This window comes from Amphibalanus amphitrite, unplaced genomic scaffold (genome assembly GCF_019059575.1).
Source record: "Amphibalanus amphitrite isolate SeventyFive unplaced genomic scaffold, NRLGWU_Aamphi_draft 000150F_arrow, whole genome shotgun sequence".
Lineage (NCBI taxonomy): Eukaryota > Metazoa > Arthropoda > Thecostraca > Balanomorpha > Balanidae > Amphibalanus > Amphibalanus amphitrite.
In genome coordinates this window covers 240539-357601 of record NW_024881645.1, presented here as the reverse complement: position 1 = coordinate 357601, position 117063 = coordinate 240539, and the positions used below count along the sequence as shown (strand labels likewise).

Here is a 117063-nt window from a genome sequence, read left to right as displayed (position 1 = left end):
CTTCATATTCTTTTTACTTTTCATTGTATGCTATTGATTTCATTATTGACAATCATTTTGAGCCATTTCTATCCATCAAAATTCATTTCCGTGCAATTGGCATCCCTGTGAATTGTTTCATCTGTGAATTGTAACAAAGAAATCCTGGCATATCTGGTGCCGTCCGAAAAGGAATGGTGCCGCAAATCGTTGCTGTATTCAATAAATACGTTTTTAAAAATGTTTTACTTCAGATAGGATAAGGATCGCACCCATGCTGATTGGTGTCAACGTGTCAACTGTCAATATTCAATAAATGGGAAACAAATAAAATATTTTATAAAAATAGATCTAAAAGAGTGCGTCTAGCGGCTGGTAGGGACAATTATGAGACAGTCCTTGCGCGCTTTATACAAACTGAATTATCGCAAGGCTACTAAATCAAATTGTATTTGCGCATTAGTATCTTCGGTCTTTGTTATTGTTTGGGCTGGCTGGCTGCTGTCGCGGTTGTTATTTATTTTTGTTTTCGGCAGGAAGAGACATCTCATAATTTCGAAGAGATTACTTTTTTGCTATTGTCACGCTCAGAAGATTGATTGAAAATGTGACGAGATGAAAATATTCAAAGATGAAGTGAAAGTCAAGTAGCAAGAGGTTGTTGTCGCAAGTATAAATTGAAATAGATAGGTATGGAAGTGCATCTATATAAATGATATCGCCAATGATTGAATACCAACTGAGTTTATTGGTGGTTTATTGGTTTCCCAACTCCCCTATGGATCATTGTAGACTGTGTTTGATTGAATCAGATTCATGCTGGATTTACCATGTTCTAATTTAGTTATGTTCACAATAATACAGTATATGTAACTGGTTCATCTTCAGTGTAACATGTTATTGATATTTGCAACCATGTGTTTTGTTGGATTAATCAGAAATTAAAGTTTGACTTGCATGCTGAGTGGCGAGCTTTCTGCTTTGGGCACCAAGTCTGATGTTGTGCCCACGCTCATAATGATAATTTATTTCTATATCAATATTTAGCCAATGAAACGTCATCTAAAATGGAAGTGAAATATTATTATTCAATATCAATATTTAATGTCAATATTCTAGGATTAAAGCAAAAAACATAGTGACCTATCTCCTGATGTTTGTGAGGTGTACCATAATTGAATATCAATATGAAGGGGCTAGCTTGTAGTTCCTGGTCTAATGTCTGCTGTGGAAGGTCCTGCTTCAATCAATGATAGTGCCTACTTGCCTGTCATGCATTGAAAATGGTGCAGTGTTTCAATACATCTGTGAGAACTGAAAGTTGTCTGTGAGAATGTGTCAAGGTGGATCAGAGTTTGTGCATTGCAACCAGAATAGGAATTGGAATTGAGACTCTGGAAGGCCATTATCAGCACTAGTGAATTCTAACACTGAACATCCTTCCAGGCTCCAAAACTTGATTGTCATAATCTTCGTTATTTGTATGCCAAAACCAATGAATGAATCTCAGTTTTACATGTGCTGTGTGCATCTTCCAGCCAGCAGGAAATGCATTTCAAAATGAGCTATGGTTGACTTCATTCAGACCCCATTACACTTCCATATCATATCATGAGTCATGAAGAGAGAGCAACATTATTCATTATTACGAAATATGAATGCTTTTATTCATCTTGCCAGGGTCCAAGCATGCACGTATTTACTATCAATGCACATGACAGAACAGATAACATCAGCTCGTCAAACACATGATACCACACGTATCAGGAGTCTACTGTTATTCTTTGAAAATAAGCCTATCCATGAACACCTTGATAAACTGCTTGGCAAACCCAATAAGTACTTGTGATTATGACAAAGGTGCTTGCGGAACCATAACCAAACTACTGTAGCAATAATAATCCCTGTTTTCTCTTGCTTTTTTCCATTTCAACTCGGATCTTCATTTAGGTACAATCATCTCTGGAATACCTATTTATCACACATTTCAATCCATCTTCTGATGAAAACAAACAATAAAAAACCAACGCTCACTCACTCCTCATCTCAATCTTTAAATATCTCAATCTCATCACATTTTCCACCAATCTCCTGAGTGTGTCAATGTCAAAAGGGTAACATCTTCGCAATTGTGAGTTGTCTCTTCCGGTCGAAAGCAAAAATAAATAACAAACGCACACCTGTTGGCAGCCAGCCAGCCCAAAAAATAACAAAGACCGAAGATACCGGAAGATACCAATGCGTAAATACAATTTGATTTAGTAGCCTTGCGATAATTCAGTTTGTATATAGCGCGCAACCGGTTCCATGACAACTGAACCAGTGACAACTGAACCAGGACAACTGAACCAGTGACAACTGAACCAGGGACAACTGAACCAGTGACAGCTGAACCAGGGACAACTGAACCAGTGACAACTGAACCAGGGACAACTGAACCAGGGACAACTGAACCAGTGACAACTGAACCAGTGACAACTGAACCAGGGACAACTGAACCAGTGACAACTGAACCAGTGGACAACTGAACCAGTGGACAACTGAACCAGTGGACAACTGAACCAGTAGCCAACTGAACTAGTGACAACTGAACCAGTGACAACTGAACCAGTGACAACTGAACCAGGGACAACTGAACCAGTGACAACTGAACCAGTGGACAACTGAACCAGTGGACAACTGCACCAGTGGACAACTGAACCAGTAGACAACTGAACCAGTGACAACTGAACCAGTGACAACTGAACCAGTGACAACTGAGCCAGTGACAACTGAACCAGTGGACAACTGAACCAGTGGACAACTGAACCAGTGACAACTGAACCAGTGACAACTGAACCACTAACCAGTAGCCCAGCAAGCAATTTTACTCCGGGCACAAGCAGGCTGAAGTGCGGCTTGCCCGAGATTTTTAGTCGGGCTAAAGCCGGCTAGCGCTTGGACTTAAGTCGGCTAGCGCTTGGGCTAAAGACTAAAGTCGGCGTATGACACAAAAACGCCGACTAAAGCCCATGCTCTGCCGGAGGTATATGCCCTCTCGGCGAGCTCAGGACAGCCGTTGTTTAGCCCTGAGCCCTAGTTGTGCGACGTTTGGCGTAAGCCCGATGTTAGCCCGAGCAGTGACTTCCATTTATATACCGGAGATTCCTCTGGGCCCAGGAGGGCTGAACTCTGCCAAGCCCACGTTGCGTGCCCTGTCTGCCCCGAGTTAGGCCATCAAAGTGAATATTATTTATACGTTGCTAACTATTCGGGCGTCCCAGGTGGGCGTAACGGTTACCAAACCAGTTCGCGACCACCAGGCTCTGTCAGCCCTGTCAGCCGTCGTACGGCTCTCGGACGTACACTATAATAGATCGGACACAGATCAATTGGCAGCAGTAGCGGTGGAACACCTTCAATTAAGGCTGGGCACTGTCGACTTTTGGTCCCATTCTTTCCATGCAACGCCCATAGGGCTAATGTTAAAATGCCACAATCAAAGGGGGGCACGGTGCCCCGGTGCCCTCCCCGTTCCGCCGCCTATGATTGGCAGACCGGCAGATTGGCACAGACCGTCCGTCCAGCCACGCGCTACCTTATACCTATACAGCGCAGTACGACATTAGTTGTCCACTGGTTCAGTTGTCCGCTGGTTCAGTTGTCCACTGGTTCAGTTGTCCACTGGTTCAGTTGCCATACTGGTTCAGTTGTCACTGGTTCAGTTGTCCACTGGTTCAGTTGTCACTGGTTCAGTTGTCACTGGTTCAGTTGTCATACTGGTTCAGTTGTCACTGGTTCAGTTGTCATACTGGTTCAGTTGTCACTGGTTCAGTTGTCACTGGCTCAGTTGTCACTGGTTCAGTTGTCACTGGTTCAGTTGTCACTGGTTCAGTTGTCTACTGGTTCAGTTGTCCACTGGTTCAGTTGTCCACTGGTTCAGTTGTCCACTGGTTCAGTTGTCACTGGTTCAGTTGTCCCTGGTTCAGTTGTCACTGGTTCAGTTGTCGCTGGTTCAGTTGTCGCTGGTTCAGTTGTCACTGGTTCAGTTGTCGCTGGTTCAGTTGTCACTGGCTCAGTTGTCACTGGTTCAGTTGTCCCTGGTTCAGTTTTACTGGTTCAGTTGTCCCTGGTTCAGTTGTCACTGGTTCAGTTGTCTGCCTACCCGCGCAACCACTGACTCATAATTGTCCCTACCAGCCGCTAGACGCACTCATCTAAAACGGACAACACTATTCGACCGCCACCCTTGCAGCCATTCTATAACTCAGGAACTACTGGACCGATCGGAACGAACGAAACACCATTCGAATCAGGGGGTACGATTTTATCAGCCGTTTCGAATCTCGTGACCCCAGGTGACCTCAGTGACCTCAAGAGGTCAACTCGGCATTGACGCCTATTGCAGCCATTCTATAACTCAGGAACTACTGGGCCGATCGCGACAAAAACACCACCAGTCGAATCAGCGTATGCGATTTCATCAGCCGTTTCGAATATGGTGACCTCAGGTGACCTCGGTGACCTTGGGAGGTCACATGACCGTTGTGGCCTATGGCAGCCATTCTATAACTCAGGAACTACTGGGCCGATCGTGACGAAAACACCACCAGTCGATTCAGCGTATGCGATTTCATCAGCCGTTTCGAATATGGTGACCTCAGGTGACCTCAGTGACCTTGGGAGGTCACATGACCGTTGTGGCCTATGGCAGCCATTCTATAACTCAGGAACTGCTGGGCCGATCGTGACGAAAACACCACCAGTCGATTCAGCGTATCCGATTTCATCAGCCGTTTCGAATATGGTGACCTCAGGTGACCTCGGTGACCTTGGGAGGTCACATGACCGATGTGGCCTATGGCAGCCATTCTATAACTCAGGAACTACTGGGCCGATCGCGACGAAAACACCACCAGTCGATTCAGCGTATGCGATTTCATCAGCCGTTTCGAATATGGTGACCTCAGGTGACCTCGATGACCTTGGGAGGTCACATGACCGATGTGGCCTATGGCAGCCATTCTATAACTCAGGAACTACTGGGCCGATCGCGACGAAAACACCACCAGTCGATTCAGCGTATGCGATTTCATCAGCCGTTTCGAATATGGTGACCTCAGGTGACCTCGGTGACCTCAAAAGGTCAACTTAACGTTTTCGCCTATTGCAGCCATTCTATAACTCAGGAACTACTGGGCCGATCGTGACGAAAACACCACCAGTCGATTCAGCGTATGCGATTTCATCAGCCGTTTCGAATATGGTGACCTCAGGTGACCTCAGTGACCTTGGGAGGTCACATGACCGTTGTGGCCTATGGCAGCCATTCTATAACTCAGGAACTGCTGGGCCGATCGTGACGAAAACACCACCAGTCGATTCAGCGTATGCGATTTCATCAGCCGTTTCGAACATGGTGACCTCAGGTGACCTCGGTGACCTTGGGAGGTCACATGACCGATGTGGCCTATGGCAGCCATGCTATAACTCAGGAACAACTGGGCCGATCGCGACGAAAACACCACCAGTCGATTCAGCGTATGCGATTTCATCAGCCGTTTCGAATATGGTGACCTCAGGTGACCTCGGTGACCTAAAAAGGTCAACTTAACGTTTTCGCCTATTGCAGCCATTCTATAACTCAGGAACTACTGGGCCGATCGCGACGAAAACACCACCAGTCGATTCAGCGTATGCGATTTCATCAGCCGTTTTGAATATAATGACCTCAGGTGACCTCGGTGACCTTGGGAGGTCACATGACCGATGTGGCCTATGGCAGCCATTCTATAACTCAGGAACTACTGGGCCGATCGCGACGAAAACACCACCAGTCGATTCAGCGTATGCGATTTCATCAGCCGTTTCGAATATGGTGACCTCAGGTGACCTCGATGACCTTGGGAGGTCACATGACCGATGTGGCCTATGGCAGCCATTCTATAACTCAGGAACTGCTGGGCCGATCGTGACGAAAACACCACCAGTCGATTCAGCATATGCGATTTCATTAGCCGTTTCGAATATGGTGACCTCAGGTGACCTCGGTGACCTTGGGAGGTCACATGACCGATGTGGCCTATGGCAGCCATTCTATAACTCAGGAACTACTGGGCCGATCGCGACGAAAACACCACCAGTCGATTCAGCGTATGCGATTTCATCAGCCGTTTCGAATATGGTGACCTCAGGTGACCTCGATGACCTTGGGAGGTCACATGACCGATGTGGCCTATGGCAGCCATTCTATAACTCAGGAACTGCTGGGCCGATCGTGACGAAAACACCACCAGTCGATTCAGCATATGCGATTTCATTAGCCGTTTCGAATATGGTGACCTCAGGTGACCTCGGTGACCTTGGGAGGTCACATGACCGATGTGGCCTATGGCAGCCATTCTATAACTCAGGAACTACTGGGCTGACCGCGACGAAAACACCACCAGTCGAATCAGCGTATGCGACTTCATCAGCCGTTTCGAATATGGTGACCTCAGGTGACCTCGGTGACCTTGGGAGGTCACATGACCGATGTGGCCTATGGCAGCCATTCTATAACTCAGGCACTACTGGGCCGATCGCGACGAAAACACCACCAGTCGATTCAGCGTATGCGATTTCATCAGCCGTTTCGAATGTGGTGACCTCAGATGACCTCGGTGACCTCAAAAGGTCAACTTAACGTTTTCGCCTATTGCAGCCATTCTATAACTCAGGAACTACTGGGCTGATCGCGACGAAAACACCACCAGTCGATTCAGCGTATGCGATTTCATCAGCCGTTTCGAATATGGTGACCTCAGGTGACCTCGGTGACCTCAAAAGGTCAACTTAACGTTTTCGCCTATTGCAGCCATTCTATAACTCAGGAACTACTGGGCCGATCGTGACGAAAACACCACCAGTCGATTCAGCGTATGCGATTTCATCAGCCGTTTCGAATATGGTGACCTCAGGTGACCTCGGTGACCTTGGGAGGTCACATGACCGTTGTGGCCTATGGCAGCCATTCTATAACTCAGGAACTACTGGGCTGATCGTGACAAAAACACCACCAGTCGATTCAGCGTATGCGATTTCATCAGCCGTTTCGAATATGGTGACCTCAGGTGACCTCGGTGACCTTGGGAGGTCACATGACCGATGTGGCCTATGGCAGCCATTCTATAACTTAGGAACTACTGGGCCGATCGCGACGAAAACACCACCAGTCGATTCAGCGTATGCGATTTCATCAGCCGTTTCGAATATGGTGACCTCAGGTGACCTCGGTGACCTTGGAAAGTCACATGACCGATGTGGCCTATGGCAGCCATTCTATAACTCAGGAACTACTGGGCCGATCGGGACGAAAACACCACCAGTCGATTCACCGTATAAGATTTCATCAGCCGTTTCGAATATGGTGACCTCAGGTGACCTCGGTGACCTCAAAAGGTCAACTTAACGTTTTCGCCTATTGCAGCCATTCTATAACTCAGGAACTACTGGGCCGATCGCGACGAAAACACCACCAGTCGATTCAGCGTATGCGATTTCATCAGCCGTTTCGAATATGGTGACCTCAGGTGACCTCGGTGACCTTGGGAGGTCACATGACCGTTGTGGCCTATGGCAGCCATTCTATAACTCAGGAACTACTGGGCTGATCGTGACGAAAACACCACCAGTCGATTCAGCGTATGCGATTTCATCAGCCGTTTCGAATATGGTGACCTCAGGTGACCTCGGTGACCTTGGGAGGTCACATGACCGATGTGGCCTATGGCAGCCATTCTATAACTTAGGAACTACTGGGCCGATCGCGACGAAAACACCACCAGTCGATTCAGCGTATGCGATTTCATCAGCCGTTTCGAATATGGTGACCTCAGGTGACCTCGGTGACCTTGGAAAGTCACATGACCGATGTGGCCTATGGCAGCCATTCTATAACTCAGGAACTACTGGGCCGATCGCGACGAAAACACCACCAGTCGATTCAGCGTATGCGATTTCATCAGCCGTTTCGAATATGGTGACCTCAGGTGACCTCGGTGACCTCAAAAGGTCAACTTAACGTTTTCGCCTATTGCAACCATTCTATAACTCAGGAACTACTGGGCCGATCGCGACGAAAACACCACCAGTCGATTCAGCGTATGCGATTTCATCAGCCGTTTCGAATATGGTGACCTCAGGTGACCTCGATGACCTTGAGAAGTCACATGACCGATGTGGCCTATGGCAGCCATTCTATAACTCAGGAACTGCTGGGCCGATCGTGACGAAAACACCACCAGTCGATTCAGCATATGCGATTTCATTAGCCGTTTCGAATATGGTGACCTCAGGTGACCTCGGTGACCTTGGGAGGTCACATGACCGATGTGGCCTATGGCAGCCATTCTATAACTCAGGAACTACTGGGCCGACCGCGACGAAAACACCACCAGTCGAATCAGCGTATGCGACTTCATCAGCCGTTTCGAATATGGTGACCTCAGGTGACCTCGGTGACCTTGGGAGGTCACATGACCGATGTGGCCTATGGCAGCCATTCTATAACTCAGGAACTACTGGGCCGATCGCGACGAAAACACCACCAGTCGATTCAGCGTATGCGATTTCATCAGCCGTTTCTAATGTGGTGACCTCAGATGACCTCGGTGACCTCAAAAGGTCAACTTAACGTTTTCGCCTATTGCAGCCATTCTATAACTCAGGAACTACTGGGCTGATCGCGACGAAAACACCACCAGTCGATTCAGCGTATGCGATTTCATCAGCCGTTTCGAATATGGTGACCTCAGGTGACCTCGGTGACCTCAAAAGGTCAACTTAACGTTTTCGCCTATTGCAGCCATTCTATAACTCAGGAACTACTGGGCCGATCGTGACGAAAACACCACCAGTCGATTCAGCGTATGCGATTTCATCAGCCGTTTCGAATATGGTGACCTCAGGTGACCTCGGTGACCTTGGGAGGTCACATGACCGTTGTGGCCTATGGCAGCCATTCTATAACTCAGGAACTACTGGGCCGACCGCGACGAAAACACCACCAGTCGAATCAGCGTATGCGACTTCATCAGCCGTTTTGAATATGGTGACCTCAGGTGACCTCGGTGACCTTGGGAGGTCACATGACCGATGTGGCCTATGGCAGCCATTCTATAACTTAGGAACTACTGGGCCGATCGCGACGAAAACACCACCAGTCGATTCAGCGTATGCGATTTCATCAGCCGTTTCGAATATGGTGACCTCAGGTGACCTCGGTGACCTTGGGAGGTCACATGACCGATGTGGCCTATGGCAGCCATTCTATAACTCAGGAACTAGTGGGCCGATCGCGACGCAAACACCACCAGTCGATTCAGCGTATGCGATTTCATCAGCCGTTTCGAATATGGTGACCTCAGGTGACCTCGGTGACCTTGGAAGGTCACATGACCGTTGTGGCCTATGGCAGCCATTCTATAACTCAGGAACTACTGGGCCGATCGTGACGAAAACACCACCAGTCGATTCCACGTATGCGATTTCATCAGCCGTTTCGAATATGGTGACCTCAGGTGACCTCAGTGACCTTGGGAGGTCACATGACCGTTGTGGCCTATGGCAGCCATTCTATAAGTCAGGAACTGCTGGGCCGATCGTGACGAAAACGCCACCAGTCGATTCAGCGTATGCGATTTCACCAGCCGTTTCGAATATGGTAACCTCAGGTGACCTCGGTGACCTTGGGAGGTCACATGACCGATGTGGCCTATGGCAGCCATTCTATAACTCAGGAACTACTGGGCCGATCGCGACGAAAACACCACCAGTCGATGCAGCGTATGCGATTTCATCAGCCGTTTCGAATATGGTGACCTCAGGTGACCTCGGTGACCTCAAAAGGTCAACTTAACGTTTTCGCCTATTGCAGCCATTCTATAACTCAGGAACTACTGGGCCGATCGCGACGAAAACACCACCAGTCGATTCAGCGTATGCGATTTCATCAGCCGTTTTGAATATGGTGACCTCAGGTGACCTCGGTGACCTTGGGAGGTCACATGACCGATGTGGCCTATGGCAGCCATTCTATAACTCAGGAACTACTGGGCCGATCGCGACGAAAACACCACCAGTCGACTCAGCGTATGCGATTTCATCAGCCGTTTCGAATATGGTGACCTCAGGTGACCTCGATGACCTTGGGAGGTCACATGACCGATGTGGCCTATTGCAGCCATTCTATAACTCAGGAACTACTTGGCCGATCGCGACGAAAACACCACCAGTCGATTCAGCGTACGCGATTCCATCAGCCGTTTCGAATATGGTGACCTCAGGTGACCTCGGTGACCTTGGGAGGGAGGCTGCCATAGGCCACAACGGTCATGTGACCTCCCAAGGTCACTGAGGTCACCTGAGGTCACCATATTCGAAACGGCTGATGAAACCGCATACGCTGAATCGACTGGTGGTGTTTTCGTCACGATCACCCCAGTAGTTCCTGAGTTATAGAATGGCTGCCATAGGCCCCCAGTAAACATGCCGACGTCGGTCCGACGTCGGCCGACGTCGGGGTGACGTCGGCAACTCGGCATCGGCATGCCGACGTCGGTCCGACGTCGGTCCAACCTCGGCACGACGTCGGCTGGATGTCGGATATGCCCGCATGTTCCGACGTCCAGCCGAGGTCCAGCCGACGTCGGGCCGACGTCGGACCGAGATCAATTGCTGAGGTCCAGCCGACGTCGGGCCGACGTCGGAGCGACGTCGGACCGACATCGGCCGCTGTTTTGACCATTAAAATAATATAAAATACATGTTTCATGTTTCATAAAGAGCTTCTGTATTCAAAATATCCTCAGGAAACTCAAATCTTCCTCCACGCCGCAACCCCCTGATCCGGACTGGACGGGAAACTTTATCCCATTTGGGATTGCCCGTAAGCCGAGCTCGCCCGTAGCCGGGTGCGGTGAGTGCTTGGGGGCTGCTCGGCCTATCCTTTGGTCAGGCTCAGCCCCGGCAACTCACCAGGGCCGGGCCCAGTTCATATAGAAAGGCCAGTCGGCAAGTGTCACTTTGCCAAAGTGCCACTTATCAAAGGGACACTTTGGGAAACGTTGGTGCAGGTGTGTAAGAGTGGCTATATGAATCCATTGTGGGGTCGCCCTTTCCAATAAGTGTCACGTAACAGCAATGGGACCAGGGACTCTATATGAACTGGACCCAGGTTGCTCACCAAGAAGACCAATGTCTCCATCCTATGATCCTTCCGGCTCTGAAATGGTCTTGTCAGACCGAAAGGGCATAACCCAACAAAACAAACCAAATTCGTTAACTGGCTGCGTGGTGTAGTGGTTAGCGCACTAACCTCGCGTTCGAATGACACGGGGTTCGAATCCCATCGCCGGTTGATGCTTTTGGCGTGTTGTCCCAGTAAACATGCCGACGTCGGCGACTGGGGGGCTCGAATCCCGCCGCCGGTTGATATTTTTGGCGCGTTGTCCCAATAAACATGCCGACGTCGGCCCCGTCGGTCCAACGACAAACGATCTCGTCAACCTCGGCAAACGATCTCGGCCCGACGTCGGCTCGACGTCGGCTGGACTTCGGCTGGACGTCGGAACATGCGGGCATATCCGACGTCCAGCCGATGTCGGGCCGAGGTTGAACCGACGTTGGGCCGACGTCGGGCCGAGCCTCGGCCCGACGTCGGGCCGACGTCGGCATGTTTACTGGGCCACAACGGTCATGTGACCTCCCAAGGTCACTGAGGTCACCTGAGGTCACCATATTCGAAACGGCTGGTGAAATCGCATACGCTGAATCGACTGGTGGTGTTTTCGTCACGATCGGCCCAGTAGTTCCTGAGTTATAGAATGGCTGCAATAGGCGAAAACGTTAAGTTGACCTTTTGAGGTCACCGAGGTCACCTGAGGTCACCATATTCAAAACGGCTGATGAAGTCGCATACGTTGATTCGACTGGTGGTGTTTTCGTCGCGATCGGCCCAGTAGTTCCTGAGTTATAGAATGGCTGCCATAGGCAACATCGGTCATGTGACCTCCCAAGGTCATCAAGGTCACCTGAGGTCACTATATTCAAAACGGCTGATGAAATCGCATACGCTGAATCGACTGGTGCTGTTTTCGTCGCGATCGGCCCAGTAGTTTCTGAGTTATAGAATGGCTGCCATAGGCCACAACGGTCATGTGACCTCCCAAGGTCAGCGAGGTCACCTGAGGTCACCATATTCGAAACGGCTGATGAAATCGCATACGCTGAATCGACTGGTAGTGTTTTCGTCGCGATCGGCCCAGTAGTTCCTGAGTTATAGAATGGCTGCCATAGGCCACATCGGTCATGTGACCTCCCAAGGTCACCAAGGTCACCTGAGGTCACCATATTCGAAACGGCTGATGAAATCGCATACGCTGAATCGACTGGTGGTGTTTTCGTCACGATCGGCCCAGCAGTTCCTGAGTTATAGAATAGCTGCCATAGGCCACAACGGTCATGTGACCTCCCAAGGTCACCGAGGTCACCTGAGGTCACCATATTCGAAACGGCTGATGAAATCGCATACGCTGAATCGACTGGTGGTGTTTTCGTCGCGATCGGTTCAGTAGTTCCTGAGTTATAGAATGGCTGCCATAGGCCACAACGGTCATGTGACCTCCCAAGGTCACTGAGGTCACCTGAGGTCACCATATTCGAAACGGCTGGTGAAATCGCGTACGCTGAATCGACTGGTGGTGTTTTCGTCACGATCGGCCCAGTAGTTCCTGAGTTATAGAATGGCTGCAATAGGCGAAAACGTTAAGTTGACCTTTTGAGGTCACCGAGGTCACCTGAGGTCACCATATTCGAAACGGCAGATGAAATCGCATACGCTGAATCGACTGGTGGTGTTTTCGTCGCGATCGGCCCAGTAGTTCCTGAGTTATAGAATGGCTGCCATAGGTCACAACGGTCATGTGACCTCCCAAGGTCACCGAGGTCACCTGAGGTCACCATATTCGAAACGGCTGATGAAATCGCATACGCTGAATCGACTGGTGGTGTTTTCGTCACGATCGGCCCAGCAGTTCCTGAGTTATAGAATGGCTGCCATAGGCCACAACGGTCATGTGACCTCCCAAGGTCACCGAGGTCACCTGAGGTCACCATATTCGAAACGGCTGATGAAATCGCATACGCTGAATCGACTGGTGGTGTTTTCGTCGCGATCGGCCCAGTAGTTCCTGAGTTATAGAATGGCTGCCATAGGCACAACGGTCATGTGACCTCCCAAGGTCACTGAGGTCACCTGAGGTCACCATATTCGAAACGGCTGATGAAATCGCATACGCTGAATCGACTGGTGGTGTTTTCGTCACGATCGGCCCAGTAGTTCCTGAGTTATAGAATGGCTGCAATAGGCGAAAACGTTAAGTTGACCTTTTGAGGTCACCGAGGTCACCTGAGGTCACCATATTCGAAACGGCTGATGAAATCGCATACGCTGATTCGACTGGTGGTGTTTTTGTCGCGATCGGCCTAGTAGTTCCTGAGTTATAGAATGGCTGCAATAGGCGTCAATGCCGAGTTGACCTCTTGAGGTCACCGAGGTCACCTGGGGTCACGAGCCTCGAAACGGCTGATAAAATCGTACCCCCTGATTCGAATGGTGTTTCGTTCGTTCCGATCGGTCCAGTAGTTCCTGAGTTATAGAATGGCTGCAAGGGTGGCGGTCGAATAGTGTTGTCCTCTAAAACAGGCGCGCGCTTTTTTGGATGACTTTCACAAATAATGCGCAGAAATGACAGTCAATGGCGCAAGGACTTTCCCCGCGTTCGATGTCTCTCGGACGACAAAGATTCTACGTCGTCCGGCCAATCCCGTCCAAGGTCAGCGGGGGCTCGGCTGCGGTTATGGAACGTGATTGGCCGGACGGCGTAGAATCTTCGCCGTCCGAGAGACATCGAACGCGGGGTTTGTCGGTGACGCTCTATAATGACGCTTTTATGCACTGTTTTATGTGCGCTTTTATGTGTTATACACAAGTCAAATCATTAGGTACCTAATACCAGGGTATATTGCCTAATGCCCTTATACAATCTCTCTATACCGTGGTGTTATATTGAAGCATTGATATTTCCCTATAGATGCAGTAATAATCCTAATTTCAGACTGCACTGCATTTCATTGGAATTTGAATTGGAATTTGGAATTGAAGCTGTGTTCTGGGTTCTGCTGGTTTCTATTTACCCTGAAGTCTTGCTTATGCTGTGAAACAGTGCGAGGAGGAAATTGAGTACCTACCTACTTGACATGCTCAGTAAATGATGTGATTTATAGATTTAAATCATAGATCATTTCAATTTATTTTTTTGGTGATCACGCTACAGCTATAGCTTTTGGCATAAATATTCAAGGTAAGTCTGCTTCCTTTTGCATCCCTCTGTGACATTGGAAGTAACGTTTCAGTTTCATGCTGTTTCATGTCTACACATGATGCTCAATCATGATCAATGTGCCTACCGCCGATGTCAAAGTATGATGCACCTACCTACCTACTACCTAGCTATGGTATGGTAAAAAAAATACATGCTGGTCCCCGGAAAATGAATTCAGGGCATTGAAAAAAAATGAAAACGCTTGGTTACGATGGCCTCTCCGAACAAAGATATCAATATAGAAAGTAAAATAAATTCTGAAAAATATTATGGACCTCAGCTTTATTTTATTTAATCTTCTGGGGGGTCTTGGACTTTGGCTTGGCTGAGTAGAAGATAGGTAACTTTCTTCATCACTTTTCTTTTCTGTTTACAGGATGCTTATCAATGACATAAAGAAGGACTTCTACCAGCAGCTGTTAGATCAAAGAATACTTCTCCTCGTGCACTGTGATGTAGATGCAATCTGCACTTCAGCAATTCTTCAAGAGCTCTTCCGTGGAGACCATGTGCTGTATACCCTCATACCTATAAAGGTAGGTTTGTGATGGGCTCATGCCAAGCCATTGCAACTTCTAGACCTCCTTAGAATTGGTTATTCTTATGCTCTACTGACAAGTTAATTGATAGTCTTTTCAATTTGCAGCATTCCATACTATTTAATTGAATTTATTTGGATTCACTAACATCCCATGTTCTGATTGATTTTGAATGAGTAAAGTAATCAATATGCCAAAACCATCTCAATACCTAAACTCTGTAGTATGTTATGTGTGATTATCCATCTCACAGAAAGTTTTCATGACTTTGTGCTTCCCTTCACCATTTGCAGGGCCCAGATGACCTGCGCCAGTCCTTTAAGGACAATGTGGGCCTGGTGCGACTGGTGGTCCTCATCAACTGTGGCATCTCCATGGACCTGGTGGCTGAGCTGGATCCTCCCGATGACGTCATCATATTCGTCATTGACTCCCAGCGGCCGATGGACGTCAACAACGTCTACAACGACGGACAGGTATGTATGTGGCTGTGCTGCTGATGCTGATTCAACCTGTTTAAGTTGTATTGTTAATTTTGTTGTATTTCTGTGGCACAGCAACCATTAGAGTATCATAAGTTATTAACAGTTCGTCGAACGCGGTATTCCTCGGAGTCGCACAGCACAACCCATCTGATTCGATTTCGCGGCCAGCCCTGCTTCCCTTTCCCCGCTTTCTGGTATCGGTGCCGTCCTCCGTAGGACTGTCCTCCCCCTCTCTGTTACTGCTGCTGTCCCCGTTTGTGACCGCCCCCTCCCGGTCTCTGGTATCGTTGCTGTTCCCCGTGTGACCGAGCGCCTCCCTCGCTGCCCATCAGGTTCGGATCGTGACTCCGGTGACCGCCGAGGACGGCGTTCCTCCGTTCTCCGATCTGTACCGCTCGGACGACTCCGACTCGGACTCGGACGCCGGCGAGTCGGAGTCGGGCGGCGAGAAGCGGCGCCGCTACGACGCGGCGTTCCTGGCGCGCCGGCAGGATCGGCGCCGCTGGGAGGAGCGCCGAGACCGCCTCCTGGCCGAGTACTCGCAGTTCTCGATGTACGGCGACTGCAGCGCCCTGCTCGCCTACGACCTGGCGCTGCGCATGAGCCGCGACACGTCTCAGCTGCTGTGGTACGGCCTGGTGGGCCTGACGGAGCAGCTGCTGCTGCGCAAGGTGGAGCACCAGCGGTACGTGCTGTCGGCCGGCCACTACCAGGGCCAGGTGGCGCGCTACGGCCATCAGCGCGACGAGACCACGTCGGCAGACTGTCTGCGACTGGCCTTCGAGCAGGACCTGAACCTGGTGCTCTACCGGCACTGGAGTCTGTTCGACAGTCTGCGCTTCACTCCGCTGGTCGCCTGCCAGTTCAAACTGTTCACCTTCAAAGGCGAGAAGCGGCTGCAGGAGTTTCTGGCCGAGCTCGGCCTGCCACTGGTGCAGTGCCGACAGAAGTTTGCCTCCATGGACATGACACTTCGCGGACAGGTGCGGGACCTGATCCAGGCCAAGGCCGAGAAGTACCTGCTGGACGGGGTGCTGTACGGCGCGTTCCAGGCACGACTAGGCTTCCGACAACCGCTGGCGGCCGCTGACGTGGTGCACGCCATGGTGGCCCTGCTGGAGAACCCTGACCCGCATCGGTCGGCCGACGACTGCTTCATGGACGCGCTGTCCGCCCTGGACCGGCGCCAGGAGCCGCTGCTGCGCCGAGGGATCGGACTCGCCGAGAAGCTCGCCCAGGTGACGTGCGCCACCGTGCAGAGCCTGCTGGACATGCACCAGGTGATCTCCGTGGGCGCCTTCCTGTACGCCACCGTCTCGGACGGCGAGCCCAACTCGCACTTCTTCGCGCGGCCGCACTGTCTCACAGCGCTGGCACACTTTGTGCTGCGCGCGCACGTGGCTGGGGAGAGGTCGAAGCGCTCCCGACAGCTGCCTCTGATCCTGACCACGCCGCTGGGCCGCGACGGTGGCGCCTGCCTGGTGGTCGGTGTGCCGCCCCTCTCAGAACAGTCGCCGAGAAACCTGTTCGGCAAGGCGTTTGAGAAGGCGGCTCAGCGGATCCGGGCGAACATAACGCCCAGGAGCTTCGACGGCTCGGTGGTGGAGGTTCAGGTGGACGATCGCACACGCTTTGTGGACGCCCTCGTCTCGCTGCTCGCCTGATGAGAGTCGCTCAGGTACGTCGCTGTGTGCTGCGGTGCGTTGTAGAGGCGTCGGACTAGACGAGGAGCTATTCCGTCTTGTGGTTTTGAGCCCGGTGAATCGGTGTGGAGGATCATCAACCACGAGAAATGGACGGTGGAACTGGACATGGTACAAACTTTGCTGGAGATTGTGAAGTGTTCCTGTGTATGCCTCAAGTGCTGCTATTCGAGAATGCTGCTCAAGTGTGCGGAAAACCGTGCCCTGGGATAAGTGAAAGCAAGGCGCAACTGAAGTCCGTTTGATTATATTAATCCGGGATAGTACTGAGAGTGTGCGCTCTGCTGTTACCCAAATTTGTCAGCACGGGGTATTTAGGTTTTCCTCTTCTAAATTTTCTTTCAATCTCACTTGTTGGGTCGCTATATGTTGTCCTTTGTATCACTACGCCTGTTTTTTTCTTCTTTCGGCGAATGTCAATGATCGATATTCGTACTTTTATGATACACCGGCATCCTCTCGACACCTCAGTCTTGTGACATGTCTGAGGAAATTTTGTGGACGTGCGTGATAGTTAGGCTTCTGGATGGCGTGCGTTGTTTTCGTGACGACTGAGTAGGTAATGCGTGGGTGTGTTTGCGTGTGTGATATAAAAGAGTACGTCTGTGGTGTGTTGATTGTCGACGTCAGCGACGAAAACTAGACGAGGTGTTCCTGTTGCTCTTTAGCAATGTGTTTTCCGCGCCCTGCGTTACATCTTTGGCGACTTCGAGGGACATTGTATTGTATTAATAAAAGCAAATGCAAAGTCATTCGCTGTGAAGTTGTCCAACTTATATGTCACGGATTGTAAATATTTTTTAGGATGAATTGAAAATGAAAATGAATTGAATACTTCGTTACAACTAATGGTTTAATTTTCTGGGTTCCTTGTGAATCAAGTAAGTAATTGCGTTCAAATTAATGCAGCTTACGGATTCTTGCCACACACTTTGTTATTTCCTTATATGGGGACTGTGGATGGCTCCGCCTGGTACTTATCTAGATCCTCAGATCTCAGAAGTATCACTCCAGATCCAGTGTAGCTGTATTGTCCGAAGGCAGGCAGTCCGAAATCGATCTTTCCAACATGTAACTAATTGCTTGAGTCCGTGACCTTGCCCGTGTTATTCAGTGCTGCTGGCAGTCCAATCCAGAAATGTTTTCATAACGCTGACACACATGGGTCGTTTTGGTGAACCTGGCAAGCGAGTCGCGTCTGTTTGGGCCTGGGAATGCCAGTTAAAATCAGCTGTTACACGTGCCTCACCGGCCCGTTGAACTGACGGTGTATTTATTCGTTTGTATGACCCGTTAAGGCGCTATCATTTTTTCCCTCCAGGCCTGGTCGGGATGCCGGAAACGGTGCGTTCCTGGGGAAGCGTCCGCGCCGCGCCGGCGGAACCGGGACGTCCGCTCCGGCCGGGTCGGCGGCGCCTTTGTTGTGAGTTGTCTGACGAGGCTGGGGTTATCCGGCCGCCAGTTACGCTCTGGGTGGGATGGGATGTGCCCAGCCATAGGGCTAACTTGGCTCGACATACGATTTACGGTCAGTTAGACGGGAGTGAAGTATCGTTCGGTGCCCCTGAGAGCTTGGCCTAATTGTGTCCCATGTGTCATTGAAAACGTGCCGTTGCTGTCCACCATTTCAGTGAACACCGGCGAAAGAAACATAGAGGGTAGAGCAGAAGCAGATACCACACACCAGCTACTTGTGATCTTTGTGATAGAGGTAGCAGACACTGCACACCTGCTACTTATTGAGGTGAAGTTTGCCGCCGCTGGATTAACAAATGCTAATTTGACATGCTTGCTTCCGTTCACTCGTGAATGTTCGCCGTTATCTTCGGTATCATGGTCTTCGTCGGGTCGCGTGCGAATGATATATGCTGATCAGACACGCAAAATTAGACTGCCATAATGACCTACGTGACAGCCCTTAACTTGTTTTCGTCGGTGGACGCGTAGCTCCTTGGATACCATTTGTGTGAGTGCTTAGATCTTGAAGTCTGAAGGTCACGTAACTGAAGGCTGAATTTGTATATTTCACAGTGATGTATGCTTTATAGAAAGACGAGCTAGCAGAACCTTGACCTTCGGTATCTCACTGAGGTCGACCGGCCGACGTGCCGCGACACTCAGCACATTTTTTTCATTTAGGTATGCACTATTTGATTTGATGACTTGGCGATTTGCCCGCCGGACGTCGCCTCACGCACGGCAAATTCGTCCTTCGATGACGCTGGCTACTGTGGAGATGGCACAGCGCTCCGGCTCGGCTCAGATAATGTCGGCTGGCTCTTCTTGCTGCCCTCAGCGTGCACCTACGCGGTAGCCAATAAGACAGCCTTACGCTGTGTGCTGTGGAATGCTGTAGTACGAACGATGTTCATAATTAAAGGTGTCATTGAACGCCAGTATCCGCACTGGACTGGTTCGCTAGGAAGCGCCTGTACTGGAGCTCGTTCAGACTTCCGGGCTTGGTGCAGGGCTCTGTATTTTAGCGGTCATGATGACATGACTATCTGTAAGAAGAACCTTGGACATGACTACGCTATGGCCATTCTCTGGCGGACTGTTGCGATGCTTATGTTGAGACATGTTAGGAAACGTCATGTAATTGCAAGTTGCAACATTATGTTTGTTTCGATTAGGTATTGCGAGCTGTTCGAGTTCCCGACTTCAATCCAATCAGCAGCTCGTTTCGTTTTGCAACGATGCCAATTGACAGGCATCGGTGTAGGTATTGCACAAGTGTCATTTGAGTCGTTACGTCCTATATCGCGATTGTATAACGACACCATGTTACCAGGCGCTGGACGCTAGCATTGCTGGCGACCGGCTCATCGGCCACACCAGCCATGAGCCAGCTTCCTGCCGGGCTTCGTGCACCACAGGTGCGTTCAGTGAGCTCATACAAGGGAGCTGTACGGTGCACCTGCACCCGAACTGCGCCCGTGCTACCACCTCGTGGCCACGTCGCCAACTAGGCGGTGCCGGTGCGCAGCTCGGTGGGCGGTTCGGGCGGTTGTAATGGAGCCCGCGGGCTGGGCGGCCGGCAGTGCGCAGAAGGTGACAGAGGGGGTACGGCCGTCGGCTCGGCGGCACCGGTGGCACGCGACCGCGGCGGTCGGACACGCGTTACAGGTGGCCCAGTGGTGCTGCACAGGTGGTGCTCGTGGTAACGCCGGAGTATCTGAGCGAGCCAGGCCAGACCTCAACCAGCAATAGTGTCCCGAGGTCTGTTCGCTCTCGACTGACACTGGTTGATCTCTAAATCTCGAGGCCGGCATCTCGCCGGCAAAAACAGCGGACGTCGCGAGACCGAGGTTAGTTTCATGGAGCCGATCGCAATCTACGCCTTATCAAAGTTGGTGAGTAGTAATCTTAGTTGTTGTGAACCTACCGGCCACCGGAAGGACCGTTTTCTACACCTAAGTCCTAACCCACTCCACCTTTTGAAAATTGAGAAACTTGCAGGTCACTGGTCACTGGTCAGTTGAGTGAACATACGTGCATACTCGTACATACGTATAATGTGAAAATGAATTAGGGTCGTCAGTAAGCACTCTACGGTAGTTTGTGTAACTTATCGCAGGACTGTATTTGTATTTTCAGAATCTTCTAAAATATTTGTTTATGCTGATCAATGGCTTTTTTGCTTCAAAATAAATATTTTTTGGATATGGAGCTTCTCAGCCGTGCTGCCATATGATTGTTTATCTGAGTTGTTTACGTTTGTTTGTGTTTTGTGTAGGCTCGAAGTAGGCTCCGTTTTTGTCAGTTTTGCATCAGGTAGGTATTTCATTTCTTTCTTGCTAAATGTTAAGGTACTTTCTTGATTTTGTGACGCATGTAGTAGTCGACTCGAATTTATATGCCGTTCTTTTGGTACGACAAACATGAACGTCAATCTAATCAGTGTGAGCTGTGGCGCTCATTTTAAATTTGACGTCTGGAGGTCTGGATGGTGTTGGGTTCAGAATTGTGTCAGAATCAGGTGTCAGAATGTATGCGTAAGAAAAATGCCGAAAATATTTGGTAGGCTCCCATCATCATCATTTTATTACAATCCTATTACTTTTTCTGTGCTTGTGCTGTTGAAGTTATGTGGCTTATTGTCAATTTTTAGGATGAGGACGCGACAACCTAAAGACTCAACTGTATGCTTTGGAACCGAATGGCGAATACTGTTTCGTTTGGGTCATGGACCTAATCAAGGCAGTATATACCGATCTAACGATGTTTCTTTGCTGCTCATGACTGCAAATTCACTGTAACCCGACACGACATGAATCAGATATATTCATTTTCAGGACGGAAGACTGGACGAGGCTGTTTGGTCTGTTTCAGGTGCGGCGGCTCTGAGGGCGGCATCAGCATGGCTCCGGCCGTGGAGGGGTTCTGGGGCAGCCCGACCTCCACCCTCGACTGGTGCGAGGCCAACTATGCCGTCAGCGACTACATCGCCGAGTTCTGTGAGTACGTCTGCACGTATTGTCACTGTATGATTGACAATCTGTGGGCTGTCAAAACGAGCTATGTGACTCACAGAACGTGGTCTGTACGGTGATGTTTCCGTCTAAGTGGCGTGAGATTAGGAGGAAAGATTGGACGGTGCTCTCTAATCCTCGCGCCGGGCTATAAGCCACAACCCGCTCTGAATCACGTTAGGAACTGCTGAATAAATGCACCACCGCATTTTTTGTCAGGAAATAACTGGCATATGACTGATCTGCACGGCTGTTAAAAGTTGAGCGTCTTTTTGCTTAACATGCCGTGCCTGTATTCACAAAAGTTCACATTCGTTGCCACTGACGAATGTCTACATTTCTGGCTGTGTGTCATTTCAGTTTGATATAATCCAAACAAAGACACCGTAACCCAGCTATCTATAACCCTGTAACCACGCGGCCTAATCAAGTCGACTTGACGTTTTGTTTATATAACGGAACTGATGCTGATGTTTTTACCAAAAATGGCATGTTCCGTCTCCGTGCTAACTGCTAACCGTCCGATGTCCGTCCCCGTAGGGAACACCATCAGCAACCTGGCCATGATCCTGCCGCCCATCTACGGCATCTACGAGGTGTTGAGGCAGAAGTTCGAGCTTCGCTTCGCTATCTGCTTTGTTCTTCTACTAGGTGAGTATTCGCGACACTTAAGTCGAAGCCGTGTTGCATCCGATCTCCATGTGATCGGTATGAGCTATTTTGAACGTAATACTAGCAGTTTGCCGGCGGTGTAGCGGGATTGTTGGCCTTTGGACGTGTTGGATCAATCACAGAACCTCGCTGAACACTCAAAGTGGTCGAGTGGCTACGTTTCGCTCGCCGAGATAATTGCAAACATGTTTTGCTATATAGGTGGGAAACTGATCTGAGATAAAATCTCCGCTGATCAAAGTCGTGAAACATTCTGACAGCTGTGCAATCGAAGAATTTACCAAACAGCATGCAAGGTCACCCTGCCCAAAAGGCCCAGAGGCCGTGCTGAACGGACGGCAGGCGGCGCCGAGCTCCGTGCCCTGGCTGACGCTGTGTCCCCTGTGCCGCCAGTGGTGGGACTCGGCTCCTGGGCGTTCCACATGACCCTGCTGTACGAGATGCAGCTATCTGATGAGCTGCCCATGGTGTTCTGTAGCTGCTTCCTACTCTACTGCCTGTGAGTACCTAACTCGATCAAAACTGGTTTGACATTGCAACAGCCGATTGAAGTGTGATTAATATTGGGAAATCAGCGCGATCGCACGCTCTGCACTTCCGACCCGATGTCCTCGCCGTCAATCTCATTAGATTAGTTAGTAACCTCTGCTATTATAGTCGCTATGCCTGTCGTGTCCCGGGGCAGCTGAGCGATATTGATGCCGGATCACATGCGAGCGTAAAGGCTGCTTCGACGACGCATTATCGAACCAATATTTGCTCGATAATGACGAGCACTCATCCCGGTATTGAGATAGCACAGAATAATACAGAAAATGGCTCCTCGTTATAATCGCATCATTCTGTTGGCTCATTGGCTCACTCTTTTTCAATCGTTGCTTTTCTCCCTTCTTCCGCCTTGACCAAAAGTTCACCGTTTTTCCTTTGTGTGCGTACCGCCCATGTTTTCCGTGGTTTACTATCGAAGCCTGGCGGGAAGCCAGGTTTCCGGCTATAAACTAGGAATGAGGGGAGGGACACGACTCGTTGGCGTGGGCGAGGGACGGTTTTATCGGGGAATGGAGATTGGGGGCCGTGAAATGGAGTGGAATGATGCGCCAATTCGGCAATCCTAGAGTCGTCTGTGTCGAGGAAAATACTCGTATGTGGGTTCCGGCGAAGATATTCACTATATACGGTTGTGTAGTTGCCCCAGGTTTCAAAGCCGGTTCAATTGAACTTGATTTTGTGGTGTCTATTTTTTTTCTCGTTCTAAACCCAGTTCCGTTTTCTGTGAAATAATCAGACGAGGCGGGTGACGCAGTGGCCGCTCGTGTTTGTCGGTTGGCGTTTGTCCCGTCACCCGATGTCTGTTTGTCGGTATGTCTGTCTGTCGCCTGCGGTAAGTAGACGCAGCTGTGCCTGGTCCGAAGGTGCGGCCGCTGGGGTGTCACCGTTGATTGTGACACCTGTTTTGGAGGTGTGTCAAGAAGTGTCACTTCTACCGGCTGCGGCTAGGGTTATGGCTCGTGATGGTCGAAATTTGACCCACTGCCGCCGGCGCCCGGCACTCCTGTAACTCGAAAAAGATGTGTATCCGGAGGAATGGGAGGAGCCTTATATGTAAACTTACATCCGAGAGGTACGGCTGATTCGGATAGTTCCGGCCACCGCATTGAATCCAACAGGGTTGTGTAGTTCTTTCGTTCATATTTCACGAAAGCGACGTCTTTTTTATGCTATATGCAAGTTAATTACACATGCCATTTGATCTACAGGTCATTTGGAACTTTCTGTGTAAAGCGTTCCTCAATTTCGTTTTATTCATTAAGGTGCATAGTTATACTATATAAATACTTAATTGATATATATTTAATTATATTTAATAAATTACTGCGCCTGGCGCCTGCATGCTAATTAGCAATAGCGTTCAGCACCCATTCGTACGATTGATCTCAGTGCACAACTCCTGGCTGGTGGTGACTGAACAGCGGAAAATGACTGGCCTTGTTCACTAGCTATAAGCTAGTCTGTCTAAGCACCAAGCCTCTTTTGTGGCTTCTGTTCATAGCTGTGTCTGCCACTGTGGGAAGCGCAGCGGCCATGGAGTACCTCCCCGCCCCCGCCCCCGCCCCCGCCCCTCTCAGGACGGTCTACTCGCCGTGCAGCCCTCAACGAGCGCTGATTGGCGGTTCGTTTCAGAGCTGATTGGCTGAAACGGCCGCAAACGCTCCTCTCCTCGCTCCTCCCGCTGGCCCGGCGCCACACTGGTCAGCGGAGCGCGCAGCTCCCTCCCTCTCTCCCTCCCTCCCTCTCTCCTCTCTCTCTCTCCTCTCTCCTCTCTCCTCTCTCCTCTCTCCTCTCTCCTCTCTCCTCTCTCCTCTCTCCTCTCTCCTCTCTCCTCTCTCCTCTCTCCTCTCTCCTCTCTCTCTCTCTCTCTCTCTCTCTCTCTCTCTCTCTCTCTCTCTCTCTCTCTCTCTCTCTTCTCCCGATTTCTTTCATTTGGCTGTTTTCATTTTCCCACTATCCCTGTCTCCTATTTTGTCTCTTTTTTCATCGCTCTCTCCAGCCGTCTGTAGTGGGCGTTGAGAGCAGCACACGGGATAAAGCAGCCATGGCTTACTCTGCACTGACTAGCCTGTATAGAATGCAACGCCTCTGATCACTACTATCTTGTTGACAGATGTATGTGTGGCCTTGAAGCGTTTCTTTTCCTGTTCAGACCAGTCCACTTTTTGTGTGTCACCTGCGACCTAACCTACGGGCGTTCACAATCGCTCTGATCAGCTGCTATATGTCTCTCCCTCATCCTCCCCACCCCCTATCGAAGCACGTGCTCCCCGCGCCGTCCCGCCCCTCCCCGCCCCGCCTTTTCTGATCACCTAGCCACCGACTATGCTCCGTCCTCCCCTCCCCTCTCGCCCTCTTCTCCGCCCATCAGCTGGCGTCACTCCACCCATACCGACGTCGCCAGCGCTGGCCATGGTCAGTGGTCACTCACTCACTCACTCACTCGCTCACTCACTCACTCACTCACTAACCGCATCCGCACAAAGATTTCTATCATTCTCCCGCTCACTCTTGTATTCACGCATTCTCTCACTCACTTACTCTCCGTCTCCCCATCGCTCTCTCCAGCCATTTCCCTGTTACCTTCTAAATCTCTTGCCTCTTTCCCTCGCTCTCCTTCGCTCTTTTCCCAACTAGCTCGGCCCCTGCCACCCTGTTTATCTCGTACTTCTGTTCTCCATAGCTCCCGTACTCTTTTACTCTGTCCTCCTCTGATTTGTTTTCTACTTATTCATCTTTTTCTTTCTCCCTTGCTCCTCACCCGTGCTGATAACACGATCGGCGGCGCTGTGGTCAGACTGTCTGGTCACTGTGCTGTGTGTACTGTGCAGTGACAGTGCGCACTGGCAAGCGCTGCCTGCCGCCCATTGCTGGCCTTGGTTCTCCGCCCCCACCACACCATGACTGGACGGATGGCGCATGGCGGTCGCACGGCCCGCATATAATTAACGGCGGGCGTACTGCGCGTCGGCTCAGTACATACGTTCGGTTCACTGGAGAGGGAATAGGGGGTTCGAGAACGAAAGAGGGAAGGATGGGAAGGACAGGGTTTCAGAAGTGATAGGACGGAGAGTGAGATGGCTTAGAAACGAGTTATTGAGAGTCTGATAGGAAACGGCGAATTCACGATGAGCATTGGCCAGCAGTCAGGGAAATTTCGTCTACCTTTGATGTTGAGCGGTGAGTTCGGTGCCGTTGCGAGACGGTACTGGTCTGAAGACATTACCTAGATGTTGCGCAACCAGCCTGACTGGTGGCCAGGCCGGGACTAGCAGTGGGTGGAATGTTGTGGTCGTGATTTCTGCAATTGGATGCAGTGGCTTTCCCTAGCGCACTTACATAACCAACAGGGGAAATTACGTGATAGATCATCGGTATCTTTCTGACTTTCGGCTGATTTGTCACGAACGTTCGTAACGCATTGCACGTTTACGTAAATCCCGACTCTGAGAACGCCAATCTCTTTACACGAAACTCGGTCAGCTTTCACTAACGTTTCAGCGACGGGCTATCAAAACTGCTAGCCTGAGCCTGGATTTCCGTCAACCAACACGCAGTATTTACCAGTTTCAACAGTTGCGCACTGATACCGGCCGTGAGCACACACGGTGCCCTAATCCGACGCCGTCTCACACCTGAACCATGCACCCCCTGCGCAATCTCTGCACCGGAGCCTCCCAGCCGAGCGGTGCCACCCGCGGTGCCGCGCCGTATCGGGTGGCGGCCGACGGGCCCGCAGTGCGGCGCACCTACCTACCCAGTGAGTGGACAGGCAGGTGACTTCATCCAGAGGCCACCGCACTGGCCGGCGTGCAGTGTGTGCACGACCGGAGTGGCCGAGAACGTTCGTTTGTTCAGGTGGTTGGGAGGATGAGATGGAAGAAGTTTTTGAGAGGGAGGAGCGGGGTTGATCTCTGATTACCTACCTTGCAAAGGGCGTTGCGGAGCGTTATTCGTAAACTTATCTTACCTAGGGATGGCTAAAGCGCATTCATAATTCGATGCCTTTTTCGTAACAAGATTATCAACTCTATGAAAATGCCCTTTGTCTGCTTGCAAATGCCTCTTTCCAGCAAACAGATTTATCTTACCTATTCAGTCTGTGATTTTGGATTTTAATGACGCCGATTGCGTGAGCATTAAAAGTGATCCCATTCTCCACTTTGATAATTAACATTGCGGAAACCGGCGCGCTAATAGAACATGAAGTGAAGTCGGCTCTAATTTACGGCTTGCAGCGGTTGTAGCAGTGAATCATTCGCTGTCTGTCAGCGGCCGCTGGGCGGTGGCTGCAGCTGTCCCGTGTCGTGGCGATCGGCGACAAGTGACGACCGGCGCTATATCGCCCTGGGGATCTGGGTCGGGCGGTCAGGCCCCGCCCTGCCGATGGCACCTGGCCACCGGCCGATCGGTGACCCCCCCCCCCCCCCCTGACCGATGATCAATGATATCGAGCGCCGCCGGCGGCCAGGCACCGGTGATTGTTCTCGGAGGTGACGGTAATTGATATCCGCTTGTGGCTCGGACGGTTAGAATCATCGGGGAGCATCCGGTCGGTGGGGCATAGGGCCGTTGGGAACCCGTTGATGTGTCTTTTGGGACCATGGTGAGGGCCGTCTTTTCGGTAAGATCATCGGGAACCGTCTAATTTGTATGGTTTAGTTCCACCGGGGACTCCTGGATTTAAAGTAGATTCAGCAGCATTTTCCTGATGGAAGAGGAGTGGATTATTTTTCGGCTGGAACTACAGGTGAGCCGTTACTTAAACTAGTCAATGAATGTCGTTTTATATGGTAGGTGAACCAGAAGGCTTGGCTTTTGTACGCTTTCAGGATTTGACTGCAGGGAGTTGGACCTAAACCTGATAGGTATCGCTACTTAGTTATGCCATTTAAAGTATACTTCTGCTGATCGTATGTTTTTTACCCAATTATCTACATGCATGATCTCATGCCAAGGTCTTCTTTATGATTCTGGAATCGTTTTATGTATTGTGGACTGAGTGAGATATGTCACTAAGCATTATGGCGATCGTACTCCCAACTGCCGAAGTCCCCTCAATTACTGTATGAATTAAAGCCCTCGCAGTAGAAGAGTTGTTTATCACATCCCGATTCCCGACATATGCTAGTATTCTACAGTACCTCGAATATTGGAAGGGGAGGAAGGCGACACTGGCGTGCAGTGCCATAACATGCGAGTACGCATTCGCAGAATTGTAAAATGTTACGTGAGCGGTGGCAGTCGCATGGCAACGACCTGAGAGCCCGTGTAAATCACACGAATTTTACACTTTTACATTTACACACGTATCTGTTGAGTGCCGGTGGAACACCTGGGTATATTCCTTCGCCCGTCGCCAGCAGTCCTGGGACCGGCGGTCTGCGTTACCATTCAACAGGTGCGTCCCATTGTCCCCGGCCGGCGGCGTTCTCGGGCCATCCGTGCTCGGTACGGCCAGACTCTGACGTCACACACAGACACACTGTCTGTGACGTCACCGGTCTGTTGTGTGACGTCACACGGCGCCGTCGGGTTGTAAGGGCTGATTGATCGGTGAAAAGGTCATAGTTCGATCGCCACTGCAGGCCGGCCGTCTGTGCAGAAGTCAACGCCGCGCCTCTTCTTGGCATTTAATTGTATCGGCCACCTGTTTGATGCCAATTGGTAATATCACACCATCTGTCTATGGGTGGCATTAACACTCGAAGTCCGTACTGTTTTCCACAATGAATGGTACTCAATATATGATGTTCAACGACTCGAAAGGCACAGTTTTATCTCCTTCATAAAACTCGTGTAAGTACTTGAAAGCTACTAGTGCATAATTTGACACTCTGTGCGTGGTCACAGTTGGCCGAAAGGTATTCGATGGGAACCCATGTCAAATGTCACGGAACCCCGTGAAATGCAGGTATCGTGCCACAGGACTATCGTTTTCCTCCTTCACACCTGTCGATTCCATGTGAATGGGGTCATATGTGCGAACGACATATTCATATATATTCACTTCAGCAGACACTCCACAGCAGAGTGGCTATTACGTGTCCATTGTCAATCAATAAAACGGTTGGGGGAGTCAAAATGGTACAAGGCATAACATAGCAATCGTCTGGCGCAGCAACACACCCACACCCACACATACACACACTAATAGGTAACACCAAACCCACGCACACTCACTCCAAATAAAAGATACGTTTTGCCGCCTGCTTAAAAGCCGATGGCTCGAGCCGTGTCTTTGATGCCGCTCTCTGCCGTAAAAGTTTAATGCAGGTAAAAGGTGAATGCGAAGGAGCAGTGTATAGCGCTAGACTGCTGCCTGCTCCGTTCGTTGGACTCGAGTCGTCCAAGTCGGGGCTGTTTTCGCATTCACGGACTGTTTGCTTGCTGACGGGGTTATTCATGCCCACGTTTTTCCACTAACGCCAGCTCAGGTACTAGGTAGTCCGGTCCGTATGGTTGGATTCCCATTTACCATGCATGAGGGGACCGCAAAACTTTGGTGTGTGGTTGTGTAACAGCTGAATGCTGTGACATTTTTTTTCATCAAAATCTTACATTTTTCATACATATAAACTGCCTCACATAGTACCCTGTCTGCCGGGACGCCGGAGCCAAGGAGGAGACCGGGTCACACGCCTACCGAGCAGCTGCGCCATCGAGCCGGCTAATGCCGCAAGATCAAACGCTCGCCGACGGTGGCGCAAACAAACTCCACCCGACGCCGAGCCAGTGGCCGACACGCCGGCGCCTCGACATCCTCTGGAAAAAACCGGAGCCGGGCCAGCTGCGTCCGGTGCAGCCAAGGACCGACACCCGGCGGAAATCGAGTGTGAAAACGTCACATCCGACACCGGCGAGGGGGACGACTCCAGCGGAAACAGCGGAGGAGGGGAGAAATCCGAAGCTTCGGCCGCGCCGGACACGCTTCCTCTCGAAGCCCCGGTCAGGGGCTGCAGCCGGAGATCAGCCAGGAAAGGACCGATTAACTGTCCCGGTCACAGAAATCGACCCCCCGCCGGAACCGGATAACGAAAGGAATAAAAACCGGGCCGCAGAAGAGGAGAGACACAGAACACCCGGGGAGTCTCTGCCGGCTGGACCAGTGCTCTCTTCCTCTGACTCTCTGGTGCAACACTCATCAAGAACAAGACCAATCTTCGACGCCGCCAAAATCAAGTGAGTCATCAGCAGAAGGCTGCCTGCCACTCCCTGCCCTCCAGCCATGCCCACCACACACGCATTCTCTCCCCCTTCCCCCATATCTACCGGACGTCTACCCCAGTCTAGACCTACCGTCCCGTAGGGGTCAGGCCCTGCCACCATTAGCAGATAGGGACAGCTGTGGGATAGAATGATGAGGATCGTGGGATGGTGCCGCGCTGCCGGGTGCGGCAATGGTCCATTTACATTTTGTGTCGGAGCCGGGACCATTTGCCAACCATTTACGCTCTTTTGTACGCGACCGCCAGGGCCGGGGGTAGGATCGTGGGAGGGTAGGAAAGTTTAGGCGCAGCTGAGGGAAGAGGGTCAGCGTAATGGTTTCACTGTATCCGGGTCCCGCCTTGCCAGCGAGTGGCGAGGGCTCGCTTTACCAATCTGTATCGGAGCGAGGACCATTTACTGGCTATTTCTGGCCCTTGTACCCCGTCGCGATGGTAGGGTGTGTATTAGGACAGGGCGTAGGAGGGGAGCCGGGTCACAAGTAACGCTGTACGGCACAAGCCCGTCTGCCGAGTCGGCGGGCCGCCAACGACCACACCCCTTGACTTTGTGTCACCTGATGCGCCGCGATGATGTCACTAATTAAGTTTAGCATTAAGGTAGGCCGCGCCTGTTAGGATTAGGTTTAAGTAAACAACGGGATTGACAAGTTGACAATCTCGAGTACGATTTACCAATAGCACATTGGTTAGTTGTCATAAATTGTCCGTGTAGTGTAAAATAAAGCGTGAAAATTTAAACAACCTGTCTGGGAAAGGGAAATGGGTAGCTATTTTTGCGTTGCGAGACGAGTATCAAGGAGGTCACTGACGCCAGAAACAACCACTTACGATTAGTGGTCAGATGGTCAAATTATGACGCCACGCATCACGCACAGAACGACCAGGGTTGAACACTACACGCAGCGGAGCGGTCGGTCGGGCCAGGAGGTCAACGGTCACCACGACGGAGCTATCAGCGCCTGGCTTGGCTTATAACCCAGATTTGAGTCAGTAACACTTCACTGTGCGGTCCATTGGGTACACCGAATCAGATCAGATTAATGTCGTCTAGATTTTTCACGAAATAAACTGTCAATTGGTACTATTCCAGTCACTAGCATACAATATTTTATATTCTATGCAAAGTTCCAAAATGTTCTTTTTCACCTGTAAGTGAATATCCGCCTCACCAACCGTCAGCCTACCAAATCATGCCTTGTTTCGCCTAATTACCATCAGCGTTCAGAAAGATGTGACGAACCCACGCAACCCAGACCTGAATTGAAATTTAACGTAAGCCAGTAGTAACTTGAGCGCCTAATATAATGCCGTCTATTAATGAAATGTCTCAAGGAGTCAATGAAACCAACTTTTAACGTAAGGTGAAACCAGAAACGCGACTCATTACATATCGTCAAGACGTGTCCTGTGAATTCAGCGCTTGGTCCCTGGGCAAGGATATCTTCAACGATCGGTTACATCTATCCGTGCATTGTAGCTTACTATTACGCATTTTTGTCATACCCATGATAGACGCCTTACGTTACTTCGAGGAACGCAAAGTGGTCACATCTACTTCTAATGCCGGTGATTCATTGGTGGCGTGCCTAGACTCGTTGATGAAAGACTTCAGAAGCCCAAAATCTGAGTAAGAACTTTTTTTTTGTATCTTGAAATCGTCCCAATCGAACCGTTCAATACGTATTACAAACCGTTCAATACGTGTTAATGCAGGATTTCTCTAACAAGAATAGGTTACAGGACAAGTGAAAGGGGGGGTTTCCTACTCCGTAGTAATCAGCATTCTAAATCATGTTTGACTTATCAAGTTTAAGTATCGCCTTCCCAGACCCCTGAACGCCGCGGCACGACCTTAAAAATTATTCAACAACGACAAAGGGGTTCGTGCAACGAACTCAGTAACGTTCATAATTGGACCTCAGTTCGATGCGGTTAGCTCGGGTTTTCGTTAATCTTTCACGGTTCCGCGCGAAGCTTACTGCCTGGCTTACTGCAAAACCCATCCCACCAGCACGAAAAGGAAGGGCCACTTTGGCATGCACAAGCGTCAATTCCACTTGCGGTGTGACCCCTGGTCAGAACGACACGCCACTAGCGCCACCTACAAGGAATTACCCAGCGCCGACCACACGCGGTCCGGCCAGTGCCACCACGCAGACAAGCTAAGCACTCGCTCGCCACCTAGCGTCCGGTATACCAAGCTTTAGTTTCCAGCCCTGCCGTGAGAGATCGCAGTGGTGATCCATGATTGTGCGTATAATCTTACCAGTAAGTCAAAAAAATCGTGATAACGACGCAAAGCTCTGCTTTATTCCGGTATCTTAATACATTAACAACTTTGAATTAACCTGAGTTAACCAAATTTAGCCCTTGTAAGCATAAGAATACCTCAAGGTACTAGCAGCTGGGTGAATTACACTATCTCTTGAGAGCCAGATTGATCTGATCTTATTCTTAACGACGCAGATCGATCAAGGAAGTCGTTGAATCTCACGCCATGGATGCCGCCGATACCACCGCCGACCGGGGAAGCGCGGCGATTCATACAGCTCTCAGTTGTGCCCCCGACACGAACAAAACCCGGCGCGCCGTTGATCATCCTGACTGGGAAGAAATGATAATTCGAGTCAGGTCAAATCTACCAATTACCAAATAGCAACGTCCGATTCCATCCATCTGAAGAATCATGTTAACATTGGTGAACGTAACGGCAAATCGCTGGTCGTTGAAGGGGTGAACTCATTTAGCATGGTAGTCAGTCGGTGCGAGCTACCTTAGAGGTCCTCACACTAATCCACAATATTGGTCAAAATCGGAGAGAGGTGTGTTACTGTGTCTCAAAGTAGAATCCTGAATTATGAAACGGGCACGTTACTCCAGTCAAACATGGCGAACAGTACTTAACTTAAGTAGGAATTGAAATGCCCCATTGTGTCAACTAGCGGGTTGCATCTTCAATGAACGAGAATTGAGGGAACTATTGCTGTAATACTCACTGAATTGCAGACTGTCAGATTCCAGTAACATTAAGAGCCAGGGAAGCGGCTGTGAGGTTCGGACAGCGCCCGGTCTACTTTCGGCGTCATTTGCGCGTTGTATCAGTCCAGTTCGAGCGAATTTTTAGGTGTTTGATGGTTTCAATTGGCTATATGTTCAACTTCTGTATACCAAAATTTAGATAAATTTGTGAGGCCATCTGCCATAGGTGATAGCCATAGGTGAAATTTTCTAAGCATCATTTCATGTAAGCTCATGATATTGAATCTTTTCACTGATTGATGGCAATTATGTGAATGGTCGATCCCCGCACAAAGATAAATTTTGACACAATGAACAGGACGTAGGCGTGATCCCACTCAAATCTGGGCAACCAATTGCGTTTGTGTTTGAAAATCGCACCTGAACAAGATTAGTCAGACATGCTCCATCACATCGCATCAAGGACTTAACAGCCAGAGACAAACTAACAGGAATTTGAACCCCAGCCCTACTCCAGCATGAGAGCAACATCTCCATAGAAGGTACTTTGATTACACCCCTCGTACAAACATTTGTTAAATCATTCAGATATTTAAATTAGAAGGATTACATGATAGCTCAGTTAACATACACCAAGGTGAGTTCATTCATTTTTCCTTGCCACAAGCACTCCCCACAGCTGGCCTGGTAAACATCAAGGATCACCCGTCCGGTTGCTATTGACACAGCTGGTGACTGATGGGCATGAGCAACTATGTGGCCTTGCCGTGCCAAGCCTCAGATAACCTCCACCTCAATCTCATGTGCAACATGTCAAACCACCAAACATCATCACTGCAATGACTGTGGTTGCTGTTTATGAAGAGTAGGTACCTAGTCGGAATTTGCAGGTGGCAGACTATTACTAAATTGTAACAGGTATATCAGGAAGGCATCAAAATTTGGCTTATCCAGATTTCCTTTAAAATACCAACCAAGAAGTAAGGCTACCAATTTAATCTTGAAGGGTCCACACCCCACCCTGCAGGGACCTGATCAAATCATCCGCATTTCGGAATCACTGTATTGTTTAAATCATTTGATTTTAATTATTTGATCATGGCAAAAGCGACCACTCATTATATCAAGTAATATATGCTGAATAACTTGTATTTTTTTGGACTGAGTGCAATTATATCCGACCTGAACAAATTCTGCCCAACAATAGTACAACAACCCATTCATATTGTGCAGTGAATTCACACTTGAACCTCACACGTGGGTCCAGCAGCGTTAAACAAGCGAATTACATGAGGTGTCTTATACAAAATTTTACAAAAAAGGGCAGTCAATATATCATTTGAAATTGAACCGAGTCCGGAGAATCAAATTGAGGCAATCTGTGCGCACACGTTATTTACCAGTTCGCCACAAATACTTACGAACGAAGAGCTGTTGCGATAAGACTCGGATAAAATACTAAATTCATATTGGTAACGCCATCCAATCTAGAATGAAAACTGATAAATTTCCTCAATTATCGCTGAATCTACGCCGCGGCAAAACCCAACATTTGAAAACCAGCGTGGGTTCAAGGTTAGGGAATTGCGAGAGCAAGATATGCCAACCAAGCGCGATTTGGTAGCCGAGGTCTGCGGTGTCGGCCGGGCGTAAAGTTTTTCCTTTACCACACAGTTGTTGCGCAAACTGCCAAAGTTCCTGCCAGGATATCATAATCTGGGAGTGAAAGGGGGATAAAGTTTCGGCCCCAGTAGGTTCAATGATTCGTTTATATAAGCCCATCTGCTTATCAGGCCATAAGGTAGGTAAAGAATCTGAGTCCCAAAAGGACTGGCCAAAACACAGACCCCGAAATATCACGTTCTTTTGTTTGTTTGTCAAGCAAAGTTATATAAAATTTTGAAATGCGGTTACACGATTACGGTGCAAGGGGTATTACACATTTTTTTTTGTTTGGTTTGTTAAAGGAAATAGTTCACTTTTAACATGGGGTTTTGAGCTGGAATAGCAGTTACGTAGCTTGAGCTGAGACTAGCACAAATCAGGAGCTTTTACGGCTCAACGATCACCCTAGACGAAGAAATTCCATTTCTCGTTCCGAAAAGAGTGCCTTGTAGAGGAATGCGTGCCTTGCACAGGAATGCAGCCACGTCATCGTCAGCCAATCAGCGTGCTGCTTACAGCCAATGCAGTATTCGTAGGTTTGAGCTACGCAATATGATTGGTCAATGCGTAATAAGCTTCCGCGTCAAACATTATTTTACATAGAACATAGTTCGCCCTATATTAAAATAAAGAAAATAATTGTTTTTACAAAAAGGTTTTATTTTATTTCATGATTATTTTGAGCATAAAAAATCATAAATCAATAGCAAAATACTGATTTCAGGAAAGTGGACTGTTTCCTTTAAAGTCACAACATTGCAAACACTAGGATTTACCAAGGCGATCACGTGACCGAAGATATAGTAGGGGCTGGGACAAACACTTGAGGGGTTTAAACCTTTGTCTATATGGGTCCCAGGATTAAATTGAGGAATCGCGAATCGTTCCCTGATGTACCAATTTTTGTGTGTAGAATATTTCTTTCCCTCAAAAAAAAAAAAATTATATGGTTTAGCCTGGGCCCTATTTCACTGCCGGCGCAGTACTCCGTCTTGGAACTTCGTCCAGGGCTCCCCAAATTAATCCGACCTATCTGGGTAGTTATCTTAATGCCATTCTCCAAGGGTCACGATTTAAGGGCGTCACGAGTTAACTCCCTTACCAAGGTCAACACTGAGCAATCATAAGAAATAAATGACGTCACTGGTGGAATTCCATGATGCTAATCAAAGTGGGGGCGTACTGACGGGTGTAACAATTGTCGTGGAAATTAAAGTTACGTGACTGTTCCTCGTTATCCGACACGTACAAGTCACAACTGCAATTAAGATGAATCTCGATAAGATGACTAATGGACATCGACATACACCTTCATGAATTAGACAGGTAAGGGGGATGCCCAACCGATTTCCGTGGGATACTTAGATATCTCTAACAATGAAGACCAGGGACATGCAAGGAAGTATAAGATTGATGCTAGCCGAAGAGGAGGTATGTTGCAGCACTTCCATGTGCTTCTAACTCTCTGATACGTCGAAACCTGCTTGGACTGGGATGGTCCCTCGTTGAAAAGAAATAAGTGAAAGATAGTGGAGCAAATAGGACGCCATAAGACGCCCAAACAAAGAGGTGAGTTCAGAAGGTAGAGAGCCAGACAGTGCGAGGGAGCGTACCACTGAAGGTGAGTGACAAATACGAAGATGATAGGGAATAAGGCGAAGGAAGCAATACCGCCGGAATGAGGTAAGTCCACCGTCGGAAGGATCACAGCATGTATCATTCATGACGCTAACGCGCTTGAACACACATCTGCAGGACAGAATTCCACGGCGTCGGATAAAATTGCAGGATAGATTCAGTCATGGAGTCTTCGAGTCACACCGGTCAATGATTCAAAGGCGCCACTTGCGGGTGCCATGACTGCATGAGAGTACTGAGTAGGTACCTGTCTATGAGCCCAGTGAGACTGCGGTCGTCGGGGCGGCAGGGGTTGTGTCCACCGGTTCGTTAGGTGAAAACGTGTAAGACGGTCTCTCACAGAAGGGCTGCAAGGGTCAGTAACCAACATCCGGCCGCGGGATTTTAGTAGGGAAACTGAGACGTGCCGCGAGCGGCAGGAGAGAGAGAGAGAACCAATCACACCCGTCGACGAACGCTAATAACCAGTCGCTACACTGCGTCGTACCTTTAGACAAGTAATCCGGGTCGAGTGATGTAGGGTTCTAGGCTAAGTGGGCCGAGATGGGCCAAGGGAGGGTGCTAGGACGGGCACCAAGAGATCCAAGGTTACAGTAGGGCGCAATAAGTCGTTGTGAGGTAAGATTGAGACGATAATTATCTCTTTTAACCCCCCTTACATTTAGCACGGAATCCAAAAAAAAAGCAAACAAACTCACGTTTATGGCACTTTTATGCACCGCTGGGGGGAGTAGAATTATTGCTGGGAGGGGCCGAGAGGTCAACTCGGAAGGAAATTTACTGTAGCGGGATGAGCGTTGTATGAAAGGAAGTGCGCGTCGGTGAACAGATTGATGTATGCGTCGGTAGAGTAAGGACCAGCGGGAGATTTGACCCTCAGCATAAAGGTGACCTCACACGGGAATGTAAGTGATTTTTTTTTAGTAGGACAAAAAGGGGGAGAAACAGAGGGATTGATCAGTAATTAATCTATATTAGACGGTGGCTAAGGGCTGACCCTTACGGGAGGCATCAAAAATTGTTGATAGGGGGAGACCTCCACATCCCAAAATTCCTTACGATGCAGACACCATCCCAGGCAGGAAGACTATATGTTGACAAGCGACAAGCCAGCCTCATTATAAATATTGTTTGTGACGAGCCCCAGGCGCAAGGAACGGTGGCGGAAAGGAATTGGTCAGATTGAAGCCAACGGACCGATCATCAATTGAAATGGGTGTGTAATTACGCTTGAACAAGAGAGAAATCAAACAGCAAGAAAATCAACTCGTTAATTAACCATTTGAGGATCTACCAGCCGAAACACTCACCTGAGGTTGTTCCAGAGCACGGCGCAGGTCGGCAACCATCTCGGAAAGAAAAACACCCCCGATGAACGAAAATTTATTAAATCATAATTTTTTTCGGAAACATACTCCCCACCGCTTCCGGACCCCCTGGGGGCACAATCACATTCGAAGGACGATCGCACTGCCTGCCGCGGCGCTGAGCCGGCGTGGGGAGGGGGTCGACCAAACGATCCCCGACTCGTCGGCCGGTCACCATTAAGCGAAGATCAAAGGCTCGCCGAAGGGTGGAGTACAAACACACCCATCCGGGCCGGCGCAGTGGCCGCCGACAAACGCAGCGCAGTCGGAACCACCTGCCCCGGTGCTGGACCAGCCACCGACATCCGGTGAAAATCGAGTGTGAAAACGTCATCCGGCAGGAGACAGCTGAGACGGATGAGCCGAGCAAGTGAGGATGACGTCACGTTTCGGCGGAATGGAGGGAGGAGGGCGACGGTCTCGACTCCGGATGCGAGACGGGATGTCGCCAATTTTCAGCCCCGGTCAGGGCTGCCGCCGGAGGTCATGTCAGGAAAGGACCGATTAACTGTCCCGGTCACAGAAATCGACCCCCGCCGGAACCGGATAACGAAAGGAATAAAATCGGACCGCAGAAGAAGAGAGGGGGAACAGACTTCGGTATCAGACCACGGGTGACAGACCACGAGGGGGAGGGCTCATCTGGACGGCGGGTCGGCCGGCACGTCTCAGTCTGAGGCTGGCCGACCCCACCCCTGCCGGAGCGGAGGGACTCTGCTGTCGCGACGGAGATTCGACGTGTTCAACAAACTGTCAAGTGAGTCATCTCATCTGTCCGCCTCATCAAGACTGCCTCCCCGTCATGGACAATTCACCTCCCATTTACCCATCGGATGTCTCTGATCTGGATTACAAATGCCACTCCCTGAGGTCTAACTTGAGCCACCATTAGGAGGGTAATGGGTTAACACCGTGTAGGGGAGGGCGGTAGGATGGTCTCGCGCGCTCCATATTGCGTCCCGGCCGGGCAGGCCGCGGTACGATCTGTTTGTAAGGGTGGGCAGACAGGCTAATGGGCCCGAATGGTCTGGCCTTGTCTGTGGATAGAAGGGAGAGGGGTTATTGGGAAGCCGGGGCGGGTCAGTAACAGCCCGTGCGCGCTAATGGCTCATCTTACACTTGTATTGGTGCTAGCACTAGTGTCGGTCATTTGCGCTCGCGGCCCGACCGCGGTAGGGTGCGGGGGCCAATGCATTAGAGGGGAGGGGAACAGGTCAGGTGGTGTCATTTTTGGGGCGCTGGTCACCACTGACGCGTCAAACTACGTCAGATGACGTCATGACAGTTCAATTGGCGATGCTTTGTAAATAATCTTTTTGCGGTTAGGGCGTTAGGATTAGATTTAAGGCTAAGTTGGCATTGGCGAGCTGACAACCGATCGTGGTACACCGGTTGAAATTGACCAGTATTGTATCGTCCGTTTGTAAATATAGCGTGAAAATTTAACAATCTGTCTGGGAAAGAAGGGAGGGTTACCTCAGATATGTTGCTGATTCGGATTCACAGAGACCGCTAGCGTAATTATCTTTAAGTTGTCACGTCGACCACACGACTTTACGCCGGCATAACCTCACAGGCTCACCGGGACTGCATCGCGGCGATCTGATCACGAATCAACGGAAACGCAATGATCACGCCCTCACGACGCGACCACCACAAATTCGTTTTTTTTTTTTGCTAGTAGGTCAATATAAGCTGCTCTACAATCTGACTTGGCTGGTCTCGGTAGATCAGCGTTTCAATCCACTATCAGTCTAGTGTTAATCCAAGGCGTATCAATCGATTCTCAATTCTTACAAAGTGCTATTCGAGATAAATCGACGGTCATCGTAGGATTGTCACATTCATGGGATAGACTCATCATTCGGATACGGTTTGTCATGAAGGCGGCCCAGAAGTCGTAATGTGTTCAGTTACAATTGGATAAGGAGAGTACGACATCGTAAACGTTAAACATTATTCTGCTCCTTCGACAGCTCAGCGCCAGAACAAGACTGAATTGCCTTCCGGGTTGTTATTAAATCAGCATTGAGTCGTTTCGTGATTCGCGTTCATATAACCGATACAAATCTGAATCACCATTTCAATCGTTATAAATTTATCGCTGTTCGTAACCTGTCATTCAATCCCCCTTTCTCCCCTAGCATTATCAGTACCTAACTGACATTGATGCCAGCTCCCCCTTCGAGGTATATCAAAGATTAACGCAGAAATGTCACGGTTGTTAAATTGATGCATCATTTGAGACCTTTAATCATAAACGTCAAGCGAGTTACCGTTCGATGTGACGTGACTATGACAAAATATGTCACCCTGCTTGTACTCAACTAGAGTTGGTTACGGAGGGAAGCGAGGAATTACCACCGCCTATAATCACCATTCAGGTATGACAGGGACCGTTTTGTTCAGATCGGATTACTGAACGGTCTGCAGACCCCAATTAATTGACAGGAACCATGTAACGTGCACGGTCACACCACGCATTATGCCGCCGGGCAGCATTGCCTACACTTCCAGCCCAATCATGTTAGTTAACACCGGGATTCGGGAACGTGATCACGCCCACCCGTTCTTTGAAGTAGTTAATGTGAGTAATTTTGGGAATATGTTGGGCCCCGTAGGTTTTACTAAAACTGAGCGATTGTAGTCAGAACGAAATGGAAAACGTATGCCCCTTGACCTTAAACAATTAACAGGTTAATAGCTGCACCGACGGCAGCGCCCCTAGCGCCACCTACAAGACCCAACTCTTTCGGTACAAACTCCGACAGCGCTCAGATGCAGCTGACAGTGCCACCTGGCGTGAAATAGGCCGGGCTGGTTCCCAATACGGCCGCGAGAGCTCGCTCGTGTGCACGCATTTATGCGTGAGCTGAAATAAGTGAGTGAGAGGATGAGTGAATGAGTGGGCGCGTGCGGGAGTGGGTGAGTGAATGGGGGCGTGAGTGCGTATGTACATTAGAGGGAGAGAGAGTGAGCGAGAGAGAGAGAAAGAGAGAGAGAGAGAGAGAGAGAGTGAGTGAGTGAGTGAATGAGTGAGTGATTGATTGAGTTAGTGAGTGAGTGAGTGAGTGAGTGAGTGAGTTAGTCGGTGAGTGAGTGAGCGAGTGGGTGAGTGAGCGAGTGGGTGAGTGAGCGAGGGAGTGAGTGAGCAAGAGAGCGAGAGAGAGAGAGAGAGCGAGAGCGAGCGAGAGAGAGAGAGAGAGAGAGAGAGAGAGAGAGAGAGAGAGAGAGAGGGAGGAGGATGTCGAAGCAAAACGTTTTAATTCAGTCTTTACAAAGATCGACCCCATAAATGAAAGCTTTTGGTACGAATTTGATGCGTGGCACTCTACTACCACCTAGCCAGTATAACCTATTACATCCACTAGGCGGCGCCAGAAGCGTCGATGAGTCAGAATGGTCGCCGGTCAGGTGTGGAACAAGGTCATGTCACCGCTAAGCTCATAATTACAAGCGTTTAAGGATGCTTATCACCTAACCCTCCACGTTGGCTTAATTTACAAATCTTGTATATGTAGATTCAATGAAATATCTTTTGTTTAAAGGACTCAGACCAACAACAAGCCAAAGGTCTGAGTTTCAACTTCGTTTCAACATCTAAACTTCGTAAGATAGCTTTTGATCACAGGGCACATTCTCAAATGATCTAAATAACATTTAGTGATCATTGCATTGGAATACGTTCAATTTGTCGAAACCTTTCAAGTAAGGCGTGATAACTCATTTAACCAGCAGGCAAAAGTGACCGTCATGCTAATTTAACCCAGCTAAGGCAAACGGCAAGGACAGTTGAATCTCACGAATGCTATCCGCCATCCGGTCCCCATCGGATTGGAGAGCGCTGGCCCAGCAAGCCCTCAGCTCAGCGGAACCGCGAACAATGCACCAATATGGACCTGCTGAGAGAAAGAAATTATCTGTTAAGACAGTTGGACGAACCCTTCTTTCAACGATTGACCCACGCTGACCTCAGTAGGAAGACGGACAAATTTGCGGGTGGTCAAAAAGGGGAGAAATAGACAGCAGTCACATATGATCAAAATTTAGTAAATCTTGGTGAACAACTCTACAGTCTAATTCTGGGAGAAACTGGTTACCTTTGTCAGTCGAAAGCAAACTGTACATCGCGAGGCATGCTACCAACTCAGATTAGCAGATAATTATAGGCTAAAGGCAGGAATGGAGAATTAATTGTGTTATGATTGAGCGCGCATCACTAAAACTTAGAAATTGAAAGGAAGAAAATGACCCACCCCAGTCACATTTCTAGTGTCATTCCCTAACGAACAGGTACTACAATATGTCAAAGGTCATTACCACCCAAGCTAGGATGACATTCCATCTCATGTCATGTGTGGCGTGGAAAGCCACTGGCAACTGTGCTTACAAAGTTTTGAAGGGATACGTTGAAATTGAAGAATGCAAAGATGATATGAAATTGTGGCAGATCACCCCATGATCCAGATTAAGGTTTGATACCAGACATTTTTGTTTCAAAACTATCTTTTGCCTAAGCGTCAGCCAAGAAGCAAGGAGCTTATTGGTTAGTTTGCGTTCCGCTGACCCTGACGAATGGCATGAGTACCCACTCAGTCAGCGGGATATGCCAGTTAGTAAATTCAGATGATAAACCAGTAACGTGCACCAATTCAAGTCAGATTATTCCCAGTAACATCCAAGGTTATTTGATCCCTTTCTATTGACATGATCTATTAAACATGGAATTTCAATGCTTATGACCATTGACCTCTCAGTCACAAGTCACGACTGATCTCATATCTGGCCTCGGATGCTAGCACCACAGTTTCGGACCAGTATGGTTTCACTTAAGAGGGTTAATATCCGGGAATTGAATTTTATAAGGCATCATTGAACATGACAAACTTTGTCAGGTGACGGAACAGATACAACGATGATTATACCAGTCTAGTCTTTGCCGAGCCATCAGTTTAGTTTAAAATTAGCACCATTCTCCAATGCCCAGTTCCCATTAGCTTATTATAAGTTACCGCTCTTGCCTTTTTTTTTTTTTTGTCTGAATGGTTGAATCGGCAGAGCCCCCCCTTTTGATTTGATTTAACCATTTCCCATTGCTGATGTTCCCATTCGAATAATTGGATTCCACATTTGCCTAAATTTGTGTACTATCCACAACTTAGCAATTGGCAAACCGAGCTTCCTTAAATTAGAACACCACAAGTCGATTGTCAATTGCAAGTTAATAAATCATCTGGTCGAGTATGTCAATTGCAAGTTAATAAATCATCTGGTCGAGTATGTCAATAAAAATCTGCATTATAAAATTGACTCTCATAAATCGGTTCAGTAAGATAACATGAAATCACATGAGTTGGATTGTTTTTTTTTTAATCGAAATGCCAAATTGAGACTAATCCGGCGCACTACCGAGTTCCCTTGATGCAAATACTTACGACCCCAGAGAAATTTGCGACAACGTGGCGAGGGACGCCAGACAGCAATCCACAAATAAAATATTCATGATCACAAATGATTGGGCACTACCGAGAATTACTTCATTAAATCACAGGCAACACTCAGAATAGTCAAGTTGAAATTCCGACCAAAAAAAGTTGGCGTGTCCAAGGTTAGACGATGAGAATTCAGGATGTACCAACCCGCCGACGACACGATCTTATGACGTCATTACTGATCAACAAGTGTAAACACAGTCTGTTTCCTGGAATATGACGTCACTGAGTGAATATAGCAAGCTACGGTGGAGGCGTTTCGGATGATAGGCATAAATATCGTGTAGATGAAAGGAGTAGTAGATGGTCTGAGTATTTGGCGGCGCAGATTCCTCTATCAAATGATTTTTTTTTGTTCATGTCGCGGGTAACAATTGACTCGTACCGCGCAGCGGTGCGCACATGGACTGAAGGGATTCTACGGATCAGACAGGTAAGGAGATACAGAAGGAGTGACTCTGAAGTAGTCGATAGATATTGAAACCGGAATTACACAAGGAGGAACAGATCTAAGGATGGATGCTAGCCGAAGAGGAGGTATGTTGCGACACTTTCATGTGTTTTTGACTCTGCTGATACGTCTAAGTCTACTAGGATTGGAACTGTCTCACGTTACGGAAGAAGTAAGTATGTTAGGCAGATATCAGAACGAAGAACGCCATAAGACGCCCAAGCTGAGAGGTGAGTCAGAGAGAGAGACAGAGCGATAGAGCACGCCGCCCGAGGTGAGTGACAAATACGAAAATGATAGAGGTTGAGGCGAGGAGAATACCGCCGGGATGAGGTAAGTGAATTAAGTCCACCGTCGGAAGTATCGCAGCATGCATCACTCATGACGCTAACGCGCTTGAACACACATCTGCAGGACAGAATTCCACGGCGTCGGATAAAATTGCAGGATAGATTCAGTCATGGAGTCTTTCGAATCACACCGGTCAATGATCCGAAGGCGCCACTTGCGAGTGCCATGACTGCGTGAGAGTACTGAGTAGGTACCTGTCTATGAGCCCAGTGAGACTGCGGTCGTCGGGGTAGCAGGCTTGTGTCCACCGGTCCGTTAGGTGAAAACGCGTAAGACAGTCTCTCACAGAAGGGCTGCAAGGGTCAGTAACCAACGTCCGGCCGCGGGGTTTTAGTAGGGAAACAGAGATGTGCCGTGAGCGGCAGAGGTTGACGGACCAATCATAAGCCACCGAGGAACGCTAATAACTGACGCTACTCGCGTCGATCTTTAGACAATTAATCGGGGTCAAATGATGTAGGTGTTCGAAGAGAGTGGGCCGGCAGAGATTGATTGAACCAATCACACCCATCGACGAACGCTAATAATGTAATCGCTACGTGCGTTGCACCTTTAGACAAGTAATCAGGGTCAAGTGATGTAGGTGTTCGAGGATATTGGGTCAAGGAGCCCAAGAGGTGCTAGGAAGAGCACACACGATTCCAATGTTGGAATGGGGCGCGATAAGTCGTTGGGAGGTAAGAGTAAGCTTAGATGAAATTTACACTAATCACGGAGTCTATTGAACAAATTGCGTTTATTGTCCCTGATATGTACCGCTGGAGGGAGTTAGAACAATTGCTGGGAGGGACTGAAAAGTCGACGCGGGATCAAATTTATTGTAGTGAGATGAGAGAGGTATGACAAAGAGAGTGAGTCTGAGGGAGATTGAGGTATGCGTCATATAGTGTAAGGACCAGCGGGAGATCTAATCTCAGCATTGAGGGCGACATTAATGGGGATGTACTCGATTATCTTTGGGATGATAGGCATTAGAAAGGGAGAGAATGGTGGGTAGCTATGAGGTATCAGATGGTGGCTTCAGGTTATGTCCTCAAGGGAGGCATCAAAATTATATGCTTTGGGGAGACATCCGTGTCCTAAATTCCTTATGAGACAGATGCCATCCTAGGCAGTGAAGACTATATGTTGACAAGCGACAAGCCAGCCTCATTATAAATATTGTTTGTGACGAAGCCCAGGCACAAGGAACGGTGGCGGAAGGGAATCGATCAGCTTGAAACCAACGGACCGATCATCACTTGGAAATGGGTGTGTAATTACGTTTGAACAAGAGAAAAATCAAACAGCAAGAGAGTCAACGAGTTAATCAACAATTTGTGGATCTACCAGCCTAAAACACTCACCTGAAGTTGTTCCAGAGGACGGCGCAGGTCGGCAACCATCTCGGAAAGAAAAACACCCCCGATGAACGAAATTTTATTAACAATCAGTTTTTTTTAAAACATCCTCCCCACCGTTTCCGGACCCCCAGGGGGCACACGTCACACTCTGGCGCCCAACGTGGGGCAATGGCTTTGTTGCATGCAACATGAAATCAGCAGAGTTGCACATACCCGAACCCAAAGAAAAAATTCAAGTTCGAAGACTGGAGGAGCTATGGAGAGTAAACCCGTTGTATCAACTAGCTATGAAGACGGGATATAATCCAGCAGTCCTGAGGAGTTACAGTCCAGAGGAGTTGCAGTCCAGTTGCATGCAACATGCAATCAGCAGAGTTGCGCATACCAGAGCCAAAGAAGAAAATAAGATCGACGACTGGAGGAGCTGCGGAGAAGAGACACGTTGTATCCACTGGCTATGAAAACAGGATGCCATCAACAGCCCAGAGGAGCTGCAGCCAGTTGCATGCAACATGCAATCAGCAGAGTTGCACATACCCGAACCCAAGAAAAAATCAAGACCGAAGACTGAACGAGCAATAGAGAAGAAACAGGTTATACTCCCTGACAGGACAGGACATCATCAAACAGTCCAGAGGAGGAAGAGGAGTTGCAGTCCAGTTGCATGCAACATGCAATCAGCAGAGTTGCGCATACCAGAGCCCAAGAAGAAAAATACGATCGACGACTGGAGCCTGGAGGAGCTACGGAGAAGAGACACGTTGTATCCACTGGCTATGGAAACAGGATGTCATCAACAGCCCAGAGGAGTTGCAGCTCAGTTGCATGCAACATACAATCAGCCGAGTTGCACATATCCGAGCCCGAGAAAAACAGGATCGAAGACTGGAGGAGCTACGGAGAAGAACCACGTATCATCTGGGGTCATGGCTATGAACACAGGATATAACCCAACAGTACAGAGAAGTTGCAGTCCGGTTGCACACAACATGAAAATCAGCCATGTTGCACATACAGGAACCAAGAAAAAAAAAACGAAACCAAACGCTAGAAATCAAGGAGGATACCATGCCACATTCAAGAACACTATTCAAGGAAGTGATAGTCAAGATGTCCGAAAGTACTTCAGCTGTTTCGAGGCGTTGTAAGTTCCGTTGCATGCAACACAAGTCAGCAATGTGGCACATACCGGAAGCCAGAAAACAGGACCGAAGACAGAAGAAATTCAAAAATACTTCATAACATCCTAGAAGGTTGAGGTTAAGAGGACACAATTGAATCCGGCTATCGAGAAAGGTTGCAGTTCTGTTGCATGCAATCAGTGAAGTTACGCATATCCAAACCCAGAAGAACGAGGTCAAAACTGGAAAATTTAAGGAGGAACATTAACAATTACGGAGTTAGTGGTCAAGGAGACAGAAGCAGGTCCAGCTGTTCAGAGGCATTGCAAGGCGGTTGCATGCAACACGGAACCAGCAATGTTGCACAAATCCAAATCCAGAAGGACGAGACCGAAGACCGGAGAAGTAAAAATAAGTATTGGCGTTGTGTCCAAGAAATCTGCGGGCAAGAAGGAAAGACGGATCCAGTCGTACGGTGGCGTTGCAGTTCTATTGCATGCAACAGCAACATGGACTCAGCAATGTTGCACAAAATCCAAATCAAGGAAAGCGAAATCTAAGACGGGTAAAAGTAAGAAAAGCATTGACGTTGCGTTCAAGGCATTGATAATCAAGAATGAAGAATCATACCGAGCTGTTCAGCTGCGTTTCAGTTATGTTGCACGGAACCTACAATCAACAGTGCTACACCTAACCGAGCCAGGAAGGGGAGAAAGAAGACTGAAGAAGATGAAGAACCGTCATGACATCTCAAGAAGTTTGCGATCAAAGGGACAAATTTGAACCCAGTTATTCAAAGGGAACTGCAGTCACAAAATGCAACATACAATCAGCAGAGTCGCACCTATCGAGAAGCCGCCCAGAAAGAAACAAGATCGACGGTAAAGGAGATTATAGGAGACACTGCACTACGAAGAAACAAAGACAAGATAACATCTAGAGGTTCGAGAGGAGCAGCAATCTGATCACAAGGATCCAACTCGTACATGCGCAAGCATATGTTACTGGTTTAGCCCAGATCACAACAAGATCAAGATCAAGGGTGCAGGAAATGCAAGACATTTGACAATGAAGTGAAATGGCAGATGAAGAAGAAGCAGTGGGAGCCAGCCACCGGGAAGGGGAGGTCCTGAGCTGCTACACAAGAAGGTTCCCGTATCCGCAGCAACAAGTGGTCGGAAAGATCGTGGCAGTTCTTCGAACGCGGAAGGAGGAACCTGAGAAGAAGCCTGCGCCGTCGGAACGACTGGAACGCGAAGATCAAAGCCTGCCTGCAGCGAACAACGGCAAAATCCGAGGGGGAGATCAAGAGGAGCGGGAGGAAACACACCAGCCATGCAACGCTAATCTTGCGGTTCCAAACTCCACAACAAAAACTGACCTGGCGTTGAGCACGGTGAAAAGGAGAAGTCCACGTGCCAAGAGCGAGTCGGTCAGAGCAAAGCCAAGCGATCGGACAGGAATGGCGACGTACCGGACCTCAAGACCGCAGGAGTTTAAACGAATACGACAACCAAGCCAGGCGAGAAAGGGACTTACTCTGAATCTGTGCTACAATAACCACCGCCCGCGGCACCGAGCTTCGAATGCCTCCCGGACAATCAACAGCATCAGGGAGACTGACATCATCGTTCGCAGGGGGATCAGCGTGACGAATGGACGCAACTTTCCTTCAACCTCCACAGGAAACGACACCAGAATCTAAGGAATCTCAATCAGAGGTGATTGAGGACAGCCTGAGGAGAAGAAAACAGCTACCCTGGTCACGGAAGCCCACCACCTTGCAACATCAACAGCACGAGACACGGACCGACGTATTAAGTACTCCCGTCGAAAGGAGGTCCAAAGTAAACCAGCACTGATTCTCGCGTCGCTCGTCAGACATCATCAACAGCCAGTCTTCCCAAGTCGCGGGCGTGGTTCTTCGGTCCGCCTCAGGTCATATGATAACTGGTTACCCGAGAAACAGCAGAAAAATTCAAGTTAGGAGTACAGAAGAAGACATGACGCCTTCCCATATGCCGAACTTCACCATGACGCCATCATCGGAGTTAGCTTCGTCCGAAAACCAGCATCATCGTCGAGCAGTCAATAGAAAGCTTTGGATCTCTTTAGCCAACAAAATCATCCTGGAGAACGGAAGGAGGCGACAGTCTAGAAGAAAGCGGCGGCCTCTACCTAGCCGGTGTCGGAGAAGGAGGGACCAAGATGGATTGTTCCAGGAGGAGACATCACTCTGAGAAGAGGAGAAATCAACCAAGCAGTAACGAAGGAAGATCCAACCGAGCCTCAAGAGAAAACCTAGCCGATCAGCAACGCCATCAGCATCTGAGTCGAGACAAGCCGTGGAAAAAGTCACCCACCAGCAGAAGACTCACCTAAACTCCCCACCACCCAAGGAGGAGACGTCGAAGACCAAATGTCAAGACCACCAACTGTAAAGAAGTCAAGAAGTCGTGGTGTCGGCGAACAAAACACTCAGATGTCTGGCTAAGCGGGAAAAAGGGATGAAGGAAGTATGTATCCGAAGATTCTGGATACCAAGGCGCTCGGTTTGGATCCGAAGGAAACAGCTTCAAAACACATAAACGAACGAGAGCGCCTTCATGAACCTGAAGACGTGATTGAACCATCGAACATGGTGTTGAGCAGATCGGCAACAAACCAATTCGAAGACCGGTATAAGTCGCACTAACACCGATAGGAATTCATGGAAACCAGAAGTTCTAAGCATGCGGGGCAGCTGAGTGAGTCGAACTAATGGGAACGCACAGAGCAGCTGGTGAAACAGAAACAGGCCGCCCAGGTAACTGCAATACAGAAACAAAGGCATGGTCACCAAGGAGAGGTACGGAGAGTTGATGTGCTCCATGAAGGACGAACAACAGACCCCAGTAACACCAATCCTGCTCAACAACCATCCCAAACCCCATCCTAACCACTCCAAGGGTCATGTCCAACCGCCTCATAGGTTCCTTCTTCCCCCCTTCTACCCAAGAAGCACCCTCCCCCCTCTCTTTTGTTCCAGGTACCAGAGCAAGCAACGTTACCACTGTGGCGTTGAGGCGTGCAGCTCCAGAGCACCCTCGCGGGTTACCGCCACCGGACTTCACGACAACAGCGCCCAATCATGGCAGAGCCAGATCGATCAGGGCGTTGGCAGAGGCGTTGCTCAAAGACGCCCAATGCCCTGGCGCCAACAAACCGGACTTCACGACAACAGCGCCCAACCATGGAGGGAACCAGATCGACCAAGGCGTTGGCAGAGGCGTTGCTCTAAAAGCGCCCGATGCCCTAGCGCCAACAAAGCGGACTACACGACTACGACGACCGACCCCGGCCTGGACACGAGCAACCAAGGGGGTCACGCCAGGCGGCGATCGGTGGAAAGGCCCAAGACCTCTCGTCCAAGTGGCCACCAGGGAGCCACCACGGGCAGTCGTACCAACATAAAGCGACGTATGTACCGATGTGACAATATGCGCGCGGTGTGTCATTAGGTTTTATGTAGGGGTAGATATCTGATGGTGTGTAGTACTTAAAACAGATGTGTTGTGCTTACTCGTTACCGGGCTTGTCAGGCAACCACCTTACGAATGTTGGGGGAAAACGATTAGGACATGACCTGCTGTAACTAACTCGGGGGATGGAATACCGAAAGGGGGAAGTGTCACTAATGGGATGGTTAGGGTGTAAGCTAGGTTAGGGCAAATGGTGGCCAGGGGACTGACCTCGGGGGGATGGCTGCACCACAACCAGCTGTCGGAGGATCGAGGAGACGTTACCCATGGAGTCCAGAAACAGCACCCTCGCATCGCAGGGAGGCAGAGGACGTCAACGTCCTAGCCAAGGCAGACGAAGAAGGCCAGCCGACTACCATGCAGAACAAGCCCATCCTTAATTGTGGGGGCACAATTAAAAGAAGAAGCCTGAAAATGTAACAGCTGGAAGCTGTGACATTTTTTTCTCCGTACGTCAAAAAGGACATCTCTCACACTCTATACGTAAGGACGATCGCACTGCCTGCCGCGGCGCTGAGCCGGCGTGGGGAGGGGGTCGACCAAACGATCCCCGACTCGTCGGCCGGTCACCATTAAGCGAAGATCAAAGGCTCGCCGAAGGGTGGAGTACAAACACACCCATCCGGGCCGGCGCAGTGGCCGCCGACAAACGCAGCGCAGTCGGAACCACCTGCCCCGGTGCTGGACCAGCCACCGACATCCGGTGAAAATCGAGTGTGAAAACGTCATCCGGCAGGAGACAGCTGAGACGGATGAGCCGAGCAAGTGAGGATGACGTCACGTTTCGGCGGAATGGAGGGAGGAGGGCGACGGTCTCGACTCCGGATGCGAGACGGGATGTCGCCAATTTTCAGCCCCGGTCAGGGCTGCCGCCGGAGGTCATGTCAGGAAAGGACCGATTAACTGTCCCGGTCACAGAAATCGACCCCCGCCGGAACCGGATAACGAAAGGAATAAAATCGGACCGCAGAAGAAGAGAGGGGGAACAGACTTCGGTATCAGACCACGGGTGACAGACCACGAGGGGGAGGGCTCATCTGGACGGCGGGTCGGCCGGCACGTCTCAGTCTGAGGCTGGCCGACCCCACCCCTGCCGGAGCGGAGGGACTCTGCTGTCGCGACGGAGATTCGACGTGTTCAACAAACTGTCAAGTGAGTCATCTCATCTGTCCGCCTCATCAAGACTGCCTCCCCGTCATGGACAATTCACCTCCCATTTACCCATCGGATGTCTCTGATCTGGATTACAAATGCCACTCCCTGAGGTCTAACTTGAGCCACCATTAGGAGGGTAATGGGTTAACACCGTGTAGGGGAGGGCGGTAGGATGGTCTCGCGCGCTCCATATTGCGTCCCGGCCGGGCAGGCCGCGGTACGATCTGTTTGTAAGGGTGGGCAGACAGGCTAATGGGCCCGAATGGTCTGGCCTTGTCTGTGGATAGAAGGGAGAGGGGTTATTGGGAAGCCGGGGCGGGTCAGTAACAGCCCGTGCGCGCTAATGGCTCATCTTACACTTGTATTGGTGCTAGCACTAGTGTCGGTCATTTGCGCTCGCGGCCCGACCGCGGTAGGGTGCGGGGGCCAATGCATTAGAGGGGAGGGGAACAGGTCAGGTGGTGTCATTTTTGGGGCGCTGGTCACCACTGACGCGTCAAACTACGTCAGATGACGTCATGACAGTTCAATTGGCGATGCTTTGTAAATAATCTTTTTGCGGTTAGGGCGTTAGGATTAGATTTAAGGCTAAGTTGGCATTGGCGAGCTGACAACCGATCGTGGTACACCGGTTGAAATTGACCAGTATTGTATCGTCCGTTTGTAAATATAGCGTGAAAATTTAACAATCTGTCTGGGAAAGAAGGGAGGGTTACCTCAGATATGTTGCTGATTCGGATTCACAGAGACCGCTAGCGTAATTATCTTTAAGTTGTCACGTCGACCACACGACTTTACGCCGGCATAACCTCACAGGCTCACCGGGACTGCATCGCGGCGATCTGATCACGAATCAACGGAAACGCAATGATCACGCCCTCACGACGCGACCACCACAAATTCGTTTTTTTTTTTTGCTAGTAGGTCAATATAAGCTGCTCTACAATCTGACTTGGCTGGTCTCGGTAGATCAGCGTTTCAATCCACTATCAGTCTAGTGTTAATCCAAGGCGTATCAATCGATTCTCAATTCTTACAAAGTGCTATTCGAGATAAATCGACGGTCATCGTAGGATTGTCACATTCATGGGATAGACTCATCATTCGGATACGGTTTGTCATGAAGGCGGCCCAGAAGTCGTAATGTGTTCAGTTACAATTGGATAAGGAGAGTACGACATCGTAAACGTTAAACATTATTCTGCTCCTTCGACAGCTCAGCGCCAGAACAAGACTGAATTGCCTTCCGGGTTGTTATTAAATCAGCATTGAGTCGTTTCGTGATTCGCGTTCATATAACCGATACAAATCTGAATCACCATTTCAATCGTTATAAATTTATCGCTGTTCGTAACCTGTCATTCAATCCCCCTTTCTCCCCTAGCATTATCAGTACCTAACTGACATTGATGCCAGCTCCCCCTTCGAGGTATATCAAAGATTAACGCAGAAATGTCACGGTTGTTAAATTGATGCATCATTTGAGACCTTTAATCATAAACGTCAAGCGAGTTACCGTTCGATGTGACGTGACTATGACAAAATATGTCACCCTGCTTGTACTCAACTAGAGTTGGTTACGGAGGGAAGCGAGGAATTACCACCGCCTATAATCACCATTCAGGTATGACAGGGACCGTTTTGTTCAGATCGGATTACTGAACGGTCTGCAGACCCCAATTAATTGACAGGAACCATGTAACGTGCACGGTCACACCACGCATTATGCCGCCGGGCAGCATTGCCTACACTTCCAGCCCAATCATGTTAGTTAACACCGGGATTCGGGAACGTGATCACGCCCACCCGTTCTTTGAAGTAGTTAATGTGAGTAATTTTGGGAATATGTTGGGCCCCGTAGGTTTTACTAAAACTGAGCGATTGTAGTCAGAACGAAATGGAAAACGTATGCCCCTTGACCTTAAACAATTAACAGGTTAATAGCTGCACCGACGGCAGCGCCCCTAGCGCCACCTACAAGACCCAACTCTTTCGGTACAAACTCCGACAGCGCTCAGATGCAGCTGACAGTGCCACCTGGCGTGAAATAGGCCGGGCTGGTTCCCAATACGGCCGCGAGAGCTCGCTCGTGTGCACGCATTTATGCGTGAGCTGAAATAAGTGAGTGAGAGGATGAGTGAATGAGTGGGCGCGTGCGGGAGTGGGTGAGTGAATGGGGGCGTGAGTGCGTATGTACATTAGAGGGAGAGAGAGTGAGCGAGAGAGAGAGAAAGAGAGAGAGAGAGAGAGAGAGAGAGAGTGAGTGAGTGAGTGAATGAGTGAGTGATTGATTGAGTTAGTGAGTGAGTGAGTGAGTGAGTGAGTGAGTTAGTCGGTGAGTGAGTGAGCGAGTGGGTGAGTGAGCGAGTGGGTGAGTGAGCGAGGGAGTGAGTGAGCAAGAGAGCGAGAGAGAGAGAGAGAGCGAGAGCGAGCGAGAGAGAGAGAGAGAGAGAGAGAGAGAGAGAGAGAGAGAGAGAGGGAGGAGGATGTCGAAGCAAAACGTTTTAATTCAGTCTTTACAAAGATCGACCCCATAAATGAAAGCTTTTGGTACGAATTTGATGCGTGGCACTCTACTACCACCTAGCCAGTATAACCTATTACATCCACTAGGCGGCGCCAGAAGCGTCGATGAGTCAGAATGGTCGCCGGTCAGGTGTGGAACAAGGTCATGTCACCGCTAAGCTCATAATTACAAGCGTTTAAGGATGCTTATCACCTAACCCTCCACGTTGGCTTAATTTACAAATCTTGTATATGTAGATTCAATGAAATATCTTTTGTTTAAAGGACTCAGACCAACAACAAGCCAAAGGTCTGAGTTTCAACTTCGTTTCAACATCTAAACTTCGTAAGATAGCTTTTGATCACAGGGCACATTCTCAAATGATCTAAATAACATTTAGTGATCATTGCATTGGAATACGTTCAATTTGTCGAAACCTTTCAAGTAAGGCGTGATAACTCATTTAACCAGCAGGCAAAAGTGACCGTCATGCTAATTTAACCCAGCTAAGGCAAACGGCAAGGACAGTTGAATCTCACGAATGCTATCCGCCATCCGGTCCCCATCGGATTGGAGAGCGCTGGCCCAGCAAGCCCTCAGCTCAGCGGAACCGCGAACAATGCACCAATATGGACCTGCTGAGAGAAAGAAATTATCTGTTAAGACAGTTGGACGAACCCTTCTTTCAACGATTGACCCACGCTGACCTCAGTAGGAAGACGGACAAATTTGCGGGTGGTCAAAAAGGGGAGAAATAGACAGCAGTCACATATGATCAAAATTTAGTAAATCTTGGTGAACAACTCTACAGTCTAATTCTGGGAGAAACTGGTTACCTTTGTCAGTCGAAAGCAAACTGTACATCGCGAGGCATGCTACCAACTCAGATTAGCAGATAATTATAGGCTAAAGGCAGGAATGGAGAATTAATTGTGTTATGATTGAGCGCGCATCACTAAAACTTAGAAATTGAAAGGAAGAAAATGACCCACCCCAGTCACATTTCTAGTGTCATTCCCTAACGAACAGGTACTACAATATGTCAAAGGTCATTACCACCCAAGCTAGGATGACATTCCATCTCATGTCATGTGTGGCGTGGAAAGCCACTGGCAACTGTGCTTACAAAGTTTTGAAGGGATACGTTGAAATTGAAGAATGCAAAGATGATATGAAATTGTGGCAGATCACCCCATGATCCAGATTAAGGTTTGATACCAGACATTTTTGTTTCAAAACTATCTTTTGCCTAAGCGTCAGCCAAGAAGCAAGGAGCTTATTGGTTAGTTTGCGTTCCGCTGACCCTGACGAATGGCATGAGTACCCACTCAGTCAGCGGGATATGCCAGTTAGTAAATTCAGATGATAAACCAGTAACGTGCACCAATTCAAGTCAGATTATTCCCAGTAACATCCAAGGTTATTTGATCCCTTTCTATTGACATGATCTATTAAACATGGAATTTCAATGCTTATGACCATTGACCTCTCAGTCACAAGTCACGACTGATCTCATATCTGGCCTCGGATGCTAGCACCACAGTTTCGGACCAGTATGGTTTCACTTAAGAGGGTTAATATCCGGGAATTGAATTTTATAAGGCATCATTGAACATGACAAACTTTGTCAGGTGACGGAACAGATACAACGATGATTATACCAGTCTAGTCTTTGCCGAGCCATCAGTTTAGTTTAAAATTAGCACCATTCTCCAATGCCCAGTTCCCATTAGCTTATTATAAGTTACCGCTCTTGCCTTTTTTTTTTTTTTTTTTGTCTGAATGGTTGAATCGGCAGAGCCCCCCCTTTTTGATTTGATTTAACCATTTCCCATTGCTGATGTTCCCATTCGAATAATTGGATTCCACATTTGCCTAAATTTGTGTACTATCCACAACTTAGCAATTGGCAAACCGAGCTTCCTTAAATTAGAACACCACAAGTCGATTGTCAATTGCAAGTTAATAAATCATCTGGTCGAGTATGTCAATTGCAAGTTAATAAATCATCTGGTCGAGTATGTCAATAAAAATCTGCATTATAAAATTGACTCTCATAAATCGGTTCAGTAAGATAACATGAAATCACATGAGTTGGATTGTTTTTTTTTTTAATCGAAATGCCAAATTGAGACTAATCCGGCGCACTACCTTAGAGTTCCCTTGATGCAAATACTTACGACCCCAGAGAAATTTGCGACAACGTGGCGAGGGACGCCAGACAGCAATCCACAAATAAAATATTCATGATCACAAATGATTGGGCACTACCGAGAATTACTTCATTAAATCACAGGCAACACTCAGAATAGTCAAGTTGAAATTCCGACCAAAAAAAGTTGGCGTGTCCAAGGTTAGACGATGAGAATTCAGGATGTACCAACCCGCCGACGACACGATCTTATGACGTCATTACTGATCAACAAGTGTAAACACAGTCTGTTTCCTGGAATATGACGTCACTGAGTGAATATAGCAAGCTACGGTGGAGGCGTTTCGGATGATAGGCATAAATATCGTGTAGATGAAAGGAGTAGTAGATGGTCTGAGTATTTGGCGGCGCAGATTCCTCTATCAAATGATTTTTTTTTGTTCATGTCGCGGGTAACAATTGACTCGTACCGCGCAGCGGTGCGCACATGGACTGAAGGGATTCTACGGATCAGACAGGTAAGGAGATACAGAAGGAGTGACTCTGAAGTAGTCGATAGATATTGAAACCGGAATTACACAAGGAGGAACAGATCTAAGGATGGATGCTAGCCGAAGAGGAGGTATGTTGCGACACTTTCATGTGTTTTTGACTCTGCTGATACGTCTAAGTCTACTAGGATTGGAACTGTCTCACGTTACGGAAGAAGTAAGTATGTTAGGCAGATATCAGAACGAAGAACGCCATAAGACGCCCAAGCTGAGAGGTGAGTCAGAGAGAGAGACAGAGCGATAGAGCACGCCGCCCGAGGTGAGTGACAAATACGAAAATGATAGAGGTTGAGGCGAGGAGAATACCGCCGGGATGAGGTAAGTGAATTAAGTCCACCGTCGGAAGTATCGCAGCATGCATCACTCATGACGCTAACGCGCTTGAACACACATCTGCAGGACAGAATTCCACGGCGTCGGATAAAATTGCAGGATAGATTCAGTCATGGAGTCTTTCGAATCACACCGGTCAATGATCCGAAGGCGCCACTTGCGAGTGCCATGACTGCGTGAGAGTACTGAGTAGGTACCTGTCTATGAGCCCAGTGAGACTGCGGTCGTCGGGGTAGCAGGCTTGTGTCCACCGGTCCGTTAGGTGAAAACGCGTAAGACAGTCTCTCACAGAAGGGCTGCAAGGGTCAGTAACCAACGTCCGGCCGCGGGGTTTTAGTAGGGAAACAGAGATGTGCCGTGAGCGGCAGAGGTTGACGGACCAATCATAAGCCACCGAGGAACGCTAATAACTGACGCTACTCGCGTCGATCTTTAGACAATTAATCGGGGTCAAATGATGTAGGTGTTCGAAGAGAGTGGGCCGGCAGAGATTGATTGAACCAATCACACCCATCGACGAACGCTAATAATGTAATCGCTACGTGCGTTGCACCTTTAGACAAGTAATCAGGGTCAAGTGATGTAGGTGTTCGAGGATATTGGGTCAAGGAGCCCAAGAGGTGCTAGGAAGAGCACACACGATTCCAATGTTGGAATGGGGCGCGATAAGTCGTTGGGAGGTAAGAGTAAGCTTAGATGAAATTTACACTAATCACGGAGTCTATTGAACAAATTGCGTTTATTGTCCCTGATATGTACCGCTGGAGGGAGTTAGAACAATTGCTGGGAGGGACTGAAAAGTCGACGCGGGATCAAATTTATTGTAGTGAGATGAGAGAGGTATGACAAAGAGAGTGAGTCTGAGGGAGATTGAGGTATGCGTCATATAGTGTAAGGACCAGCGGGAGATCTAATCTCAGCATTGAGGGCGACATTAATGGGGATGTACTCGATTATCTTTGGGATGATAGGCATTAGAAAGGGAGAGAATGGTGGGTAGCTATGAGGTATCAGATGGTGGCTTCAGGTTATGTCCTCAAGGGAGGCATCAAAATTATATGCTTTGGGGAGACATCCGTGTCCTAAATTCCTTATGAGACAGATGCCATCCTAGGCAGTGAAGACTATATGTTGACAAGCGACAAGCCAGCCTCATTATAAATATTGTTTGTGACGAAGCCCAGGCACAAGGAACGGTGGCGGAAGGGAATCGATCAGCTTGAAACCAACGGACCGATCATCACTTGGAAATGGGTGTGTAATTACGTTTGAACAAGAGAAAAATCAAACAGCAAGAGAGTCAACGAGTTAATCAACAATTTGTGGATCTACCAGCCTAAAACACTCACCTGAAGTTGTTCCAGAGGACGGCGCAGGTCGGCAACCATCTCGGAAAGAAAAACACCCCCGATGAACGAAATTTTATTAACAATCAGTTTTTTTTAAAACATCCTCCCCACCGTTTCCGGACCCCCAGGGGGCACACGTCACAGTTGTGTCACTAATAAACGAATGAGGCGAATTGAGACACTCGAGATCGTTTAAACCATTCTGGTGGAGTTTTAACCCTCTCGGTTTGACTTAAGACCTTCAAATACATGGCAAATAATGACACGTTAACAGTATTGGTCCAACCCGGAACGATCCACCTATTATGACCACAGCTGGCACCTTCGCTAAGACCACGCCACAAATTATGCATTGCAGCCTGTACATTCGCGATTCCAGTCACACCTCCATGTGTTTGGATGACTTTGTTTGAGGACAGCCGGCAGGCACATTGGGCATTTCGCCCCGTCCAAGCTGTCACTCGGCTTTGTTTGACCCCATTGTTTGCCTTGCGGTGTTATTTTAATGGCTTGGCTCGACATCAGAATATTGTGTTATACGGTCGGCTTGCTACACTGCAAGTCTGTTTGTGAGTTTCCTGTCTCAGCAGCGCATTGTTACGAATTGAGCTCTCGGTTCTCTGGGTACCTGTAGAACCTGTCTCTGCATTTGCTGTCGGACATCGGCCTGAGCCGACAGCCTGGCCCTAACTGCGGGGTTATGGGCCGGCATGCATTCCACAATGCCGTTTGGCCGCGGCCGAGTGGCGTTTTTGGCAGCGAGGGCATTGTTTCTACTCACCCGCTGCCGCTTCCCTCTCCCCTCTCTCCCTCCCCTCACCCACCCGTCTCCCTCCCCTCTTCCTGCCCTCTCCTTCCCCTCCCTCTCTCCCTCTCCCTCCCTCCCCTCTTCCTCTCCCTCTCCCTCTCCCTCCCGGAAACCCGGCCAGGGTTCGCACGTTTCCACAGATGTTTGCTTTGGTAGCCGACCATGATTTTGTTTTCTTATTGGCATACCATTGTGCGGCGTTATCTTATTTTCTGCCTCACCCTGCCTAAGCTGTAACATGAAAAATTACTGACAAAATCGCGAAGCACCACTCGTCGCCAAGGGCTTGTAAGTGATCACTGATATGAGAGCACCGACAGTCTTGAGATGGCTACTGCGTGTGAATCTGTTGATCGACTGCTGCAACTCACCGCTGTCTGGGACCCCGGAGAGCTGAGGACGCTGAACATGTTTTGATATGTGCACTGATTGTATGGATTGGCTCGGATGACGGCTGCTGGTCGGTCCTTCCCAGCTCACTGTCTGCTATAACCTGACGCCGAAGCAGCAGTCATGTGTCGGTGTTCGTGTGGGCTACTTGGTGGCACTGTGTCTCGTCAGTCAGATATAGACAATTCGGAGGCGGTAATAGCCATCCGTCCGTCCACCGCTGGGGCACGGCGAGGACAAATTGAGTGTGAATCGGTATTAGGGTCCCCTAATAAAGTTTAGTGGCCCCTCTGGAGTGTGAAGACCAGCTGGGTCGGAGGTGGGTTGGGGGAGCGGCAGTCCGTGGGGAGGGGGCGAGGGCGGGGAGGGCGAGGGAGGAGACGAGAGGACAGACGTCAGTCAGTGAGAGGGGACGACGGTGACAACAGAGGCGGGCCGTGAGTGGCGCGTCTCCCCCCCCCCCCCCATCCCCAACGCCGCCACTGTCCTCAGTTATTGTCTCCTCCGTCTCTTTCTCGTTTTTTTATTACTTCTCTCCCTCTCTCGTCCCACTACCGACGTCGTCTCACCCACGGCGGTGGCGGATGAGGAGCGCAACCGAAAAATGGGTGAGTACGGCCAATAACAGCCAAACTGGAATGGGTCGCAGCACGGGACACAGTAGCGACAGAGAGGAAACACTAATTATGTATTTGGGTACAAACAAAGGGCGTTGTGACTGTATTACGTGTGCTCCCATCAATACTAAATTCATCGTAGACTGGAAGAGGTGGGTGACAAAAAAGACTGTCAGTCCCTAGCAATGTCAAGCAATCCTTGTGTTTATAACGTCATACACAATAAACAATGGACCTTCGCCGTATAGTCATGTTTTTGGACTACGCCGCTACTGGGTTGAATGTCATTGTGCCGCTCTCGTAATCGTTTATTTCATATAAATGCTGTAATTGATTTGAGATCTATTTCTATTTGGCATTTGATGGTCATCGCTAGTCAATATTAGCATCCCGTTCTAAAGAGTAAGTTCATTGCAGTGGAAACTCGTGATTTCGACCCCGTAATCAATGCGCGCTGATCGAACAGCCTCGTGGCAACGGTCGGGGCGACGGTTACGTCCTAGTTGAACAGAGCGCTTTATTCTGCTTTTGATGCTCCTTTCAGTCATGCATTGATCGCAGTCTGTCCAACAGCCTTTTTCAGAAATGGATTTGGCTTCTTAACTCGGATTTTTCATGCTTTCAATACCCCGTTCCTTTCATACGGAAACATTAATACTGGATAGAAATGAGGCGTAATCAAAGAATGTCGCCTGCAGGCCCGTTACCACACCAGTGATGTGACAGTTGTAGGGATGGGCTGTTTTGTCGACAAATATAGGACTGTTTCAATGCAAAGGGCTGCACGGGAAGCAGTTGTCGAATTCTGTCGATAAGGACTGTGGACATCGATGTGCAGCATGCAAGACGATACCTTTCGTGGTATACAGCCGTCACCTATTGACGGACATCACTGGTGGTTGCTAACCGGCGACAGTGTATGGACGACGGACCCGTTTACATATGATTACAACTGGCAGATCTCACGGTGTTCTGGACTTTTATACACGGTGGTCTGGACAGCCGCTGCCGTTCGACGTGTGATGTCCTCTGTGGCCCGGTTATGTCCGGTTCGATCCGGTATTGACCGGTGTCGAGGCTGAAGGCCGCGGTAGGAGGGAACTGATTCCCGTTCACGGGGTCCGACGAGTTGCACATGCCCTATATACGGCCTTGCACATGCCGACCGGTGTCGACTCGTGCAGAAGCAGCGTGCGATTCTTGCGCCGATTTAGCTGCACTTTCAAGTCAATTCAATTCGGACACTGGCCGCTGTGTGGTCAGCTTCATCGCGACGGTGCAGTTTGCATCTGATTTGCTTGCTGAATGCTGCCAGAACTGTGAAAGGCGAGGAATAATCCCTTTCTAGTGGGCGTACTGGCAGGAAAGCGGTCCTGCCTATCCCTGGCTCGGTGACAGGTGGGCGCGCTGCTTTCATTTGCCACATGCCAATTCACCATTCCACGCCTTGTTCCCTGTGGAATGCGCTTATGTGCCGATGCTTATCCCTCAACGACTCTGCCCCATCTACCGTTCCACACCGCGCCGTCCCCATTCAGCCAGCGCTTTGTCGATCGCCTCTTGGTCCGCCCTCTGCAGATCTGCCATCTCATGCGGCGCCGCATTGCGGATTGCTGCACCTCCCCGCCTCCCTTCCCTGCCCTTTGGAGGCTAGCGGAGCTGAACCGACCCCCTGCGCCCCGTGAGGAACAGAGTGGGAAGTGGGTATCGAGCTCCGCCCACATGTCTTCTCGTCTGTCCAGCCTCTATGCCAAACACCTCCCTCTCTCCCAGACACCTCCCTCTCTCCTCGGATCCCCCTCCTCAAACACTCCCGCCCAGATACTCTCTCTCTCTCTCTCTCTCTCTCTCTCTCTCTCTCTCTCTCTCTCTCTCTCTCTCTCTCTCTCTCTCTCTCTCTCTCTCTCTCTCTCTCTCTCTCTCTCCAAACTCCTCCTCCACCCAGACATCCCCTTCCTCAGACACTCCCACCGGCACATGACCCCTCACCCAGACATCCGCTACCCCAGACCGCTTCCTGAGTGCCCACTGTGAGTGCCTACCACTGAGCCTAACGAGCTGTGAGGGCCCCGCTGACCTGATCACGTTCTGAGGGTCAAGCTGACCCCTTTTTAAGCCTGACGAACTATCTAATCTTTACGAAAATAGAGGACCAAGCTGACGCTGCATTCAGACTGTCATCGAGGCCCCAACATAGCTGTCAGCGGGCTGCCCGGAGTGAGTACTCACTAATTCGGTTTAGGAGTTAGTCGTGCCAATTTTCTGCTTCATTATGCTCCTAGCTAGGCTCGGACTAGAGGATGTGGTCCCGTAGACCTAGCTTCTGAGTCGAGCTAGCTAGGCTCGGACTAGAGGGCGTGCTCCCGTGGACCTAGCTTCTTTGTCGAACCGATTGATTGGCAGCTAGTCTGACCGCCGGGGCCGTTTTGGGGAGGAGGGAGTTTTAGCAGTTTGGGGCCGCGAACCGTCGGTGAAGTCAAATGGGCGGCAGACACGCACTTCGCACGATAGAACCACGAACTAAGGCGGACAGGGGCGTCCCATTTCCGAATATGCTGATAGCGATGAACAGAATATTGACTCTCGGCCTGTCATTGTGCGTTCGTCATTAGCGGAAATGTACCGATGTCGATGGTCTATTGTGTCACAGTCGGAGGTTGATCGAAGGCTGATACACGATGTTGAATCGATATCCTTATTTGATCGTGTATAGCTGGAGATTGCTGACAGCATTACCAATTTTCCTAGATGTGGCCGTATATCATGCTATGATGATTGATGAAGTAAAATGCTAAGTTATTCGCATTGGGTACACTGAAAACCAAAATGAATCTCCTGATGCCCTGATCATTGAAGTATATACCCCAATTATTCCCTTTTGATCTCTTCATTATACCTATGGGGTATATTCATGGAATCGCAATTGGCTTCATATTCCCATGATATTCCCTCGTCCTCCATGAATTATTGATTCTCTTAATAAGCTCTTGATATCACCCTGTGAGAACCATATTATGCCATTGATACCCCAAATGATTCTGCATGATTCCGTGCGTATAAGATGCTGTTGATACCCCAGTCGCTGATAGTTATGCCTTTATGATTCTCTATCTATTCTTGCAATATACCCTTTCATTGCCCAGAGGGTATCTTGCCGGAATCACAGGGAGGCTCATATTCTCTTGAGATGCTTTCATCTTCTGTTATGCTTCCTTTGCCTGATTCTTTCAAAATACTCTTGATATCACCCGAGTAGAATCATATTATTCCTCAATGATTCTTCGTTGGAAGCATCAGGAACGCGCCAAAGGTCCGCCATTTTTCTCCGCCATTTCCGGTGATCAGTGAAGAGCGGTGTTGGGTGCTGTGTGGTTGCGAGTGATGCCATTTTTAGGCTGGAATTGAGCCTTATTGAGGGTGAGTACCATCCTTAGCAGGAACTCATATGACGATGAAATGCTTGGATTGACTTAGGCCCTTGATTTTTCATATGTAGTGTTCTTCTAAGGTTGCGTGTACTTGTGCTTCTGATGTCTAAATCATAAATGAGATCATTACTATACAGCATTATATTTGTTTAAATAGGTAGGTACTCAACAGTTGAACATCGTTGTTCTGATACATGTTAACTTCTTACATATCGAGTATAAGCGAACCTGTTCAACCAATCTTATACAAAATGCATTGGGGGGGGGGGGATTGCCTCATACTCTTGAGTATGGGTGAGCCAAACCCAGTAATCTGAGAGTAGACATAAAAGACAGGAAGACTAGGAAGACAGGAAGACTAGACATAAAAGAATGGAGTGCAACTAGGAGCCACTGGGGCCCTTACATTGCTGCACTTTCCCCAGCGATTAGTACCAATTCCCTTATAATGAAAAGCTATGCCCTTTTTAACGAAGAATGAATCCAAACTTGCTTTAAAGAACCTAAGTGAAGTGACTGAGACAATTTCTGTTTCTTTCAAGAAACAGTGGTGGCCAGCGCCCAGTGCCTTGAAGAGGCACTCCTTCTCTTCGGGGTCGCCCACTACGTCTTCAACCAGAAAGTGTCCCGTGCATCGCGCTCCACGATGTGGTTCATCGTCCACGACATCATGGGGCTGCCGGCAGAGTCAACAGCGACGGCGGACGCGCTGAAAAATCTGTCGGTGCTGACAGCATAGTGTGCCCGCGCAGTGAGGTAAGCCCAGGGGCGGAGTGGAGACGGAGTGATGGACGGAGATGATGGAGACGGACGTGATGGCCCGCCCCACAGGGAAAGGGGTCACAAGCGGCATGGGCGGGCCTGTTGACATCCTGTGGCAGCCCCTGGGCTACGTTGTCGGACTTTCTTGAGGTCAGGGAGGGGGAACTCGTAGGAGCCACACGCTCAACTTTCGTTGTGTAGCAAAGTTGGGAAAAACCACGCCATTTGAAGGGGCACCGGTTGTTTTGCGACTCCTTCGTAAGAGGGAACGGTCATCGTAGAAGAGCCAGCGGCGCTTCTCGTGTGTCATGTGTTTTTTACAGCCTGGATCTCAACATGTGATATGGTATTTGTTATATGAGGCGTGTGCGTGACATATGTTCAATATGGATAGTACAAATTGAATGTCTCTTGGCAACTAGGAAGCTGTGATTTTGACATGAATGCAGAGGCAGTTGTCTTTCCAATCAATACAGTACGTTTTTCTTATACACACAAGCGTATCGTGGTTGCTGTTGGTGTGGCTGAGCGTCGATGGCATGGGCGGATCCAGGAAATTCAGAGGAAGGGCGAAGGTGGTTACATAAATGGCGTCTCTTACCTTTGTGTGGGTAAAGAAATCAGTGCGCTAGGTATCTCATGGGGATCTCACGAGGAATAGCATGACCCCGCGAGCCCATCCCTTGATCCGCCACTGCGGAACGAAGCATCAATGGGGTATATAGAGAGCATCAAAGGAGCATCAATGTGGTGTATAGAGAGCATCAAATCAGCATCAATGGGGTATATAGAGAGCATCAATGGGGTATGTAGAGAGCATCAAAGGAGCATCAATGGGGTATATAGAGAGCATCAAAGGAGCATCAATGGGGTTTATAGCAAGCATCAAAGGAGCATCAATGGGGTATATAGATAGCATCAAAGGAGCATAGATTGGGTTTAGACGGAGCATCCGAACTATGCTAGGGGGCATCAAAGGGGCATAGAGGAGAATCAGGGGGAATACACTAGGCATTTCGTAAGAATAATGGAGGCATAACCAGATAATCATTTTGATTCCACTTAGCCATCCAACAGGCATATTAGGGTAATAATGTTGGGATATTGGGGTATCTAAGGCCAAAAAGGTGCTACTTGAAGTATATTACGGGAATAATTGGGGTTTCGTTTTAGACCATTCTCCTAATATCACCCCCCCCCCCGGAATCATTTTAGTTTTCAGTGTAGACATCCGTTAGCCTCACGTACTCACGAAATAAGGCTGTCTTCTCCATTGTCCATGAATTGAGATATCTCGAATATCAGTGCCTGCCTACCCTGCTATAGCACACATCATTCATCGTTACAGTTAGGCAGTCATGAGAGCTGAAATGAGCTTGTTATCCGTTAGTTGCCGGAAGTGCTTCCGTCCCTTTCAAGGACGTGCTCGGTTTGTCAGCGGCCAGCGCCCAGTCGCGGATATGACCCCTGTTGACCCATCGCGCGGGCTAGGTTCATGTTCATTACAGAGTTTTATATGGTACAACGATATGATTGAGGTGGTTTGCGGTAGCTACCCAATTATCTTCCTAGCGAATATCATTCATCACAGCATGGATGATGCTGATGGTTGTATATGTCGGCCGTCGGGTGTCATGTCTACCTATTGTGTGCTGTACTGCTATTATCACCACACACAGAATGAGGTTACTATGAGTAGAAAAAGCTGACAAGTGACAGAATGTTGTATGACGTGAGCGTGAATGTGGGCGAAAGTGGTTCGCACGCTTTCTGTGGCGAAGTTTGTGAGGTGAAAAGTGAATGGTGCTGAAGGCGCTATGACGGTAGGATTGTGCTTATAACGTAACGATGACGGCTGTGAATCTGAATTTATTTACGTCTCTTTGTGACAATGACGACCGACGACGTGATAGTGCTTTTAACGATGAACTTCGATATGGGTAACGAACCTGCGTAAAGTTATGAACTTCAGCTATTTTAATTGCTTGTTGATTATTTTAACTGAGTTGTAATGTGAAATTGTGTAATTACAATCATACAGCTGATTAACTTGAAATACGTTTACTTCTCTTTGGTCGGTCTATTGTCCCGTGCCGGTCCGACCGCTGCTGTACCGACCCGGCTGCGTGACCGTTCCGACCGTCGGGTGCCGCCGGGCCCGACGGCTGATCCGTCCCGGTCCGTCGGCCCCCAGCGGCCGGTCGTCGACAGTTACCGACAGGAGCGGGAGGGGGAGGGGAGGGGTCGGTGGGCCACGCCCATAGTCCATCGTCCGTGTCCGTCCGTCCGTCCGTCCGCAGCCGCAGGATCGGACACAATGGACGGCACTTCCGCGGCATCGAACGGTCTCTGCCCATCCATTAGACCAGCGAAACACTCCGCCGCATAGCTGCTAACTCAAGTGGATCAGGTCACCAAAGACTAGCGACTCGCTTCTGCTGCAGAGTCGCAAACGAGTCGGGTCATTTACGATCCCTCGGTCCCTTAGACTGTTGGCGGGTGCCTGTCGTGTAGAGCCGCGGTCTCAGGTCAGGTCACCAGCTCCTCGCCGCTTTGTCAGCACGTGGCTACGGTGCGGTATGATCGTATGTTTATTTGTTTATTTAGTTCAACAGTGAACTGGTATGAAGACCCAATAATAGACGGTGTCAACTGACCGGCCATAGCCGGTATGTCGCGGCCATAACCGGGACAGCCGATATTGGCTCAGTTTTTACCCCACACTGCTGTTCATTTTGGGTTCTCTCATATATGGCATGTCTGAGCTTTTTATGGCGAACACTTGTATGGCCACAGAGACGGTCAGCGCCCCGACTGTGGTTGACCTCGGCAAAAACTCGCTACTTTTTTAAGTTGAGCAGCAAGCGCTGACTTATTAGATGCAGAAGCCGATTATAATCGCTTTGCCAAGTTCGGGTGTATTTTTGCGTTTTTTTTTTTAGCCCGCAGTAGGGAGTCGTAGGGAGTCGTGCCGTTTGCTGAGACTGGCAACGGAATGGTGTGCCCGTAGGTATATTTATGTTTGTATTTGTTGTCCGTCGCCAGGGCCGGCATCCACGGGATCCAGCAGAACCAGCACATCAACTGGCTGTCGGTGGGCTTTTTCGTGTACTCGGCGCTGTTCTCGCTGTCGTACCTGTACTACCCGAACCCGCTGTTTCACCAGGTGAGATCGCTATCAACAGTCGTGTTCAAACAGCTCGTCTTGAGCTCGTCGGTCGTGTTCAATCAGCTCGTCATAAACAGTCGTGCTCAATCGTGATTGTGGGTAGGTGGCCGGTGGATTCATGGCATTATCTGGAACGGAACGGATAAATTGAGAGATTTTGCATCTCGCTATTTGCCGAGTTACTGTAATCATGTTATCTGTTACCGTAGAATGTCGAATACCTGATGAGCTGCGGGACAGTTCAAAAATCGTACTGATTCCATTCAAAGATTATTTTCCCGCTTCGATCACCGAATGTCCTTAATCCCTCCCACCGTTCTTCGCTAACCAGAGAACGATCGCACTTCTTGCTCCCGTCTCCCTCTCGTGCATTCGGCTCACATCTTCAATTAGAGCGGTGACGCCGTCCGGCCGTCGCCGTCGGCATGCCCAATAACGCTGCACGTCATTCGTCCCCGAGATGACGACATCAGTGACGCCCATCATAACGTCATCCGGGCTTAGCACCCGTGATGTCACCTTTATGAACTGGTGTCGTTGAGCTTAAATTCACTATGCGTCCGCACTGTTAAACCAAGTAGTAATCCCCCTCAGCCTCCGATACCATATTTTTTCCACACTTTTATTTTCACACAGATACATTTCAACACGCAAGGCATGGTTCATCACAGTTCTGCAGCAAACGTCAGTTCTCATGTTCCGCCTAACAACGCGAACTCCAGCGACACACGCCGCCACGGCCAAACAACCACCACCGCCAGAAAGCATACGCCCTTTTCACGCTACCATTTTTCCCCACACAATGTCACGTCCTGTTGTTCCGTTCGTATAAAGTCCGTCTAGTCCGTTCGGTAAGCCAGATACCATATTGGTGATGATCGTATCACTGCCTGATGCTAATCCTTCTAACCTGGGCCGTGCCAACTAGAACCGCTGTACCAGCCACACCATCGATGCTATCCATGCTAACCGAGGTCGTGCTAACTGCTAAATGCTAATCAGACCCGCTGTGTTTACCTTGTCCCCCGCGACACCCTTGCTGACAACACCACCCATGTCGCCAGGTGAACTATGGCGTAGCGTCTGTGGCCATCACTCTGCTCGACATCAAGTTGCTGCGAACACAGAAGGACCGCACTGTGCGTCACCTGTTCTATCTGGGTGTGATGCTGTACGCGCTGGCGTTCGCACTGTGGAACCTCGACAATCACGGCTGCCAATCACTAGTGTGAGTTAGGGAGTGGGAAGGAAAGTGGGAGTGGAAAGAGTTGAGTTAGGTGAGTTTATGCGGTGGATCTGCTGGGATTTGGCCTTTGGATGCATGAACTTTTCAGGGTGTGAGTTGAGTTGGCTCAAAATTGCACAGTTGTCGGGTTGTTGCGGCGGTCGTAGTTATTTCAAGCGAAAAGCCGTGCTCCAAAAGCATTATCATTACTCCTGCTGCAAAATCATTACCAGCAACTCCTTGTCGCGTAACGCCCGCTTACAATGCAAATTGAGCTCATTTATCAATTATGAGCAGGTGCTTTTAGTGGACAAAGCCCGACCTGTGAAAGGCATAGCGGGCTCGCGCGATGGATCGATGTTGGCGCACACCCGGTCAGTCCGTTTTCCAGTCCTCGATTTATGGTTTAATGGACGTCAGTGTCAGCGCCGCTGTGGTTTGAGCCCATTCAGGCTCGCTCACCTCAGCTAAACAATGACACTGCGTCGGGTGAGGTCGGGGTGTGAACTGTTAATGCCCGGGCGGGGAGGTATGGTGGTATGGTGTATAAGGTATAAGGTATGGTGTATGGTGGTATGGCAGACTGATACACTGTTGTAGACTCTGACACACTTACAAACTGACACGCTGCAGCAGACTGACACTGTGGCAGACGGACACGCTGCAGCAGACTGACACGCTGCAGCAGACTGACACACTGGCAGACTGATACACTGCAGCAGACTGATACACTGTGACAGACTGATACACTGTGACAGACTGACAGACTGTGACAGACTAATACACTGTGGCAGACTGACACACTGTGGCAGACGGACGTGCTGTGGCAAACGGACACGCTGCAGCAGACTGACACACTGTGGCAGACTGACACACTGTGGCAGACGGACACGCTGCAGTAGACTGATACACTGTGGCAGGCTGATACACTGTGGCAGACGGACACGCTGCAGTAGACTGATACACTGTGACAGACTGTGGCGGGTTGACGTATTATGGTGGCCTGTCGGTGCCAACCGATGGATTGTGACCAATGTAATGGCTACAGTGTTGGAGCCACCGGCCGACATCCACGACGCTAGAGCTAAGCCACTTGTATGTCCAATAACCAGTAACAATGAACCATACCAAAAAATAGGCATGTATGGGATGGGGGTTCTGGGCTAAATCAACCAACTACAGTCGCATTATCTTTATTTGTGTCATAGATAACATAAGTCATGTTATCTTTGCTTGTATGTCAAGATATAGCTTTAAAAAGAAGCTCCTGAAATGAAAGGGATGTCTTAAAAACTGAGTAATTAGGTAGTAAGCAATGGTTCTCCCTCACCCGTAGTGGTCCACACAGAAATTATGCCCCTGTCTGATATCATCAGTCTTTTATCTCCTGATACTGTTGTCACGGCGTTAGCGACTGGTCTTACTCGTCCCGCTTCTTTCATTTGAAGCCGTTTTAGCTGATCGCGTCTTATTGTGGTATCGCCCGCCCAGACCCGCTCATACAAGGTGATTTGGCCTCCGGCGTGTCTGAAGCCCCTCTCGAGTGATTGGAACAACTGAGCCCGGCAGCTGTGGAAAGACTTAGTTGTCATGAGAACAAGCAAGATATTAGTCCTTTGTGAGGCTTTTAGCAAGATGGGCAACTGAATAGAAATGTTGAATCCATCGAACTGCACTTGCTTTAGCTGTTGGGCAAGTACTCGCTAAATGGCTTTTTATCGCATATTATGTGCCTCCGACACCTAGTTCCAAGTGACCTGTCATCCGGTTGTCAATTATCATCAGGGATAGTCTACCCGCCAATTATGTCCGGAGGCCTCAGAACCGCTGAGGAGCCTGGTGATGACTGGTGTAACTAACAGTTCCCTTTGTGGCCACCAGGCGTCTCCGCTCGACGCTGCCGCCGGTGCTGCGTCCCTTCACCCAGCTCCACGCGTGGTGGCACATCTTCGCCGGCTACGCCACTTATATCCACATATTGTACTGGTAAGTACCCAGTTCTGTTATCGCTGCATATAGTAACTAAGGCCTCCCGTGGCATATGGCAGTAGCGCTGAAGTCTCAGTAGGCTCCGTGCCGAAGCAGAAGTTGCATTATTAGCCAGAAAATCAGCGATTCATTGGTAGCGTGTCTTTGGTTAGTTTTAAGCTGTCTGAGCTGTCCACGGGTCGCTGCTAAGGTCGTTACCCTTTTGTATTTGGACGGCCGAGCTGGTATCTCGTTTGGCAGCGCTCCAGGCGCCCGGGCATTCGCACGTGATAAGACCTGGCACGGGTCCCCGGCCAGGGGGTTACGTCATCGGCTTCTGTCGATGCCAATTTTCCCGCCTGGGGGAGGGATACAGTGACCCTGGATGTGGACACGGGACAGCCGCTGGCATGGTAGTGGTATCATGTGGGTGAGCTGACCACAGCGCCACCTGTCCCCAGCGTCAAGGCGAGGTACAACATACTTCAGGAGAAAAGTCACATCACTCTGGGCGCGATGGGCTTCACGGTCCGACGACTGCCCACTCACGAGACGAATGGACACACCAATGGACATATCAATGGCCGTACCGACAACTGCAACAACCACAAGCACCTGGACTGACGGGCTACCGCAGCACTGCCTCTCGGCAGAGCCGTGAACCTGAGCTTCGCGGCTGACTAGTCGCGCGCGGCGCTGGCGGTCGAGCGAACCCCGTCGCCGGCGTGGTGAATGCTCGGCTTGAGTTGTTGCCTTCTCTGCCACTGGGTGTTCACGTGGCCTGTCGATATCTAGGCGGGTCTCCGTCCCAGGGGTGTCATGTGCGAGCTGCACACTCTACTGCCATCCCGTCATGAGACACCTCACCCTTCGCCTTCCCACACACACCCCAAGTGCCTCGGCGTTTTGTTTTATTACTTGATGCCCTGGTGCGTTTTATTGGGTGGCCCCATGTTATGCGCACAGAGGGCAGCTGATGTATATTTTTGTTGACGTCTATAATGTTTGATCCGACGTTGAAAAAAGTTGCTTTGTGGAGAAGCATATACATTTAGACATTGTTTTTGCCGCGTTTCATGTTCAAGACGGGAGACATTTCTTCATAACTGAGATTTATAAGACTGGCCTTAGTGACTTTTTTGGTAATTATCGACAGTATCCGTCGTCCGCATTGTAGGGCGATATGATGGCCTTCCGAAGAGGCAAGGCTCACGAGAAAAACTCCGTTATCCTGGTTATCCACATCTTCTATTAGTTCGTATCCATCAGTGTTATCGCATAAGCAACGCCTCGCGGCAAGTTCAATCCCAGGCCAAACACCTGATCTGTACATTCCGGAATCGATTGTATTTTCCGGTTCGGAGTTGGTCTCGCGCACAGGCAGTACAAGAATCGGTCTCAGTCGCACGCTGTCTTGATAAGGCGCCGCGCCCAAAGGGACGGCGGCGCTCTGTGAGGTGTAGCCGCGGACGGCGCCGACCTCCGCGACACGCGCACCGGCTGAGATTCATAAAACACACGGAGGGGCGTGGTCGAGGGGCGGGTCCGACGCTGGGGGCCGCCCATACCGGGGAGCAACGGCCAATGACGTGAAGATAACAACTGACACCATACATACACACACTCGCGCGCGCTCGGTCCTCTCACTCGTCTCACTCGGCCGACTTTCACCAGACTCGACAGCGCTGCGAGTCCGGTGGACTCATCGGCGAGCCGGGCCGGCAGCCGAAGTCGGCCGCAAACTCGGCCATGTTGGAGATGGGCCCGTTTATGCGAAACCGGTTGGGCACGTGCTCACTGTTGAGCGCCGTGTTGCGCAGGTGCTCGACGCGGTCTGCCGAGCACCACACGTTGGCGGCCACCAGCCAGAAGATCTGCTGCGGGCGGAGCGGCAGCGCGCGCGGCCGAGAGCCGGCCGCCCGGTGGTGGCGGCAGTCGGGTAGGCGCTGCGGCGGCGGGCCGCTGGCCGCCAGCCGGCGGTACGCCCGGTACGCCAGCCGCAGACCCCCGCTGTCGGCTATATTCTCGTCTTGAGTGACGACGCCGTTCAGCTGCAACGAGGAGCGACCGGCCGTGGGAGCTCACACAGACACACACTCATCACACGGATCACATGCATGCCGCTCTGATACAGCACAGGCATAAAATAGCACACCGGAGCAGTGTGCTCCAAATCTCGACCGAATCACAAGACCTTAAGTTACCCTTAGCGCTGAAAATAGAATACAAGTGCGTGCATGCGCGTGTACATGGCACGGTTAGGTGTCACAAAAACTAACAGCCAACGACTGGTGAGGCTACGACGCTTGATCCCGGAAAGACCGGGAGCGGCTGAGCGCCGCGCGACTCGGCCAGTCGGCCCCCAGCCCCAGAGGGGAGCCGTCCGAGGCCCGCCGGGCTCAGGCGCCCGGGAATACTAGACTCAGCACACACATGCGGACAGACGCACTGGCGCATTCAGGTAGCAAACAGAGGCCACGCACTATGGCGGGCCCATCAGCCTTTCATTCCAACACGTAACAGAGAGGCGGCAACGGCTGAGCGGCGGCGGGTGCGCCGCCGCCAGCCGAGCCGAAAAGGATAACAACGGGGTGCGCGTGCGGCGAGCGGCGCGGGCCGCCTACCACACTGAACACTTGTGCACCGGGTTCATGTTGGAGCCGGCCGGACAGTTCCAGTCGGCGGCAAACTGCGGCAGGTTGGAGAACGGAATGTTGATGCGCGCCCGCGACGGCGAGTGCGAGTCGGTCAGTATCCGGTTCTTGAGCGACTGTTTCTTGACCACCTGGCACCAGGTGTTGGCGGCCGTGAGCCAGAACATCTGCTGCGGGCTGTACTGGTGCAGGCCGGGCAGCGCCTGCTCGGGCCGGCCGCGCTCCTGCACCAGACGCCCGTAGGCGCGGCGCGCCTCCTTGAGACCGCCGTTGTCGGCGATGTTCTCTCCCTGGGTGATGATGCCGTTGATCTGCGGGGAGGCGCCACGCGCCGTCAGCGCGGCCAGCCAAGCGGGCACACACGGGCAGGGAGGGTAGGGCGCCGCAGGCAGCCTAGCCTACCTGCCAGCCACACACACACACTGGCCGGCAGCGCGCCCTACTGCGCATGCGGGCAACGAGCAAACTACCGGGTTGAGTAAGTAAGACTGGCAAACGGGTGGCGCAGCGGCGGGGAACACAGTGACGAGCGGTGAGAGCCCGCCGGTCCGTCTGCGAGCAGTTAGGGACAGATTGGCGGGGTGTCTGGCACATACGGCTCTCTATGGAGTTATATTAGCTGGCCACGCTGCTGCTGCGGCGGGCTGGGCCTACAGCGGGGTTCTGTTCGGTGTGACAGTGACAGCGGCTACCAGCGCACTTTCAACCATCAGAGTCAACTATTTGGACGCTTACTTATGAAGACTCATCCGGCAGACGGCTTATCTTCGTGCGTGGCTCTCTAACGCCAAAAATACGGAACAGCGTCATAAGAGCTCTATAAATGCACTGGTAGCCGCTAGCACTGACACCGAACAGTTCCAGGGTCTAGACAGCAGAAAGTTGGGAGGATGCGTACCTTCATGTCGATCTCCGGCACGGTGTAGTTACCGTACTGGTGGATCATGCACTCGGCTCCCTTCAGGAACCGCCGCTTCGTCTCTGGCTCCCACCAGTCGAGGAGCTCTCCGTTCTTGTCAAACTGACGGCCCTGCAAACACAGAAGATAGACGATCGTTATATAGCCGCAAAACGAACGTCTAAAATAATAAGTTGTATAAATATGCCCAGATGTAAAACGTCTCCCCAAGGCCACGTCCCTCAAGTAAATTCATGACTTTCTTCATTCAGGCATTGACAGCGGTGATAAAAAAAAATGGAGGCCGGAAACACATAAGACGGAAATTTACCAGATGGATACTGGACATGAAAAAAATCGTTATTGAAGTCTGGTCTCTTCAGGCTGCGTCCACCCGCCCACTAACCGTGTCGTCGAAACCATGGGTGATCTCGTGTCCGATGACGAACCCGATTCCTCCGTAGTTCATGTAGTTGGGCCGGTCAAAGTCGTAGAAGATACCCTGCAGGATACCGGCTGGGAACACTGGAAAGGAGACGGACGGGGGTGGTTAGAAACGGAACGAGTAGCTGACAAGTAGGTACGGACAGCAACGTTTGACTGCAGTTAAAAGGTAAAATGCAAGACTACATAAATTGCAAAATCCAACTCAAATCCACAAAGCATCCCGAACCAATCAAATATACCTCATTTTTTAATCATTTCCTGTAAGTTGTTCAAACGAGTGACCTAAGAAATAAATTAATTGATTAACTAACGAATGGTTACACCGTGAGTGCTCTGATTGTCACTACAGTCTTATCTCAATAGTTCACTTCAGCTTTAACGCAAAGGTTGAATGTGAAGTAACTATTGGGACTCATTAGAATTATGAACTCGTTTGCAGGAAACGAACTAGCAAAGACCCGAGCCCTCTGATACCACCCCTACAGGCGTCAGCCAACTCACTGATGCTGTTCTCGATGGGGCTGTAGTAGGCGTTGACGACAGCGGCTGAGCCGTGCGTGCGCCAGTCGTTCTTGTCGATGGGCTCGCGCAGCTTCTTGAAGGCGTAGTTGGTGCCGAACACGCTCATGTTGATGTTGTTCTCGAAGTAGTGGCTGTCGTCGATGAAGAGTCCGTCGTACAGCATGTCGAGCGCGGTGTTGTTGAGGATCTCCTCTGGGTAGGCGATGTGGTAGTTGATCGACTTGGACTTCTCCTTGGCACGCTCCCTGGTGGTGGACAGGGGAAGTTCTGGTTAGGTCGGGGTTCAAAGTGGGGACAGTGAGCGCACGAAAGAACGGCAGATGATGCCAAGTGGAAGGCCAGACCCTCGTTCAACCGTCAATTTTCATAATTCATTTTAGTTAATGCTTCAGATGTCATAGACGGCAATAGAAGGCAATAGTGCAATAAGGCACGGCTACAGACTACGAATGAAAACGGTTCAGTGCACATAACATAGGGCAGGGTGAATAAAGTCGCAGATATGTAAAACTCAGGCAAAATTCGAGCCTGCGCTCGCCCTCACTTGGTCTTGTTGTCCATCCATGTGATCTCTCCGAGCATAATGTTGAACTCCTGGTGGATGTGTTTCACCATGTCCAGGGCGGCCTGGCGAGCCGACCGGTCAAAGTGGTTTCGCACGTACAGAGAGCCCACGGCCAGACTCAGACTGCGGGCAGGAGACGCAGTGTTAGCCGTCGAAAATGCAGCGAAACTCTGGGTCATTTACAACTGGGAGGGTTGGGTAAGACCGACTGGAGATTAGCGGAGTTTGTCAGCGAACGATTCTGTCTTTAAATGTTAAATATAATGACATGTTTCACCCCCCCCCCCCCCAAGAAAAAGAAAGCTACTTCAATGAAACCACAGCCACAAGTAGTGAGCCTATGCAAAATAGCATTTACAAACAGTATATTGAACATGACATAACTTAAAAATAGGATACATAACACTTAAAATCGTTTGGCGACACGAGCATTATCATCACGTCCCGACATTGGCCTCCCTCCTGTGTTGCGTTGTTCCAGCGGCTTCTTACCTGCCCATGACGCCCTCGAGGCACTCCTTCCAGCGCGGCTTGCGCTGCGTCTGTCCGGTGAGCTTGGCCGAGAACTCGAGCTGAACATCGCGGGCCTCCTCGGTCAGCATACCGACGGAGCCGTACACGACGCGCCACAGCATGTAGTTGGCCTGCACCCTGTCACACGGAGATACAAACGGAGAGTAGTGTCAGACTGGGATCATACACACAGACATCAGGCGCTCACACAGAGGCGCATACCTATTTAATAGGTAATTACATGTAACAATAACCTGCTGTCATGATTTACGACTTATAGCGAAATAAGTTAAACTTTAAACTAAAAAACTTTCCGAAACTTTCCGAAACCAAACAGAAACACGGACAATCCTTTCCTCGAATGACTTTACCGAAATCCGTGGCAATAAGAATCACATATTGTTTACCTCTTGGGGGTCTCCTCGAGCAGTTTGGTGGCCTTCCGCATGTAGTCCGGCACGTCCACAATCACCGGCTCGTCGGCGGTCACCTGATGACGTCAGCAATCACAGTCAGCTGAGCCGAGGCGTCGAGAACGGACGCACGACTATACGTGTACCAGGCTGAGGTCATGGTCGATGACATTAGCTGATTTGCCCCGCATTTCGGCGAGTTGTTGCATTGCGAATGTGTCATCCGTGCCCTGCACAGTGCACAGTCACCGGAACTGGCTGTTTGGGCCGCAAAGTGGCTGCACCAGCGTATACATTTCTGGCGTTCCACAACGTTGATGTCAATAGGAAAGTATACGATTACATAGGACCCACATTGTGCATTGTACGATTTCACCGAAGCCAAACGTTAGTCGTTACATGGCGGGGCTTCATATGACGCCACTACGTAACGCTTCTAATGTTTCAGCGATTGTGTCAGTATTAGTGATGTCAATTACAGAAAATTGAGATACCGATACCAAACCAAATACCAACAATGATCATGGGAAAATACCAAAACCAAACCGACTTGGGAACATGAGAGAAATACTAACTTTTTACCAAATGCACAGCCCCTTTTACATTAGTGAAGATTCATAATATCCAACAAAATACCAAATGCATTAGCCTTGAAATACCAAATGCCAAGTTGGTATCGGTTTGGTATCGGTATACCAAAAAGTTGGTATCCAATTGACATCTCTAGTCAGTATGTCGCTCATGCTATTTTAGGCCCAAGGTTCGATGTCGCCTGCCCCATTGGTGACTTCATAGCACAAGCAATGTGTTGACCAGATTTCACGTCGAACCAAGCGTAGATATACCCCTATCGTTTTCGGAAACTACCCCGAATGAGTAACTCATAATGCACGTTCGATATCCATTTAAACCGTGGTTCTCGCTGTTTGACAGCAGACTAGCCTAGTCTCTCGTCCTTTGTTGCCGGCACGAACCTGGTGTCCGGCGGCGCGCAGCAGGTTGTTGACGTAGTCCACCCACGGGATGCCGGGGGCGAGCTTCGAGACGTCACCCAGCGTCATCTTGTTGTACAGCTTGGTGATGTTGCGGCGCTCCTCGGCCGGCAGAGAGATCTGACGGGGACCGGTCAGGTCAAAGGTCAGCGAAATAGGCAGGTCTTCTCCGGTCAAAGGTCGCCCTGGGTTAGAGTGGGACATGCCTGAGACGATTTTGCCGGGCTCAGTGATGCCGTTTAGATACCGGTTTAGCTATCAATTATACAAAAGCCATGTGTAAGAATTTTCGTAAGTACTTAATATCCGTTAGGTACACTAAGGGCAGCTCGTGTCTAGTGGCCAGGAAGTCTGTCTTTTGTTGTTTGGTTTGTTCACGAATATTTCCAGACGCAATTAGCTTTACACTGGTCTGCAAAATTAGCAAAATATGCCAGGACAATGCTCACAAGTCACAGTATCAACGGATGTGGCTAAAATTGGATCGAGTAAATGCTGAGAACCAAACAATACGGACAACCCTAGCCCTTTTGTTCGGAACATGTGCGAACTTGGCTGCCGGACGGGCTGAATGCCTTCAATGCCAACTCGTTATGAGTTTGTGAATGTCAGAACTGCGACAACTTGGCCAATATATCCGCGGAAGGGGAAGTTGCAAGCCAACTTTCCCGACGTCAGAGGCAAGTTGTGTACGTTTCCTGCGACGACTGCAGATGGCACTGCATTCCACAGTGAGCGGTACGAAAGGAGAAACAACAACCGCTGAAATGCCTTAATGTTTGTTGCAGCACGAGTCGCCGAAATTCTCACAAAACACACGTCAAACACATCCAACGGTGTTGTTCCTACAATGAAGCAAATAACTGTGCAGTGTTTATGTAGTAAGTAATTTACCGCAGAAACTAGCTGAACATGTGTGTGGAAGGTGTCTATTAAATGACTAACGAGTGACATTTAACCGGACACAGCAGGTCAAAGGGTCCACACTCCAGGACCTCTTCTGACGTCTGTCATAATTAAACTATCGGCGGGACAACCTCAGTCATCGATCTCCTTATTCTTTGCGAGGGGCAGCCCGCAGTAACCGGCGAAGGCCCTTTACCCCGTCCCCAGCCCCAACCCTGCACGGCATGGCACTCTACGTGACCTTCAAACACTCCATATTCAGTGTCCAAATGTGACCTGAACATGAACCGTTTGACCTAAATACGCGCGCGGTACTCACGTTGGCCAACTGAATCTCGAAGAGCAGAGACTCCTTCAGCTCGCTCTCTGCGCGCTCCTTAGGTGCTCCGAGCATCACGGCCATATCGACCATGTACTTGTAGTAGGCCTGGATGTCAGGGTCGTTGAATCCTGCCGAGTCGGGCCAGACACATCAGTCTCCGGTTTCGAGGCGCTATCGATGACTGATGCAAATCGAAATGGGCGGCCTACATTCTCAGCCGTTACATATTGAGAAACATGCATCTGATGCGCCTTTGTCGGGCGAAATCGGCTCATCTTTAAAGGGACTATCCCACCTTCTAAAATGTTGTTAAAACCAGTTAAATTGTGCCCGACTTTATAGATTGAATGACCAGGAACACGGTTCTGGCATTTATTTTTCATTTAACATCTTAGGCTTCCCATATTCCAAACACAAACTTTCAAATATGTGACGTCACAGCCCAAATTTACCTCCTTCCCCAGGCCACATTACTGTCATAAAGCTGATTCTTTTTACTCTGTAGGCACCACAACAAAGTTCAGACCAAGTTTTAAGCGATTTTTCAACGAACAAACCCATTTAAATCAGAATGACTAAACGAGGTGACGTCACACTAACGGTCGCTCCATGTTGAAGATAGGGCCTTGTACAAGGCCCATTTTCAAATGAAGGGAACGAATTTCTTCAACACCAAGAGGCCGCGGGGGTTGCAACCTAGATAGATAGTGGTTTCTGAACCTCGCCGCAAACTTGGCTATCTCAACTCAAACCCCATGTTAAAGGTGGGATAGTCCCTTTAAGATCTTCGCTGATTTCCAGAGGACTACTTTGCATTATTTTCATCGAGCATACCTAAACGGGGCGCCAGCTGACCTATCTCCATTCGACGATCAATGCATTGATCACTGCAGCTGGCTGCAATATACATGCTCCAATGTCAGTTGTGACACCTGCTACTGCGTTTTTTCGATAAATTATTAAAATTTGAGCTACAACCGCAGTAGTACCTTCAACTTCTTAATAACAGCTGCACGTTTCGCATAATGTTGAAATACCGACAACTTGCAATAGCTAGTAGCTACATAAAGCAACACAATAAACGCTTCACCTTTGCACTAAATAAATGACCTTTCTAAAAGAACAAATCACTCACCCTTGCATGTTTGCTCGCCATTCCAGCTGACAGCGCAAAGCGCACGCATACCATTTCCAGCCTTACCGTCCCATATTTCAATCGTTCAGCTCACCTTTGATGAGGTACTTGCGGGGCAGACCGAGCGAGGGCTGGTCCAGGTCCAGGATCCTCCAGGTGGAATTTTTGACGTCGGCAGTCACCGAGAAGTCGAACATGTGGTCGATCGAGTAGCCGAACGCCCGGTTGCGGTAGACGGCCAGCATCCAGTTGCCCCAGCTGGACTCGTTCCAGTTGTCTCCTGGAGCGCACCGCGGGCGGTTCAAAACATTGTTAGCTCGGTAATGGAGGGACGGTGTCATCACCGGGGGAGGGGTCACGGAGTACGGGCTCAAACGACCCCGCTGTGCGACGAAATGACTGTACCGTTCAGACGTATTTTTAGAAGGAAGTGAACTTCATAAATGGGGTCTATGTAGCGGTCATGTCCAGATACCACAGGCGACAGGAAAAAGTATTAGACTAGGACGACGTGTATGGTTGAGGGTTCAAGGCCATGTACGTACTGAGTCAATGCATAAATCCCATGGTCTGAATAGTGAATGGACATCTTTCATTTATGAACGGAATGATTCCTGCCGCTGTGGCCTGCCGTGCTGCGTCTAACCCATGTGACGAAAGTAACAGCGGACAGCGCCGCATTCCACTTTCACGTCTTCATAATGTGCCAACGGCTGAGTTTCTCCATAGCCGACGGCCAACCATCATCGGTCCCTGATCTCTCGCGAGAACGTACTAAACCACTCACAATGACAAAAGGCAACCACATCCCCATGGATCACACATACACACAGTCACCCAAACCAGCACACATCAGGCAGCCAGCCGGAGCCACTATAATACGCTACCCCATGCCCTCCCCCATTCTGGATACCGTACACCGATCGGCCACAAACTGGTCAAGGACGCCCACCGACGGCGGCTCTGCTCAGTTGATGTCACCGCCAGAAACCCCACCAATGGGAACACGAGTACGCCGCGACGGAATACCAGATATCGCTGATCAACAGCCGTGGCACCTTCCGAGGACAGCTGCGTCCTTCATTGATGTGGAGCCTATTCATCTCGTTACGATATGTTTGGGCAGAATACAAAGTGTGGCAGTATTCGCAATGATAGGCCGCGCTTGACCTTCGCTGCCATTTTCAAAGGTACCATTGTGCAGGTAAGACACGATACGCACAACTGCGCAGTGTATTCGTGAACAGCCGATAAATTTCTGCATCGAAGACACCCGACGCCTGCGTTTCGTTGGTGACAGTGACAGATGCGGCGCCGATCTCTTACCTTCGACCACGGGCCATCCTTCCATCTTCTCCAGGACATCTTGGAGCGGCTTCAGACCGCGCTCCTCGATGACCTCTGCAACAACAAGGGCGGGCAGGACGGTCAGAGACGGCCCTGACGACGGCTAAAGACGGAGCTGGGGTGTATGAGAGAGAGAGAGAGAGAGAGAGAGAGAGAGAGAGAGAGAGAGAGAGAGAGAGAGAGAGAGAAACCGGCGGTCTCGTGAGACAGGCTTATAGCCGCTTATTAGGCATTAGTAGGATCGAGCTTGTTTATCTCCTCCTATCATCCGGATAACATGTCTAGCATGAACGGACACAGAACGAACAACAGCCACGGACCAGTGACCATCCACAACTAAAGTGGATCACAGCACTAATCCAGATGGCAGACGACCGCAAAATCTACCACAATCGCAGTTCGGCTCATTTCCCGTCCCACCTGTGTTCCAATCCGTCCCTTCCCACTCAGTCTATCGTCAGGTCGCCCGTAACCGCGAACCGTTGTGTAATCGGCTGAGGTGAACGAGCGTCACATCCCCTGACACAGCCCGCCAGACAGTGTTTCCACCCAGTCACGCCACGTTACGTCACGTGACGTTACTGGTGCGCGACCGTCACAGCAGAGCTGCCTCGTTCCGTCCGGTCTGGTTTGACGCACGGTCAGCATCATGAGGCCATAGTCTGGCTCGGACTGAATGCCATGCTGTGTGACGATGGCTACCCACGGACGACCGACAGCGTTATAGCGCTTTTCCAGACGAATTATCGTGTAAATAAGGTCGTTAAATGAATTATGCCAGTGAGACAGTAGGCATTAGCTAAACCGTACATGGTTATAGCGTTGTTCCGTTTAAATAACGCCTCTTGCATGATCTGCGAATAAGCATAAGCCATATTGTAATATGCAGGTTTGTTTAGGTCATCCATAGCGCTTGGAGTTTTACTGTGGATGAAACGCGAGCATACTGCCCAAATTGCACAACGCACACTCCTGTTATAGAAAGGCTGCTGTGAACATGGGCGCAGGCCGGGCGCGAGGCAGGTGGACCCGGCCCCGGGCTGCCCTGTTCGCTCCGTCTGTCATCAGCTCACGGCGAGCGACGGCCGGCGGCCGGCGGGCTCGCGGATAGCGGTCGGCCACGATAGATGATCGCAGTGGAGACGGTCGGCGGTCACGAACGCGTGGGAACCCACAGCTGCTGCGGGAAAGACGGGAAAAACTATCCGCACAACAGTGGCGTCGTTCCACATCGTCTCCAACAGAGATCCATAGAGAGCGGAGCATCAGCTACTGCATGTCGTGCGGAGGAGCGGTCGCCCGTCATTTCCCCTCTGCATGACTATCTGAGTAGAGAGAGCTGTGGAGTACACCGCCGCGCTCGACATCCGATAGTGATGGCCAGAGTCGGACGGTAGAGCAGGCCAGAGTATGGAGCTGGCAGGGGTCGTTCGTCCCGGACGTCACACCCAGCCTACTCGACGGTGAACTCTTCCTAACGATCAGGTAGATGCCTCGCTTCCCCATACTTATAAACGACTTATGTTGCAGATTGAATAGAGCTACGGAGTGACTTGCAATATGTAAAACAAATGCGGGACATACTGACCAATTTAGCCTTCAACTGCGCAGTTTTGAGCACATGGGGTTCCTATACCTAATAACGGTCATTGAGCATCATTGCACTGGTCACGGTCTGCGGGCTCTTGCACTGCCATAACGACCGATTTAGGTTGGATAACCCCAGCCTCGGTGGCGGCGTACCTACCTTACCTACATGTGTGCGGAGTTTAACGAGCGCCCTACATGAAGGACGGTTGCCGACTGCAAGTGGGGCACACCCGTTAGCCATTCGTGCCATTGTGGACTGTTCACAGCTTACCAGATGCCAAAAGCTCAGCCTGTTGTGTGTTCTTTGCCGCTGAAGAAGGCGGTTAAATCTAGCGATACTACAAGGCATCTGGCGTTACCAGAGAACAGGAAGAAGTAATTTAGATTACATGATTTCATCAAATGAATCAAATGTGGTCCCTATGAGATCCTAAACATAGCCTCAGACCGAATAAAAGTGAAGTGGAATCCCCAGAAATGCCATTACTGTCGCGTTGTGACCCAGCTAGCCAGGCCCGTGTCAGTGCGATCTATGACAGGCAAAAGGACATAAGGCGGTTTATTAGCTTTGTCAAAAGACAACAGGCCCCATTCCCTATCACCGTTCAAAATAGCACCGCGCCCAAAACTGTAATTGGTGTCCTGATAGCGGTAGTCCAGCCCTTATTATAGCTGCATATGGTCGGTAACTTGCTATAGCACGGTATTCGCTAGAGCTCGCCCTCTTTTCCAGTGCTAAGTAAGCTACCTACATAGCACGGCCGGCTGTCGTCCGTGATACTGTGCCGTCATACACCACTGATTGATAGGCTGTACCAGGGCTGTTCCGCACGGCTCGGCCGCCTGAATGTATACTGCGCCGCACGGCTCGGCCGCCTGAATGTATACTGTACCGCAATGCTCGGCCGCCTGAAGGTATACTGACCGCAAGGCTCGGCCGCCTGAAGGTAAACTGTTCCGCACGGCTAACTATTACGATATCTCAGGGGACGAAGGGGACAGGAAAAGTCAATCGGGGGCCGGGGCAAAGGAATTAGTTAATCAATGGCACCGCACCGGCAATTTGAATAGCTGGTAGATGTTACTATTGTTGTATCGAGTGAATGGTGATGCCTGACAACGTTCCAAGTTGTATTATCCCTAGCAAGTTAGATAATTGCTTCGTCCGCTTATGGCAAAAATTCCTCCGAAAATCTCATGAATTACATAACGCGCAATTTGAGACACTCCATTTAGCGTCGACATGCCGGCATTGCTATTGATTTGGCTGCCCGCTGCGGCACGCGAACCATGGTGTGCCGGACAGTTCGTCGGGCGCCGGTCAAAGTTGACCGGAAATCTCAAGGTTCAGAGAATGCTATAAACGGTGCCGTCATACCCTGTCACCCTCACAACCCGGCCATCCATCAAACGTATATCATCTCCAGACTATTGCTGAGATTATTGAGAAGGTTAGAATACGAGCGATCCGATCCTTTCTCTTCCAAATACCCAGAATAAATCACCTCGGACCTAGCATTTTGTTGCAAACTTGTTGAGCTCGCATGACTGATCAGGATATAGGTACGCTGTTCATTAAAAGTGATTTTATTTTCGGTTCAGTAAACTGTGCTCTGTTTTGATCGTGCTGCTCTGTTTTGATCGTGGTTTTAGCACCGGGAGAGTGGGAAGGAATGAGTGGGATTTCCCGACTTTCACTTTCGCTCTCTATCAGCCGACAGGCGAGACCGAGCGGTGACCTGTCGCTGTGCGGTAGTTCAACCGTCTCTCACAGAGCGGGGAGAGAGAGCCGCGTCCACACGATGACATGACGGGAAGTATGTGACGGTCATTCAGTGAGAAAGTGCGAGTCGCCACGTCCCGTCCGATCAGTGACCTTCACAACACACGCACGGCGTGGTGATCCGTGACCTCCCGGCGCGTGTTTCCGCGGCGCTTATGAAGTTACAGGCCCGGCACGTCGGCGCTACGCTCACGCCCGGCGCGTGCCTAATCAGACGACAGCCTCGCGCGCCTGCGTGCCTGTACCGTGGCGTGACACCTTCACTGACGAAAAACCGTCCAAGTTCACCCCTGCTGGCGCGCCTAGCGACCGTCAGTGCCTGCCCGCCTGTTTATCCGGCTCAGACCTGCGTGACTGAACCCTCACAGACGGATGTGCGCTACACACTGCGTTACGCCGCTAGTGGCGGCCGTCACCTACCTTTCTCCTTGCAGCTGACGAAAAGGTTCTTGATGTGGCGCGATGAGGCCGGCTCATCGGTGGCCACTGGAGCCTCCACCAGTTTACGCATCTTAATCTTGAGCGCGTCCGAAACGACCGAGAACTGAGAGACGGACGTCTTCTCGCTGGGGATGACGGTGTTCTTGATAAACGATCCGCAGGCGAACTGGTAGAAGTCGTCGCACGGGTTCACCTGCTCGTCCATGTTGTTCAGAATGGAGCATGCTGCAACCCGGGTGGCAAGGTCAGCTCATTATATTCATCACCACTCACCCGCTCAAATTCAATCGAGGGAAGTTCGAGAAGTCCTCGATCCGACCTCGTCCAAATTCCAATTATATTATATGGGATTTTGAGTACACACTTCAGGAGCGTATTCCAATTTCTTAAGTCAAGCAAAATAATTATTTTTATGTCTCCATTAAAACGACTCATCCTCTTAACCCTATTAGTGGCAGGCTCCTGGCTACCCTAATTAGTGGCAGGGGGGGGGGCTGTTTACGACCCCCTCCCCCCCTGATATCTCGAGATCTAACTGGCCGATTTTCAAAATTCAAACGGCATTCGATTTCGTTCAACGTGATCTACATTTCTAAAAAAAATAAAAAATAAAAATGTCAATAGGGGGTAGAGGGGGGTAAAAACGGGCAAATTGCAGATACATTTTAGACTGTTTATCACGGCCAGGTTTCTGAACCAATTTTAACGCAACTTTTGCCGATCGATAGAAAATGAACCAGGAATTCACATGGATCCTAAAAATATGCATTTTCAAAAATCATAGGCGGATACAGATCATTGAGATTGGGGGTACACAAAAAGTATAGTAAATAAGGTTTTTGTTGGTACTGTTTCTAAAAAGGGTGGCAATGGTCTTGTTATGTTACAATTTTCTTATGAAAGAACGACTACAATTGTATTGGTCATGCATAGGCGGTGTCAGGTCACCTATGTTGGGAGGTAAAACATAACCAACCCCCTTTTGGACGCCTGGATCCGCCTATTATAGCAAAAACGTGTCAAAAGAGGATGCACAATAACTTTGTATATGTTATCACATGATACCTTTCATTCACTGTTCGTAAAACTGGTGCATACAGTTATAATACATCAGCATCGTGATCTTCGCCCAAATGACTCGCTTCACGAATAGGACCCCCCAATTCCCAGTGCTCTGGAGCCGCCCCTGGTAAAGTTATGAACTTGAAATTTTCAGGGAATGTGCCCAATTTAGTTTTAGGAAAAGTCAGAAAATTTCAGCATCGTAGCTTCAGCGGTTTCGGAGATATTCCCGAAAAACCTGAGGGGTGGATGAAAACAACCCCCTGCCACTAATAGGGTTAAGTTATTCACCACGGGGATTCCCATCCCCCTTCCCCCAGCTTCTCGTCCCGTCCTCAGCCCTGACTGACCTGCCTGCACACATCCCTTTGTAAGACAGATGTCCTGGGCACCGGCGCTGCGTCCGGCGGCCTGTTGTGAGACGCTGTCGGCTGCGGAGATAGATCGTCGGACGATCACGTGGTCGTCCGGGCTACCTGTGCCTGCTGAGGGGCGACGTGCAGAGAGAAGAGAGAGAGAGAAAGATAGAGAGAAAGAGAGGCGGAGAGAGACGCCAGGTTAGCGCAGGCAGTGCTGGTGCGGACGACACACGGGCGGGTCGGTGTCAGGGTGTCAGCGAGTCGGTGTCAGGGTGTCATGGCCAGGTCAGACTGTCTACATAGATCGGGGTCGCCCTTCTAACGGTGTAGGCTGGTCCGATAAAAAGACTACCGGGAGCCGCGCGCCGATTAGGGTCACCGCGAGCGGAGCCACGGCGGGACCAGGCCGGCTCTGAGCCGACCGGCGCGGCGGTCAAGGCCCGAGCGACCGCCTGAATGACACGTGCGCCCCATCTTGCAGCAGATTTACTAGTCACGGATGAGTTGGCCAGATTGGAGGCCAAGCAGACGCGACTTTGTTTACGTACTGCACCCACGGTACTGCAACTTTAGCACTAAGTAATCTCATGACACTAATCCTAACATAAACTCTGATTGGGGTATCACGACAACTGGACCGAGAACATATAAGCAGCCTGGGTGCAGCTCACACGAGACGATGAGCTGTCGTCCCCGCTCAGCACGCGAGGGCCCCGGTTTCTCCCTCGGTCCCTCCCTCCGTCCCAGCTCGGCCTCAGACAGTCAGTCAAGAGGTGGAGGGTCCGTTACCAGGCGCCGGACGCTGACCTCGGGGTCACGCGCGCCGGCCATGCACGGGAAGGGTCACCGACACCGATACAGAGGTCAAAGAGCATGCGGAAGGCGATATCAGAGGCAGTGGACAGTGATAGACCGACTGACGGTATAGTGCTACACACCGACACCATCGAACCGGTTCTCAAAGCGGCGGTCATGCGGTCTGTGACCAGACTTGTAAGCGATTCAACTCTGATTGAATCGATTCTCATGAATCGCTTGAAAATGCCGACTCACTGTGATTGAGTCGGTTGAATCACCTCTTGTCACCATATGAATCCTGATTGAATCGGTCACACATGGCAACTGCAAGTGATTGAATCGGCAACTCATCGATTCAAGTTAATTGAATTAACAAAATGATTCAATCACCATGTGCTGGAAATTGAAGTTATGACCATATTTAGTACTATATTATGTAGAAATATATGTGGCATTTGCATCATAGTCACACACAATGCACTGCAATTTTTTTAGGTATTTTGTCAGCATTATAAATGCGCACAGCTATCATTATTGAAAAAACATAAAAATTTTGTTTCAAGTTTTCCATCAAACTGTAAACATAAAATTATACATGTCAATGCATGAAGATGAAAAATGCATGTAAAGTTTCTTTCCATAGCCCTAAAATCATTATAGTAATCAAGTTAACAGTAGCAGTAAGCAGGCGCACATTGCTCAACACACATGTTTTAGATATCATGTTAATCTTTATATTTTCAATACTCTGTTTCATCAGGACATTTGTGAGCAAGCAAAACATATTGATGAATACACAATGCATGTTCACATTATAATTTGGTAACCTTAGTTACTGATTTGATTTTGGGCTAAGGGTCATAAATTGCTTGATCCAACCCATGGTCTTCCCACTCACTTTACATTTCCCAGCAGAATTAGCAATTACCTATCAACGTAACTAATTGGAATACCTTGGCTTATGAGCATTGATGGATCTGTCACATATTGCCGTGTGGTGGCTCCCAATTACATAAAAGTAAAGATACAATGGCAAAAAGTAGATACATACCCTACTAGGTATTAAAAAACAACCACCTTCCCATCACCTCCACCATCACCCAAAAACTATTGTTTTGATAGCTCAACAAACAATCATTATCCGTTTGGTGTTCTTCAACTTCTAGTTTTGAGGACCGCTAACAGTTTTGCATTCGATGCTAAATTCGGATTAGAGATTTGCCAGACTGCTCGCAATATTTACAACATGCAAACCACGCAAAATACGCTTTTATGTCGCAGCTGCGTCAATATACGCTGCAACTACCTAGTGCTGGGCTAAATACATATTGCCAAACCAATTTAGATTTTTACTGTTGGGTATTTTTTCTTTAATGAATTGGACAGAATAAAAAACTGTTTTACACGCATGCATAAATATGCTTAATTGAATCTAAAAATATAAACTATGCATTTTATATCCATGGTTCTGCTCCTAAATTAAAGATGGCTGCCCACTTTGCGCATGCGTACTTCAGTACTAAAGGCCTGGCTACACTACGCGTGTTCTGCGTGTCGCATGGTGTCGTGGGGCGGGCTTGGAATTGTTATTTTGTCATTGAAGATATGGATGGTTGAGGTAGTTTTATCATGAGAGCATTCAGTTTATATTATGTAACTATTGAATAGCTTCGTATGTGTCGATATTCCGTATTCTTGATAGTAAAGAAAACTTGTAGCACGCCGAAAATGTCTAGTCCTGTGTAATGCTTTACCGGCTTTACCACTGCTTCATAAAGTATCAATCAATATCTTTTTTTTTAATGGCTGATCACCAGCTATTTTAGTTTGGGTACCACAATTGATTTGCAAATTTTGGTCCTTTTCGATGTTGCTGATAATATTTTTTTTTTGTTCTGTGCAATTTTGTATGTTTCCTTTTGCAAGCGCCAAGCAGATAAATGAATTTTTATAAGTCCTCTGGTAGTTTCATTTGTAACAGAACTTGTCCTTTCTGTACTTAAATTATCATCTTTACACCGTATTGATATAAATATCTACAACTTTGTTGAGTTCAGTATAGATTTAGTACTTTTCAGTGTTTTTTTGGTATTTTCCTAGTGTATTTGGTTGGTATCTGTTTGGTATCAGTTTCCAAAAATGTCTTAAATTGATATCACATATGTATATATTTTATATAACATCTTGATTGAATCGCGTTGAGTTAAATCATGAGTTGAGTCATTCCCTGAATCACTGATAATGGGTTGAGTCGTGATTGAGTTGAATCACAAGGTCCATGAGTCGTGATTGAATCGCTTGGAAAATCAGACTGTTTGATTGAGTTATGATTGAATCGGTCATTTCATCAAGTGAGTCGTGATTGAATTGATTGAATTTTTTTGAATCGTTTACAAGTCTGTCTGTGACTGTACAGTAGGTCTATTAAAAAAGTCCCCAGCACCAGTGGGCGCTGCCTTCGCTGAGCCGAACCCCCGTATGCCTGTCCCGTATCGCGCCGGTATCAGGTCAGGTAGGGTCAGCGGGACCGCTCGGTCCGGCCCGCGGGCGGTGGACGGGCGGCCGGTAACGCTTTCCGCCAGCCAGCTGTAGAATCCAACAAACGAGACGGCCACCGCTCAGCGCAGCAAAACCGGTGTTAAAGAATGGCAGTAGATGTTCATGGCCACAATGATTATGAGATAGTCATTGTTAGCCCGTGCCCCACAGGAATGCCTAGACTCTCACGCCCTGTTGGAGGGGAAATGGGGATTGAGCATCATTCTTATAACTCAGCTTTGGGCATTTAAGTGGTATTCGAAGTAGCGTCGAAAGTAGCAAAAAGAAGAAAAATACTTCAGCCAATTTTAGATCGGTTCAGAGCAAAAGGTCATGTCACCAGAGGTCATCGATGGTAAAATTTTGCTTGGACAGGATGCGTTGTGCGCACCGGTGCATTGGGTTTCCAATTTCCATGGAAACATCAACAGACTCGGAAGCTCGTAACGCTAGCGTGGAGCCGAATTCATATCAACCGCCGCTACAATGCATGGCAGCGCAGCGCAGCGTGCTGTAGCGCGGGGCCGTGAAACACCGCCCAGGGCTATCCATGTATCAGGGCAATCCAACCCACGTGATGGGCTCGGCCCCAGCGGAGCATGAGGCTCAGGACTCCCGCCCAGGCCCCCTGTCTCCCCCTAATTCCTGTCATCCTTCCCACTGAAATCGACCGAAAGAGCCTAACCTAACACAACAAGCAGCTCGTTTACCGCTATGTCTGAATAATATTGTCAGATTTAATTAAGGTCAACGGCTTAGCACGTAAATAACAGCAACTGCCACCATCGGTATTATGAGAAAACCAATTGCTTTTCCACAAACACTAAAAGTTTTAAGCTAAACATGCATGAAATTAATTTTACCAGCCTCGTGTTCCTCCTATCAAAACGCTTCGAATGAATCAAAAGTTGATCTTTAAGCCTCACCGGCACAGGCCATTTTGCATCCTTCGACGGCACAAGGGGGGGGGTTGGCACGACCCCCCTCGCGCTTGGCCCCTGATTGAGCTAGAGCTTCGCGGAAAAAAACGAGCGTGCTGCCCGTCACGAGAGGAAGCCGATGATACCCAATTTTAAGGTCCTAGGTCATCGGGTGACCTTCCAGGTCAGGTCAATGACCCGAAAATCGGGAAAATGGGGACCTGTTAGAAAGTCGTAAAGTGTGGCTGCTATGGGGTTTTCCGGGGTGCTGATCACGAATATCGTGCTAGTTTTGATCAGAGATGATGTCTTAAAGCATTTAGACCAGGTCGGGTCAGGTCAGGTCAGGTCAACCGGTAGGGGTCACGACGGGTATTCGTAATACCTGTCATCCGCCTCTGACAGCTTCGTAACATGTTACGAAGGCACCAAAACTACTTCGTAAATGTTCAAATGGTTGCTAAATTCGAATTCAGCTCCAAAAACTGGCGTGGAAACATGTAAAACTCGAAAAAGTGAACCGAGGTCACCAAAGGTCAATGACCTGACCTGACCTTCAGGTGATCTTGACACCCACCCTAATGCATCGGAGCAACATCAAATCACATGTTTGAACGCTTGAAACCACGAAAAGCTTGCAAACGCGCGGCTAATGCGAGCCGACATACGCCGAATCGCGATTCCGGCCAAACATGGTCTCGGAAAAGAGATCACAGGTCAAAGGTCATTTAGGTCAGGGTCATGAAATTTCAAGGGTAGGTGTAAGAGATTGATCAATGCGATGGTGCTGAAAGTTTCGTCGCGATCGGCCGCTTTTTACGCGATTTATTCGCGAAAAACCTTGGAGGGGGGGGGGGGTTGCATCAACCCTCCCTCCCTGTGCCGGCGAGGGAGGTCATTTGAAGAATTTGGCCTATGTTCAAAGACATGACTTGGCCAGAAATGGTCATGATGGATAGCAGGATATTAGATCCGTATCGTGAAACTTTACAAACACTTGAGATGATTTCATAACTTAACCCTCGCCGGACCTATTGGTTTTCTACATACGCGCCGGCCGAGGGGGGGGGGGGCGGGTACGACCCCCCCTCGCCGTTTCGCCCCTGGTGGAGCTAGCGCGTCGCGGAAAAAACGAGCGTGTGCGCCGTTACGAGGCGCAGAGATTGGTACCCGATTTTAAGGTCCTAGGTCAACCGGTGACCTCTGAGGTCAGGTCAAGTGCCCCAGGGTACGGTTCAGTTTTTGGTGAATAACTTCGCAAAAACGGCCGCAGAGCCGCGATTTTGGCAGCATCGTGTTCGCCTCGCTCAGGCGCGTCGAATGATATACTTTTTGTTCGGGTCAGGTCAACTTGGGGTGTTGACTTCAGGTCAAGGTCAGGTCAGCACCTTAAGGTCACGAAGTTGGTCGAAAGAGGTCATGTCGCATATCATTCGATTTGGCAGGTCTTCCTGAGTCCATTGGTGGCTTCCCCGACTCGCTAGCTCAATTTGATCAAGAGTTATTGACGAAAAACTAATATGACCTTGATGACGTCATAAATGACGTCACGCAAGGTCAACATTGCAAAAGTGACTCATCAAACCTTGCAAGGAGTGCATCAAATCACGATTCTGTGTGCTTGAGATAGTTGGAGATCGTTCCCGGAGCCAGAATAGCAGTTTGAATTTTTCCCCATTGACTTATAATGGTGAGGTCACGAAAATGACCTGACCTCATATGACCTTTAGGAAAAATCCGAGATATACAAGTTGTGAGACTCATAATGGATACTAGATCCTGCAAGTTTCATTTCCCTGTGACATCTCTGGCAGTGAGGGCGTTGCGAAGTTGCGACACCTGAAGACCGTGCAGAGGTTCACTTATGACGTCATAGGTCAGTGACCTGACCTGACCCGAAAATGCGGTTGGTGTCAAAAGATCCGGCTTGAATAAAAGGTCAGGTATGCCAAGTTTCAGCTCTCTATCGCCAGCGTGTTCGGAGCTATCGCGAAAAAAACCCTATGGGGGGGCGGCACCCGCCCCCCCCCCCTCGGCCGGCGAGGGTTAAGCATGTTTATCAAAAATATTTATTACATGGCTCATGTGTAAGCTGGGTGTGTGATCATGCTTACGAGTATGTTGAACGCAACTGATAATGTTCTGTTGGCCACAATTTCTATATTTAATTTATCCTCCCGGATTTCATATTTTTATTAATGGCACCTTGACGATGTCGAGAAAAAAAAACGCTTAGAAGATTTAACAGCCTGAGATACATTCAGTATAAGGAAGGGTCAAGGGTGCTAGATTCCTTCCGTCCTCGCTATCCTCAGGAAAAACCAATCCGCATCGCCCCTAGTCTTCATGCCTCCCTCTCTGGACTGGAGGTCACAACACCAGCCAACCTGTAGTTGATGTCGGTTCCATTCCAAGACACATAACCCTCTTCGGGTGACCGTTGGGGAGACGACTGGACCGCCCGACAGGGCAATCGTCCCACGGGAACAGTCACGCTTCCGGAGTCCGCAGATCACTGTCGCTGGCTCGCACAACCAAATTACTACACCAGAGCATAGTTATGTCATAGCTCTGCAAGGGCCTTCTCAGACCGAAAAAGATGGCTCCCAACAAAACAAACAATTTTCTCATTCAGTATTGTATCTCATCAGGCACCACATGTTTTCAGAGTGTTTATTATGCGTTCCGTCCAAAAAAAGCGCAGTTAAACTTTCTCCCATTGACTTAAGCGATCTCAAAATTGACCCGACCTTTCTGTCAGCAATGTCAAACTTGCGAAGTAAACGTTTCAAATACATATACTGTTGCCCATTGAAATCACTGAAGGTTCTAAAGCGATCGGTTAGTCGATGTATTTAGATATGATGAGCACAGGAACTTTCCTTGAGGTAAGGTCACTTGACGTGACCTGGTGTTATGACCTTGAATTGAAAGACTTGGGCGGGAAAAATGGATCATTTGAAATCTTAAAATGTTAGATTTTAACAATAATTGCAAACACTATCCCGGCCAAATAGTGAGTGAGAAGGGAGCGATTCCCCATCCCCATGTTTAGCTCCTATAATTGAGCTAATTGCTAGAGCCTCGCGGAAAAAAACGAGCGCTTGCGTCGTTACGTGACGCAGCGACTGTCACCCCATTTTAAAATATCAGTGACCTCTTAGGGCAGGTCGAGGGCCCCAAGGCATTGGATCGGTTTTTGGTGAATAACTTCGCAAAAAAAGTTCGCATTATCGTCATTTCGATACAATCGTGTTTTCTGTTCAGTTTCTCAGACGCGTCGATTTTTATGCTTTTTTGCTTAGGTGAAGCAATTTAGGATGTTTAAGTCAATGTCATGTTAGGGCAACACAGGTCACGAAGCTGTTGAAAGGAGGACATGCTGCATAACATTTGATTCGGTAAGTCTTGCAGAGTCCATTGATGGCTGTCCCGACTGGCTAGCTCATTTTGATCGGGAGTTATTGACGAAGCACTCCTATTGAGGAGCACTCCGACACGCAAGGTGAACAATGCAAAAGTGAAGCATTAAACCTTGCCAAGAATGTATGAAGTCACTATTTCATGTGCGTGAGGTATAGTTTTAGCTCATTTCCGACGCCAAATTAACAGTTTCCATATTTTTCCATTACGCTTATATCATGACACTAAGTGCATTATGGATTTGCATCATTTTATAACCGACAACCGTGCAGTCTGCAGAGGTTTACTTAAGACGTCATAGTTAAGTGACCTGACATGAAAACGTGGTTGATTTCAAATGATCCGGCTTGAATCAAATGTAAGGCATATGAAATGGCAGCCTTCTATCATCAGTGTGCTTTGAGCTACCGCAAAAAAAAAAATACATGGTGGCGGCATCCACCCCTTCTTCTCGGCCGGCGAGGATTAAACCTCGCTTCGAATTATTGCAGATAATGATGCGACCGAAAACAAAGCATTTATCTGTGTCTAGAACGGCCGCTGACTTGTTGGACAAGATCCCCAATCTTAATCTGCTAGATGGGAATAAAATACTCGGCATATGATACATATATACCCCTCGATTTGCCCTCGCGCAAAGTCAATTCTAATCATCACTGTCGCTTTTTTTATCCGAGATGATGTCGCCACTAAACGAGTTGTTTTGTTTGGTTGCTTGAGTTGAATGGTCATTACGGATTATTGAAGGATTATGAATTAATAGGAATGGGGCAAGGGAGGGTATGCACTGCAGTGCAGGTGTTTAATTTAGATCACACAGGCATCGTTTCCGGCATCGTTTCCGGCATCGTGCAGAGTCACTATCTTCCCCTCCTCTGCACTGCGGCATCTCTGCGCCCCACACACGGCGTCCTCACTCCACGGCCGGCCGCCGCCAACTGACCCACTCGCCGGGCGCCGCGACCTGACCCGTGTCACTGCCGCGGCCTGCGCAATAGAGTCGGGGCTGGAATCCGGGGGTTCGGCCGGCCGGCCGCCTCTGGAGCGGGGGACTTTTTTAGTAGACCTACTGTACAGGAATGTGGGTCACTGGCACAAGTGGCGAGCCTGTCCTCTAATCTATGGTGAGGCACGCGCTAAGCCCACCAACCGTCGATCATATTCCCTATTTTTAGGCAGCGAGTGCCGACAGGTTCGATGATGGGTCTCACAGATCGGGTCGGCCTGCCGCTAAAACACGTGGTGACTGACAGCATGAGTCGCGATTAGCCGGGGAATGACGTCACGAAAACCAGTGATCGCTCGCTGCAAACTCGGCGGATGAACGCTGAATCAACCGTTTCAGCAGCGCAGCGCGGACGTGGCAGTGACAGGACTGAATACTGCGCGGCTGTGCAAGCGAGATAGCCGCATAACGCCTGTATTATTTAACTGTATGAACCTTGGCTCGGCGCTATAAAACTGTCATCGACCCTGACACAATGGTCGACATGACAGCAGTGCTGTATGGCAAGGGGTCATAATCGAAAACTGCCATTCGGAGGCCCGAGCGTGGAGTTATAGTTTACCGACTAAATCGCCTGCGGCCTTGTGCGTAATTTATACTATAGATTAAGAACATTTTTACAGTTGAAGTTCTCGTTCCTATCGCTCGGAAAGTCACGGGCCAGTCATAGATAGGTCACGTAAGGTCACATCAAGTCAGTCAGCAAGATACCATCACCACATTAGCATGCAGGCATGTGCGTAGATAATATGCACGGTGCGGCACAAAAGTGCCAACAGCATACGCCAATGGCGCCACTATATACACAACAGAAAGATAGACGGAAGAGAAACGAGAGAGAAAGAGGCACGCCCCTCGCGGGACACAAGTGACCGGTTGTCCATTTGGGTCACACTGTTATTGAAAAGGAGATATCGAGACAAGCGACAGACGGCTTTTTGACTACCTACTGAGTTTGAACGTTGATGATTGACCATGAGGAATTTTAGTTCGTTTTTATTTTTAATAATGGAGCACAACAGCCCGGTTAAACGGGCATTTTTTAGCAGCAAGCAATAAAACGTTGTAGATATTCTACTTTCGGAATGCTCAACTCAGCGTCGTGCTCGATATCTCCTTGTACAGAAAAATTAGACAGCAAATGAAGAAAAGTTCTTCGTAGTAACAAAACATTCTATAAAACTTTACGTGACTTGTTAACTAAAGAATAATAAAATGAAAGGTCGATACGAGGACAGTAACTGATTTACCATCAGAAACTTTTTTAAGAAGGCGTGTTTATGCTTACGTTACGAATGTTCAACCATTATTCGCGTTACCTTTTATTTGAATGAATTTCGAATGAAGAAAGCCAAAACGTTTATTTATTTCTAGGATATTAACAAATATGTTTCATGTTTTGTCGAAACGAAGAACGTAATTGTACGAGAAAATGGAAAATAAACTCGTGATATGATAAAGTAAACAAAAGAAATCAAACAGATATCACACTGCAATTATTATACACAGCATAAGAATTACCACAAAACCTGCCTCACGACTCTTATGAGTCGTTGTAAAACAAATCACCCCAAAAATGCAGATAGTACTGTCAAGAACACCACCACCGCATCTTATGTGATACTTTGTGAAGCCTCATTAGAGCAGACACAAGAAGGAGCCAGCTCGCCGGGTGTCCCATCGGGGCTGGTGGGACAGCACGGGGACGCGCTGCCGGCTGAGGGGCGGCTCAGCCCCGTCCGTCAGCTCGGGAAGCTAGTGGGACAGCACGGGGTACGCGCTGCCGGCTGAGTGGCGGCTCAGGACCGTCCGTCAGCTCACTCACGTGTCGACGAGACGGCTACCAAGAGGACGGCCACGGCCAGTCCGACGGCCATCAGTCCGAGCACCGAGGCCAGCAGCGACAGCCGTCTCTCCAGGCCGGAGCGACGCGCCCACCATGACCCCGACCTGTCGAGAGAGGGGAGGGAGACAGAGGTCAAATCACATTCAGTAATACAAAGTGTGTGATGGTAGTAAGAGGAGAGATGCCGAGACGTCGAGACGTTGACCTGCACTGAAATTGTTCGAAAGCTTCCAGGTTTTTTTAAAACTTCCTAAATTGAGGGAGTGCCGTCCTTCTTACCTAGGAACCGTTTACTAGTAAATGCAACAGCAAAGCTTCTTTTAAAATCGAAGTAATTGTCGATACAAAATTACCACTTCGTTCTTCGCTCTGGAGATGCTTTTATGAAAGCTGCTGGCGGAATGGCATTATAATAGCGGTGAAATTGCGAATTGGTCTTAGCTCAGTTCACGTAGTTTTGAGTTTTCTCGATTTAGGTACATCCAAAAGAAGGCAATTTACAATGCCAATAAATATAGCCGTAATAGCAGGTTACAAGCAGTTACCGTATAGGTAATAGCAGATTGATATAGCCGTAAGATACAAGCACGCGAAGACTTACCTTTCCTTGGGGTAAATTGGCAACCTAAGAAATATATGAGAGCTAAGAGCGATTAGTTAGCACATTATAAGCATCGGTAAGAAATGCACTGTTCCGCTTAATTCCAAATGCGTCAGGAAAAATGATTAATCGACATTACGTTTTCCTATTCACTCGTGTGTGTTAATCAGTCAATAACTTGCTTTAATTTGTGAATAAAATGGATTGTTAATCTATTTGTGCATAAATAATGCATGAAATGATTATATAACTGCGTCGTGGTTCGCAAAGTTCGTCACTGAAAATAATCGTGACGAATCATCTGTGAAATACGGCCAATGATCCACGTGAGATTCATGGGGACATGCTTTCACGGACTTTGCATCAGTTTTTAGCTATTCGCAACGACTTCGGTCTCGGATTTGTCGATAAAATCTAAGCGAGCAATATCGGGACATGCCCATTGCCTGCAAAGCCACAATGTGCTTCAGATGAGTGTACCTGTATGACTTACTTTCATGCAAGCATGGTACGCTGGCATAGACCCAGGGATGTGATGCAGTCGCATTAGAAATATGTCATGCGGGATACCTTCGCAATACAAGATCAATACAAGGTCGTCGATACAAGATCAGTCGTTACGAAGTTGACTTTACGCAAGGCCCATGTCGCTTAGTCTCTGGAACTCCTGGGTAGAATTAATCAGTAACTTATGATCAGTGCATAGGTACTAAGAATCAAAATGAGTAAATGGGCTGCTAGGTAGAGTTTGTATGCCTAGACTCTCTCAGCCCATGCTTGAGATAAGCATGAAGAAACGTGTCTAGGAACGTGCTCCCAAGCATGACTGGCACTTTGGCACGTGCAAGGATCAGCCAGACAAAAGGACACATTCAGCAAGAACAGAAGGTGTGGCACAATGAGGAGTATTATGGCTGTACCGGAACTAAACAGTACGATGACCACAAACACACCTAATCTGTAAACGTTTGCCAGGAAGGCAGATGCTGCATTTTCTTCGAACCTATGTTTTCAAAAGAAATATTTTAAAAAAATGTGTGCAACAAGCCCATGTAAAAACGTGTGCCTATGCTTGTAACTTATAGGGATTCGCTCTATTATGTGCTTAAGTCTGCTCAACTTAGAAATATTTTTGTTTTGCTTGTGAAATGTGTAGAATAAGAGCTGATTATCCTATTTTTGGGCTTGGCACATGCAATCGCAACCGACGATATCGAACAAGTTAGACCTAACCTGGGCGTGCGATGCTAGTGCACGCAACGATGCACATAAAATGAATTATATTCCTGAATGTATAGCTGATCATTAGGCATTCAATGTGCAATGTGCATTGTGCTTAAACGAGGGAGTATTAGTCTTAAATGCCTACGTTTCGAATTGTATGCGATTTAGATAGAAAATCCTTAAAACATACGCATAGTACCTACCCAGTAACCACGCTTCCCAAGTTGGACTCGTGATCTGGTGGGCTGTTCCATGCCGGGCTGTCCCTGCATGCCCTTGTTTGGCCTTACAAGCCGTGCCCCCTACCGCCCTCCCCCCCCCCCCCCCTCCCGCCCGCCCACTACCAGGCTTGGCCTACTGACATTACATATACACATACATGCACACACGCGTCCGGACACGCCAGTGCCTCACCCACAGCTTTATATAAATATAGGCCAACAGTCTATATCTACCCGTTCTCTGAAATAAGTGCCGTTCAGAAGACGTTTCTGGCTTGGCATCGCGACAGATTTCACGGAAACGTTGTGTTTCGCTGGACCTGGAACGTGTTTTTCTGAAGCGGGCTTTCCGACGCCGCCTTTCGAATCGGCAGTCGCGTCAATCAGTATCTTCCTCCTCACGCGGCTCTAACTCCGGCCAACGACAACATGGACGATGAAACGTGGTCTTGACACGTTTTCCATGACATTTAGGACGGGCGGCCAAAATAGCGCTCCGCCCACCGGGCTCGCCACCGAACGTGCGTCGTTCTCTGAACGACCACGGGAAAACACGATGATACTGCAAAAATTTCGGAGAGGCTGAGTTAACTTTCAGCAATGATCAAACGCATGGCATGAATGTTCCATGGACAACGCGATAGGGATTGTGCTTTTAGATATTGCCAGCGCATGGATGTCTTCTGATGTCGCAGAGTTACACATCCATTACGGTGAATGCAAGAACTTAAAAAGAGGAGCCGAGTTTACTAGTCATTCGCTCACGCCTGACCGTCTTGGCAATGGTCGTAGCTCACCTGAGTAGCCCAGCGCAGCTCCATGCGCCCTTCTCCGGCTCTATGAGCGGCGCACTCAGCTCATCACTGGCCGCTGCCTCCATGGTGCCTCAGGCCGCACCCCGGCCGCACCCCGCTCACTGCCGCTCAGCCGCGGCCGAACCCGGCGCGCGCGCCGCACCAATTATCTCATCTCGCGCGCGGCGGCACGCGCGGCAACAGCACTCTTCCCGCGCCGACCAACTGGCAATCTCCGGCGACATCAATTGGCTGTCATTCCGCGGTGTGAGCTCGGCCGAGCGGCGGGCGCCGCCTGTCGGCCGCGCCGAGCCGGCTCACATATAAACAGGACGGTCGTCGCGGACCGCGATTGGTGGAGACCAGAGCGGGCCTGCTGTGGTCGCGACAGTCCTCCCACAGATGGGTCCTCTCGGCTGGGGGTCGGCGCCGGGCGCGGCAGCGCTTGACAGTCCGCTCGCACTGACAGCAATGTGAGGAGAACTCGGGAGGATGTCTAGCAGTCGCATTGGATCGTGGCCTGATCGAAGACCGACTACTTGTCAGAAGTTAGTCTCCCTGGCAGCAGAACGATAGAACGTTCCCGTTTGTTCGTGTCTCAGGCCGTATATGTATGTATATCTCAGTGCACTGTGCAGGCAGTAGGCACTCACGGACCGCGCATTGATGCTGTCAGATGAGCTGTAGGGGGTGCGGCGGGATGCTGACTCCAGAGCCCGTCAGCAGGTCTCGGAACTACTCAGGTGGCTGCTGCGGTCAGCGGTGGGCGCCGGCTGCCGCCGTGGCCTCACTCTCCGAATGAGAGGCGCTCTCCGAGAGGCACCGAGCTGGTCGGACTGAGGATCAGCAGATCGAGATCACCTGTCTGCCTGTGGCTGGAGCCGACTAAGATTCGAACTTCGAAGTGTCTTTAACTTTCGCAGAATCCTAAAATTGTCCACCTTTTCTTGGTTCCTCCACAGGGATCCTTCACGCCCGAAAACCGCACGTTCCCAGTTCCACCGGCCACAGCCCCTTCTTTCTGAGTGTTCCCTCCCATGGATGCATTCCTGCTATATAGTTCAAGCAGCACCGTTCTCTGGGTGGTCCCGTACCGCTGTGAATAGCGGTATTATCTGCATCTCAGCGCAGGCAAACCGGTGGTCTTAAGTCTTAGCTGTACCCATGCGAAGCAGTATGTGTTTTGGAAGAGATTGGAATGCACGACTAAAGGATGCCGACCAGATGGTCAAAGATGCCGTAATTGCACATAACCGCAGACTGAGTAAGCAGGTGGAGAGGCTATTATCTGGCATGAGATAGTTATACATGAAAATTTAGTTTTGGGATTTTAGGCACCCCACGTTCTTAGAACTGTGAGCAGTCGGTGTCGGTCGCCACAACTGTTGCCAGGTGCCGACAACTTCTCACGGGCGACCGCCTACCGTTAGTCGTGGTCACGCGTCATCAGTCCATTCTTAGCCGTCTACCATTTCTCGTCAGTCACGCGTCACGTCATGCTTCACGCGTGATGCTTCACTTGCGTCACACGCCTATCGTCATATCCCTGAGCTGTGGTCAGACTACAGCCGTCAACCATCGGCTGCCTAACGTCAGCGGGCAATAGTCCACGGTCAGCCGTTTGCATCAGCAGTTTGCATCAGCCGTAAGCCTTCCAGGCCATCAACAGTCTGCTGACTAGTAGGCAGCCGTGAACCGTCAGCCTATCATAACGTCAGCTGAGATAGTCCACCGTCAACCTTAATCCGGTACCACCTACCGCTCACCGTCAGCTATTAATGCGTCCCTCGTCCACTGTCCATCGTCAATCGTCCTCCGTCTCATTCCACTGCTCAGTGTCCACGTCCACTGTCAGCTGACAGCTCAATCGCGTCTCCATCCGTCCGCGGTCGCCGCTCGTTCTCTGCTGATTGTCAGGCGGCTGGACAATGCGCCGTGTGACACGCATGACGCCTGTTCGGCGGCAGACAGAGCCGCCAGGAATGTCAGACGCGCTAACATAAACACCTGATGATGACAGCTCGGACATTCCCTGGACTGGACAGCGCCGAGCTGTCAGACAGCTGAAATATGTAGTAAATCGTGGCGCGCCCGCACAGGCCAATGGTGGCAGCCAGTCAGCGCCTAGATCAACAGCGGCGACCTCTCTGCTAAAAGGCGCACTTAAGAGCCACTGTCAGATTCCAGAGCTAATGCATGCAATGATGGATTGGCTGAGAGGATTCTTAATGCGGGGAATGGGGATTATATTCAAACACTTAAAGTTGGGCGGTCGAAATAAGCTAGCCAAATTCAGACAAACAAGCATCAATTTTGAGCCTATTCACGTCTTCTTGAATCATATAACCTGAGCTGCTTAATTGTTATATCGAAAGTTGTTACTTTGATTTCTTTTCATGAAATCATATACATAATTAAAGTGTACGTTAAATTAAGATCATGCACAAAAGGCCACTTTTATTATACATTACGGGAAAAAAGATGAGAAAGTCGTGCAATGTCTGAAGCGCATCTCACGTAGGTGCAAAGCTTGGATAAAAGTAAGCCATATATGGTCGGCATGCCTTCATATAATTGAGGAATTGCCTCCTAAAGATAAGGCTTTTGAGACTTCATTAAGATTTCACATTCATTTTCTAAGCGGATAAAATGTTTTGAATATAGGCAGGGTCTTTCATAATGAATGTTACTTTTGAACATTTAGTTAGGCGCTCTTAATTTATCAATTCCGCGTGAATTTTATATGCGTATTGTTGCAAATTGATTAGGGTTTTGTCCCAAAAAAAATCATAACGCCAATTTTGCTTCACGCAAAAGCAGAGTAGGTATGTCGACACCAATAAAACGCATTACGGATTACGGTCGACGGACAAGTCTTCTTCCATTGGCTCTCCCCTGGGTCAACACTGAACGGGGTGGCTTACCTCAGGCTGCTCAAGGAATGCTTCTGCCTTAGGTCAGGGACAAGGTTCAAAGAGACGGCCTGTGGTTCCAGCAGGATGGTGCCACAGTGCACACCACGGCAGCTGTTGCGCCAGTGGCTGATCGAAAATTTCGAAGAGCGCGTTATCAGCCGCCTCACCGAGCGACCATGGCCACCACGGAGTCCTGACCTCTCCCCGCTGGACTACTGGTTTTGGGGAGTCGCATTGGCAGATCTGAGACAAAACCCTCCTGCAGCCATCCACTGCGAACCACAGTGGAGAGGTTTGCTGGAAGCCTGGACCCAGACGTTGTGAGGCGCGTGGTACGACACCTTCGTCAGAGGGCCGAAACGTGTGTCTTAATTAAGGGCGATACAGTGGAAAATTCCCGAGGAGCATTAAAATGGAAGTTGTGTGTGCAAAAACGCTAATGTGTTTCTGTTTCATGTGATGGTACACATTACATGAGGAACATATATGTCCTGAGAAATTGCTCTTTCAAAAGTAACATTCATTATGAAAGACCCTGTATCTGGTATATGCAACACTTCTAATTGGTTACGACTCATTTACCCAACTGGAGATGGACTGTAGCATGCGAGTCATATAGTCCGACGTTCGTTTGTTTTGCGGGCCGGCTTTGATGAAGCGCAATATACAGGCGCTATGTCAACTCAGGCAGCCGAAGTGTTTACAGTCCCGCAGAGTGGCGTCTCTCAGACTCTCACGCGCTCCTGTCATGCGCCCGGCTGCCTGGCTCGTGCGGTCGCACCTCCACTCGGTGAGCCCGTCTCGGTCTCCGGCACTGCTCAAGAACGCCGTCAGCGGCCCGTGGACGCCCTGGCATGGGGCGGCGACGCTCTTTGCTTCCCACGCGTTCCTTCCGGCGGGACGACGCGGCGTGTCAGGACGGCGCTAATCGCTCTGTGGCATCTGATCGTCCCTACTCTGCGGTGGGCCAGATGTGTCCACCATGACTGATGTCGGGATGGGACACACTCGACTGCATCTCGTCTACCTTAAGACGGTCGGCCGACATCTAAATCTAGGTTGGTCTCGCAAGGTAACACCGTGAAAGAGCAATCCAATTATGGAGGCAAATCAGCTTAACGTGGCGTTATTGGATTCAATCAGCTTACGACCGCCAAACTATTGCAGACATAGTCGCGTAATACCAAGCTCGTGATGATGGGTTACGAGTCGACGACGGCGTCGGGACATCCCGAAACCTTTCGCCCTTGCAACCATCGGTATCGACATGGCATGATGATGATGACGACAGAAAAATGCCTCACCGAGCTTTAATATGTAATAATATGTATGTTTATATATAGTGTTAAGTGTTAACAATAGATATTCAGGAAACGAAGCTACAAGGGACACCCACGTGCATTGTGTGGAGTGACGTGGAGTCGGGACTGACCTGTCTGCTGATCCGAGGCTGTTGCCAGACGTGAGTGTCGTCCGACTCTCAGTCTTCAGAGGTTTCACCTTCTCCGGCATTCTGCAACATCAGTAACAACATCGTCAGTTACGGCCACGTCCAACGCAACTGTGCACTGAAGCATACAGGGCGCTTTATATCGAGAGAGACAATTCAATCAAGAATCACGGTCTTGCCTACACCCACGCCTGGATAATCGTGACGAGAGCGGATGTTAAGAATCAAGTATCGATTCGTCACAGTTGGTAGGTATCTGCCCCCCACTAACACCTGGGGGCGCATGTGCTGTGTATTTTGATAATGAGGCCCGATAACGGCTACTGAGCCGTTCTAAGTTGGATATGCACTGCACGACCACCATCATAGTGCTTACGTGAATATTGGCAGTCAATTTATCCGTATGCCTCCATTCCTGAGCGCGTAATTTAAACATTTGTTGTCAGATCCAGGGACATTTGCAACATGAGAGAGCATTTCGCTGCCCCAATTAAACCAGATCTTATCTGCCGCTTGCCATCAATGGCTTCGTCCGACAACTTTGTGACATTTCTGCAGGCGATGGCCTTTCCTCGAGCCTTTCATACTTTGCGTCGTCCAAAGAGACCAAAGTTGGCCAATCTGACAGCTCCGCTGCAAGGTAAGCACGATTAGCATGTAAATTGCCGCGCAGGGAGACTGATTTTAGCGTGCGAGAGCCGTATAGGATGCAGTTGTGGAGACTGCGTAACTCCCAGTTTCAATATTGGCTACAAATCAGGTACAGAACCGTGGAAAGCGATAGGGCTTTCGGCTTCCAGCATGTAAAATTGTAAAGCATATCACTGACCAAACTGAGTGGCCAGCATAGGTCAAACAAAAGTGTCCCCCGAAGAAGATGTTCGAGATAAGAGCTCCGACGAATAAATTCAAATCAATCAGCGACCGCTCGAGACTCGGCTGCCGGTGACCTCGGCTGTCTGTTCCCCTAAGTACCAAGAAGCTGTAACGGGTCATCGCCACGCTATCCCGTTGTGGGTCACGGTGTCGCCGCACCGTGAGGTCAGCCGGTCCGAGGTAGCCGATTACCACGGCCGCCGCCGGCACCCCGACCAAAAACTGGTCAGCCCGGTAACACCGCCTCACCGACCTCCTCTTTCTCTCTGTCAGCGGTAGGCTTCGACTCTGCTGGACTAGAGTCTGAGTCTGATCCACGCGGCTCGGTCACGGGGTCCGCTGCGGTCAAAGACCTCCTCCAGTCAGCTGTGCCGGCGCACACCGTTTCGGCTGATTGGTGATGGCCGCGATATGATTGTGAGCCGCGAGCAGTAGAGCATCGAGCCAACGCCCAGCGCCCGCCGACCTGGTTCGGATGGGCCGGCGCGACCCAGGCCGTTCCTGGGTCACCGGCACCAGCCAGCGTGAATGCGGTCGACAGGACGCAGGCACCGCGGGGCGCGAAACAAAAAATGAAGATGCGATTAGATACATTTTATGCGTTCCACTAGCACCTATCTAGGATCCATTAGGTAGCACTTCGAGATACATATGGAAGCTTTTTTTTAGGAAAAACATCCAAAGTGTGTGCGTCATCCCCACTAATCATCGGGAGTTATTGTTGTAGGCGCAAAAGGTGCCTGCTCAATGCTCATATCTCACCGCGCTGTATATATCCTCCTCTGTGTCCCAGAGTATCAATGTCGCGCATCGATCTGTCCCTCCATTCATCCGTCGACCATCTTATATGACCTGCGAGTATCGACGGGCCGCAGGGACGGGTCGCGCCGACAATCCTCTTGCCGCCTCGTCTGCGCCGGCTGCATCGCTGCCGCGCTGAGACCGGCCGACCGTTTTACGGTGAATGCAGAGCTCCAACGACGCCCCTGTCACCGGAAAATACCGCCTGAGAGTCGCCAACTCGGCACTGAGCCTCTCTCGGCGATAGAAACAGCTCCCAGAGGACGCTTTGTCGGCCCGTAAAGCGCCATTGACTCGGACTTTGAGTGGAGCAGTTGAACTCGTCTCATGGGACGACCAATGAAACGGACCGCTCAGCGTCATTGAAAGCCTGCAAACGGTGGAAATCTGCAATACGCAAAACTAAACCATGAAGGTTGTACGATTTCGTCATGGGCGACTTAGATGAATTTGGATTTTTGATCACTGCGGTATAGATTTCCGCGCAGAAAACAAAGATTTTTCGCATCATTGCAGTCTTCTTTACTTCCTGTAGGATAAGAATTCCAATGAGCCACGAGCCCATGAGGCCGGCTAAAGTCCGTTGCAGTGACCTCTGACATACCTACTCCGCCTGAGACGTCATCGACACTCGACTACATAGTGTCAAACTCAACAGAGAGCCTTGAATACCACTTCAATCAGTTGCGCTGTTCCACTAAAGTGTGTGCGTTTCTCAAACTGGGCCAGTTCTTCGTCAGAGTCCGTGAGAACACAAATCGCGTAGGTATCTCCCAATCACGACAAAGGACGTCACAGGGGTAATAACATCCCGTTCCCGATCGAACGGGCTGTCTGGCATGGTATATCGCCTCCGCTCGGGCAGGGTTCGGGAGTCTCCGTCAGTGGCACTGAGCGACGTCAGTCATTTCTGGACTCCCCTCTCCCCACCCCTCGGCCCCGCCCCGTGCCCCTGTCGGCTCGGCCCGCTGGCACGCTCTCAAAGGTCAAAGGTCGTCAATGATACCGTCTGTCGGCTGATGGATACCCCCAGCAAGGTGGTCTGTCGAACATTGATCCCTGCGGGACAAAAAGGAGACGGGATGGTGCTTACAGTCGATCGTGGGGGAAGATACGTAAATACATATAATGTTATAAAACTGCAGGAAGGAGCTAAGGGGCATCCGTGTGCAATTTCTTCGAAGTGAAAAGAATGAATATGTAAAGTAAACTAGATAGATCACAAGTAAAGGTTGGGTAAATCTAATTGAAAATGATAAATCGTGCTCAAATAAAACGTAATAAATGTGACTGGTATGTCAAAATTTCGTTACAGTCCGAAGTTCGACGAATGTAAAAATAGAAATGTAACTAAGTCATGCCATGGAAATGGATTTAGTTGGCCCATAGTTGAATTGGTAGTTGCATGGAAGCCCGCAAACCAATGCTTAAACCACTAAAACTAGTCCAACCAGTCGACATGAATGCAGCTTTGAGCTTGCAATGCTGTTGCACGAGCAGGTGCCAAGCCTAGAATGATGGTACCGCTGTTGCGTAACAGCCCACATAATTGAAACGGATAGCATTTGAGTTTCATCGGAAAAATCGAAGTTCGAAGAGTTTCCCACAATACGGCTGGGCTATACCGCCCACTGCAGGCTGATTTAAACTTCACCAAACTTTGGCAGACAAAGTTCAGCTGCAGTTGACACCGGCACATAGCCGATAAATCGGTTTTGGGAGCGGGGCACCGAATAGTGGCCCACAGATCTGCTGCCGGCGGTGTCAAGCTGGGGACTCAATTATCCAGATTCCAGCAGGGTCGGAATCAAGGCCAGTGTCGTGCCCCAAGAAAGCAGCAATTTTGCGGACGGGATCGGACTCCTAGTCCTCCTTCGATAAGGACCAATTCTATCCAACAGGACAGGACACCAGTCGCAGTGCCCCGGCCAGTTCGCGCTGCGGCCGTCTGTATTCGCCCCAGTCAGACCGGTGACAGTCTGAGGTCCGCTCCCAGGTGTACCCATTCGTCCCCCCCCCCCCCTCCACCGGAGGATCAGAGACTGCATCCTAGACATCAAACGCATCGGGAGAGACCGCGCCGCTGCATTATGCATGTAGAAAGGTAGAAACTAGAAAGGTTCGGCCAAGGCCGCGTCACAAACGTAAACAACGCAGAGACGATCGCTGACGCGGCACGACTTCGCCACGATAAAAAGCGCAGCGCAGGAGCGGGGTAAGCGGCGTAGTGTCTTGCAATGGGCTGTCAACGCACTGATGGGTGTCGAAAGACTGAGCAGTGAGCATTGTTTGAGGGTTGAGCGTAGCGCTGGTCATATATGTGCTATCAGACATGCTATGACTATCGGCATGAATGGCTAACTGAGCTCCAGGAGCTCCTTGTCGAGGTCGTCGTGGGTTCACAACAGCAGACGTCAGATCATCGTGAGACGACACATAACCATGACAATGAACTGGTGCAGGTTGAAGAGCCTCACACACAGCACAGGACTTCAACCATTCGGCACTTGTAAACCGGCGACCCAAAATGTTCATAAAGGGCAAAAGCACACCAACATGCAGGGGACTGGATGAAAGGAGCGAGTGAATGTTTCATTGCAGCTTATGTCGAAGTGAACCGAGCTGGCCCGTACTCGTTGGAAATTTAAACCCGCGCCACGTAGGGGGGGCCGAAACGGCCCCCCCTGTCCTTTTCGGTCGATATCTCCTAAGCGGCTGGAGATATCGCCACCAAACTTTCAGGACCTCTCCGGGCATCAATTTTACACATTGTGACCAAAAATTTTCCAGAGGCTATTATAGTTTGGCCACAAATGACGTCAGAATGACGTCATGTTCTGTCATTTTCGACCGAAAAAAGACCTTCGCAAGAAGACCTGTCCGGCCTACAGATTTGAAGATACAGAAAAATGATCAAGACATAAAAGGTGTAGAATTGACAGGGCTACAAAACTGCTATCTCGGATTTTTGAAATTTTTTAGTTTTGACCCCCAAAAATCAAAAAACATTTTTTTATATAAGCCAAAAAATCCAAAAAGTTTTTTGAGTTTCGAAAAAAACGGAATATATGTGATAGTACCTACCGTCTTCTATCTACATACCAAATTTCAGATCGATACCTCGTTTTTTGGCCAAGTTATAGCGAAAAAAACTGTTCAAAAATGATGACGTCAAATTTTCAAACTCAATTTTTGGCAATTCTAGACCTTGTAGAGCAAAACAACGACCACCATTAGACTCCCCGTGACGAGCTGCATCGAATCGATACCCATTTTATGCAAAAATATCAACTTTGAAATTTGACCTAATTTGACCTGACCTTGACCTGACCTTCACCAAAACGTGACCTAGGCTGGCCCCAAAGGCTGCCTAACCCACATAATCGCATTTTTCATGTAAAATGGACCATAAAACATGTATCACACGACACTTTCATATTGTGACCCCCGGTGACCTGACCTCGCTGTGACCTGACCTGGTATCAGTGACCTCAGATAGCAAAGTATGTGTTTGACGAACAATATACTATCGATGGTTTTCAATTAACTACCAATTTACTCGATTTCACAACACATTTCGTGAAATGCCTGTGAACGGTGAAAATCTGACCTTTGGCCTGACCTGTGACGTCATCGGTTTGACCTAGGTCAATGAAATTCGGTCACAAGGTAGTTCTCGGGTGGGGCTATCGAACGCCGTTTGAATTTTGAAAATCGGCCGGTAACTTTCCGAGATCTTAGGGGGGGGCCGAAACGCCCCCCCCCCCTACGGGTGGTAGGGTCCGCCGGTAGCCCTAGTTTTGTTCTATCATACGCAGGTTAAACGGTCAAGGTAAAGGGAAACGTTCGCATTTACTGCAGCGCTTACGAAATGAATACCTTCCAGTGTTTGGAGTCCCTAGATTGACAACAGGCATCAATCATAAATTGTATACCTGAAACATTGTAATGTTTTTTTCATAGTAGGTATGAAAGCATCTGCCTTTTGCTAACAGAATAATTGCTGTGAAGACCTCCAATGCTGTGAACCTGGGAGGCGTGCCAGACAAGCATTGTCTGTCATCCGGTTAGCTACTATTCGCGGCATTTAAAAGCAGCGGGGACACCTCTCGGTCTGGTGACTTGAGGTGACAAAGCAAAACGTGATATTTAAAAACACCAGACCTTGGACCGGCCAGAAATGTAAACAATAATTATAGATGCATCTCTGAATAGAAAAGGCCCGGGCGCCGAAATGAATAGATCGCAAGCCATGCTTACGAGGCAGTTTTCATTACAAGCTTTTCATTATCCACACATAACTTGCTGATCATCGACCGTCATCTTTTATCCCCAGACCAACGGATAGCATGGGCCGTCACAAGACGAAAATGTATTTTTAGTGGCTCCAGATGTGCTACATCATTATAGAATGACCATGAAATGGGATTTGGGAACACACCCTGAAACTGATTTAACTCGTCATGAATTCCGTTCGGCCACTCTATTCGGTCCCGTGTACTTACATGGAAGGCACTGGAGCCGACGGCTTCAATGTCCCCGGGCGGCTGACGGGCCGGCGGGCTGGCCCATCTCGAGAGACCAAACTGACAAACTAGTTACAGGGTTGGCGGCGCCGTGCCATGGACTAGAGATCGTCACTAATGCCATCAGTGCCGCGACTGGCCCTGGCCGCTTCCTGACCGAGCACGGCGCGGTACGACCCGGAATAGAGAAACGTTGTGACCGGCGCGGAAAGCTACTACGCCCGTCGGAGGCAAGTGCTCCAGCGAGTCGATATCCTGCGACGCAAACATGCCTGGTCTGACAATCTGGTTAATCTGGAAGGTTTTCGAATAGTTGTCGAATTAATGTTGGTAAGTACAGCTTTAACGATGGCGTAAACCGATTGAGAGTGTGTGATAAGGACTGAAGCTCGCATATTGTTTCAAGTTTTGTTCTTGTTGAAATCTGGACGAGATTCCCACTTCCGGGTTCACAATGGAATAAGCTACCAATTAACTAAAGCTATATTATTGCGATCTAGGACACAATTCGGTCAGACTAACCCGTTTCTGTCATCATTCCCGAATTTCGTACCTTGTTAGTGTCGGAGGGCCGGGCGATAAATGATTCACAGAACGCTGGAGCCCATCAAAACAAGATCAGACTCATAATTCGGTCGATGACCTGACCGAAAAAAAAAAACGCGGAGAAGCCGCACATTTTCTCCTGATGTGCCAGAATGCGCTGCGCCTATCATACTCCATGGATGTATGTTTGTAGAAAAGGCATCTAAAGTAAAACAACAAGCATGTCATAATTAATGCCAATAGCAGTGAAGGACTGCCTTTATACCCAAAGTCGTGAGTTAGTGTGGGACGTGAAAGAACTACAATGGACGTGGTAGCCCTTTGCCCGAGGAAGAACAGACATTAAACGAAAGAAAGAACAGGAAAAAGAGCCGGCCACAATAAGCGCCGGCCGTGTTGTCGGAGGTCAGGGTCGGTACGCCCTCCTTCCCCCCCCCCCCCCCAACCCGTGCCGGCCAGGGTCACACCCGTGTCCCCGTACGTGTTAAGTGCCCGGGGAGGGGTACAGTGGTGCTGAAAGGGGGGGCCACACCGGCCTCGGTCACGGCCACTCAGTGCTGTCGGGAACATCAGCGAGGAGCGACAGGAAGGACGGTAAAAACCAGCGGCACCGCGGCGGACTGCATCGGGTACAGGGAGGAGGGAGGCACCCTATCTATTGGTTTCAAGGCCCTTTACACATACTAGTATTTGGTTCGGAGGGGGTCAAAAGGCTCATTGAATTCATTGACCATCGAGAGAGTACGCGAGACCTTCGATGGATCTAACGTTCATGCAAACAAGCATAGTATGTACATGCTCGTAAAGGTGCATGAGGTGAAGCGAAAGTGAAAGCAATCGCTGCAACGCCCCGTAGGGGTGTTAGCACCTTTCCGACATGCATACAGACTCTGGCATGAGCATGGCATCCAGAAGAGCTGAATTGGCACGCCAACAAACCGTTTCATGGCGGTCGTGATCGCGTGTGCACTCGCGGGATTTCCCGAGCCCGTTAATCATGGCGGGATGAGGCGGGCCATGGAGCCAAAACCCCAAGGAGCAGCTCAGGTGCATGGGCTAAGCCTTTAACACCAGCTCTGCAAGACATAAATTGCAGTTGAACTCGGATGTGTTGGACAGTTATGTTATTAGCCCTATATGTCAGGGTCAGTGACAGTTTAGCCGCATTAATCTGGACGCAAAATACTGGGGTTGCTTCAAGTTTGTCATTTCATACCTACAGTCGTCTTCGTGATATTCATGCATTTTTTGTTTAGCTTTTTGTTTAGTTCGATGAAGGACAGATTTCTAAAGATTCAAAGCCAGACCATGTTCTCCGACTAGTTCCATCTCTGAGCCATGTCATGTGATCGCAATACACCAGAAAAAAAATACCGACGGCGCGATACACTATAAAGTTACCGCCGACAACTCTCAAATCGCTCCCAATGACCTCAGTCGGCACACCGCAGATGTTGTGGTGAACGGGAAAATAACGAGCGGCACCATTTCTGTCTCGTCATCACGGCGCTACTGTAGGTGCTCACGAGCCACGACGCCACCCAGCCAAACACCGGGTAGCGCCAGGGAAAGGCTCGACTCTCTCTCTCTCTCTCTCTCTCTCTCTCTCCTCTCTCTCTCTCTCTCTCTCTCTCTCTCTCTCTCTCTCTCTCTCTCTCTCTCTCACGCGCGGCGGGGAATGTGCGCCGCGCTCACAATATATGCAGAGAACGATAGTATTGCAGCCAGTAGCCACCGACACTGGGTTTAACTGTGAACGGTGCACAGTATTGACACTGATTCCATTCAACGGTGCACACTGCACAGTGTATACTTTTTCGCAGCGGCTACATTAAACGGTGCACCATGCCGACACGGCTCCAATCGGAACGGTGCACCGTATTGACATAGACGGAGGCTCCAATGACCAGAGCTTACCGCTCCACAGGGCTCTGTACTTTTACTGACACGAGTTCCAGTGAACGGTACGCCGTGCCGACACGTGCCTCTGTGCACTGCCGCCGGCACTCACCGCCTTTGGGCCGTCAGAACGATCCTCCAGACAGCTCACGTGCACGCAAGACAGTGACCGGACGGGGCGAGCGTCCGTGGAAAGCGACGGCCTGCACCGAGAGGCTCAGCCGGGCACAGGGCCTTGGCAATTATATTTAGAAGTGGGAGAGAGAGTTGGTCAAGGCTGCTAACCAGATTAGGGGATGTTGGACACTTGTTACAACGAATTGATTACGGTAAAGCTCAGTAGAAAGTTCAGTAGGTTCAACATGGTCTGGATGGATGGTGAAGCGTGCTGGACATTCCTGAATAATGAGCGCCAGTGCCTGTACTAAAATCGTGACAGAAGCAAATGAGGGAATGGGCCACGGCAGATTCTTGTGAGTCAGCGCCGAAGCTCTAAGTAGGATTCAAGCATACATTTTTCATAGGGGAATGTGCCTCTCAAAATCCGAAAAAAAACATTAACTGAAACTTATGTTGCCATACCGCGTTATTTGTAGCGGAAAGTCATTTTGTGTGGTGCAGTGATCACATCTCCCACTCATCTTCAGCTTATTAGCTCAGTCACGCATTGCAATTACATGTGAAAATTTACAGATACCTATATAGCGATCAGGCAGCCTAAGCAATAAGCATCCACCGGGCGAGAAAGCGTCCCTTATAAATAGGTTTGGATACATTAACTCAAACATATCTTTGACATTGACTAAGTGCGAGATCTAGCCGTACATTGTACGAGCATGTGACGACGTTGAACTTTAATCACCATAATTATTGTTTTGGGGTGCGCCGTACACTGCACGGCGAGGTTCCTGGAAATTTCATGGGACATCATTTCCAACCACGTTAAGTACGGTTTCAATAATTTACGACACCTATGTTAGCGCATTTACGCCAGTGTCTGCAGTGGGAGTCTCTGGCTGGGTTCGAGGTCAGGTCAGCGTCACTGGCCGCAGCCCAGACGGAGACGGGTGCCACTCAACACGTAGCGGCCAGGGTCGTGTCACCGGCACCAGGGCAGCCTCCTGCCAAAATCAATACCGCATGGGGCGACGTGCTCACGAGCGCCACGCTAAGACGACCGCTGCCCAATCGCTAGGTGGTAATAGGATTTGTGTAGCAAACCTAGTTACCGGCTCGAAAGAAAAAATAACGTCCGGGCAATACAGCGTTGTTTATTGCTTTGGATCAGCACGGAAAGATGTGCTGCAAATAATTGTTGCGCGACTAGCAACGGCGAAGAGATACCTCAATTTGTCACCAGGGAAGGCATGAACTTTCATCAGTACCACTGTTCTGTTTTTTTTTTTAATCTAAGAACATCAAGCTACAAGCTAGGAATGCAATTGCATCGCTGCACTTAGTTTATTGCCATGGTGTGAGATACCTAGCGAATATTTTCAGGCCATTTTAAATAAACGACAGCCGTACAAGATAGTTCCTAGCATATCTTGCTCTTTTCCTTCTTTTGCTCATCGAATTGATGTCCCTAATCAAAAATTATACCAATGACCTTATATCTGCAGTTATAAGCTTTCAGAACTAAAAAAAAAAAACGGTTTAGGAAGAGCCTTGGAAGGACTGAAATGTTACAGATCTGTATAATTAAACATTTCGTTCACTTGGACTTTAGGAAAAGTCAATTTATAACACCTATATAATGTCACTTTGTGTAGGTTCTAAACCTGGGCCTGATGTCTTCTCCAAGTTTGACACTTATCCTGGCAAAGCCAGATGCTCAACATAGTAAAAGTAAGTCATCCTCCCCCTCCAAATCTCTCTGGGAGCTGTCACCAGTTCACACTCACCTGTGTCTGTAGTTTCACGGCGGTTTCACCAGTCTGCTGCTGCGGCGTCCACTGCTGCGCCGAATTGGGGCCGATGTTTCTCTGGTTGGTGACGGGTGGGGGTGGGTGGGCGGCCTGCGGTGCACAGGCCGGGCGGCGCGACTACTCCTGCCAGCAGGACGGTCGCGGCGGCTCTGAACGGTGCGCCGCCAGGTGCGCCGGCCTTAAGCGGCGCCGCGCCGCGTCGGCCGCCGGGCCGGGCCGGGCCGGGCCGGGCAGAGCTCGGGGCACCGGCCGTCGAGCCGGGCGAGCTGACCCGACCGGCGCGGCGGGTGACCGGAGCAACCGGACCGGGCGATGGAGGCCCGGTCGGCACTGCAGCACCCACCGCTGACCGGCCCACTGACCCCCGAACAATGCCTGACACACAACCCACAGCCCACAGCGACACGACAGAACAGGTATGCGTCCGATACCGAGACGCACATACAATCGACACGATCGTAATAATATACCAAGGTCTGACAGTTTCTGAATATATGTGCATATGATCGACACATTTTGTTACGCGGCCCCATGAATGGCTGACGAATGGCGCCGAATGTTGTACCCTTGCCCGCATGTTGATAAGACTCGTGGCTCGGATCTGGGCTGTAATCACAGCGCTATTATATATACAGTATGTATGTATGTATGTATGTACTCGTATGTATGTATGTAATGTATATGTGCATAAATACGTGGAAGATTGATGTCAATACATCCATACTTACGCATTATCATAAATCTACATACATACATACATACATACATACATACATATATAAATGCACATATACAAATACCTACACCGACACAATGAAGCGTGGTCAAATGATTAATTAATTCAACGTTTTACCGAAATGCGCATTTTAAGAAGTGAGGTAACTCAAGCGCTGGAAACATTAAAGGCGTTTTATAACAATATACTCACAGCAGACCAGATTCGCTAAGAGAACAAAGCATAGAACCACAAAGATGCAAAATACCTACCGCTTGGTCGAGCGTTGGGGCACTGACAGATCGAATATAACGGGAGCTGAAGCGCACCGTGCTGTCAGCTGGGACGGATATAGCGCAGGATAGATGTGACTGTGTACTATGCAATGTGTACTGTGCAGCTGCATAGCACGCATTGGAGCTTGGCATTACAGTGAAACGCCCACCGGAAGTTCCAATGCAAAATATGCGGTATGTGGAAGAGCACCACTTAATTTGAGAGAGAGACAGAGAGAGAGAGAGAGAGAGAGAGAGAGAGAGAGAGAGAGAGAGAGAGAGAGAGAGAGAGAGAGAGAGAGAGAGAGAGAGAGAGAGACAGAGAGAGAGAGAGAGAGAGAGAGAGAGAGAGAGAGAGAGAGAGAGAGAGAGAGAGAGAGAGAGAGAGAGAGAGAGAGAGAGAAACAGGCGCCGAAAGAATTAGAAATTAGCTTACATACAATACATTGTTTAAATAAAAATTGCTCTGTTCTCACGGAATTACCACGAGCACTTTAGCTCAAAGCTGAAAAAAACAAACAAAAAAGCAAACAAAACAAAAAACGGAGAAAAAGCAGTGACAAAAGAAAGAATCAGGACTGGCGAAATTTGTCTTACTCCCCCTCCCCCCCCCCCCCCCCACCTGCGTGGCATTGTCCGGGACCCCATGCTGTCGCCTCACGGTCATCCGTGCCGGTCCGTGGCCGTCTCTAATCACCCCCTACTCAACCCCCTCCGTCGCCCACCAACCAAGCGGACTCTCAGTCCTCATCCACAAAGAACTCACCCGCAGAAAGAGTCCTCACTTCCTCTCTCGCACTATAACACAGACGCGAGTTCCGACGCGCCACTCACCACACACACCGAGTGACGGAACTGACACAACGGCGGCCCGAAATGTATACGTGCCGCCGCATTAACTTATCACACCATCCTTTATACCACGATCGCGTCACTATGACACTTTATATCAAGCCACGCAAGTGCATTATGTCATCCTGGCGTCATTTTAGACATGCTGATTATTTCAGATGATGGAAGGCTGGTATTTACGTCAGCGACGGTACGTTAGGGAGGTATATAGAAACAATAACAGGTAAACGTCCGGTAGGCTGTGTGACATTATCACATGCCTTTTAGCTATACGCCTTTGACTTTGGACAGCTTCTATATCTGATGAATGATAATGGCATGAGGCAAAGGACGTTTATCATACCTTTACTTCCCTATCGTATCATCCATAGCTCTGCAATGGTCTTTTCAGATCGAAAGAGTCCGTCTACCGCATAGGTACCATACTCTATGCAACACAAAATGTGTTTATAGTTAGTAGGGGTTACCTAATACTTTTAACTTCATCATACGATAAGTGCTCCTGATTGAAAATAAAACATCGGGTATCGTCGAGTCCAATGTATGCTAATGTTTGATAGGCTTTTCGAAGATTTTTTTTCCGAATGGA

At 49.4% G+C, this 117063-nt stretch overlaps 3 protein-coding genes across 22 annotated transcripts; 2 read left to right on the top strand and 1 right to left on the bottom strand.

The window, feature by feature from the left end:
- Nucleotides 1–2168: 2168 nt before the first annotated feature.
- LOC122382908 (cell division control protein 45 homolog) lies at nt 2169–17953 on the top strand. Of its 3 annotated transcripts, none has more exons than XM_043368834.1 (5): nt 2169–2221; nt 14115–14360; nt 14758–14917; nt 15214–15396; nt 15738–17953. In XM_043368834.1, the coding sequence occupies exons 3-5, from the start codon at nt 14759–14761 to the stop codon at nt 17067–17069; spliced, it is 1674 nt and encodes a 557-aa protein (XP_043224769.1). In that variant the 5' UTR covers nt 2169–2221; nt 14115–14360; nt 14758; the 3' UTR covers nt 17070–17953. The 3 variants fall into 3 exon arrangements, with proteins under 3 accessions (XP_043224769.1, XP_043224771.1, XP_043224768.1); XM_043368836.1 differs by lacking the exon at nt 2169–2221 and adding an exon at nt 13874–13917 and having other exon boundaries at nt 14334–14360; XM_043368833.1 differs by lacking the exon at nt 2169–2221 and having other exon boundaries at nt 13906–14360.
- A 2136-nt stretch (nt 17954–20089) lies between these two features.
- LOC122382907 (alkaline ceramidase 3-like) lies at nt 20090–71434 on the top strand. Of its 2 annotated transcripts, none has more exons than XM_043368831.1 (8): nt 20090–20416; nt 21441–21565; nt 22121–22231; nt 22646–22751; nt 67055–67175; nt 68243–68406; nt 70285–70389; nt 70833–71434. In XM_043368831.1, exons 2-8 carry the CDS (start codon nt 21469–21471, stop codon nt 70993–70995), a joined length of 867 nt encoding a protein of 288 aa, XP_043224766.1. In that variant the 5' UTR covers nt 20090–20416; nt 21441–21468; the 3' UTR covers nt 70996–71434. The 2 variants fall into 2 exon arrangements, with proteins under 2 accessions (XP_043224766.1, XP_043224767.1); XM_043368832.1 differs by lacking the exon at nt 20090–20416 and adding an exon at nt 20813–20882.
- A 263-nt stretch (nt 71435–71697) lies between these two features.
- Nucleotides 71698–114758, bottom strand: LOC122382904 (neprilysin-2-like). 17 transcript variants are annotated; one of them, XM_043368813.1, is made up of 16 exons: nt 114609–114758; nt 104039–104119; nt 96831–96955; nt 86312–86446; nt 84879–85124; nt 81065–81139; nt 79833–80018; nt 78601–78731; nt 77358–77495; nt 76378–76460; nt 75950–76108; nt 75437–75580; nt 74872–75137; nt 74330–74448; nt 73924–74055; nt 71698–72422 (listed from the first exon to the last, which is right to left on the bottom strand). In XM_043368813.1, the coding sequence occupies exons 2-16, from the start codon at nt 104116–104118 to the stop codon at nt 72039–72041; spliced, it is 2403 nt and encodes an 800-aa protein (XP_043224748.1). In that variant the 5' UTR covers nt 104119; nt 114609–114758; the 3' UTR covers nt 71698–72038. The 17 variants fall into 17 exon arrangements, with proteins under 17 accessions (XP_043224748.1, XP_043224749.1, XP_043224752.1 ...); XM_043368814.1 differs by having other exon boundaries at nt 86312–86443; XM_043368817.1 differs by having other exon boundaries at nt 86312–86392.
- Between the last annotated feature and the right edge of the window lie 2305 nt (nt 114759–117063).

Excerpts from the sequence above, each read along its gene's own strand:
- LOC122382908 (XM_043368834.1), top strand. The coding sequence starts at position 14,759 with ATGCTTATCAATGACATAAAGAAGGACTTCTACCAGCAGCTGTTAGAT. Across the intron at positions 14,918-15,213 it reads ATACCCTCATACCTATAAAG|GGCCCAGATGACCTGCGCCA; the intron begins GTAGGTTTGTGA and ends CACCATTTGCAG. Across the intron at positions 15,397-15,737 it reads ACGTCTACAACGACGGACAG|GTTCGGATCGTGACTCCGGT; the intron begins GTATGTATGTGG and ends GCTGCCCATCAG.
- LOC122382907 (XM_043368831.1), top strand. The coding sequence starts at position 21,469 with ATGGCTCCGGCCGTGGAGGGGTTCTGGGGCAGCCCGACCTCCACCCTC. Across the intron at positions 22,232-22,645 it reads CTGCTTTGTTCTTCTACTAG|TGGTGGGACTCGGCTCCTGG; the intron begins GTGAGTATTCGC and ends CTGTGCCGCCAG. Across the intron at positions 22,752-67,054 it reads TGCTTCCTACTCTACTGCCT|GGCCGGCATCCACGGGATCC; the intron begins GTGAGTACCTAA and ends GTCCGTCGCCAG.
- LOC122382904 (XM_043368813.1), bottom strand. The coding sequence starts at position 104,118 with ATGCCGGAGAAGGTGAAACCTCTGAAGACTGAGAGTCGGACGACACTC. Across the intron at positions 96,956-104,038 it reads AGCCTCGGATCAGCAGACAG|GTCGGGGTCATGGTGGGCGC; the intron begins GTCAGTCCCGAC and ends CTCTCTCGACAG. Across the intron at positions 74,056-74,329 it reads CCCATGGTTTCGACGACACG|GGCCGTCAGTTTGACAAGAA; the intron begins GTTAGTGGGCGG and ends CTGTGTTTGCAG.